Source organism: Haemorhous mexicanus, chromosome 4 (genome assembly GCF_027477595.1).
Source record: "Haemorhous mexicanus isolate bHaeMex1 chromosome 4, bHaeMex1.pri, whole genome shotgun sequence".
In the NCBI taxonomy this organism is placed as follows: domain Eukaryota; kingdom Metazoa; phylum Chordata; class Aves; order Passeriformes; family Fringillidae; genus Haemorhous; species Haemorhous mexicanus.
In genome coordinates this window covers 50,985,548-51,087,576 of record NC_082344.1, presented here as the reverse complement: position 1 = coordinate 51,087,576, position 102,029 = coordinate 50,985,548, and the positions used below count along the sequence as shown (strand labels likewise).

Here is a 102,029-nt window from a genome sequence, read left to right as displayed (position 1 = left end):
GTTTGGAAAGCACATTTGTGATGTTGGGATTTAATACTGTGTGTCTTCCCAGTCATATCTAAGCATACCATAACTGAGAGGAATAGTATATGTTTCAGGAAAGAGGATGGATTTTTTTTTCCTCCCTCTTAATTCTTTACCATATACTTTTAAGAACAGCTTGAGTGCATTCAATTTGATTGTTTCTCTATGTAAGCAAATACAGGATGGGTTTTTACCCAGGGTTTCTTGTTCTATGGAGTCAGGAAATTGCTGCCAGGACCACACTGGTTGCTTTATTCTGATCGCCTATCATTTTGTTCCCTTGTTTTCGGAGCTGTGTTTCTGAGAGTGAAACTGATCACTGGCCTTTATGGACAGAGGATATCTGAAAGGCATTTAAGTCTCAGTGGTTATGTATTCATCATCTCAAATGTAACTGACAATTAACCAGGCATTGTTGAACTAATTTCTCACCTATGGGTGCTTGGTGTGTGTTTACAAGCCCTCTGAACTTGTTCTTTGTGTGACTCCACAGCAAGACAGGATAAATGATATTGTGGAGAGATACAAATTATTTTCTTGCAGTTTTAGCAGTTTTCTTCTGCAAACACCAGTAGCCCTTGTCTCTTCTTTCTCCCAGCTTGCAAAAACAGCTGGCACTGGCACCAGCATTGCACAGTGCTCTGAGTATCCTAATTTATTTTGAGCATGCTCTCATGCTAGCTGTGATGCATGTCCAGCCACAGGTTTGCCTTTTCATAGTCTGTAGAACACTGAACATTATCTTGTCACATTATTTAACATTCTCCACAGGCTGACTCTGCAAATACCTTGTAATGTGAGCTGATTATTAATGTGAAATGCAAGAAATGATACGTGTAAGTACAAAAAGTTTGAAAACTCCTAATTTTTAGACAATTAAAAAATAGGATGAGGATATTTTTCAAGAAGCCAGATAGCATAACATGACTTGCATAACAGAGCAGATTAAAAATCATATCTGTATGTAATCTTCAAAGTGTGTGAGCATCCTTTGATGGATTTTTTTTACAGGATTTAGACATGCTCACCCTATTAGGAAGGTTCATGTTGACAGTGAAAAAATCTTAAATTTGAATATTCTCTTCTTCTAAGTAGCTTGTGTAGTTTAATGTATGTAATTAGTAGCTAATATTTGTTGACATTTGCATTATTTTAGCAAAATGATTAAGAAAAACCATGACCACAAACAGTTTGAATACTTCTTCTACACCTGTGGTTAGAATTGGGAAGCTAAAACTAAACTTTATTTGTCCTTACATCCACACACTGATCTAATCCCTTGATATTTAAGTGGTTTAGGAAAATGTGCATTATATATCTAAGTCACAATCATTGTTTCAAACTATGACAGAAATGTGCTAGAACAGGTCCTGCTGCAGGGGTGTGTGACTAATCTTTTAGTTTTCTAATCATACTCTCTTCATCTCAACTTTCCTAAGAAAGTATGTAATGAAAGAAGAAGTTTGTGCATATCTTTATGCATTCAGAGATGGCATGCAAAGAAAATAATGTATAAAATAAACAGTATTTACTAAAGGTTTGAACTTTTGCTTGTGCTAAAAGGTCTAGATTACATATATCTGACTTCTAAATAGTATGTATTCTGTTGAACTCCAAATCCTATCCTCTGAAATTCTGTGCAGGTCTGTTGAAGTTTGTAGGAATGTACAGGAAGAGACAGCAGTACATCAGGGGCCTATCAGTGTGTATCTTGGAATAAAAAAGAACTCCAGGTAACATATATCAGAGCAACTTCTGAGAGTACTGGATTCTTCAGCAGGGTGGAGACTCCAGTCTCCCCTTACAGATATATTCCTGCCTGGACTCAGGCACAGAGACTCCGGTGTTGCTACAGAGCACTCCAAAACCTGGGAGCTGCAGTGCAAACGTCTTGGGCTTGAAGAAAAACCTGAAACTGTTATCTCCCATTTTCAAAAACAGTATTGCAGCTACAAGCTGAGCAAAAGTTGGACACACCCTTTGGTTTTGAACCAGACTTGATGTTATTGAAACAAGTTGTTGCAGCTTCAGTGTACAGGTAACCAGTTCCCACCTGTCCCACTGGAACAGAACACTGAGAATGTTTATGGTTCTCTGCTGATAGTGAGGGAGCTTTGTGGCCCCAGAGAGGGGTGCTGCCTGTTTTGATGCACCCCCAGGGTTCAGGAAGAAATTCTTAGCTGCTCTCAAGCTTGGCTGCTTAGAGTTGCCTCATGATGAATGAAGAGAATGTAAAATTTAAAACTGAAGCTGAAAAAAACCCCTATAACTGGAATGTAAGAATTTAGGTATCAACAGCCCTGCAACATGATTTTTCTCATGTATGTAAAATGACATTTGTTTGCAGGATGTTACAGAAGGACATTTTGGCCAATGTACTTCTGGAGCAAGTGTTAGAGAACAGACCTTTTCACTTCACCATGGAACACAGTGTGAGTCCATGGGACAGGGAGATTAAAATGAGCTGGACTCTTTTATGAGTAGTGCTTTGAAGCAGTTGATATAACTGCAGCTCTTCTTTCTGCCACTTGAGGTCCTCTTTTGTCCCTAATTGGTACAGTTTGCTGACACCAGGCAGGAATAACTCACAGGTATTAGGTTTTTTTCATTGTAACTCTGAGGGTGGAAAATCTTTTCAGAAGCATTACACAAATATGTGTTGACTTGGGTATCAGGTAACTCTCCACATCTGCAAATGATTTGGAACTGTGATTGCTGGGCTTCTTGTATGCACTTTTTTTATGTTCTTACAATACCCTGCCCTGTGCTTTGTTACTGCTTTATCTGCTTTCTTAATGTTCAGCAATTCTTCTTTGTAGTTCTTTTCTTTTTAATACAATTCTCCTTCCCCTCTGACTTGCAAAACACATCATGCCATGTGATTCTGGTGCCTAAAGCTTGTTTCTAAGCAAATCAAGATGAAATCAAAGTATTCAAGAGGTAAAATGGCTTTAGCAATCTGGAGTCTGATATTCTTAGGATATAGTGTTTCCTTTTGGAAATTCTTTCTCAGACACATCTGCACTGTTTCTGATAGTGAAGAGGATACAACTAAGTAAATGGCTCCTCTTTCTCTTGTTATCCAGTATTTTTCACAGTCTTCAATTAAGTTTTTTTTTTTAATGTGGTTGCCATTTTAGCTGTCAGTTAAAAAAAGCAGTGCAAACATTAAAAAAGCAAACAATGGCAGTCTTTTTCAGGAAAAGAGAAAAGAAGTCTGCAGTTGGTCTATGAGTGTGCAAACTGGCAGATGCATTTACTGCCACTCTTCACTTCCATGGTTTGTTATTCCTCTCCTGTGCATTGATGGGAGCACTTGCACATATGTGCAGTAAGCCAGATCTGGATATTCAGCTGGCTGGGAAAACAAACAAATAAAGAAAACTTAAAGAAGTTTGTTTTGTTTTGGGATGTTTTGCTTTTTGGGAGCATTGAGGACAGTCTTGCTCTTTGACCTACCTTGCTATTTAGCTGTCCAAGTGATTGCACTGGCACAAAGTAAAGGATGCCAGGAGGGCTAGTATTAAGACACTAATGCTGGAACTACTTAAGCTGTCTCAGTCCATGTAGTGGTTCCACCCTGGCTAGATGCCAGATGCCCACTAAAGCCCTCCATCAGTCCCCTGTGCAACTGGAGAGGGGAGAGAAAATATAATGAAAGACTTGTAGGTTTTGATAAGAACAGAGAGAGATCACTCACCAGTTAGTGTCATGGGCAAAACAGACTTGACTCAGGGAAATTAACTGAATTTATTGCCAATCAAAATCAGAGCAGGACAACGAGAAGTAAAACAAATCTCAGGAGCACCTTTCACCTTTCACCTCTCCCTTCTTTCTGGCCTTAACTTTATTCCCAGTTTTCTACTCCTCCCACACAATGGCTCAGGGAAATGGGGGCTATGGTCAGTTCATCATGTGTTGTTTCTGCTGCTGCTTCCCCCTCAGGGAGAGGAGTCCTTCAGCTGCTCCAGTGTGGGGTCTCTCCCACGGGAGACAGTCCTACACAAACCACTCCAAGCTGATTCTTCCCATGAGTTCCAGTTCCTCATGAACTGCTCCAACATGGGCCACTCTCCCACAGAGTGCAGTCCTTCAGGAACAGGCTGCTCCAGCATGGATTTCCCACAGGGTCACAAGTCCTGTCAGGACCCTGCTCCAGTGTGGGCTTCCCACACCTTTCTTTCGGGCATCTGCCTGCTGCAGTGCGGGGCCCTCCACGGGCTGTGTAGGTGGATCGCTGCAGCCCTGTGGAGCTCCATGGGCTCCACCACAGCCTGCAGGGAATATCAGTTCTGCACCTGGAGCATCTCCTCCCGCTCCCTTACTGAGCCTGCTGGCTGCAGAGCTGTTTCTCTCACATGCTCTCACTCCCCACGTCTCTGGACACGATTACATCTGTGCATTAACTTTTTTTCCCCTTCTTAAATATGTTACCACACAGGCATTACCCCATCACTGATGTGTCTGTCTTGGAGCTGTTTGGCCTTGGCTCTGTAAGACATTGGGGAAGTTTCTAGCAGCTTCTCACAGAAGCCACTCCTGTAATCCTTCTGCTATCAGAACCTTGGCAAGCCACCCAATACAACGATTGATAAGCAATGACCTGTTTATCTGCTCTATGTCAAGTGAAGCATTTCTGCATTTTATAAACTCAGGCTTTAGAAAGGAAATACAGGTCTGATTTTGTACATCTGTTGGCTTGGAGACCTCCATAGTGGTTTACAGCTAGTGGTAACAAAGGGAATTATTTATAACTTCTTGAGGCTGGAATGAAGGTGCATGTTTTAATGGGCCTTGTTCTCATGGGGCAGGCTTCTTCTGGCTATGCATGAATCCACTGTTTAGCAGGCAGAAGCTAAGGAAACAGTTTCTTTTATGTTTCCCTATGGATTTCTTTGCAGATCTCGTTTTTAAAGGTCAGGGATTATACTTGTGCATTCAGAAATATATGAAAGTTTTGCTTGTCAAACCTATTTGCTTTACAATTTAGAGTGAAAGTTACAGAAGCTGTAGTCTAAGGAAATACTTTGAAGGCCAAGTAATATCTTTCATTTTAGACTAATATAAATGGGGGGAAAGTACAAACCTTTCTGTCTTCAGATACAACCAAAAGGTTTTTCTGTGCCACCTTTCTTTACATCTGTATCAATTTACAGCTTTTTAAGGGATGGAAGAAGTTTTCTTTTTGAATATGTTTTTAGTCTGAACTAGCAGCCTGCATGCTTTTTATGGTCAAGTGAACAAACAGATACCCCTAAAGGAATTGTTCCTCTTAAACCAGAATTAGATCAGATGAACTGCTACTCAATGGTGCCCCTATTGGGTATAAGAACTTGGGATGACACATACTAATGTGAATGTCTGGCATGTGGGATGTTATAGAACTACCAAAGATGTGAAACCTAGCTTGCACTGCTTTATAATTATATATATTTTTGCAGAGGTTTCACAGAATCACAGAATATTCTGAATTGGGATCACAAGGATCACAGAGTCTAGGTCTCAAGTAAATGGTTCATATGGGGATTGAACTCCAACCTTAGTGTTATTAACACCAGGCAACCGAGCTCAAGGAAAGATGGTGAAAATAGGAAAATATCCTGAGACACAGGCAGGAAGCTCTACAGAAATCATTTCAACGAGTTAGTGAGTCAGTAAGAATTTCAAATAATGTGAACTTTCATTGCTCTGACACGGGTTTTAGTACATGTCTTTTGAAAAGTGGATTCATTTTCTTGTGGACTCCACCCTCTTCTCTGTAAAACAGGCAGTGGAAAACAAGCAAAATAAATCATCTGCACTTGCACATTCTGACTCATGAGTAAGGCAAAGCTTACAAAAAACCCCAAAGAAACACAAACAGGCCTGTGATCAGTTAATTCAGGACTGTATGTTAGTGCATTACTCCAGAGGGACAATTACCTTAAATCTGGCACTACTTCAGTTTCATAGTCCTTGACTTGATTTTAACTTAACCTTTAAGCGGGAGGGTTTTTTCATTACTCAGTTCCTTCTAATCCTGCACTGTACACAGCCGCCGCTCTAGCAGTCTCTCGCATCAGTGATTGAGCGGCGGGAGGCGCCAGGGCCGGCACTTACCCCTGGAACGCCCCGGGATGCTGCGCTCGCATGCTAAGCAGCAACGACCGGCAGGGTGCCTTCCTCCCCGGCTCAGGGACAGCGACCTCTGCGCGCAAGGGCAGGGAAAAGAGGGTGGCTCCGCGCCCTGCATTTCTAGGAGGGGGAACAATACCCACGGCATGAGCCGCTGCCATCGTCCCGCAAGGAGCACTCTTGGCGGCCCCAGGTTTCCCCACCGCCCATCCTGCCGCTGCCGTAACATTGACCTGACACTTGTATGCGTTCGGCTGGCTTTGGCACCTTGCCATTTTTCTCCTTTGGAAGAGGGAGATGGAAAAAATAAGGAAATCGTTCCAGGCTAGCCGGTGATTTGGCCGCATGGCGCGGCGACCACGGAGCGACGGGAGAGTGCCGCAGCCCGGCCCCCCCGGCCCCGGCCCTCCCCGCCGGCGGCCCCTGGAGGGCGGGCCAGCCCCACTGGCCACGCCCTCTTCCCCAGCTCAGCCAATCGCATCAGTGCATAGGCGCGGCCCTTGGTCTCCATAGCCAATCAGCGCCGCGGGTGACACAAAGTGGTGCTCTTTGCACGCGCTTTAAAGGCCGGGAAAAACTGGCAGCGCCAGAGCCCAGTCAGAGCGGGGAGGGGCGTGGCCGGCTCGGCCTTCTGCCCAATGGGAGGCCGGGGCGGTGGTGCGGGGCAGGCGGGGGGAGAGTGGCAGCAGCCTCATCCAGTAAGAGGGCTAGACTCGCCGCGTCCCCCGGCAGCCCGGACCAATGGGCGCGGGAGGTGGGCGGGGCGGGCTGTCCGTGCCCAGGCTCTGGATTGGGAGCAGGGCAGGAGCCGGGCCGGGCCGGCAGCGTGTGCAGCGCTGCACGAAAATGCACTCGGATGCCGCCGCTGTCAGTGAGTAGCGCCGGGGCCGGGCCCGGGCCCGCCGCTCGCCCCGCTGCCCGACCGAAAGAACCGCCAGTCTGGGGGTGGCTTCTCTTGCCTCTGACCCGTGAGGCTTGGCCGAGCGCGCCACCGCGACTCCCGATGCCGGGGAAGGGTTCAGGCCCGCGGGTGCGGGACCACCGCGGAGCGGGGCGGTGTGTGCGTGCCTGGCGGTGGGGCTCTCGCGGGTCAGCGGGAGCCCCGCGATTCTCGGCGCGTTTCCCCGGGGGGCGGGGGCGGAGCGGGCGGGGGCAGCAGCACCAGGAGGGCCGGGGGCGCTCGGAGGGTGTGACGCAGTTTGCCCATCCCAGCTGGTGAGCGGGTGAGGCTGCGGCCGGCCCTCGTGGCCGGCTGTGAGAGAGCCAGCATTGCCGAGGGGAGCGCGGGCCGCGGAGCTGCGTGTGTAAGGGAAGACGGGCGGGGGTGAATTCAGCGGGTTCCGCCGGGCCGGTGCGGGAGAACCGGGTTGCTTGTGCGGGGGACTGGAGCCGCGGCGCATGGTGGGAAGTGGAGTCCCTGCGGCGGCGGCCCCACGCAATGGGGCGGCGGGAGGTGGCCTGGCGGACTACGACTCCCAGCGGGCCTTGCGGCGGCGCGGCGCGCTGCCCCCGCCCCGCGGACCCCGGCCGTCCCCGCCCGCCCCCCCCAAGGGAGCACGGGGGCTTCGCGCCGCCTGTTTTGGAGGAGCGTAGCGAGGGCTTTGTCTCTGCAATAGAGTTTCAGGCTGTGCGTTCCGAGCAGCAGGGACCGCCTGCTGTAGACGGGTTGCATGGTGCAGGGGCTCACGCATCTGCGTGGCCGTGGGGTGGCCGGGGTTCAGGGATAGGCGCCGTCCGCTGGAGAGACCTGGCTGTCGTCCCGAGCACAAAGCTGTCCTTCTCAACGACGTCCCTGTGAAAGCTCCCAGGAACGTGTTCTCACTGCGAAAGGATTTGCAGCTCCGAGATGCTTTATTAGTGTAGAACTTTCTTGTGGGAAAGATAATGAAAATTTAAGCTTTGATCATGCGTTAATGAATGATGGTCCGACTTTTGGACAAAGTCCTGAAAGCAGTGGTGGAAAGAAATGCTGCATAATGCCTGGATTTTCTTGAATCCTCCTGTGTCTCTCAGAATGAGATCTCGTACAGGGGCAGCCTGGTAAAGGCTCTAACTCATAAGATTATATCATTTTTTAGTGGTTCTGGTTTATTTTACCTTTATATTTAGGGGTCATTATGTGTTGGTGGTGAAGGCTGCCATTAAAGCAGGAATGATTGCCTCATCTTAGGAATAGAAGGATAATTATTCTAGAAAATGCCTTCTGTTCAGTGTCTTTTGTAATGTGCCCTGTCAAAAAAAAAAAATGCAGGTTCTCATTATATACACGTGTGAGTTACAGTTACAAATATTCCAGGGCTCCCTCATGTAGGATGATTAGGCGACATAGTAATTTTAAAATTTTTTAAATTTCAATTTTACTTCAGAAAACAGTAAGAGTCGTCTTCCTCAGCCTTCAGCTGTTACTGGCTTTTCATTAAAAATGTGTGTGGAGTGATCAGATCTTACATCTCCAATTTTTTTTTTTTTTTTAGCTTATATATGTGTTATTTTAAATAGATATTTTTTCCTAAATTAACTAATTTCATTATCTGTAGCTTCATAGTTGTTGAGTTTGTTTCATTGATGTAAATGCTTGAAGTAAGAAGTGTTCGTAGCATAGTTTTGCACATACAGAAGCTGGCTTATGGTAGTCTCTTGACTGAAGGTTTATTTTGAGCCACCTTTATGATCTTTCTTAGATCCTTATCTGGTTTTATGATATAAACTCCATTAATATGTTTTTGCTCAATCTCAGTTTTACTTTCTGAATACACACCTTTATATGAGGAAATCAACTTTCCTTTTTTCTATTGAAGATGTTGGCCTAAAAGTTTCTTGTAGCTCCTGTAGCTATAATTGGAAAAGCCTTCTCTGTGTAAGACCATGTAATAGGTTGAAATAGGCAGGTAAAGTTTTTTTTTTTTACTGCTTCTCTTCATTCTGTTGTATCAGGGTGAGCTCTTATTTGTGTAATTGCAGCACTTAATTTAAACTTATTTTTGTCTGAGTACTTTTTGTGCTCTTAGTGAATTATTAATCCTGTGTTTTCTTTAATTCCCCTCCTCCCACACTTGCTTTGCAGGTATTGAAAGCAAAGACTTTGGGCTTTTTCAAAGCATTAGTTCCTAGTTTTGTTTGTGTCTTCAAGCAGAAGAAGATAACTCACTTAATTTGTCTGTCTTGTGCTTGCCAAAAAGCCTAGCATTAGGGAGTACTGTACATCCTGTGAAAGTGTTCATCTCTTGTATCCAGTTTAAATATTAGAACATTTAATAGTGTGGTTATTTCTTCTACAGGAACTAAGACTACTTAACAAGGGCTTGAAGCAGAACCCTTAATTTATATGTGCCAGCATTTTTGTTGTACTGTCCAATTAAATTGCTTCATTTAGAATCATGGTCTGATGTTAAACAGAATTTTTACTTTTGGCTCATGAAGAGAGGGAAACAACTACCGGTTCATTCAGTGGGGTGTATGTGTATATACATATAAAATTGTGTGTATATAGATGGTTATATATATTTATATAGAGTTAGAGCTGCAAGGCTTTAACTTGTCCTGGCTGGTGTGGCACACTTGATGCAGATGTGTCTCTGCATAGGCTGTGGGACTGGGTCTGCTGCTCATTACTGTTCATTAGCTGTAGATTACTGCTTCCCTTGCTCTGTTGGTAAAGTGGTTTGTAGGAGCACTCTCTAATCCACTCAGTCAAATGGACCTGGGTTAGCTCTTGCCACTTTATTAAGTTGTCTTAAACTGACAGGTTGATTTCTTGCCTGAAGTGGGCTAGGGAATGTGACCATGGCCTGTGCTGCTGATAGAGATGTGGGGTCAGCAGATTTTGGCAGGGAGGAAGAAGCAAGCAGCTGGGACAGTAATGCTTTTGACTGGCATAGCTGTTCCTAGGCTGTTGCAGCTCCATCGTGAGCCACATACCAGATGTGCACGGTGCTGGATACCCTCGTAGCGGGTGCTTGACAGGGTTGCATTTCTGCTGAATTAGCTAGAGCTCAAGATACAAAGTTTGTATTAGCTATAGCCCTTTGTAGGATGCCAGATGACACCTGGCATGAAGTTAAGAGTAATGCTTGCAACAGCTCTCAGGTCATGGCAGCCAGTGATGCAAAACTAGCTCGCTGACACTTGTTTGAATTAATCTGAGTAAGTGTTAGACTGGATGAGTACTTTCTGTCAATGGAAGCAGATGCTTTGCACCAGAAGCCCACTTAGTGTTAGGTCTTTGCTATATAGCACAAAACACCCAACCAAAATCACCCCCTTCCAGGCAAACCCAAATCCTGCCATAAGCCAGTTGTGCAGAGTATTTTATCTTGTATGTTAGTATAAGGGAATTAGCCTAGCTCTTATTTGTTAAATTTAAGGTCAGTGAAAATGTATTCAAACTAAAGTAGCAGTTACACTTTAAATTTTGCACTGCTTAAATTGCTCTAAAATTCTCAATTAACTTTAAACTGCTGTAGATCTTTTTTGTAAACAAGCCTTCAGATTAGGATACTCCAAAAACACCTAGGTAGAATAAATATTTGTGCCTATGGGGGCAAAAAAGAATTATGCTTTTTCCTATCTATGTAGCATGCAATGATCTTAGAATATTTTGTTGCTGTAGTCATTCTGAGTGGTAATACCAAATGTTGAGTTGAATGTGAATGTTTACCTTTAGAGTACATGTGGTAACTCCTACCATATTTTGTTGCTTGGGTTTGGGTTTTCTGTGGGGTTTTTTATTTACTAGCTTAAGTCAGTCTGTGTTTTGCTTCAGAATGTTTTAGGCTGTTGTGTTTGCAAAATTTACACAAATTTGCAACTGTGGGTTTTGGATTCTGCTGGTGTCAGCAGTAGCTCTGAGCTTGGTGCGGTTCTGGGTGCAGGTGGGCAGGAGATGCATTCTGCAGTATCATGTCTTTAGTTTTAATGGATAGGTCCTGATGCTCCTCCAGATAGGTTGGATCATCCCATCTAATTGCCTGTCCTTACTTTCCAAGCTGGAATTCATTTTTGTTTTCCTTACTTTCTGAATCATACCCTTTATTTGACCATACCAAATCAAGGGAGACCCTGCTTTTCCAGCCTGTTCTCTGCCTCCCAAGGTTTGTTGTCCCATGATGGACTGGGAGAAAGGATTCTTCTGCAGGTTGGCCCTGGTATAGGGTGTCACTGCCTGCAGGGATACAGCTGCAGACACACTGGAAATAGATTTTTAATCCTATCTTTGACAGGAATGCAGAGGCAGCTCCTGTCTGCTGTGTACTGCAGTTTGGGATTCTCAGTCTTCAGGTGTGTTGTTAAGTTTTTGTGTAAGTAAGACTGATGGACATTTTTCTTTTGCCTTCTGTATTTAGTAATGAATACAGAAATTTTGCTTCCTGAGCATGAGTGTTGAGGGCTTTCACAAAATGTAGGTTTCAGATCTGAACTTCTAAGTTCATTGATCAATTCATCATTCATCGATATAAATTGTGTTGCTGTTAGGATAATTCTGTAAGTAGACTACAGACTATAAAATGGTATATTTTGTAGATGATTAAATGATTATTTTTTGAGTAAGTAAAGTTTATTTAAAGCTAAGTAAGACAACGGAACTTTGAACTAGTACTACTACAAGGTTTTTTTCTATCTTTGTTACTTGAAAGCAAGGAAAACAATTGAATGAAAGCCTAAGCATACTATTTTAATTTTTATGAATTTGCCTGATGTGTGGTTTCTGTTAATTTTTTTTTTCTGAGAAGTTTACAGCTGTATCTTAGCAGTAATAAGAATTACTACTATGTTATTACTGCTGGTATTCCTATATTTAAATTTTAATATTGTATATATGGCATATCTATTAGGGATAACTATTTTAGACCTACTGTTAAAGTGAGATTTTTTATCGGTTTTCTATTTGCTTGAAAAAATTAGCAGCTTTTAAAGGAAACTTGGAGTCAGCTGATCTCATTTACTACTACTGTTAATTTCTTGCTAGGTTTTTAATAGATTTTACTGAACCTTGTAGCTGTGTTTTGTCCAAGCTTTAAATTTCCACAGCAGGAACTAAGCTAAAGGTTTTGTTTAGGCAGGTACTTTCTTTGTGGGCTTTTCTTTTTTTCTTTTTTTTTTTTTGGTTGTTTGGTTTTGGTTTTTTGTGGGGGGAGGGGTTTGGGTATTCAGATGGTCATTCAAATAGTTTGGCAACACATTGCTCCTTCTGATAAAAAAATTAAAAATTGGGATTTGACCTTTAAAGTTTTTTCATTTCAGATAGGAAAGTAGGGTATTTGAGTCCAGTTTACCTGTATACTTTACTTATATTTAAGATACATGGTTTTCTGTATTGTACTTCATATGTGCATTCATGAGAGGGTGTAGAATGTTTTTTCTCTAGTTTGTTATGGAAGCAAGCCCAGCTAGCTCTTGTTTCTTTTACCTCTCTGTAACTCTCAGGTCTATAGTTTAAACCTTAACCTATAATATTCTAAAAAGTATTTTTAAACAGTTTTCTTTTTAATTTTCAGTTGTATATGATTGTGACTAATTGACTAACCCAGCCTTTAACCCTTAACATTGTGTTAATCACACACTGCAGACAACATTTAAATTCCATGAAACTAGGTTGTCTCTGTCATTTCTTTCCTTTCTGGGTTCTGGATTTGCAATTATTTTTACTCAGAATTTTTTTTTTTTTTTAGCCATTACATTCTGAATTACTGCAAAGTATTTAATAAGATTTGGAATTTTTGTTGCTTCAGACCTCACTGAAGATCAGATACCTTTTGCATGAAAAATAATTTAATCAACAAAATACGTATGCTTGTTTGACATACACCCCTTAAAGTCATAGCAAACTTTCCATATATCATCTTTCACTATTTACAAAGCAAGCAGATTTCCTTCTTCTGATTCGAGGTCAGTGAACTGTGTGGTATGTCAGAATCTTAGAATGGCTTGAATTGGAAGGGATCTGAAAGATAATCTAGTTCCAATCCCCCTGCCATGGGCACCAGTACCTTCTACCAAGACCAGGTTGCTCAGAGCTCCATCCAGCCTCACGCTTCAGGGTTGGGGCATCCACAGCTTCTTTGGACAGCCTGTGCTAAGGTCTCACCACCCTCACAGTAAAGAATTTCTTACTAATATCTGATCTAAACCTACTCTCAGTTTGAAGCCATTCTTCCTTGTTCTGTCACTACGTGCTCTTCTGGAAAGTCCCTCTCCAGCTTTCTTGAAAGTCTCCTTAAAGTACTGTAAGTGCACTTAAAGTGCTATGAGATCTCCCTGGAGTCTTCTGTTCTCCACACTGAACAAGCCTAGCTCTCAGCCTTTCTTCATGGGAGAGATGTTCCTCCAGTTGTCCTTTCTGACCTTACTCCAACAGGTCCATGTCTTTCCTGTTCTAAGGGCCCCAGAGCTGGATGCAGTTTCTGTAGGAAAAAAAAGTTCAGACCAATTCACGTGCTTTGAAACTCTCATCTTCAGGTGAAAAATAGCTTCACACATGGTGGCATTATTTGTGTCAAGCTCATACAACCAGCTCTTCGTGTGATGTGTCGCTACTCTCGTGGTGGCCCTGGGAGGGACAGGTGGATTAATGGAATACATTGCTGCTGCCACAAGAGACTGTCGTGCTCCCACTTGGGAAGACCTTTCCTGTTTCTAACTCAGCTGGTGTTGCAGCTCCTTGGTGATCTGATTCAGAGCACTGGGATGGCAGCGTTTATTTTTTCTGTGGATAAGATTCCAAGTGTAGTGGGCTGACCAAGGGGATCAGCAGGCACAACTTTGGAGGCTACAGAAGCATGTGTGGAAAGTTCAGGAAGTGGAGGGGAAAGAGTGTGTTCCTAAAGAATACAGTTCCAACCAGCTTGCCGTCTTGACTACTGTTGATCAGTGCTATTTTTGCTAATTTCCCAGATAATGTTATTTGAGCATGGGAGGTGTTAGTTTTTGGATTTTGTTTCTTAAGAAAACCATTTTTTTTCAAAATAGTCTTTTTCACAGTGACATAGGATACTTTGCATATCATTCTTGAAATATAGATAAAGCAAACACTGACTCACTGGCCAATTCAGAGAATAACCTGAACTGTAATTTAATTTCCCTAATTTAATGGGTGCTCCTTGCATTTGATTTTATAACTGTAAAAGAAACCTGTTTTCAGTTTTAGGTAATATCTCTACACTGTGCAAGCTTCTCCTTTGAAAGCAAGAAAACTTTGGACTCTGGTCCTCCATATTCAAATGGTGGATGGTGTGATATCTCTTGTATTAGAACTGGAAAATATATTTGTATAACCTTGCTAAATCCATCATAATTATGGATCCTATTTCTGAAGCAGCAGCTTAAAATTGTACTGATATTTCCAGTGGAGGTGTGAAACATACTGGCATGAACTATGTGTTTTAAAGTGACTAGGAATGTTTTGTTTCAAAGGTGATACCTATATATATAATCCTAATGTTAGAGCATTTTTTCAATGATTTTAAGAGTGCTATCTAAAGTTTAATATTAGATTAGAATAAATAAATATTTGCTTAGTGTTCTCAGCTTCTTACCTCCAGATATAACAGGTTTCTCTAACCACTTATGTTCTTTGTGGATTTTAGGCTAAGCAGCAAGGGAAACTGTAAAATTCGTATTCCAGAAAGCTTAATCTGATCTGCCAGTTAAGAAATCAAATCTTATCTTTTAATCTTGCCCTCCTCAGAATGGCTTTTATGTTCCCTGTTGTCCTCATCCCTGTTTGCCCCCCTCTCCTTTTGTTTTTTCTCATTGCTTTGTATTGAATTGAGGATTGACTAAGAAACTCAGGATTATTTTTTTCTTGCAGAATGGTTCTGCTTAGTATTGTTTGACTAGCAAAAATGGAACTTTATTGAGCTCTTAATGCAGGAAAAACTCTAGCACCCTGTTCAAGGTTCCAGAGCTTCCTATTGTATCTTGGTAAAAAGATCTGGATTGTCTTTGACTTTGTATATATAAGGTTAACTAAAGCTGGAAATTCCATCTCTGGTGCTTCTGAGTTAGAGCAGTTGTATTGCTGTGGTGGACCGGGGACAGCACCTTAAGAAATAGGTTGCAGTTAATTAAATTATACTCTGGCTAACATAATGAATAAAATGTATCATTCCTAAAAGTAAATTTAGATTTTTTTTTTTTATTCACTGTGACAAGAGAATTCCACAGTGATGTGTGTAACAAGTTCACTTTGAGCAGGCAGTTTATTCAGTTCCACTTGTTAACTTCATAGCAGTGTGCTTCACTGACTTGGCAGTCGGATGTTTAATGATGACTCTTGTTTATCTGGGTCATCTTAAGTGTATCTTGAGAGCATTCCTTTGAAATGCTCTGGATGGAAATAAGGGAATTATTTTTTTTACCTTACTTGTATCTTGCATCAGCTGCTGGGCAAAGCCAAATTAAATGTCTCATATTAGAAATGCTTTAGTGCATTAGCTGGGTAGTGACGCAAGGCACATACAGAAGCTTTTCACATGTAGGAGAAGTTTGCTTGGAATACTTTTCTTATCATACAGTACATTTCTCTAGAGTGTTTTGGCACATGAGTTCTAGTGGGGTAGCTAATTTATTTTTAGTTTAAATGGAGGTACTCTGTAGTAATTGGCTGTCTTTAAGCCCTCTCGGCTGGTTTGTGTTCCGTTGCTGAGATTCTTTTTGGTTTGCCTGCTGTCTAGCTGGATCTCAGCTGTTCTTTTGTAAATTACTGACTTTCCAGTTTTGTTCTTGCCACATTCCTAGCAAAAATAGGGAATTCAAAAGAATAGAGAAAAATTAGTTTCTTGCTCTTTAGCAACTGAAGCAAACTCAAGTGTTTTATATTTGGAGCGTGGAAGCAAAATTCACATCTATGCTATGGTTTCTTCCAAGAAGTGTCAGAATATTTCATTATCAGTTTTTTTGGCTCTTGTCTTAACAGCTGCTGTATTGTAACGTTTGGTTTCTTATTAAAAAGCCATGTTTCAACTGAGCAAGTGTATTCTAGTGACTTATTTTTGCAAGGAAATTAGTATAAAGGCAAGTACATGTCTATTAATAAAATGAGATTTTTTTAAGAACTAGGATTATTATTAATGATTTTAGAATGTTACATGGTACTTAACTTGGTTTTGGAATAGATGAAACAGAAGGACTGGGTAACATGGAAGTTACAATGATTCCCAATATCAGGGAGAAAAGAAGTTGTAATTTTTCTTTTTTTATTCAGCTATAGTTAGCTATACTTCTGTTCTGCTGAGGGTCATCCATGCCTTAAGAAAAATGCATATGTAGGATATCTTTTTGCAAATTTCAGTTGTTCTACTCAAGTGTTGAAAATGTCAGTGCTGAAAAAGTTGAGATTACTTTTAGTTTATAGTTCTGTGATGATTTTATTAAATAGCCAGTATGCAGGAAGATCATAACTGCTGCATTTGGAAATCAGAAATTTAAAACCTTTTTTTTTTCCCCTCCCTTCTAGATTTTCAACTGAATTCTCATCTATCAACGCTGGCAAATATTCACAAGATTTACCACACCCTCAATAGGCTGGTAATGACTTGCCATTTTCTCTTAGCAGAATAGCTAGGGCTTTGTTCCAGAATATTTCATGACTGAAATCATTAAGTGATTACACTTCTAAAAATTATAACTGCCTTGTTGTATGAAAGGCTGTTGGGTTTCAATTGGTGAAGAGATAAGCAGTATTAGTAAAAGGTGAAAGATTATACCCCAGAGGTCAGAGTGGAGTTTGAACTTTGTTTGAACATTGGATTTGGATATTGCCTCATACAAGAAGCTTTCTTGGATACCTTAAGTGATGACAATCATCATAGTTACCCAGTTTCTTGCAGTTCTTCTGGAAAACATATTGAATGAGCAAGCTGTCCTTTTACACCCATGCAAAAAGTGAAATAAGGTTTTTGTGAAGACTCTTCCTGCTTATGTGCTGTGTATTTACATTTGTTTTATTGCAACCATAGCTGGAAATGGTGACATGGCTTCTGTGTGTGCACTGCAAATTCAGTAGAAAAGACCCTGCCTGAAGAAGGGGATAAACTTGTTTCCAAGGTTTCAGTTGGTTTTTAATCAGTTTCCTTTAGAACACATATTTATCCTTAAGCAAAGCCATTTCTGTGCTAAGTGGTAAATTCAGTCTTTCTAATGCCGCATTTATTGGTGGAATTATTCAGTAAAATAATGCCAATTCCCCACCTGCCGGGGTCTCTCTTTCTAGCCGGTCAGAGTGACCCCGAGAAAAGTTTGAAAGTTTCTTTTCCCAGCCCGGTGCTTGAAGAAGAAGTCAGGGCTCTTCATTTTTTCGGTCTCAAGATTGTTTATTGCATCTTATCTATAAGGTTCTTTCTCCCTGTCCAGCCGAGATCCGTTTGGCAGGACAGCCAGAGGCACTCCGCCCACCGCTAGGGCGGTGTTATCTTTATATACTACAAACTACGTGTACAATATTTACAGTTATTTTCCAATACCTATCATCTATATTAGACAGTGAGTTTCTACTTTAGACCAATCTAAAAGTGCTGACATCACCAGACAAGATGGAGGTAGAGAAGAAGAAGAAAGGCTAGACACGCCCAAATCCTTCCATCTTGTCACCAGAAACCCCTATACCAAAAATCCTAAAACCTACATTTAGACTCTGTAATTATTTTATTCTTACACTATTTACACCATTGTGGCTTTTATCTCTTTCTATATAGGTGACAAGTTGTTCCGTGGTTCGTAATCGAACACGCTGGTGTTCTGGGCTGTGTGCCAGGGTCTCCGAGCCCCCTGGCAAGGGTCCCAGGAAACTCCGGACTCCCAAAGGAATGTCCTGAGTTCCGACACCCACCTGATGGGTAGTTATTTCCACACTTGAAATAACTTGATATGTTTTTGATTGAAAAAACCTCAAAAATATTTATCAAATTCTAATTTCTTGAACTTTTTAGATAAATTTCCAAGTGTAACTTTTTGAGGCAAATATGAGCTGAAAACACAAAGTCTACAATCTTAGGTAGATGATCCTTAAGTAATTAGGATGAATATTAATATCAAGTAAAAGTTAAAAATAGTACAGAAGAATGAAGATCACTGTCTTGTTTAACTGTGTCATTCCTGTTTCTTGCAGAATCTGACAGAGGACGTTGGTCAAGACGATCACCAGACAGGTATTAATAGGGATGGAATAAAAATAGATTGAAACAGTTTAAACACACTTTATTAAACAAGTCTCTAACATAACTGAAAATGATGTTTTAGAAGGCTAAAGGAGTTTTAGGAAACAAGTGCTTGGGTTTCTTACTTTTTTTCAAAATAGGTGTTTGTGCTTTTAATTTATCGAATTATGAAGGACTTGAACAGGTATCAGCAGTATCTGTAATTTTACTGTCTCTTAGTTTAGAAAACTTAATGAAAAATTTCTCTCACTCCTGGAACTCAGCCTGATGGGCCACAGAATATCCATATTCTTACAGTGATTTAAGTCTTGAAAGAGATTTAGTGAGAACAGAGCAGAAGCAAGACCTCTTCTGGCTGTTGTGATGCCTGCCACCGAGTTTAAATGCTGTACTCCAAACAACCAGCTTTTTTCCTGACTGGTTCTGATGCAGGTTATTTCTGTTTCATGTGCAGATTTTTTAGTCAGTGTCTGAGTACTATGTATTTTTGAGTTCATATCTGTCTTTCTGTTCATATCTGGCCTTCTTCTCAGGTGCCTAGTCCCAGCTTCCTGTCATTCTTGATTTGTCAGCATTTGAGCTTTGTGACTTGATGTTTTCCAAGAGTTCTTATCTCCTTTTGCACTGCCTTCAAGCCCTGATCACTCACTCAGCAGTACTATTCTTTAAAATTGACCATGTCTATCCTACCATCTGACTCAAAGCTTTTTCACTGTCCTAAGGTGGTGGCTGTATTTGCTGATGTTACCTTGAGCATTTAGGAAAGCGGAGAGAGCTGTCAGCTCCTCCTGGGGATTTCTGGCACACACTTGAAATTCTAGCACTCTCTTAGCCTAGAGCAATGAGAAGAGATGCTTAGGACTGCACTGCTTGGGATTGGACAGAGCTCACTTAGGGATTATACACTCTCCTGTGTACAGCAGCAGGTCACTTTGTTTCAAGCTTGAACTCTTCCTCTAGCCACAAAAGTCTTCTCTGAAATACTTTCCTTCAGTGTAGTTAGTGATTTGATACTTGAAATTAGCTCATTATATAAATGAAAAGCCTCTGAAAAAGAGGCTGTGACTGATAGTTGAAGACAGTTAGAGATTTTAATGCCTGTATTTCAGAATTGATGTCCTCTCCCATCTTGTGATGGAGACTTGGAATTTTCTCTTACGTGTCCCGGGTGCTCTAAACTGAACAGCTACATACTGATTTCCTGTATGAAAATGTGTTCTGTAATCTTTGTTTACTCTTGATCACCAAGACCTGTTGTGAAGCTTTGAGGTAGTCCCCTTCTGTCACTAATCTGTATGTGTTGATGTACTTGAGGTATTTGGAATTTGTCTTACCTCTTGCCTAGCACTTATGTCATAAAGTATAAGAAATTAGCCTTGGTGCTCTCATTACCTCTATTGGAAGGTACTTGAGCATGTTACCATTAGTGTCAGTACAAAACTGTCCATCAAAGCCAGTATCCTATTGCCTGCACACTGTTGTTTGAATTAAGCTGTTTCAAAAGTGTAAATGTGCCTGTTGAATGAGTTGGGGCACAAAATCCCAGTCAAGAATGCAATTTTTTTGCAATAGTTGTAAAATAGTTGTAAAGCCTTTGAAACCAGAAACAAATATGAAATGGGAACCAAAAGTAAAAGTTGATAATGCCACGTTGCCTCCACATCTTCAGATATTGTTTCCACTATTTCTTATGCTTCTGCCTTGTTTTATGTCTCCCTGCAGGAGGAGATGAAGCCCAAATGTTTGCATAAGTTCCAGGCGTGTTCAGTTGAAATGTGTGTTTGATTTGACTCAAATGAGGATAAATACACATGCAAGGAGCTATTTTGGCCATCATGAATGTAGTACAGTGAGGTCTTCTGTTTCTGTTTTGTACGGAACTACACACTTCTGAAACATCTTTCTTGGAGAGGCTCACATAAATCTATAGAGTTGCTTCTGAAAATTGTTTGATTTCAATGTGTCTAAACTTGTGGAACTTCTGTTTTCCAGTAAGAAATTGTCAAGACCTATTAATTTTGTTGCACAATTTATAGAACTGTATAGGTGCTGTGAATTTGAGATTCTGTGTCTAGAACTCATTTGAAAGTCAGATTAAGAACTGTTGCAAAAGGTTTGAGTGTTGCCAAACCCATGTCAAGGTTTTTTATAGTTGTGAGATTATTTTAACCCTAAATCTTTTGGCCCAGGGCTTATTCTTAAAGATTGCTGTTCATTTTCTGACATAATTATCTGGGTTATTGTCATTAGCTTAGGATGACTTAATGCATGCATATCTAAATTGGATTGGGATTTCTAAAAGCTATTTTAAAAAATCTTAGTTTTAGGTTAATATTTATTAATAATAGTGTTAACTTTTAAATGCATATCACATTTACTTCAAAGCAGTTGTTTGTAAGCTAACAAAAAAAATGTCTTGGACATCTAAATTACTTAGAAGCAAATTGTATCTTTTCTAAGTGTTAGCCAGATTTCCTTTTGAAACCAGGCCTTAAAACAGCAATGAGCTACAGGGAAGTGGCAGTTTCAAAATTCCTTCAGTGATTTGAGAGCTAAGATGAATCTTCTTTCAAAATTCTAGTCCCCTACAATGATTGCAGTCTCATGTTCTATAATTCATTATGCATATCTGTCTGAAAAATAAGATAGACTTCAAATGTGTCATGGTCTTTGCCTTTTCACCTATTTGTAGGTGTAAGAACAGCAGGCTTTCAGATCCTGTAAACAATTTCCTTTTCTTTTAGTATGTATATGCATTAACTTGGAAAACTCTCATTTGAAATAATAGTTGTTTTTCTGTTATAACTACAAATTTAGCAGCTTGTGCATGATTTGGTCATTAAATTGTGATTTACTTATCCAGCCAAAAAAGTCTTTAAAAGTATGCTTCTTGTTGTCACCTGGCTTGTTTAAAACAGTGAAGTAACCTCTTCAACAAAAAGAAGGCTTCAGTGCAGTTCCTGAATCTTTGGAGGGGGAGAAATTGCTTTTGCCTCTGCTGGTTTTTTCTTTTGTTAGATTAGAGAAGAAGCCCCTCTTGAGTCCAGAGCAATTCTGTAGTGTGGAATTCAAGACAGAAATGAGTTTTCCTTTTGCAACAGGATTGCAAGTTGTTTATTGTTTTGATGAGTATCTTCTCTTTCTCATCTTGTGTCTGAAAACTGATGATTGTTAACTGTGCTTTTGGTCATCTTGTTGCATTATTAAATGAGCAGCTATATCCTCCCAATTGCTTCAGCATTCACAGTTTCTCATTATTTTTCCTTTGAAGCATTCTTCTACTGAAGCATCAGAAGAGCAGGATTCCTCAGAGGCTTTAGCTAGAGAAGGTGAAAGTGCCATGCCTGTAAATAATTTCCATAGGGACACAGCTTGTAGAGTTCTTCTTTATTGACTTGTTTTTTCTTTTGTTTATTCTGGTTTTGTTGCTATTCTAAAACTGTTCCTCCCTCATGGGTTTTATTTTATATGTTATTTTAAATTTCTTAGGGTGAATTTTAGCTCTTGAATTGATACTTCCCTTTGGAAGCTTTGTCTCCTGCAAATTTGGAAGTATTCAATAGGATGTTTGGCAAACAGCATTTAAACTTGACAGGCTTTTGGCTGGTGGTGGTCTGTTCAGCAGCCATTTGGAGGCTCTACCTTGCAAATGCTACCTTCAAGTGTCAAAAAACCAGTGAGAATTAGGAGGGTTATGCCAATCTTTAGTTGAGGCCTAGGAGTGAGAAACTTTGAAGATAATCGCATCAGCAAAGCTGCACTTGGTAAGTAAAATTCTGTCAAATTTGCTTGTAGTCAGAGGTAGCTGCACGTTTGTTTGCAGATGGTCAGACCTTTGGGAAGAGAAATTAGTTGTGCACTGCTAGACCTAAAATTACATTTTGAATTGGAAAGCTCTGTGTAGGAAAGGTTAATACTGCTATTTAGTGAGCTGTATTGTAAATTAAGAAATTGAAGGAGTTAAAATTTGAAAAACCCAAATTACTAATTTTTAGCTTTATATGAAAATAAAAGAAATATTCTGCTGCTGTTGCAGAGAAATTATAACGGCCCTTCAAATTTAATTCACCAATTTTAATAACAAAAGAAATGCTTTGAAAGTAAAATCCTTACACTGTGTTTTTTAGTAGTTTAGAGATTAGTCAACAGCTAGTCTAGTGAAAACTTGCTCCAAACATCAGTTATTAGGGTGTCAAGTCTTGGAAAGCATTTACAATATGTTTGTCCACCTGGTGTCTGTGTGCTGTCAGTGTGTGAGGGCAGTGTATGTGTGCATTTAAACCTACCAATTTCTGAGCTGTCTTTTTTCTTCCCTTTTCTGTGCCTTTGAGAGCTGCAACTAGATACATTCAAACCAAAAAGGATACAAGTTTTTATAGGAGTCATTGGAGAAATTGGGTTGTAGTGAATTGTGATCAGCTTAAGCCTTTAAAACAAGTTCACCAATCATCTTAAAAACATCCTATCATTGAAGGAGGCAAAGAGTCCAAGCAGGAATTCTTGAGTTCAATTCTTTGGTTTGTATGGGGTTGCAGGTCTGACAAAATGATTTCTCTGTTCTATAACTGCTTTATTTTACTTTTATTTATTTATTTTTATCTTTTGCTCTGCTTCTTTTGTCATGGAGGCCTTGCGTATTTCTTTTCGCAATCAACTGACCAGTAAACTGCACAGATTTGTGGGGGGTGAGGGGGATGTATATTTTTTTTTCTTGCATTTTACCAGCATTCTGCTTGTGTCCATCATAAATGGATTTTTTCTTTTTTAAAATAAAGGCACTTGAAAGCAATCTATTTGCTCTAAAAGGAATGAGATAGCTACAGGTTATACTTAAGCCAATGCATATTTACCAAAAAGAGGTGTTCACTTTCACATTTTCATTTATTAAGTTCAGTGTGTGTCTTAAGTTTGTTGGCTCTTTCTAGCCATCTGTCTAGTTCTGCTGTCATCTTAGGTGTTTTTAGTCTGTGTAGGCTTTCAAAAAATACTTAGTGGCCAAGTCTTTACAAATTTGATCTGAAAGATAAAGTATCACAGGTTCAATAACTTATGAGAGTAGAGTTTTTCAGTATCATTAATGTGCAGGCATAATCAGATGGCACAAGTAACATTCAGCAGGTCAGGTTTCTTAGTTTGTTTAATTTGTGAAATGCCTTGGGTGTACTCCGAGTTTTTTATGGTCTCCGGCTTACCTGTTTCAAATATGTCTGATACTGTTGAGGAGAAAAGAAATACTACTGTCACTAATTTCCTTTTGTAATGTGTTCTGGACAGTGCTTCTAGAAGTATGTTCTTCTGACACAGCCATTACGATTTTTTTTTTTTGTGGTAATAGTTTATGGAGCATAATACGTGCAAGTTTTTTGATTATTAGTTAAATTGTAATTTAAATTTACAATGCTGTTAATTCTCTTTCAAAAAGACAGTGTATGGCCATACTCTCCTGGGACAATAATGGGGGGGGGGAATTTTAGGATTTAAAAAAAATATATATAGGAAGAATTTTTTGAATTGGAGAGTATTTCTTGAAGTAGAGAGATTAATTTTCTTCGTAATAGATAGAAATTAATATAAAGATAAGACCAAAGAAGGCATACTTAGTGCAAAAGCTTTATTAGTTGAAACCAGATTAGTTCATCTTGGTGTAAAAATTGGGTTGAACATCTTACATAATATTAGAGAAATATGAACATAATACTAGAGAAATATGTACTTTCTTATGGGTTAGAGTTTCCATGCATGTTTGAAATAATGTACATGTAGCAAAGCCTGTGAGGCTCTAAGGTTCCTTACATGTGTTTCTCCTATAACAGGAGAGAGCCTTTCAAAGATTCGAAGAATAGGTAAGCAAAAGATTGCTGTCAGTATTTGTTGGGAATTGGGCCTCTGATTTCAGTCTGTTCCCTTGTGTCAAAAAGCAGTCAAAGTTTTATTGCTTGCTTCTGTGCTGTGATGCAAGATAAAAGATTTTGTGGGCATCTTAACTGAGCATAGCTAAACTTGGATGCTGTTGTAGCAAAGAGGAGATTGCTTAGGAATGCTGGAGTTCTTAATGTTTTCTTGCAAATTTTTTTGGCATTGCTTTATGTCTGGATTTTTATACCTCACTTCTCTCTTCCTTTTCTTTTCAAATTCTCTGTGTAACACTTAGAGCAGTGATAGCTCTTGTAGCTGCTTTTACACCTTTCTCAGGTGTCACTGTGGTCTTCAGCACATGAAAGTAGGAGAAAATTATGCCCAAAGTGTTAGCCTACTGTTTTCATGAGGCAGCAAAAGCAATTTAATGACTTGCTGTGGTCAAAAGGGTTGGTCCTGGCCTCTTTCTTGTGCTAATGTACAGAAAGTTGTTATTCTTTTTTCCTTTGGTTAATTTTCTACAGGTTTGGTGAGCTGGATTGGCACGCAGAAGAGTTACCAGAGACATAGGAATATGTAGCTGAGAGAAGGGGATGGAAAGACTGCCACCTGATTGGCATCAGAGTCTTGAATTGGCTATTTCCTGTTTGGGGACCTTCATTATTTGAGAACTGTTCAGTCTGAATAATACAGCCAGCCACTTATTTTTTTCCCTGGTGGTTGCTGACTGTCTCTTCCTGTCCCTGCAAAACAAACAAAAAACCTCCCAAAAAACCTGAGAAAACCCTCTTAACCAAAGAACAAACAAAACCTTTCCTACCTCTTGCTCTCTGTATCACAAAAAACTTGGGGCTTGAAAATAGAGGGTTCTGTTTTCTAGAGGTAGGTGTTCACTCACATCTGTATTTCAAAAAGCAATGATCAACTCTTGGAACTCGTGATTTGAATAAAAGACTAAAAATAAGGATAACTTTCTGAGGACATAAATACTTGTTCAGGATAGTGTCAGTTCTTGACTGCTGTTAGACTGAGGTAATGCCAGTGCTACTGTGCATTGTGGTATAGTACTTTTGACCTTAATGGAAATCTGGTCGTAGGAAACCATGTAAAACTGAGATGGATTTTGCTATTGAAAGGAGACCGTTTCTTTTTTAATTTTTAAATCCCCTAACTTCCTTCCCTTTCCTTTGTCATATGCCTATTAGTGGACACAGTTTAACTGGTCTGCAACAGTTTCATTTCTTTGTGCTGGTGTTTTTAATTCCCTCTGTAGGAAGTCTTCGGTCTTGCAGTTCATCAGACTGCTTTAGTAAAGTGATGCCTCCAAGGAAAAAGAGGAGACCTGCAGCAGGAGATGATTTATCTGCTAAGAAAAGTAGACATGATGGGTATGTCATCTTACCATGAGCTAAGACTGATGGAATATCTAAAGTTGAATAGCTGATATATCATGTGTTTAAGTACTAATGGAAATAATATTGAAATTTACTTGGTTTCTCAATGTGGAACCATAGCTGGTGATTGAACTGTGGGATATTGATAAATATATGTAGGTTCAGTTTGCATCTCACCTTTCTCTAGACGTACAAGAAGCATGTAGGGAACTTCTCCTTGCTCTAGTTGCCAGCTGTGAAAATATGTACTTGTTTGTTCAAAAACAACCTCTAAGAGATACAGTACAATTTTCTCATATACATGCATAAGGTCTGGATTGGCTGTTATCAGTCTCTAGCCTGTCAAAAAAGTGAATGTAGTTATAGTCCACTCTTAAAATCCTGCTAGTCTCTCCCTGTTATGTTGTGATTTGATACTGAACATAGAAGGGGAAATTGTCCAGGTAAGATGATAGCCAGTGCTTCAGCAGTTATTCAGGGGCTTCTCAGAAGCCAAATAGGTTAAAGAGAGTGCATGAACAATGTATTCTTTTGGCATGAGGTATTGGATAGCTGAGACCTCTGCAAGTGCTGGATTTCCAGTATGTGTAGTGTGTTGAGTCATTCAGAAAGCATTGAATGTGCTCGGGATGTGCAAAAATCACTATTTATGTGGACAAAATTCAGGACTTGAGGCTGTATAGAACTGCACACTCCTGCATGATAGATGCAGGACTGCTCTGATGTTGGAAAGTTGCTTATACAACTAGAAAGTTTGCTTGGCACTGCATCAGTCAGTAGAATTTGAGATCTATTATACTCATGTGTTACTGATGTCTCAGAAACACATGCTTCCTTAGCAAGTACCTTCAGGGAGGTTAAAAGAGGCATTTTTCTCCAAACTGTCAGCCTGAAATCAGTCTGGGTTCTCTCCTTTTTATACTCTAGCATGAGTAAGAAAAATACTGGTAGCCAAATTAAGCCTCTGGTCATGCCCCTATAACTCCATTGTGTTTAATAGGGTTGCACAACTGTAACTGCACTGGAATTTATTAAATGATCTGTTGATGCAGAAGAAAGAGATTTCAACTCTCTCTTTCATTGCTTTGTAACACTAACTAGAACAAAAAAGCCATTCATGTTCTTAATATTTTTTGTTGCTTTTCAGAAATAATAAAATATAAAAGCTAAATAGTTGATAGAGGGCATTACAGCTTATTCACAGATAGGCATACAGTGTGGAAGCAATACAAGGACAGACCCTTTCTAAAATATAGAGAGATTCATAAAACTGAACTCTACCTACCCTAGCCAAGACACTGATGATAGAAAAAAGCAATCCCTAAAAAGTAAGCTTGCCTGTAAGAAATACTGATTTGTGTAATTACATAAGAAAATTGTAAAACCTGATTTTTTCTCTCTGAATATTAGATATTTCATAGTTTTTAAGAGCTTGTTGCAAATATAATTTGAAGGATTTTTTTTTTATATCTGCCTCTCAGTTTATAACTAATGGATCTAGTCTTCATTTTACTGCCATGTAAGTCTTTATTAAAAGGAAGATCTCAGCCTGCTTTTAGGATTGGAGGGGAAACCAGATCTGCTAGTCATGAGCCATGGGGTAATATCCTCTGATGTGGTTCAAGTTTTTATCTGACTTCCTGTAAAGGTTTTTGAGCTTTCTCTGCTTCCCACAGTGTTTCTTTTGGTTTGGTCTCCAAGAAAACAGTTTTTTATTTCAGCATGACTGGCAGTATGAAATTATTTGCTGGACATTTGTCCTGGTCTTGAAGCTGTATTTTCTTTCAAGGAAGGATTTTTACCCCTGTAATCTTCTGTGAACAGGTTAGTCAAAAAGCAGTCTCCTACTTCCATGCTTGTTTTGTCAGGTGGAATTCATACCTGTCAAGTTTAGTTTTTGGATCAGACATCTCAGTTAGCTGAGCAGAAATCAGTCTGAAATCAGGAAACTCTACAGCAGTGTGCTGTAGCATACCTAGTTTGCAAAGCCAGTTCTGCTTACATTGTGTGCAGAGAATGCTATATACAGTAAAAGCAGTATAGTGGAATACCAGTTTATAGAATAAGGGGCTCCTAGGCCCAGGGCTCAGTTTCTGTTTTAGAGACAGACTTCCTAGAAGCTGCATTCTAGTAACTCAGGATAAGCCTTCCTGGGACATTAGTCTGTGTGAATTCTGTGTTAAGTGAAGAAAGACAGTCGGTGTCTGAAGAGCTACCCAGTCCTCTCCAGAGAGCCTCTATTTCCTAACAGAAGTGATTTGTCACTTCAAATACTTGATGGAATGACATACATTTTTGTGTGTTTCTCAGCTACAGTGGCATACTTATAGGGTCAACATTAACAAATTCAGTAATTGAATGTCTCCTCTTCATTCCCAGTGTGAAAATATTGGGTAGTAGTCCAAAGATTTTCAAGGGATATCATCATTAATGGTGTTACTGCAGCTGAGACTGAAAGTTGATGATTTTTTCTGGTTTGTCCATTAGAAAAATGTGGGTTTTTTAATCTGTCATGGATTGTTTTGTTGGGTGATATTTTCAGTCTTCACTATTTTTATTCATTCCTATAATCTCTTCAAATCTGATAGGAATATTTTTAGATATGCCTTCTCCCATAAAGTTTTTTTCAGCAGCTATGAAAGAATGTCTCTATGCTGAAAGAGGAAATAGTTTCTTAAGATTCTAAAAGTCATAAACTTAAACATGTCTTACACCCTTAATTTCAAGCTGGTAAGAATACAGCCTCATCTCAGAAGTGCTAGTGGAACGCACAGGCAATTGAGGAAGAACATTTATAGGAACAAATCTAGTTGTGAAATTATTTGGAAATGCTGATCTAGTGCATAAACTGATTATAGAAGACTCCAAGCATGTTCATTAGTATTGCACCCTTACATAATAAGAGCTTGAATTCTCTTAATTAGTGTTCATAGCATCACCATGAACTATGCATGAATGCAGTGGGAGGGAATTTTTATACCAGATGATGTATAATAAAAAGAACTCAGTGCTTTATAGCTAACAGCAAGAGTTATCTTGCCTTAAATAATAGCTGTTGGAAGTAAGCAGTTGAGCATGTGCTAACTTGAACATAATCACTCGAAGACTTAGTTTGTATTTTCATCTCAGTATCACAGTCTTGACTTTATTGTACTTAAAGCTGTCACAGTATAGAGTATTCTCAAATTGGAGTTAAAATTACATTTTCTGTACAATGTTCTTCCATTACTGTGTTAAACATCTTCAGAAAGGTAAAGCAAGATTCATGTGAAGATACTTGCTAGGTAAAATGATAGTCCTCACTGGGTAATTGTTTTATGCTGCTTATCTGTTACACAATATCTAGCCAAATAGGGAAAAATGAGCTGTTTATTATAATGTCTTATGTTTTGACAGTCTCATTTAAAAAGTAATTCTACTCCTTATTCTGGAATCACACTGAGGGCCTTGCAGTAATGGGTATTGTCACTTTAGGAGGATGAAAACTAGAAATATTTACCTACTTCTCTGAAATTTATGTTTTCAAACAATTAGATAAATGTTTTCAATGAATTTACCCTTATGTGTGTAGGAACCACAAAAGGGCCTACTAACATGAAAAATGGGTTTTCTGTATTGAATAGTGAACTCCATACTCTGCAGTGGAAAAATGCAAGTTTTGAAAAGACAGCGTCATTAACATAAGATGTACTAACTTCCAAAGTTTTTGAAACTGTGTTCAGAGTTGGTTTGGTTTTTGTTCTGCTGTTGTTTACTAACTGGTTGGGTCCTGCCCCATGCAGACCACCTGTGTTCCTAGCTGTCATAGATGTGTAGATCTTTTTCCTTGAAGTAGGGGTTTTCAGATACACACAAGCATAATTTCTTCCATTTTCTATAGCTTTTCAGCACACTTCACTTAAACTGGACATGTGACTATCAGCATATGTGTTGTTACACATACTGCTCATTAAGTAAACCTGATAAAGTTCCAAACATTTAACATTTAAGTCATTAAACAAGGAGGCATAAGGTATATTCATTCATAAAACTTAACAGTCAAGTTAGTCCTGAGGGTTGCTTTAAACAGTTTTTGTCATGTCTTGTAAATTGCAAAACATCTTTTCTCCCACCTTTCTGTTTCTGCTGCAGATTTTATGAAACTATTGCTAGAATCATAATTTTGAGTGAATAGATTAGGCTTTATTAAAATACTTTCATTGTGCTGCATTGATGAAAATTCTCAGCCAAAATTTTAAATTAATTAGTATTAATGGAAGTAGTGTGGGGCATCTTCTTCAATCAAAAATTGGCATGTTTTGAAAAAAAAAAAAAATCTGGAAGCAATAAGTTACTTAGTTCAAAACTCAAACAAAATTCAGTAAAGATTTAAGTTCTGGTTGCTTAGAAACAAAGCTTCTGTTGGTGAATTTCTTGATGTCTTCATTCAGTAAACATTGACCATCTGAAATAACCAGGCTGTAGATCTTCATGAAAGGCTTTTGACTTACCATAATAAAGCATAGCTTTTTTCCCTTTCCCTTTTGATTTTCTTTTTCCTCCTCAATGGATTTTTACCAGCTTCCACCATGAAGAGAATGTTTTGTGTGACCTAAGCTCCATGTTTTCACTGTCTTGGTTGGAGTATTCTGGAGCTACACAGCCCAGAGTTGGTGCACTGGGAGGGGCTGTGGCTGGAGCTTTAACCAACTCCAATACAGGTGAAACATGTTCAGAGCAGCAGATAATCCAGCTTTGAAGAGTGCAGTGGGTTGAAGAGAATTGCCCTTACCTTGTTCATTTTGTTGGCAGCAACCATCAACTTTTACAGTCACTTGCCTAGTCACCCCATTATAGTTGGATGGAATTTTCATGCTTATGTTTTCCCACCAAATCAGTTGGAAAGGAAAGAAAATAATCTGGAAAAGATGTGGACCATGTATTTAAAGTTCCCACAAAGTGTGAAATGCCTAGACACTCAGTTTTAATTTTTTTTGGTGGTTGTTGATGTTTGCCTATAGCACTTCCAGTTGTAAACTACATTGTTGTACCTTTTTTGCTGGTATGTTACAGTTCCCTAGCTCACATGAATATTTCATATATATGTTTGAACATGGATGTTATGAGTCAGCTATTAGGTCATGATGGAGGTGCAAGCATCTCTGAGAAAATTATTACATTTTGATGTGGTTAAGTAACTGAAATCACTTTTACAAAATTTAGACACGTTATCTCATGTTGCTTTTGCCCTGCCCTGTCCCACATTCTTTCCTCTCTCTAGCTGATGAAATGGCTGTTAGAAAGAGATAATAAAAAAGAAAAACCTAAATGGTCCCTACAGGGATATTTATTACAAATAACTTGTATATTGCTGTCACTGTCCTAACAGTGTCATGCTAAACTAAAAAAAAAAAATGCTATTTTTCAAGTGAAGATTTTTCTGAGTTATTGTACCTACATGTGTGTTTCATCTGAGAGGTAAATACATACTTAGCCTGTAGGTAATATTTTTTTTTCTTGCTATTCCTGATGGATATTGTGTCATGATTCAGAAATGGAAGGGTAATTCTAAAAGCAAAAGTTCTGAGTTTGTTATTGTGTGGTGGTGATGGGTATAGCAGACACTCTGGGATAAAACTGTACATGCACCTTTCTAACTGATGATGGAAAAAATGCCTTTAGCAATCCTGTTTTGGTGCCAGCATTCTTTGACGGTGTGCAGATTCTAGTACCAAAAGTGCCAGGTATATTCATTTGCTCTTCCTTTATGGAAGGCATCTTTTTGAGTTTTTTACTTTACCCCTGTGCCTTGCCTGCTCTCACCCTCAACCCCCCCACCCCCCCTTTTTCTTTTTCTTTTTTTTTTTTTTTGTGAGCAGTGTGTTGTTTCACATCTGATATGTGACTGACCCTTTCCTGGCACTTTCCAGTGACTGGCAGTTTCCTTTTACAGACCATGAATATAGAAGCAAATTACTAAGCAGAACTTGGTTGGCATAATGGTTGTGCATCTGTTTGAAAGTACTGGTGCTGGTCATCTTGATGAAGCTGTGAGCCATTGAGGACTTGCTGTTTGTGAGATCTGTTCATTAGATGTTTGGCGCTCCCAGAGTATTCAGATAGCTACCCTGTGTGCTCTGGCAGTGTATTTTTTTGCATAGCAAGAGATACTGTCATAAGAATAAAGACAAGGCACATCATCTTGCAGTATATACTGAGAAATTCCACAGGGATGAGGAATACTGCAAGATATAAAATGGATGCCAGATGTGTCTGGAAGTTTGTGTTTTTCTCCTCTGTAAATACAGTTCTTGAGGTAATCAAATCCATATTAATCATAATTCAGTGGATGGAGTCCTTAAAAACACCTTTACTCTGTGCCACTAGATTGAACCAAGTTGTCCTACGCTGAGCAATCTCAGGTACTTGTCTAGTTACTTGTTTGTATCTCCCCACTCATCTTGCTTCACTTGGCACTTCAGAGATTAGGAGTCTCTTGCTAGTAGAAATAGCTGGCTTGGCTAGGCTGGGGTGAGACACTCATTTAGTGTTTGGAGTAAGCAGGGAAAGAAAAAAGTTTGTCTTTATACATGAGATCACTAATTCTGGCCATGCATAGTCTGTTTTCATTATAAACTTGATACAGTGTCATCTGCACTGTTAATGCATGTCTGACCAACTAGCTTATAGCAGAATGTGGGATAATATTTCCAGATTATATCCCTTTTGACTTTATTTTCTGAACTTGTGAACTGGCACAAGCTGGAATATCTGTAATCAGTTCTGCTTTCTCAAAAATCATACTCCAGTGGTCACATATTGAGCTTTTTGAACAATCATAAATTTGAGGCAAGAGCATTTTCATTGGAGTTACTTGGCCGTATGTTGGGCACATGGACTTAATTTACTATTATTGCTATTTCCTGCAGTTCCTGAACTGTGACCATAGCCCTTAACACAAGTGGCTTTCAATCTCATATCAGTTATCTGAAATTCTGCTGCTATATGCAGATGCAGAGAATGTTTATAAAAGGCTATTTTTTTCTGTTCTTGCTCACCATTGCTGTTATACATACTGCTGGCACTGATGTCTTGTTTTAGGCTGCAGTATTTAGCGCTACCATTTGTAGATGCAGGATACCTTTTTTTCTAAAATACCTGAATGACTTACAGCTCTGTCAATAAGTCTGTTTCCTGAGAGTTCCTTCTTAAATGCAGTTGGCATACTGACAGCTTAGTGTGTTGATGATTTACATGAACAAACAGGGCAAGACAATTAGTTATCATCCCTTTGTAAGAAAAAGCATTGAGTCTTGTGATCAATACCTTTCTTTTATGAACCTTGTTAGCTTTGCCGTGTCCTCAATCCCAGCAGTACTCTTACAGACTTCTTGAATAAAGAGAATAGAATAAAGATGTTGACTAGCTCCTGCTACAGTTTCCAACTTGGTATTCTACTTGGTGTTTGTCACGTTTGTTTGTGACAAAAAAGGGGATACTGAACAATTAAGACTTTTGCCAAAGTGGCAGAATGCCTCCTTTCTTTGTCTTTATTGCTCTGAATTCAGAGTAGCCTAAAAATTATTGGATAGGTCTTTCATAATCACAGTTCATTTTGCAAGTATGAAAATGTTTATCAGACCTATTAAAAAAAAAATTATTCCAACTCAGACTTATACCTTCTGGATTAGCGCTTACTGAGTGATGCTGTCAGCCTTTTCCTTTGCAGCTTCAGTGAAGCTTATGCAAAATAGATAATTCAAATAGGAAAAGAGTGTTTTCAAAATTAAAAAACCTCAATTCTAAAATTGTGAGTATATGGATATGTGTTTGGAGCACATATGGCTGACATTTCTATGCAGTGTTCCAGTTTGTTGTAGATCAGTGTGTTTCAGTACAGTGTCAGTTTTTCATAAGAAATTTCTTAAGAGCCTCATTTGTATTTGTCTTCCAATTAGCAATTTATCATTTTGTTCTGCCTAGTATTACTTTTCTAAAGGTTAGCTGCTTTAAAGGAGCTATGACAGTAAACATGAAATATTTCTTTGAATCCCTGTCAGAATGATCTGTGTGCCGTTAACTTCTAGCTATACTTCCTCACAGCTGATAGCTGAGCTAGGTCGAGGATCAGTGGGATCAGTGTCTTCTAAGCTCATAAATCTAGGTGCCTTTTACATGTCTTTCTAGAAGGACAAAACAGTGAAGTCAGCTCCAAATTAATTTCATTATTCAAATGGTTTCAAAATTTTCCTTGAACCAGTTAGTCGCTTCATTGTCTTCCCCCATCAGGATTTGACATTGTGAGAGGAAACTCTGCATGCTTGGAACACTTACAGAGCTGTTCTTGGCTACCTCCTCTAGACTAAACAATTTATTTGTTGCTCTTTTCAGCCTTTATGAGCCCAAGCTCTGAAGAGTGGTGGAAATGGATCAGAAAATGCATATGCAGCAGTGGATAACTGCTGAGTCTCTTTCCTCTAGCAGGCACAAATGACATTGTGCCTGTTTCAGAAGGTCTAACCAGGGGAGTGACCTTTCACATTCTGTCATGTTTTCTGTGCTTTAGGTGTTTCAGATACTAAATTTGTTTCCTTAGTGTAGTTAAAATTCCTTACACTTCTTGTTGAAGGAGATGAGCATTACCTTGCTGGTAGTCTCTGGGGGAAGGGGCCATCTTTTCAGATGGTTCTGTATTCCGTGATGAATGACGTCCCTTGAGGTATTGCCCATGAAGATTTTCAATCTTTTTTTCCTGTGGTTCTTTGGTGTAACCAGCTTAGTGGCTTTGGAATAATAGAAGTGTAGGTCTTGTCTCTTTTGGCCTTTATGCCTTTTGTAGAATCTTTTTGAGACAGCAAAAAGAGTGTTTGCAGTTTTGTTTAGTTAATAATTCAAAGTGCATCTGGAGGTAGGACCTGTGTTGACTGTGACATGGAATTACTCTGGCCATAGACCCACAGCTGGATTGCAGCCCATCAGATGACTGTGGTAACTGGTGGTGGAAGGCAAGGCCTTACTGTGAACTTTTACAGAACAGTTTAGGGTTGAATTTGAACTAACCTATATTCATTTTAGGGGGAGGTCATTTACATGGGTAATGATTATGAATCAGTGGAAGTATTTAGTGTCATTGATTCTTAAGCAGTGTTCCAAATGACTGGATATGAGGACAGAATGTTAAGTAAACTGAAAGGAATAATGTTTCTGCTAAGACTGGCTAAAAGATTGCTTTTACAAAATGTTGATAAATTAATTACTTGTTTCTCTTTCTTTTTTCTAAGTATGTATAGAAAATACGATTCAACTAGAATAAAAGCAGAGGAAGAAGAGGTCTTTTCAAGTAAGCGATGCTTAGAATGGTTCTATGAATATGCAGGTAAGTGTGAAATGCAAATTTCCTACCAATAGCAGTTAAATTGATATTGGAATATGAAAATTGCATTAATTGAGCTTTCAAAAGATGGAATATAAAAGATTTTATGTAAAAGTCTTAGAGAAACTTCCTTTATCCTGTGTGATGTGAGGTTGAAGAGTTCAAGGTTCAGTTTTGTCTTTGTCTATATCCTATAAAAAGAATACAGAAGGTGTGTAGTTTGAAATGTTTTGGAACATGTATACTTTACTATTCAAATCTACAGTTAAAGCTGTACTTCTGTTGAAAATGTTGTTACTTCTCTGTCATCTGGCATGTTAGTGCTGTATAGTACAGAATTAGCCTCAGAAGTGCTGTGTCTTTAATTTAAAAAAACCCAAAGTGTGAGGAAGGTAGTAATGCTAGTTTGTTCCTGCTGAATCTGGTGCTTAGGGTTTCAAGCAAAGAAGTAAAAGAATTCAAATATCCTGTACTAGTTTTATCAGATAGTTTTCCATCACAAGGTATAGGGAAGGTAGCCTGTATAATTTATTCTTGCCCTTGTATATGAGAACTTTCTTCAGGCATTATTTCTAGGAATGTTAATTATGGTCTATGGTCACAGAAGACGATCCTTTATTAGTGAAGTTAGTTGTTGTATTTGTTTTCTTGCAAATGTTTTCTGAAGGGAAGAATTTGACATATGAGGGAAAATGATCTCATGACTGTAAAGACTAAAAAGAAATGAAATAGATATTTTGTGTCATCTTGCAGTTTTCTGGTGATGTCTTGAATAACATGTCTAACTTTGTTCTGTTTTGTCTACGTTTTAAACATAATGAAGAGTGTCTTAATTTGATGTAATAAACTATTTTTTCTCCTAATAAAATTATATAAATGAAATTAAATACTTTGAGATCTCACTTGTCTGTGGCAGTCTATGAGAGAAGATTCAGACAAATTCAAGCCAAATCTAACCTGTTAGATTGTCTGCCTTTCTGACCAGCTTGATTTATTTCTTTACTCTAGCAACAGGCATGACTCATTTTTGTCAAGACTTTCATGGAAAGAAAGGATGAAAGGAAGGCTGTTTGTGAAAACTTTGGGGGTTTCCACTGGATGCACACACCAAGATAAAACACAGAAAAGTGGAGAGTACGATTCTGTTTACAGTATTGAGTAACATTCTAAAAATTGAATTTTCAAGGAATAATCTCTTGTGTTCTTGCTTCATAAGTCTTCTTTATGTATGCAGACAGTTGACACTGCATTTGGGCTTTTTTCCCTCCCTTGGTGTGTTTTTGCATTACAGAATGAGTCTTTCTAGAGGCTGTTGTGTACATTCTGAGAACTGAGGGGCTGTTATGAGAAGATGGGAAAAGACATAATTAAACCTTGTTATTTCTAGAATAGATAACCTAATAATAAAATACAGATTGATCTTCCCTTTATAAATCCTGTTTTTCTTGCACATGTGATCTTTATATTGGAGGAAAGTAGGCATTTGAGCATGTATTTTTTTCAAATAAGCCCTTTTAAACGAGTCAAATAATTCTAACAAAATAGTTCAAATACTTGAAGTGTAGAATTGCACAGTAAAATTCTTAATGTCTGTATAATTTTTTCAGGAGTATTATAGAAGTTACAAATATCTTGATTTAAGACCATGTTTTATTAGTGGTGCATTTTAATAGCATTTGTATTTTGAATCTTTTTTTTTCTTTTTAAGTAGGCAAAGAAATAACTGTAATTCATTATTTCCTTCCTGTTGCCTTTACTGTTAGATGATGTGTGACCATGGTGTAGCAACATGAATAAGAAGGATAACATTATGTAAAGATAATACATGAGACAATGAGGAATGAGATTCTGGGAATGATAATGCCTTGTATCCTGTATAGCTGTACATCATGTTTTTATGTGATTTGATCTTGTGATAAAGTAGAGATTCCAGCCAGGGAATGAGTTTCACTAGCCATCGTCCACTCATTTAATTTGGAAATATTATGTGGGTGTTCTGTTAGTCTTAAGTGCATGATGAAAAAATCTTACTTATTTACACTTCCAAGAGTATCTCAGTAAACGAGTAGAAAGATTGGCAGGGATGAGAAGTTGTTTTAGAGTTTCTCTGTTTTCAAAGGTGAGATAAAGATTTAAGTATATCCAAGTCTGATAATAAGTGTGAAAATATTTATTTCATGCCAAAACAAACAAACTCTATGAAAGTTAGGTTGCACTATGTGATTGCACTTCTCTTGTGCTGTAAAGGACAGGCTATTTTAATTTTTAGAGATAAGTAAAATACATTTTGTTTTCAGGCACGGATGACATTGTAGGACCAGAAGGTATGGAGAAATTTTGTGAAGACATTGGAGTTGAACCAGAAAATGTAAGTTCGGAATCCATTTTAAAAATGCCTCATCTGCTGTGGTGTGCATGAGCTAGTCTTACAGTTCTCGCTTTTCCACCAAGAATTAAAATATTCTTGAGAGTTTAAATTCAATATAAACCAGGGAGGTTTTGAAACACATTTGGGAACAACTTGCCATTATGTTAAACCCCAGACTGTCAACCTCTAAAACTCCAATTTGTCTTCACTGCCACCCCTTCTTTCACTTTAAGACCACCAACCTTCAGTCTCTCCTTCTGCTGTGGATTAATGTTAGTTCATCTAGATTTACATATCTGCTTGAATTGTGGGATCATTATTAGCTTTCAGATAGTTGATTTTGTGGATTGCAGGTGATGTTCATTGAGATGAAGGTTTAAAAAATGTCAGGTATAGCTTGTCAAACTATACCAAACTACTGAAATGTTGTAGTTACTTTGGGAAACCTTTTCTGCAGCTTTAACACCGACTCATCTTCTCCCCATTGTATTGCTCATAAGATGACTGGTAACTCGGGTAGATGTTCACTCTCTATATTTGTACTGTTACCTTCTCTTCATTTGGATTGTGTACAGGTTTGTCACAGGGTTTTTTAAACTTCTAAAAGAGTGTAGCAAAGTTCTGAAGTTTCCACTTATACAAGTAAAAGCAATTGTATCCTACTAAACAGTGGTTATTTATAAAACACATGAATCTTTTTGTTAAATTCTCAGTCTCTATTTTTTTCTCTTTAAAACAGGTAGTTATGCTTGTGCTAGCATGGAAGTTGGATGCACAAAACATGGGCTACTTTACATTACAAGAATGGTTAAAAGGAATGACATCACTACAGTAAGTGCCTTGAAAATTCTCATATGTTTGTTATAGTAAACACAGCTTTTCAGAAAAACCACACTTTAGTGTTTTGACTCATAACACCTAAAGCAAAGAACTCTGCCATGGAGTAGAAGTCACAAATTTTTGGCCTGATTTATGATAATATGGTCACTTAAAGACAACTTGAAACCTGATGTTGCACGTTTAAAAACAGTTGGATTAAAAGATCTGCAGTCTCAATAAAAGAGAAATGCCATGAGGTTTGATGCTGTTTCTGTCCCCAAGGACACCAGCCATCTTTGTTGCTGGATTGCATGTATCTTTTAGATATTGGTATGTTGTTAGAGTGATTTAAAACACTAAATAATAACAAACCCTTTCTGTAACTCTGCATTGTTCTTTCTAAGAGTTGCTTTCTCCAGTTAAGAGCTTAATTTTATGGCAAAATTAACATAAATAAAGTTGAATAATCATGTTTCATAGAGATTTGGAGAAGGAATGAACTGTTTTGACTTGCCTTCCTGAAGAGAAGTGTAAGAAGTTCTATAGTTCCAGCAAGACTTTAGAAGTATTTTTCACTGCTTTGATTTGATGTTTGTTTGCCATGCATGGACAAGCTCTTAGTTTTATTTGTTGGAGAGTACATTTTTTACAAAGCCAGTCAGTCCCAGTGTAAGACTTAGCTATTTCATCTGAATTTGTTTTACACTATGGGTTTAATAAGGCATTTTATGCAGACATGCTCAAAAACATGTCTGTACAGAATGATGTGTTTTGAACAGGTTAATGGGGATATATGAGATTCTTATAGATTGTTTCCTAGAAGAATCTTTAGAGATTCTTTCCTTGAACATCAGACTCTATAAGAATGCAGACTCTAAACTCACTTGGTGCTTGTTTTGTAGGTGTGATACTACAGAAAAATTGAGAAATTCTCTGGATTACTTGAGATCTTTATTAAATGAGCCTGCCAATTTTAAACTTATTTATAGATATGCCTTTGACTTTGCACGGGTAAGTACTGTGCATTTGAAATTACAAACTTTAATGTCATAAATAATAATCAAATGACCGTGTGCTTCTAGGTTTGTTTCCTTGAAGGTACCACTCAAGATGGCTTAGAACAAATGGAACAATTTGTGTTCTGAAACAGTATATGCAAGATGTCAAAACTGGAAAAGAAAAGTATATAGAATGTGTAAGGCTTAGTGGTTTAGTGATGTGTATTGTTACATCTCTGCTCAAGCTATTTTATAACTTCAGGGAAATGATTTAGGCCCCATTCTGTTGTATATTGGAGCTTTATCACTGAGTTCCTCTGACTTTATCATTTACTGTGGTTTTCCTTATTCTGAATTTTGTGAGCATAAGCATATTTAAAACAGGAAGACACTTCACACATTTCAATAGCTGGTAAAAATGGGTAACACGATAAAAGCTGGATATGATAAAAATACTGATTCAGAAGATTGTTGGAATGGCTTTAATAATGGCTTTTCAGTATTCATTAAAGAATACCCTGATATTAGTCTTCCTGCTATAAAACATACTTTGATGAAATTTTACCTGTAGTGGAACCGATATGCATTAGACTCTTCATACTTGGAAGGAGTAATAAGAGAACTTTATTTTCTGACATAACGTTTTCCAGTAGAATCTGGATGTCATTTTGCAAATGTGATAGAGTGTACAGAAGATTTAACATAAAAACGTAAAACTGAACCTGAGATTTCAATGCAAGAAAACTAAAAATACTAAGAAAACTTGCACCAAAAAAAAGTAGCATGAGATAATCAGAAAAACAAGAAGAAGTTGAACTGATAGCAGTTCTGATAGTCTCCCATTAGCAATTCAGATTTTTGGTACCTCAGTGCTTTCTGCATCTCAGCATTCAGATTTATGGTAGTTCACTTTTAAACAAAGAAACTTGCAGTCAAATAGAAAAACATGCATGGCATTCGTTAGTATGGGAGGAAAAGAAAAGCTGTATCAACCTCTTAATTCCTCCTTTGCTGTATGAAGCTTTATTCTGCTAGTTTTGCTGAATGTAAAATGCTAAGGCATTGCCTAAGAAGTTCAAGATACTGATGAAATATTTGGGATAGAGGGCAAACCTGTGCCAGCTGATGGCCTGTCAAAAGTAAGTGCAGATACTTAAAAGGTGGATAGTGTGTGTGTTCTTTTCAAGGGTTACCAAACTGGTGTGACAAACAGTGGTCTTTAAACATTGAGACCCAGGTGCTGTGACTTCATTTGTGACAAAAAGCCCCTGCAGATTATAGAATTTGAAGTCAACAACATATATAAACTGGGGAATATTTGGCTAATATGATTATTGAACTTTCCATACTACTAGACTTGGGGAAAGTCTATAGGAGAATGGCATCCAGTAAGAATAGAAAAGAACAAAGGCAGGTATGTTTATAGATGTCAGATTAAATTGGGCATAACTTTTTTCAGGATCACTGAAGTGATTGATAGAAAAAAAGCTCATGGTTTCACATTCAGATTGTATACTTTCTGTCCTAAGGATAATTCTTTCAGAGAAGTGCTCTATGACAAAAAGCCACTTGTCTAAACTTCTGAAGTTTTAAGAGAAAATGTTTTTAAAGAGTCTGTTGATTTGGCACTTGAAGTTAGTTTGTGAATAAAAATGTGTCATCAAGGTTTCCTGTGGCATGCATGATTTAAGTCAGCATAAATTTGAGGAAATAATTTATAACACCATATGTTGATATTAAGCACAAACATTCCTTAATCCATGTTTGCCCTTGTTATTGCCAAGTTTTAGAACATACAGATGCATCTATTGCATGGCTTAAATAGATCTTTAATGTGAAATATTAGGGGAAGAAAATCTCAGGAAGACTCTCTATCATTAGTGTAAAACAAATACTGAGATAAAATAAAATTTGTTAATAAATTCCTTCAGCTGTATCCAAGGAATGTGTCTAGAATGTATGCTAAGAATGCAATTGCATCATCTGTCATGGCAGATGTGCCATTAGGCAGTTGGAGGTGGGTAGAAAGGGCTTATCTGAACAATTTGTTCTGATCAGTAGTCTGAGAGAGAGAATGTAGAAATGTAACAATATAAGGCATGAAAAACCAGTGTGGCCAAAGTAAAGGCAACAGAGCCTGATTTCATTAATACTTGAGTTTGTGGGAAGAATTCAGAGTATGAACAGTAGGTAAAATAAAATGTATTCTGACAGCAGCATTATTTCTGTTTTAAAGGTATTTGTGACAGAAGTGTAGATGGGCTTTGGAAGGAGAATTAGTTTTTAGAACTTTTTGAGGTTGGAAATAAGTGAAGGATTTATATGGGTACTAGTACAAAAACACCTTTGCAGGTTTCTTTTTCATCTTTATTACTAATTGAAAAGCTTTGTTAATCATAGAATTTACTTTTTTTTTTCTCTGAATTCCTCTTGAATTTAGTGCCCAGATTGCAAAACAGTTTCTCATGTTTTCAGAATTGCTGATCTCCTCACTTTACTTTCAAAACAAATCTGCATTAAATTCTGTCCATACAATTTTAGAACTGAGGAGTGTTTAGTATGAAATGAAAGTAACCTTGTGACTAGGGCATTCACTTGATGACTGAGAACTGGGATCTTGCTTTGTCAATTCCTTCCTACGTGATAGAAAACAATTCAGTTATGATTTGAGCTTTTTTTTTTTTTTTAAATAAAGATGCATGTTCTGTAATACATACAAGTGCATTTTTGCAGGTGAAATGTAGGACACAATTCCCTTTGTCATGGGCAGCTAGCTGTCTTGCAGTGATCTGTTAAACAGTCCCTGCATCCAGAATATCCCTGTGTGGGATATGTCCTGGTGGACAGCACGCTGTCCATGAGTCAGCAGTGTGCTCATGTGGCCAGGAAAGCCAGTGGTTTTCTGGGGTGCATTAGGAAGGACAGTGCCAGGAGGCTGAGGAGGTGATCCTGCCCCTCTACTCAGCCCTGGTGAGGCCACATCAGGAGTGCTGTGCCCAGCCCTGTGCTCCTCAGGGCAGGAGAGACGTGGAGCTCCTGGAGGAGGTCCTGTGGAGGGCAGTGAGGTTGGTTAAAGGATAGGAGCTTACCAGTGTGTATCAGTATCTGAGGGAGGGTGTCAGAGAATGGATCCAGGCTTTTCTCAGTGGTGCCAAGCAGTAGGACAAGAGGCTGTGAGCAGAAAATGATGCACAGCAAGTTCTGCCTGAATATGGGGGAGAACTTCTTTGCTGTGCAGGTGACCACACACTGGAACAGACTGCCCAGAGAGGTTGTGGAGTCTCCCTCTCAGATAGTCAAGAACCACTTGGGTGCAATCCTGTGCCATGTGCTCTAGAGCAACCCTGCTTGAGCAGTTGAGCTGGACCTGATGACCCACTGTGGTCCCTTACCCGTTCCATGATTCTGTGGTACCTCTTAATTTAGGCTTTGCAGTCTGTTGTCATGAATACATACACAGAACAAGGTCTACATTAGCTAATATGGAAATTTATTTCTTGTGATTTCATTAACTTGTGAATTTGTAGCTCAGTGTTAAAACCAAGGCATAAAAGTGTGGGGTTTTACCTCTCATCTCTCAGCAAAATTGGTTTTATTTTGTGATAACAAATGTAGGTGAATAAACTACTTGACAAAATGGAATCATACGCATACATGTTACTTAGAGATGTGCAGAAGTTATGTTACTAAATATTTGCCACTGATTAACAAACCTGCTGGGTACAGATGCTGCTGCTCTTACTTAACAGAAACAAAAAAAATCAGCCCTTAAGCTTAAATATGCTGTTGTTACATTGAACTAAAACTGGACAGTCCAGAGGGGAGTCTCAGTGTGCTAGTGTACTATGTTCTGTCTGCTCATTTGATAATTTAATCTGAATTTCATGTAGTCAATTAGAATAACAGAGCAAAGATCCTCCCTTGGCTCACTCTCGGGTAGGGAAGGAGGTGTCAGTTAGCCCTGAGTGTCTGTTGACAGCCCACGTAGTTGTAATGGTAGGGTGGGAAGTGGGGACAGCCCTGCTATTCTGAGAGCTGAGCTGTGCAGAGGGTAAGTGCCAGCGTGGCTGGGGATGTGGTGACCATTGCTTGCTAGGGAGGTCTGAAGTCAGAAATGACCTTATGCCTCATCTGCCATAACGGTGATGTTTTTATTGGGAACATCTATAAAAAGGAACCTCTCCATATAACAAGCCATTACCTATAAGGAAGGAAATTTTACTGGCAAGTTGTGTGTTATTAAAAAACACTGTTAAATACTGCTGTATATTATTTATTTGGTAATTTATTTTGTCCATGGATGAGCTGTGAGGGAAGTGAAAAATCTGGAATTCATGTTTTGTTTTCCTTTTTGACCTTTTCATGCAGGAAAAGGACCAGCGCAGCCTAGATATCAATACTGCCAAGTGTATGTTGGGCCTTCTTTTAGGAAAAGCATGGTCCCTTTTTCCAGTGTTCCATCAGTTTCTAGAGGTATGGAATCGGAAACAGAATTATGGGGGTTTTTAATCTGTCTTCTTTGATACTTCTAACTCGAGGTAGAATGAACAGCTTAGAATGCTGCGTTTTGATGTAGGAAATTGTAACCACCAAAGCAGCTCATACAGCTGGTTATCTTTCCTTTCTTCCTTTTTCCCAAAATTCTATGCTGTTAAGATTTGTGTAATGCAGAACAAACTATAGAATGTTATTTATTTGCTTTTGGACTTTATTTTGTTGCAGTATGTTTGCCCTCTAAAAGATGTCTTAATCAGAAGCATGATTCAACACTAGTTTCAGTACTTTCTGGTTTAATCCTTTTTAGTTTTAGATGGCATATAGATTTAAATAATAAGGCACCAAAAAGTTGAAATTTTCTGTAAGAAAATCTGAGTTTGAGACAGTTGAAAATACATTTCAGTAATTTCTGTTTCTTACCTCAAGCAGCAATCAAAATACAAAGTTATCAATAAGGACCAATGGTGTAACGTTCTTGAATTCAGCAGAACAATTAACCTTGACCTCAGTAACTATGATGAAGATGGAGCCTGTAAGTACTACCATGTGTTGATGTTGTAAAATAATTTATTTCTCTGAGCTTAATCAATCAGTATTCTTTTACAAAATTTTGTAAAATACAGTTATTTGATCTCTCCACAGGGCCAGTGTTGTTGGATGAGTTTGTGGAATGGTATAAAGGAAAACAGATGACATAGGAGTTTAACTATGCACAGCCACTCAAGAGTCACTGTTACCACAGTTATGTCAACCATTAGCCATAAACTGCTATTTGTATCAAAGTGCATGCTGCTTTTCTTGCACTGCATCCCTTTGGCAAGGAACTTTTGATGTTTGCTATTTAACAAGCTAGCTATGCTTGCTGTTTAGCATTGTTCTCTTTGAAGGCTGCTTTGCATTTTGTATTTACACTACAAATTGGTGAACTTGCCAGAGTCTTCACTGTGATTATGTGTATATTGCTGTCTAAATTTTGTATATGTGTATAAAAAAAGGCTTCACCTAGGAATTATTTCTGCAGAAATGTATTGTAAAAATAATTTTGTGGCATATTTCTAATCAGCACTTAAATGTCTGTTGAAACTTTAGTTATTTTGTTTTTCTTTTGGTCTCAAATGTAGCATTTCAGTCTCTCTGGACATAGTTATGTGAAGAACTCTTTACGGTTTCAATGTTACTATTTGAGATGCCAATTTCTCAGAAGACATGCTGTGATTTCCTTCACCAGAATTTGCCAAACCTGACCTAATGCTTTATAGGAATGAAATATTGGTGTCTTAAAAAATATATATACATATAAATATTTAAACACTGTAATAGTTGTACATGCCACAGATTATTTCCATTTGAAGAAAAAAGTACTGACTTTTTAATGTTGAAACTGCAGTAGTCATTACAGGTACAAAAGAGCAAATTAAAGTACCTTTTAAAAATGGGTTTTAGACTTTTGTAAATTGCCTTTGGCATGCTCCTTTTAATTTTTGGTGTACCAAGAGCGTTTGGTCTATGTTGTGATCTAGCGACCCAATGACATTGAAAGTACTAGCTGAAATAAGTGGTTTGGGGCATGAAGTATGCTCACCCCTAGCACAGACATAATAAAAGTTTTGGGGATTATTTTGTTTGTAACACTAGTCTTTCCAAGGGCCTCCAGCTTCGTGTTTCTAAGTACTTAAAAATATGATATTGGAAAAAATACGATGTTGAATAGTCTAAGTATTACTTTTTCTTTCCTGTTGGGGATTAAAGTTTCCTGGCAGAATGTCCATTGCAGGCAATGGGCATGCAAGACACCAGCATTAAGTGACAGTACTTTTTAGTAGGGACCACTGCCTGTTTCACTCATCTCTGTCTGTATGGGATGGTTCCTCTGATTATTTTGGGAAAAAATGAGTGAATGGAATAATGCTTAAGTTCTGTAATTTTGTCATGTTGCCTTTGCCTTACCCTTCTTTATTAATGTTAGTGTTGGTATTTCTAAATAGGTCCTTAAAGTATCGGGTGCTATTAAACTTTTATCCCTAAGGATTTATTAAAATGTTATTGATTCATGGAGCATTTAACAACAAAGGGCCAGTGGGTGTTTTGGAACAACAAAATAACGTTACTTTTCTGTAGAAATATTTTACAAGTATTGGCAGTGCTGTTATTTTCCTAGAATGCCATCCAGGGGAACAGGAGGAAAGCACTTTAGGTTGAAAGTGAAATTCTCTTCTGTGTTGAAGGTTCTATCCTTGCCATCAAGTGAGGAACAACTGCCATTGACTTGACTCCTTTCAGGATTAAGTCTAGTTTAGCAAAAGCACATTAGCTTGCTGCCCTGGGCCAGGAGCTTGTAATTGTCATGGTACAGGTGGTCATTTGTGTTCAGATCTGTTTGTTGTTCTTCTTGGTTTTTGTTTTTCAAGCTCTGCTGCCAAAGACAAAAACTGTGTGTCTGTTTGTGTATATTTGTATATACGTAAATATACAATATACATGCATATACAAAACCTAGAATTTCATGATCCTAAGAAGAAAATACTACCTTTCCTGTGAAATAGCTACATTTGGATTTCCACAATACTAAACAATGCTTTTTAAAATTAGTAGTGGTAAAACATACACAGTCAGTGCTTTCTCATGTACTAATGCACATAACCTTAATTCCATGTTTGATGCCAGTTTGCACAAGAAATTGAGTGGAGTGTGGTATTTAATGTTTACAATAAGCCTCTTAAGAAAACACACCTTTTATTAAGACTTCTGATGTAAATGTGTAGATTACAATAGTATTACTGTAATGAAATACCAGTGGAGCTGCTGGTTTAGTTCTTCAAAGAATGAACTTAAGAAGCAATATAACTTTTAACATTAGGCCAAGTTGTGATTGCCAAGATTTTAAGTGAAATAGGTGTAATTGTTCTTAAAACGTTAAACTAGTTGTTGACTCTAGGAAACTATTCAGCACGAATTGGTGTGAATCCTGTAACAAATACAAGTTTGTATAAAAGGTTTTGTATGTCACAAATAACTGAGCTTCCAATAATGGAAGCAAGAGCCAAAGACACTTTTAATCTATTACTGTTACAGGTATAGCTTTCATATAACAAGATTGACAGAAATCGCTTCAGCCAGGTGTTGGCAGTTTTGCAAATGTTTATCAGAATAAAAAATTTACTTAAAAGCAAAGAAATGGGGAAAGAAACCTCAGAAAGTACTTGAGTTGTGTAAGCAAGCAAACTTTGTTTTTTTAATTTGGATAAAAGTAATTGGGAGTGATGGAAAGGAAGAATGTGTTTGGAAATTAATCAGAGGCTGCAAATTTTTTCTTCCATTTGAAACAGTATGAATCTGTAGCCATCAGCAGGGTTATAAACATGCATCTTCATAAAATAAACCACAGATTCAATTAAAGCTCATAGAGACAGCTTTACTGACATTTATAGTGAACAAATGGACTAAAATGGACCTGTGTGGTTTGATGAGCTTCCCTCTGCTATCCATCCTGTTGGTTTTGCTAAATATACTGATAAACAAAAGATCCTAACATTGCCTACTCCTGTCTATTGGAGAAACTTTTAATAGTTGTGGAAACTTAACTAACACACTCAGTTAATCTTGTATTTAATACAAGTGTGGCATTTGCTTTTTTAGTTTATTATGCCATCAAATAGCTGATGTAGATTTTTTTTTTGATTGTGGTCTCCCATCCCAACCCTTATGAAAAGTAATGTACAAAACATGCTGTTTTCTGGGACAAGACACTGAGAGGTCATTCCTGAAAAAGTGTTATGGGTCTTGTGCTAATGCTGCTGGTGTACTGTTATTGAACTTTTAGCAGAAACTTGATGATCAAGCTACAGTTCATTTTTGGTTTTGGGAGATGTAAATTGGAAAGACAGTTAGTGAAAGGCAAACAGTGTCCAGAAACTATAGCAATTGATCTTCTTTGATAGATGACAAACATTTGGAGCTCTTTGCACTCAGTACTCTTAAGAATCTTTTCAACCTAAATGATTCTATTAATATCAGTAATCAAAACAGTCCATGAATTAAATTTCCTTCTAAAGGAAAGTAATACTAAGTATTTAAAGTATTAATATAATTCTCTATTACTGTTATTTCTTCACTTTTTATCTTTTCCAAGGAAAGCAAGCTGAAGAACGTAGAAATTACTGGAAATATTTATGTACTTCAGTTTTCAGTTAAAACCTCTTTAAGATTGTCTTTATGCTACGATAACTAGATAACTACTTGGGTTATCTTTCTGCAGCTATTTCTAATTCTGTAGAGGCTTCTCCCGTTTTACCACAAACGTGTGTTTTATCTCATCAGAAATATTCTCACACAATCAAAATTAGTCATAGCTTATTGCTACTTCATTAATGTTCCCAAGTTACTATTTTGAAGGACAAGAAATGGACTTCAGTTGTGTTAAGGTTTTCCTAGATTTCTGTTGACCCTTAGTCACAAGTCTCAGAAATAGTTTGATACTCTTGGAATTTATATAGGCAGCTTTAAAGGTTAGCTTGTGCCCTGGTTTTATTTATAGCTGCTAACATACCTCTTTCTAGGCCTTATATGTTGTCTTTTCATATTGTTGTAAAAGTATGTAGAAGCCAACCACAAACAGAGTGGTTTGTTTTCTGTAATTGAGACCAAAATCCAGCTTAATTTTTTTTTTTTGTTTGCTTTTATTTTTTAAATCCTCACCCACTCCCCCACTGTGTGTGTGTGTGCATGTGTACGTGTGTCCAAATAGCACCTACTGACCCTGCTGTGGCAGGAACAGCAGTTAACCTGTAACTGTGAATGCTTTACGTCTTAGTTACTTGCATATTATGTAAATAAGGTGTGCTAAACTCCTGTGACTCACAATAAGATGAAAATACTATTATGCCACCTAACATGAGTTAATCCAGTTGATTTTTTTAGGTCTTTTCTTGGTGTTGTTGTAAAATGGCATCCCATGAATAAACAGTGTTTGTGTTGGTTTCAGAAACTGACTTCAGATTTTTCTGTGATTCATACTTCAGAAATTCTCATATCTGAACATACATCAGCAGACAGCCTTTATCATGTATTAGCAGGGAATTTGTCTGTAGGATCTTGTCCCCCAGGTTTCTAATAGTGGAGCAAATCAGTATTTAAAACTGTTGGGAACAGGTACATGTATCAAAAAGGTTATGGTTCAAATGGAGTGTGTTGGTGTAAAACAGTACTGTAATACAAAAGTTTTCAACAATAAGTGAATTTGAGCAGAAATGTCCCAACAAAATTTTACAGAAGCATAATTGTTACCCACTGATCTTGGTCCAGCCTTTTGACCCACAAGGTCCTCATAGAAAAGCTGTTGATGTATGGAATGGATGATCAGATGGGTGAAAACTGAAAATTTTATGGCCCAGAGAGTGGTGGTCTGGAGAGCAAAGTCTAATTGGAGACCAGTAACTAATGCTGTACCCCCAAGGGTCAGAGCTGGGTCCAGTCTTCTTCAACAGCTTCATTATTGACCTGGGTGATGGGGCACAGGGTCTCCTCAGCAAGTTTGCTGATATGGCAGAGCTGGAAGTAAAGGATGAATAGCCAGAGGATTTTACTGCCTTCCAGAGGGATCTCAGCATGCTTGAGAAAAGGCCTGACAAGAACTACATGAGTTCCATCCAGGAGAGGTGCAAAGTCCTGCATCTGGGGAGGAGCAGCCCCCTGCACCAGTATCTGCTGAGGGCCACCCAGCTGGAAAGCAGCTTGGCAGAAAAGGGACTGGGGGTCCTCGTGGACACCGAGTCAGAGATGAGCCACCACCAAGTCCTTGCTGTGAAGAAGGTGAGTGGTTCCTGCCTGATTCTGACAAAGTATTGCCAGCAGGTTGAGGGATGACTGTTGCCTCCTACACAGCCCTGATGAGGCCACACCTGAGTGCTGTGTCCAGTTCAGGGTTCCCAGTACCAGAGACACTGTGACGTTCTGGAGAGGGTCCAGTAAAGGGCCATGAAGATAATGAAGAAGGAAATGAAGGGATGGGGAACTTCTCTCCTATGAGGAAAGGCTGACAGCTGTTTGGCCTAGAGAAGAGAAGGTGCTGTGGGAAGTCTTACTAAAGTATTTCAATATCTGAAGGGAGGGTGTAAAGAAGACAAAGACTCTTCAGCCAGTGCCCAGTGACAGGACCAGAGGCAATGGGCATTAACTGAAACCTCGGAGGCTCCATCTGAACATCAGGAACTGCTCTGTTTTGCTGTGGGTTGCCATGCACTGTTACTGAGTCTATCCTCAGAGATACTCAAAAGCCATCTGAACATGGTCCTGAGCAACTGGCTCTAAGTGGCCTTGCTTGATGAAGATCATTGGACTAGGTGACCTCCAGATATTGCTTCCAACCTTGACTTAAAATATTACTTGAAGTGGATGTATTTGCATTGTTATCAGAATATTGTAATGCAGAACCCATCCTGAAGAAGTTTTCTATTGTGTTTATGTTTCTGATAGGCTGGGATTGGCTTTGCCAATTCTCAGAAGGTAGGCTGTTGCTTACCTGTATTTATCAGAGAGGGTGAGTCACAGTCTTCTCTACCATGAAGAATTTACTATCCAAAAAAGTTTCTCTTGTTGATTCTGTGTAGGTTAGATGTGTATGTCTTTTCCTTATATTTAAGGATTATTTTCCAGCCCAATTTTCAGCATATTTGGGAAAGATTGAAATGCTTTGTATCCACAGCAAATAACTTGACAATTTTCAAACTTATGTGTCTGAAAATGGGAGTTTTGTTTCATCCTGATTACTGTATTTGAAGTTCTTGATCTGTTTTTAAAACTCCTGCGTTTTGTGCTGTCTTGATTCACTGTGTGAGGGATTCTGTGTCCTGTCAGTTGTGGAGCTCAGCAGGCCATTGCCTTGTGAGAAGCCTCCAGACTATTGCCAGCATCCTCTTGGCTGATTGCTTAGGCTTCATTTACAAATTCCTACAGCCTACACTCAGGCACCTTTTTTATCCAGCTTATTCTGTGACTTAGTGTGATTACCCACAGTCAACTGGGATAGTAACAGCAGTGGGCATCCTACTAGCATAGGTGTCCTAGAAAATTCTCAGTGGCCAAAGAACCTAAATCAATTTTCAGTGTGAACAAGATAGAATGGATGAAAGGTAAGGAAATGTGAGGGTACAGAATTGGGGTCAGTGTGTGTGGGACTATACACTGACCCCAATATATATGTATAGAGAAGGGCATGCTAACATGGGATGAGTGTAGGGAGGAGCAGAGTGTGATGAGTACTGTGTGGAAGTCACAGAAAATACAAATGTTTTATATTAAAGAGCAATTGCTCATGAACGAATATGAAGGAGAAGCAGCTGAGTTTGAATTTGAGTGAAGATGTGATAGAATGGAGAGGTGGGTAGCAAAGGACAGTGGCAAGATTAGGCAGCCATACGAAGATAAGTTTGAGATGAAGCATAATATTTTGGCAGTAGAATGAATACTTTGCCACATGTTAAAATCCCACTAAAAAGGAGAAAATTTACTATGTTTGACAAGAACAGAAACTTTTCCACAACTTTATGGCATAAAGGGAATCTTAGAAACCCTGCAGCTTCTCACAAGTACTGTCTGCCTCACCACTGCAGCGTTCTCATGGTCAGAAAAAAAGATGAGAAAATAATTTTCCAATATATATTTTGAAATGCCATTGGACTGTTGCACAAGCAAAGGGCAAAACATTTCATTGTATGAGATACCAATAGAGCACTCGAGTGTGTTTTTCCCCATGATTCACAAAATTGCCTTGCTTGTATAGTTAGATTTCTTAGTATGTTAGTAGCTGCAGCAACCAAAAGGTGACCATCCTTGGAGAGGTGTTAAATCATGTTTGAAGACCCACAGATACCAAAAAAAGTGAGTCAGTGCTTTTTTCAGGCTTTGCATTTTTAAAGTTGTTTTGGCCACAAAGAACTTGTGTGGATAATGAGCTTTACTGAAACTGGAAGTGGTGCTTTGTTCTTAGTTTTTTCTTTAAAGGTAGTTTCAGTGATGTAGTCTGCCATTGGACTTGCTCCTCTTGTGATGGAATTGAAATGTGTTCCTTCTGTTTGGAGTTTTTAGGAGTTAATTGTGTCTTTGTGAAAGAGTTTTCCCAGAGTTGTAGCTAAGGTCCTGCATTTTCCCAGAACTGGGTCTGCTCCCTTTCATGATGACATTTCCCTTCAAGGACTGCAGCAGTGGTACTGAGTCTGTTGAAGGGGCCTTGGGCTATATTCAGAGGTAATTTTACCTTACAGTTGCTATCTTTTGGCTACTGATGTTCTAAAATAGCAGTTTTGAACTGCTTTTGATTTTCGCCTCTTAAATAAAATTCTCAAGTGGATATAAGATCCTTTGTCTCTTTTAAAATTACCCTGCCTGTGTCACCACATCTGCAAACTTCGGGTGATGTCCCATTTTAGCTACATTTCTATAACTGATGTTTCTGCAGAATTGAATTCTATTCTGTGTCTTTGAGAAAGGTGGTTTTCTCTCTTTTGCCAAGTTAAAAAGTAATTTTTGAAATGTAATTGAATACTGCTTGGACTTTACTTATCTTTGCTGCACAGGGAATTCAGGCTGAAAAAGCAGAAGACAGTAGTATGTACTCTTTCACTGTATAGGTTGAGTCCCATAAGAAAACACAGTAATAGTAATAATGTAAATTTCCATATTGCATTTATTTTAGACAAAAAGACAAAACTGAGTAGCTGAAGCAAATTCCAAGGGAAATTATATATTAGTATCAACTACCAATAATGAGAAAGTAAAGATAATTCAGCAAAAGCTTTATTAATATTCTTGACTAACTTTTTATCAAGTCTGTTATTGGGTTTTTTGCGAGTACCCTTCTAAACAAAAGTAATTTCACTTTAAAACAAAATAATGTTTGCACCTGTTGTAATGACATAAACACTGTGGGAGCGTAGTATTACCATTTTGTGTTTCAGCTATTGAAGTTTGTTCTCCTGCTTTGCAAAATATTAGCAAATCCATCAAATGCTCTTTTCTTCTTAACAAAAAACTGGTCCTGTCCCGAATTTGTCTGACTTTTTTGGCTGAGATTTTCACTGAAATTTTGGAGGTGTTCTCCAGTTGTTGCAGAATGGTTCTCCAGTTCTGTCAAAGCAGTGTGATCCTTTGTCTTGCTGGAGTCAGTGCTTTCAGAGACTGTATTTCCTGTAGGCTTTTGTGGGAAGGAACATGAACTGTATGGTGTGCTTTCATTGAAGAAACCTTGTGGGATTGAGAAGGAATATTCATCCTCATCACTCTGATCCAGTTGGAAGGGATCATCTGTTGTGAATTCTGACTGTGTTTTCCCAGAACTATGAAGATGCACCAGAACTGCTGTAGGACTACAAGACTGCATTTCTTCAGGCAGACTGTGATTCCTGGTATCCTGCAATTCTGTGAATCCATCAGAATTTTTCTCATCAGAACCTCTTTGCATTTTATCTGCACAAGCCTGCTTCTCCTGTGGTAGCAAGTCATCTTGCTGTGGAACAAACATGAAATGTTTCTCGGCTGTGTGTTCAGGCAGCAATTGAAGAGATGATTCTTGGCTGAAATGCAGCAGTGATGGTTTTTTTACAACTTCATTCAAACCAGTATCAGTGGAAGCAAAAATAAAGCCATTTTCCTCAGATGTACTCGTGTTTCTTTGGAATGTAACGGCTGCTTCACCGTGATTCTTTTCAGGGGAGTTCCTGGCTATATTCTCACCTGTACTTTCTGCTGGTGCATTTCCTTTTTGTTCTGTGTGACGGAAGCTGAGGAAGTGCTGTGGTTCTCTGGGAAACAGAGAAAGCTGCAGTTCATCCTCTTCAGAAGTTTTCTCTGTGTCATTTGTGGGAAAAGGTTTTAACTTAAGTACCATGTTACCAAGACCTGTACTTTGACTGTGGAGACAATCAGAAATAGAATTTTCTTCTGTGGACTCTGCATTAATAGCTGCTTCACCATGATTCTTTTCAGGGGAGTTCCTGGCTATATTCTCATCTGTACTTTCTGCTGGTGCATTTCCTTTTTGTTTTGTGTAACTGAAGCTAAGGAAGTGCTGTGGTTCTCTGGGAAGAAAAAGCTGCAGTTCATCCTCTTCAGAAGTTTTCTCTGTGTCATTTGTGGGAAAAGGTTTTAACTTAAGTACCATGTTACCAAAATCTGTACTTTGACTGTGGAGAAAATTAGAAAGAGAGTTTTCTACTGTGGACTCTGCATTAATGGCTGCTTCACCATGATTCTTTTCAGGGGAGTTCCTGGCTATATTCTCATCTGTACTTTCTGCTGGTGCATTTCCTTTTTGCTCTGTGTGACTGAAGCTGAGGAAGTGCTGTGGTTCTCTGGGAAACAGAGAAAGCTGCAGTTCATCCTCTTCAGAAGTTTTCTCTGTGTCATTTGTGGGAAAAGGTTTTAACTTAAGTAGCATGTTACCAAAATCTGTACTTTGACTATGGAGAGAATCAGAAATAGAGTTTTCTACTGTTGACCTTGCATTAGTGAAATAATCAAATGTAACTGGAATTTCTTGACTTGAAGAACTAACTGTATCTGGATCTGACATGCTTACATGGCCACTGCTTTTATCAGTGTAAGGGGATGATGTTTCCTGCATGGTGGTATCTGATCCATAATTAATAGTGGTTTCAAAATAGGCACTGTTCTCATCTTCATTTTTCCCAGTCTGCTGAAGTTCAGCAGTAATGTTTGGAGACTCTGGTGGTGTTACGAACTTCTCAGTTCCACTGTCTGTGTTGGCTTCATCGAGCAGTGACTGATACACTGGCAGGTTGTCACTAACACCAGGATATTCCACTTCAAAGTCTGCTAAAGAGCTACAGTCACTCATTGTGAATGGAGTCCCTTCAGCTGAAGAACTGTCACCAAATATATCAGCTGCAGCATCTTTTTCATCTGAATGTATCCTTTTACAGTCATGCTCTGTCGTGGGAAAGTTGTCTATTGTTTCACGGAGGCCTAAATTCTCAATATCTGCATCTCTTCTGAAGCTCCTGGGTGAAATAAAATCTCCAGCATCACTAGGTATATTTTTGTTGCCATTTAGACAAAGTTGTTCTTCACAGCTTTGCCTTCCCTGCATAAATTTTCTAGTGCGCCTGGGTTTATGATGTGAAAGAACACCTTTTCTTTCTGGAGAATCTGGTGTAACTTTTGTGACCTCAGACTGCAGCAGACCGGAGTTGTTTCTTACTTTGCTGTTTGGTGTTATTTCGTTGCTGTTCTGGTAATCCATCCTTACAAAAAATAGTCCAGTATCATAAACATTCATGCTTTCATTATTGTCAGTACTAGTTTGGACTTCTGAAAATGCTGGTGTTTTCTTCATGTTGGTCTCCGTATTGCTTTGTTTCTGGTACTCTGCTTTGGGATTTGGTGAATGTACACCACTGCCAGTGACATTTTCATACACAGTAGAAGCTTCTGTAGGAAAGATCAGAGTGTTTCTTAAAGAATTCTTATCACAAATGAATGTATTACGCTGCATATTTGTTGGCTTGCTTGCAGAAGACTCTCTGCTCAAGGTTTCATCTGAAAAAGCTTGGTTAGAATACGTGTGTTCTGAACCTGAATTTTTGTTCCTGCGCATGCGTCTCCACAGCCTCTCCAGGTAGGGTCTAGCAAAAGCACCCAGACAAAAAGCACAAACAAATGTAATGAGCACAGAGAGGGAGACAGCCAGTGCAAAGTTTGGCTGAGTTTCTTTCTCTCTAAAAGGAATGTCCCTGGCTTTTCTAACCAAAAATGCTGAGACTCCTTCTTTCACCTCTATATTGTAAATCAGATATTTCTCTTTTGTTGAATTAAAAAGACACAAATATAATCCTTCAGCAGTTTTCTCAGCCTTGTATATCACTAAATTCATTTTATCCAGTGTCATCTGAGGAAGACTGTGATTTTTTGAAATTCTGCCCTTAGGCGTCCACCAAGAGACTCCTTTGCCTGAAATGAAAGAAAATACAAACTCAGTCTTTGTTAAAAGCATAGTATACTTGGTTTACAGGGTCCAGTGATATTTTTAAGAATATACTCTGGACGATCTCTCATAATTTTAACAGTTTATTATAAACCTCATTTTCCTTTTATCCATCCTAAATGATTTTACATGGTACAAAGTCTGTTAAACCATATTACAGGTCTGTCCTAACTGCCTCCCATCTGAAAACACAGTACATGTGGGGTCTTAATTGTAGACTTTACAAGAAAAATGGTAACATGAGGAAGGAGGTCACTGAAATCATCTAAGCAAGTTCAGGGTTATACTAGAAACACCTGCAGATCTTCCTTGTGGAAGAGACATCTACAGCCAGCTGCTCTGCAGCCTGGCCATGGTCACTGTGCGCAGCTGTGGGATAAAACATCACCTCTTCACTGTCAGTGTTTCAACCACTGTGATTTTCCTCTAGTTCCTGATCTGACTGCAGCAAAAATGTCTGTAAATCAAGGGTGTTTATACAGACTGAGCAATTCTTCCAAACTTGAGCTAGTGTGGGCCATGGCTGGTTGTTGGCTTTTAGCAATTTGTTTCAAGGTTGCATTCTTGGCTTTGTCTTTGGATCAGCTTTTGTTCCCAGCTGAGTTTTGCTGCAATCCAGTGTGTTGATTTTAATCCAGGTTTCTGCGACTTTTCTTGTAAACAGACAAAGCAGGTGGCATTTCTGATAGGTCCTGCACATTTTCGTTTGGGGATGAAGTATTCCCAGGGGAAAGCCTTGCCACCTCCAAGTGCTATTAGTCCATTAGAGTTGAACCATTTTGCCTTATGGCACATGACAAATACACCTTCTGCTCTGAGTTTGGTCTTAGTTTTCCATCTGCATAGTCAGCCTTGGCTCTCTAGGTTTTGTTGCTTATACCCTCAATGTTCTCTATTAATTTTAAATGTAAGTGAAGTGTGTGCTACAGTGGCTGTACTTTTTTAGAAGAACTAGAAATCTTTTTTCCTGCAAATAAACCTTCAATTCCTTTTGCTGTAACTCAATACTGAAAACTATTGCATCCTTCTTGGTTTTCTACATGCCTCAGAAGTGCCACCCTGCTATTTGCTTCTTTGTTTCAGTCCAAAATAAACCAATACTTTTGCAATGTATTACTTACTGAAACTTATTTGTATGGAATTTAGCATCACTTCCTCCTTTAATGTAAGGAAGGAGATGAAGACTCAGGAAACCTAACTTTCAAATATTCTAAGCAGTATGCTACTTTCTAATGAAATATTTTTGCATGTTAAATTATTATTCAGATATTTTTAAACAGTGTCTTTAGAAAGACATTTTAAAAACCAGATTTATTTGATCATTCTGCATTCATTTGGATTTTAGTAGCATTTGAATGGAGTGCCTGATTTACATACCCCTTATGTTGTCCAAGTTACAGGTCAGCACTGATGTGTTCCCTGTTGGGAGTGTGGCCTTTTTGAGCACAACATTGTCCCTGCAGTTTAAATGGAAACTTGAAAGATACAGCAGAGGTTTCTGGGAGTTGTTGGCAGACTTATTGTATGAAAGGCTCCATTTCTGCCTTGTGGAGTCAAAGACAAAATGAAAGAAATGTCTAAAAGCATTTAGCCTGCAGTTAAATATCCAGGCATTCTTTGACAAATACACTTCAAGTTGAAAAAAATTCAAACTGACTAGTAGCTGTGGTAGAGGGATTGTCAGAGCATTTTCACGGAGATCCACGACCTATGTGGAAACAGCACAGAATTAATTTGATAAGGCTTACAGTGGAATTCTTATTGCAACATCTTCCAACAGTGTTTCAGTGTACAAGCAATTCTGTAGTTCTGTGAATCTGCTTAGGATTTCAATAATGTTCTAAGCTTTTTAATGTAGATGAAAAATTGAAATGGTGGTGTTTGGGTTTCTCCCATTGTAGACTTACCTCTGTGTGAATAGGGAGCTGCAGAGCTCTTGCCATGGAAGGGATGGGGGTGGAAAGAGACATGTGTTGTTATGGATTGGTTTATGGCATAGAGAAATCGTGAATTTATGGTTATATCTGTAAATTTCAGCGTGTGTGTTTTCCTACATGTAAAAAGTAAATATATGAAATATTATTTTTCACCATTTTCTCTAGTTTTTAAATTCTACACTAGTATAATAATCAGAACCATATAATCATGCTGAATAGTTGGTAAATAATATCTTTAATGATTACCATAAAATATTGAAACAGCTGTATTGCTTTAAAACCTGTAATTTGTTGAGATCTCTGAAGGCATCTGGATGAATTTTAGTTATCTTGTTTTTTCGCAGGTCAATGTCCTTCAGCTGTGAACAGTTTTGAAAATCCTTTGGGTCAATCTGTTGTATGGCATTGGATGACATATGGACAGTTTGTAAAGACTGCAGGAGACCTAGCCCTAGGAAGAAAAAAACCCTATTTTACATTTCATATTCTTGTTTTCTCAGTTGTATCAAGTGTCTTTATAAAATTCTTTGCAACAAAATTCCTTCCATTCCTCACTATTGCAATGAGTGGCTGCAGCCTTTGTGTTATGCCTTTTCTAGTCAGGGGTTGTCCCATTCTAAAAGCTGCATAGCATCAACAGCTGGCACATTAAAACATTCACAGTCAATGAATGTCTTAAAAATTGACACTTTCATAAAGGCCACTAGCATTTCTTTCTGTTATCAAAATTATTCTGACTTTGATTTCTGTACTTTGAGCAAGCTTCTCTGGAGAACTGGAGGTAGGAAAGGAGTGTGAAAAGGCTAAAATATATTGAGTTGACAAGGTCCAAATATGCTTATTGCAAGTAAAAGATAGAGATGCAGAAGGTGAGACAGTATCTCCTATCCATTTGCATGTGCAATTTTATGGGAGTTTCTCATATGTGGAAGTACTTGAACTGTATTCCTAGGATGTAAAACCAAATGAAAACAAAGCCATGTTGTTGCTTATGCCTATCTGCCTGTGAATTATGAAGCAAGACAGTATATTCTTCAGTGTATCCTAGTTACAATAACATACACCTTGCATGAGGAACACTTTTGTTTGCTGGAGACACCTTATTGTTTTGAGGTGCTGTGAAGGCAGCCCCTGAAGCTCCAGCCTGCTAGGTCCAGTGGAAAGGCAGGCACCTGAACACTCAGCATGCCCACCAATGCTCAGTGTTCAGCACAGCAGTACCACTCTAAAGTGATTTTTGATCACACAGCATTGTTCAGAAGCTACTGGTTCTTAACAATTTTGCCCTCGGTGCTACCTTGTTTATCAGAAACCTCTTTTCTCAGACAGGAGTTCTGTTTGCTGAGTAATTGATCTTTGGGTTTATTGTGAAAAGTGGAGGATATGATTCATTCCTGGTATAAAACTACAGGTAGGTGATAGGAAAGGCATGCAGAAGTTCTGGCACTTCATAAATTCATCAGTGTACCTACATGAGGAATTGTACTGTGGCTACGTCCCTGAATTTAAGTTTGTGCCAAAAATATACACTGGTATGGCACCAGTGGGCAGCAGCCTTACTCCTGGGGTGGGTGGGGGAAGGTAGGGGAAGGGTTTTTCTGTGGGAAACCTCTGGTATAGAACTGCATATTGTGTTTTCTTTCCAGAGCTTAAACTTTAGAATTTCAGTGAAGTGTTTTGGACAAGAATAAGGTTCTGAACATGTATTTAAATGAATATAGGATTTAAGTATAACTTGAAATACGGTGGTACCATGCACAGCAATTTGAACTTAAAAAACTGAGAGTCTCTTATAGAAGAGGATTGATCTGTCTGACCTTCTGAGGCATCCTATAATAGGCAGTCAAATTTATATAAATCAAATGAAATCATATTTATCTATATCAAAACAAATCAAATCTTAATAGATATATTTTAAAATGTAAGCTTTTCTATACTGCCTATTCAGATACCTTTTCTATACAGATACTACAAAATCATTAAATGAAATGGGTTTCCTGTGTGCCAGAGAATTATTTAATACCATAAAAGGAGAAAAATGGAACTTTCATGATCCTGTGTAGGGGCAAATATATTATCTTTGTGTGACTTCAGGGGATAAGTGGCATTTTTGTTTGTCACCACTTGTCCTCCTGTCCTCTCATGAATCTGATGGTGCTATTAGACATCAATAAATTCAACATATTGTATAGGACAGGGTTGCTCATCTGGTAGCTTCTGCTTCATTTAAACTGTTTGGTCACTGTGACTCATCCCTGGATAAAGGCTAAGCTGCCCAGCATGGTTCAGTGACCAGCAAAGCCCTTCTCAAAGTCTCTGGAAGCCTTACAGCCATCTCCTGTTCTACCAAGGTGTCGCTGTGATCGAGTATTAAACGGCACTGAGCAAAATTGTTAGCAATGAACAAAATATATTTTCCTGTCTCCGAAATACCGAAACTATAGCAAGTTTTATTTAAGAGTGTTGATTTCCTTCTGAAGGGTAGTATGAAATTAATGATCTGTAATTGTTTTGGCGTTAAAGTCCATGACTGCGATGTGGAGGCTGGTAGTTTTCCAAAGATCCATACTCCCCCTTTCTGTACAAGTAAGAATACTGCTTGGGCTCTTAAAGGATAAAACTGGTTATATTTGACTGCTATTAATGCAGTACAGTTGCCAACACTCTATTAAAAAACCTAACAAAGTAAACAACCGATTTACTTCCGCCTCTGTATTTGCCAGTGAAACTTTCCCTCACCTTAAGTATAAGAAAATGAGAAAGTCACATTCTGGATTCAGTAAGATGTATGAATTATATCCAAAGCCAACCTACCCCTTGGGAATCAAGTCCTTAAAGATTTTTGAAATGCTTACCTCTTGGAACTGTATTAAGATTATTTCTTTCAACTGACAATACTTTCAAAGCAGGCAGGAGACGATCAACAATGTTGTACTTTTTAGACCCATGTGCAGGTGTAGGCATTTCCAGTGTGAGGGTGTGGATGACATTACCACTGAGATTTAGAGTTTCTAAATTGGGTAAATTTGTACAGGTAGTTAAGGTGAGTTCAGAAATCAGGTTGTTACTGAGGTTCAGGTGTTTTAGCATCCAGTCTTCATTTCTTCCATCAGAGCACACAAAAGTCTTAATATTATTGTAACTCAAATCAGCTGTTATTGCTATTTGTGATGTATCTTCTGGAATAGTAGATATTCTGGTAAAAGAGCAATTCAGTAAGGACTGCCCATCCCACTGGCACTCTGAACGGCGATGTGTAGCAGGAAGGATCCGCTGGGACTTGGCTCCCACTGATCCAGGAAGATTAAAGTAAAGGACCACAGCTATGACATGCAAGTGATAGTTATCCATAGTATCTATATGTAAAATGTAGAATTATGGTTAAATTCAGCACAAGGATAGAAAGCATAAAGAGTCTGACATTAAAACACCAAATAACCACAGCATTACCAACATTCTGCCTTGAACATTCAATTTTGGAGTCTCATTTTCAAAAAGAGCATTCATAAACTGGTAACCTCCCTCCTCCCCCAGCTATCCCAAAAAACAATTAGAACCTTTTTTTCCTTTTCCAGCCTTTTGGTCGAGAAACACAACTTCTTGGGAGCTTGAGATCTAACAACAGTGGAGACTTTTGAACTCTGCTTCAGGTATTGCACACAATTACACTGAGCAAAGTCCACCACATACAATCTATGACAAACAGGTGTGGAACAATTTTTATAGTTCCAGCTGTCATATCAATAGCACAACAATGTATTTTTAATGAAAAACTATATTCTTACAAATAACACTTCCGGACTGCAGCTGCATCTTAGAATTTATTGTTTTATTTCAAAACAAGCAATTGAAATTCTACTGCCTTTCACCCACTGGAACAACCACCACACTTAAAGATGATGAGAGCTCTTCACATACAAGTTGTTTCAGTATACCCAGTATGGCATTTTACAGAGGCATGTAGAATATACTTTATACATGCAGAATCTTAGGTGCATCTGTGAGCTGAAATAAACAGTGTTCCACTCAATGTTTTAAATACATATAAAAAATTGTACCTTAGGCAGTTAGAAGATAAACAAGTAAATGCTCAGCAGAGGCATGTGTGGTGCCAACATTTCTCAAAATGTGTAATATAAATATAATACATATTAACAATACATAGTGGCTAGCAAATATGATAATTTATTTTATTTGGTATTTTTATGATTGGTTTTGCTACATTTTGACAAAAAAAAATCCACACTTCAAAAACAATTCTGCAGATCATGATTTAAGAGTACCTTTGTGACAAATCTTTTAGCTGTACATTGCACACAGTATTTTAAAAAGAACTCTTGATACTTACAAGAATCCAATACTAGCATATAGGCATTTCAGTATTAATCAGAGAAGAGCTTTAATACGTGTTTAACCTACTTGACCAAGGTAGTATCTGTCACTTTCAAGATGTACTTCAGCTTTGAGGATACTGCTCTTCATATTTTTTAATATGTGTTTGCATTTGTATACATAAAGTGACAAATTTCCATTAGCATGAGAGTGAAAATTCTAAAAATGTTAGTTCATTTCCTCCTCTTAACTCTAACAGATACTGAGTCACTGCTTAGCAGCAAAGGTGGGTGTAAAGCAGCAAAATGTGTGTTAAAGTGTTTAGTAACTACTAACTCTGATAAAACTATGAGGTCCATGAAGGAAGTATGCAAAATGTTAGTACTTCCCCACAATCTTTAATGTGAGAACTCAGTGTTTTTAGCTACAATATGTTCTGCTTATTCTGATTTTGTCAGAACAGCTAAACTGCTGTCCAGCCCAAAAAATGCAACAACTACTGAGCATCAAAATCTGGCTTTGCCTTTAAGCAGTGAGGGAAATGTGACTCCTCTGACCTCCCCCATGTGCTGTAATGCCTGACTGATGGAATACCCCTCCAAAAATCACTTCCACCCACACACATACTGTATGAGTGCTTACTGCCTGCCAGTAAATTCAGAAACTGGGACTTTAGATATGAATTTCTTGTTACAGCAGGAGCTGATTTGTATTTTATGGAATCCTATGTACTTTGAGTGCTGTAAAACAAGGGTAGATAGTTTATCTTCCTGTAACAAATAATCAATTCTGAAGTTAATGTGTAAAACTTACATAATTTTTAGGTAAAGAAGTGTGTGCTTATCAAAAAACTTTTCAAAAAGCTGTTACAAAGTCACTTTGAGACCTCCAATATTAAGGTTACTTGATGCTACTGCAAAAGAAAGCGGTTTTAAACTGAAGAAATACATGGGGTGAGGAAAGAGGGAATTTTATAAATAGCTGGTCTATTTTTAGCACAAAACACCTCACTGCTGCAAAAGCAGTTGGAAGGCTCTAATAGGCCCCAGTTCACCACAGTTTCACTGCTGACAAATTCTAATACACATGTGTTTACTTTGCTGTCCTACCACCACATTTATTATTACAGACCTGCAGTTTAACTTGAGAATTTAATGTTTTGATGTTCTCAGTAATGCATCAGTACTGACATTTATGAGGAAGGAGAGATCTGATCTCAGACACTGCTGCAACAGTTATGCTCAGATTATTACCCATTGATTAATGGACTCAGACACTGTTCACATTAGAACACCCAGGAAAACACTATTTTTGGGTAGTAAGCAAGTTGTAAGTACATTTTAAAAAATGTACTTTTACTATAAGCACATTTTATAAGTACTTCACATAAATTAAGCAACTGCAGAATGCATTAACTGCACAGATAGAATGGAAGTTCAAGCAACACTTCAATAACCACAAGACTACTTCAAAATTCAAGTTAAATTTCCATACTCAGTATTACTTTGCAAATATTATTTTATGATAGCCTAATTTTTTAACAATGTGAGAATGAATACATGGCAGAAACAATACGATATTTTAAAGTGAATCTGCCACTACCCCTCTTAGTACACATCTGGTATGACACCTAAGTTTGGGGTAAATCAATATATCAAAAAGAAAGAAGAGAAAAGTCTGCCACTTCAGCCATCCTAGGAAAATCTATTTCCAACAAAAAGCTGACATTCCTGTTGAAGTACTTGAGACTGCAGTTGTATTCTCAGCAGTCTGCAAGGTCTTGGGACGTAGGACAAAAACCTCCTCTAGAGACAACTGTAGGCAGTAGAGCTGCTGCCAAGATCATGTTCTTTACATATATTCTACTGATCCCAATTCAAGAAGGTACTTCAGTATGCATGTACACTGAAACCTTACAGATTCAGTGCCACTATTGCAGCTAACAGGATGATAACCTAATGTTGCTGACCGTAACAGCCTTTCCTTAAAAATACTATGTAAGAAACGTTAGTATAAACTGCTGTAAAAAAAGAAACCCTGGAAGGCATGCAATTACTTCATACAAATCTATGTAAACACCAAGGAGGCCTGTCCCAGCAGCAGCTGTTTCAGTGCGTGGCTCCACACGGGTTGACAGAGGTCTGGCAGCCCATGTTGTGCCCGGTGACCTGGACCTTGAAGAGCGTCCCGTCGGCGCACATGCACAGCTTGAAGCGCAGCCAGTTGCCGTTATTGAACTGCTCCCCGTATGAAGAGCTTGGCAGCCGTGACGGGCTGACCATCACAGTTCCGTTCAGGATGATGCTGTTTTCCTATTAAGGAGAGTAAAAAAAAAAAAAAAAAATTGTAGAATTACAACTTCTAATGTAAATAAGGCAGATTGTTTTTGAGAAGGACAAACTGGTTAAATGGATAAATAACAGCTCTAGGATGGCTGTAAAATCAACAATAATAAAAAAGGTATGTATACAAATGTTTAAGTTTTAATGAAAATTAGAGTGATGCCTATGGATTTCTAGTCAGCAATGTACTTTGCTATTCCAGTGGTGGATTGATATGGAGAAAAGTCACCCTACTGCTGTCTTTCATGTTACATTCTTATTAGCAATTGCTGTAAATATAAAATATGGACATGAAACAGGCAACTGAATTCATACATGAAATTCATTCACACTTGTAAGTGCATATACTCTATTTTTACCCTTTTTTTCCATCACTCCGTATATACTGCCACCTTAATCTCCAAAAATCTTAAAGGAATGCTAGTGAGTCTTACAGCAGCAGCACAGAAGGTAATCAACCCTGGTTAAGCTTCCAGAGGAGATGAACTCCCTTTGGTATTCATGTCAGTACAGAGGCCAATAGCTTAGCTTTAACAGCATAGTAGGTTTTTGGTGTCTTAACAGTAGTAAATCAATGTTACCTGAAGCTACTAATCCACTACTTAACAGCAAAGTAATAAATCATCTATTTAAATCCTACTAAATATACTGACTTTTATGTATGAGTAATTTATATAAAAAGTTTGAAGCCATATAAAGCTGCATCAGTTTACTATCAGCCTAAATTTGAAACTAAGCTGTTAAAAAAAATTGCTTTGATTTGAAATACTTACTGCTTTAAGTTCCATGTTTCCACCCATTCGAAACTCAATTGTCTTGCCTGTGATGAAAACACCTTCATTTCCTCGGACAATGGCACGACCATCAACCTTTATGTTTAGATCACTGGTTGCATTGCTGGTAATCTAAGAACACAACCAAGAAAACTGTATTATGGATTAGTGAAAATGTGCCACTTGTGTTTGTCTGAGTACCTTTAATTACCTTAAAAGTAGTGCTGTGCAATTTAATAAAAAACTTGAATTTCCCTTCTGCCACTAGCTTCTGCATATTTGTTATTTTCCATGTTCAGTTTCAAAACAGGATTACTGAATTTTGGAAGATATGTAAAATTAATTTTTTGTATAAAGATAACAATTCATATGACAATTTTATGGGATAAAACACTTGTACCAAATACAGGCTTCCTGTTAAGACAGATTATGTAAATTTACCCCTCTGTTTTCACTGAATCTGTTCCTCCTATGTATTTATAGTTGTGGGTGTTTTTTCTGCAACAGGATTGCTCAGTGCTTCCAAAGGCACACTGAACCCCCTATAAAACCACTAACCCTACTCTAAACAATGGGCTGTAGTCTCATTACTTACAAAAAATAAGACACATACCCTCTCTGTAGAGGCCTTTTGTACATTCAAGATTTTAACTCCATTTGGCAGATGAAACTCATGAGTTTCATAGTCAGTGCTGAACAAAGTATTTTGTGTTCGTGGGTCAACAAATTCCATGCCAATATCGCTGGTGATAGAAGTTTTGTCTTTTTCCACGCTAAGCTTGGTTGTTCCTTGCTGAAATACAATCTTCAGAAATAAAGGCATGAACTTAATGATGTTTCAAATGTAACATTTATTAGCAATGTGAGTGTAATTTTCTAGTGTGGCTCACACACTTTCAATTCATGGTAAAACTTACAGGCTGATTATTCCCAGTGATCACCAAGTCTTCGTTCCGTCTCCCCCCCACAGTGCTTTTATATAGGGGATGTATAACACCCATGTCAGACACCTGCTTAAACCGCAGCAAGCCACTCTCATGGAATTCCATACTGTCACAACCATTGGGACCAATTCTTATCACTGCCCAGATAACCAGGGTAATCTGAAAGAGAAACACATGTTCAAGGATTATGTTGATTGTTCACATCTTCCTACCACATTTATTGTATTAATCAGATGTTTTATTTCAACAATTATTAATGCCAGTGTTTAAGTGAGCTTTTTAAGTGTGAGTTGACTTTAGTTTGTTCCAACTGAAAACATCATAGCACATTTAATTATGAAAAGCATTTTAAATTATTTTTAGATTTACCTGAAACAGTAACTGAAATGATTTATATATATATGAAATATTAAATCAAATCCATAGTTATATCTTTTTTCTGTTCAGGGGTAATAATTAATTAAACAAATTTCCTGAACAGTTCAGCTTGGTATATAGTATGTTGAAAGGCAAGAATGCATCCTCCCAGATGGATGTGCAATCATGAAAAATAATTTATTACTTCTCATCAACCAAGCAATAAAAATGTGATTATTAGAACAATGAATCTTTAAATTGTAGTGGCTTATTAATTCTGAATGTTCACAGCTCTGTAACATAAAATATAACCATGTTTTATATGCCATATATCATGAATGCATTTGTACTAACAACACTTCTCATGAGATGACCATTATTACCAAAATACTCATGCCTGAACTTACACCATTCTTTCATCTAACCTTGCTCAGACTACAAAATAACTAAAAAGAAAGAAGAAAAATGCGAATCTCCTTCAATACATTTTAAGTCCTCAGCTGTACTGGAAACATTTTTTTTTTTAACTGGACTGTCAAGATGAAATACGACCTAATGTTGCTTACACTATAGCTATTATACTCACAATCAGATTGATGACGGCCAAAATAAAAAGAACAACAATCACACATATGGCCAAGTTGCCTTTCCTGCCACGTAACCCTGTCTTATGGAGACGGTCTTCATCAATTGGAATGTATCCTGCTTTGAAGTTACTGTTGTGCTCCTTATTAACATTCCTGCGTTCCACAGCCTTCTCTCGCATAGACTTCTTCACCGGGCCGTTAGAGCTTTGCTGTAACACAAGGCATGGGTCAGCTTTAAAAGGCATGCAAATTAGCTACAATGGCACACACATATGTATGCAAAAAATGTAAATTGACTAGTGGGATATATTGGATATTATGTTCAGTATTAGTTTAAAGTCTGGCACCTGGCTGTCAGAATATACACTTAGAACCACAGCAACCTCTGCTAGCACAATGACTAAATTTAAAATCCAGATACTTTCAGACAATATATGGCTTTATATCTCATTTTTATCATGGCAGATAGGAATTCTTAATGTTACAGTTAAAAAAATAAAACCAGCTACCAAGAAATTAATTAAGTTTTTACCTCTCAGGGATGATACAGGACATAACTGGCAAGTCATCTGCCAATACACAGGATTTTAGTTCTCTCCATGCTCATATGTGATAGATTCCCAGTAACTATTCAAAAAGAGTGTGGTGGATACAGTTTTTGAATTAGTTTGACAGCACAGGGTTTGCATTCAACTCCTGTTGCTCGCGTGAAGCACTGAGAAAGATACTGTGAGGCTTCAAACTTGGCATGGGGAACTTGGACAGAGTAGCTTTCATGTAATAATCTGAAGTTATGAGATTGTAAGGGATAGCCTGTCAATGTAACGAAGTAATAGAGGAAACTCTTGCACATATTCATAGTAAAAATAAACCTATAATGTATTTTCATAGCTGACCAAAATTTTGTTCCACTTCCCTTGAATGGAACGGTTTGTTATTTAGGGATTCACATCTTCAAAGAAGGAGTTTGATCTTTTGGATGGAATTAAGTTTCTTCACCTGAAATGAACCCTAAAGCTACACCTTAAGTAACTGCACTTGCACATATCTACACTGATGTAACGAGTAACAACACCGTGTTTTCTTCTGCTGTTGAAGAACTATTAAGAGAAGGTGTTGAGAAAAGTGCTTGACCTGGACGAGTTGTGGAGGCTTCCCTGCCACGGAGATGTTCTGGACGCCCTGTGACCCTGCAGACCCCACACGTGCTGCGGAGCCCCGCAGGCACCCACGGCTGCCTCCCGCCCCCTCGGCAGCGCCAAGCGCCTCGACAGGCGCGGCGGCGGCGTCCCCGCACCGCTCAAATGCCAGGCGCCTCACGCCTAGGGCACTAAGTATTTCTGTCACACACCCACGCCTGCGGGCAGGACGGCGCCGCTCCGGGCCGCCCCGCCCGGACAGCAGGCTCGGGCCATCTCTCCCCGGCACGGCCGAGCCTCCCGTCCGAACAGTACTGGGCACAAGGCGGGAAGGGCCGCCCGAACGCCCTTTCTCCCCTCCCCAGCCACACCGCTCCGGCGCCACACCAACCTCGCCCACCGCGGCGAAAATGGCGCCCCCGCCCACGCACCCCCCTCCGCGAACAGCACCCCCGGCCGTACCGCCGGGTCCCCGCGGCCCCGCTCCCCCCTGGCCCCGGCGGGGACGGCGCCGCCGCCTCGCCGTGCCCGTGTCCCGCTGCGGACGGACCTGCTCGGGGGCGGCCGCCGCCATCTTTCCCCGCCGCCGCCGCCGCCGCCGCCGCCGCCGCCGCCGCCGCCGCTGCGCGGGGGCCGCGGGCGCCCCCTGGTGCCGCTCCGCGCGCCGGGTCCCTGCGCCTCGCGCCCACCGGCCTTACCCGGCAGCGTCACCTGGCGGCCGCGAACCGTCCGCGCGCCCCGCGAGGCGCCTCGCAGCCCCCCCAGCCCCCTTCCCCCCGCACCACCCCCCACCCCCCCCCCCCAGTACCGTGGCACCGCCATCGCCGCGCCAGCCGTTGAGACACCACCGCGGCTGTGGAAGCCCTCGGACGCGGCCAAGCCCAGGGAAGGGCGCCGGGCTGGCATTACCATCTCCATTACACCCGCGCCGCCCGAAGAATACTCCCGAAGGGACAGCAGAGCGAGCTGACATCTAGCCATGGCCAAAGACTTAAAGAGCCTGGTGGGCGCGGGAAGCGCCCGGGAGCTGCAGGAGAAGCTGGAGAGCTGGGAGCAGAACTACGAGGTGAGTCCTGCCACTCCTCGGGGTCAGAGGCAGCGGCCCTCGCTCGGCGTTCCACGGGCCGGTCTGGGACGCTGCCCTGCACGCGCGTCCAGTTAGCGCAGTTTTAACACCTGTTAAGCTCCCACAGCTTCGGTTATTTGGCTTTTTGTCCCTGACAAGGTTCCCTGAAAGGAAGGGTTGGAGGTTAAAAGTGAGATTTGGTCGGTACCGGTTATGCTTAGGAGAGAGGAGAGCGTTGAAAAACGGCAGGTGAAAGGACCACGGCTGGGTTCGTGCTCAGAAGGAATCGGTTGGGGCCCAGGAACGGTCAGGAAAGCGTGGGGGGAAAGGCTGCTGAAAGCGAGTAGGGGTTATCCAGCATCTCAGCTGTTTCGGGTAGGGAAACCCGTTAGGGTGCAAGGCTGCCGCGAGGCAGCGCGCGGCGCGGCCGCCAAACGGTTGCAGAAACGGCGGACGTTGAGGGAGGAGCGAGCGTCCGTTAGAGGAGACGGCTGCCGGCAAGTGAAGCAACAGGAGGCAAGGTGAGGAGCTGAAACAGGGGAAGCCGTAGAGAAGGTGTAAAATTAGGGAAAGATGAGACTTCACAGCTGTGACTTTGCTCAATGGAAAAAAAAAAAATCTTGATAGAATTTTCCGTCCTGCATCCCCAGGTTTCTGTACCTTCAGGACGCAGATAGTTGGTCACGAGTTTGTAACTACCTACTGTGTGTGCTGTGGTTGGTGAGAAAAGAAATGCAGTGTTTTCAGGAGAAGTCAGTTTTTTCCTTTTACTTCATGGTTGAATAGGAGTTACAGTTACGTAGCCAGTGTAACTCTCTGTAAGATTATTGGCAAAGGACAGTTTTAAGGAGTTTGGGAGTAGCTGTTAAAGCTACCACAGAGGAGGCCAGAGGAGGAACAGTGTCATGTATTTCAAAATCTTGCAAATGGTTGTTGGAGGTAGGCCTTAGGAGGGCTGAGCAGCAGTGGGAGCTGACCTCTCCGTCAAAAGTTGGTTAGGAATAGTCTTAACAGTCTTGGGAAATGAGGATGAACAGTTTCAGGCAGCTGTTGCAGAAAAAGAGGAGCTGCCAAATAGAAACAGCATGTTATATTGCTGTAATGAGCTGGAAAAATGCACTTTGCAGCCGTGTTCTTTTGGAGGTGAGCAGGTTTACTGCGCTCCCCAAGGCCGGAGGAAAGCATGTTGCAGCAATCAAAACACAAGTTGATGGGTGCATGGGTGGGAATTTCAGCTGTTTTGGAAGCTTGTAAAAACCAAATGGAGTCCTTAAAACCTGAAGAACTAGAGGGTGATCTATGTGGAAGGTGATACACAAGTTACAGGTAAAGATAAGGAAAGTAGGTACAAAGTGTGTATTCTTCTGGCAGGTGCAGTAGTACCCTGAAGAGGTTAACCCCATCAACTCCTTTTGAAAATTGCATTTAATGACAAGTGATGTGGTTTTGCTGTTTCCTAGGCATAATGCTGGGTTTTGCTCCTTCAGTAGTATATGTTTCAGTTTGTAACTCTTAAAAATCAGGTGAAATTGCATGGAGGCTTCATGTGACTGCTGACAAAGCAAGATAAGAGCCTTATATGTATTATTTCAGCTAATATGGAAAACCAGATTTTGGGCTATTTTTTAAAATCCAACAGTCTGCTAGATTATTATTTTAATAACTCTTGAAAGATTTTAGCTCCAACTTGTGGTTGCATCCTCTTTATGATGGGAAAGGAGTATGCTTTCTCAAGTAGTGAATGAACTGGGTCATAGAAGTCCTGATGTTTTGCTCGTATTAAAAATGAGTATTCAAATGGGTCCAGTAAGAAAAAGCTGGGAAGATGTAATTATGGGGGGTACCTGCCATGATTGTAACAGGAGTAACTTTAAGTAAGAAAGCTGACACAGATGTAATAACGAACATTAATTTATAGGGGAATTCTGCCGGTGAAAATCTAAGCCAAGGCTGCGAAATATTAGAACTGAACAACGCAATTCAAAAGCAGCTCTTCTCAATTCTCAACGAAACATCTCAAGGAGGTAAATTGATGCCTTGTCTAATTACTAACACTTTTCACGTGTGCCATTTTTTCCAACTCTGGCTTTTTCTGTAAATATTCTCACAATTTCTTACTGTATGTGTTTTCTTAGATGAAAGTGCAGCAAAAATAAAAAGCTGTCTCCTGCCAAGTATATGCTGTGCTGCTTCAGGAAGTGACAACCTTACTCAGGTGTGTAAGAAACTTATTTTAAGGGAATAGAACTATGTGAATTTATACCTGCAGAAGCGCTTTAATGACTTTCTGGTAATATTAGCCTCCTTCAGATTTTACTTAATGAAATATGTCCTTAGTTCTTGTGGAGACACCTATGGAGACATCTATGCTATTATGCAGGAATTTGCTTTGTATAAGAAGTCTGTGTTATTATACTGCTTTCCTTTTCTAGGTACAGATTTGCCATTTACATTTATATTTGCAGAGACATAATAGTATTTATGCCGTATCTCTTAGAAAAAATAGCACTGTGAAAATACATGTGTAAACTGAAGGTGTGCATAAACTCCATGCATTAATTTGTGAGCTCCTTTTACTTTTTTTTTTTTAGGAAAAAACTCTAAGGATATCTTAACATTATATTATTTCCTAGAGTGTTAAAAATAAAAAAGAAGTGTTCATGTGTGTCATGATACCACCATGCTCCTGCCATGATATTTGGAATTCATATGTATTTGGTATTTACTGGAGTGGTTGTAATACTAACAGTTTGATACTACCAGAAAAGACAGATCTGTTGTGGCTTTCTGATTTGAAAGAAAATAGGAGACTTGGCTAATTCAGGCTAGGGGAAGATCTTCAAGATCCTGAGATTTGACAGTGATGTTTCCATGTTCTTTGGTTTCTCATTTTTACACCTGCTCTGTCAAAATATTTTACAATTAAAATAGGACAAATAAAAAGTGATATCCCTTAAGAGTCAGTCTAGTATAAAGCAGGAGCGGTGGTGTGCCAAACCCCCCCCCCCCAGAATATAAAACAACAAAGTTATTAAATGACAGTACACCAGGAATGCCAGTTACAGGTTTGTAATTGCATGTGACATTTTAAATTTAAAGAAAAGCCTGTTGCACACTTACTAATTTAATTCCAGTACTAGCTGGCCATTCTGTGGGTTGTTAAAGGCAGCTGCATGTATAGTAGTATGCTTTCTGGAATGATACTTGCCTTCTGTGTTCTAATAACTTTTTCTGTTGTTTTGTATACATGAATTCCCAAAAAGTTTACTTGAGGTGGTGATTTAGTCAATCAGAATTTGACTAACTGAAAAAAACCAACTATGCACCACATCTGCAAAATGCTTTGTTCTGATGATTCGGGCAGTAAATCTGCAAATGCTGACCTTCCATAATTTCCACCAGGAGGTATAAAATAAGTGAATATTTTACTTTCTATAACTGAGTCTTTCTTTGGTGTGCCTGAAAGGTATTGCTTATGTCTCAGAGAGAATGCAATAGCTTTTGATCTCAGTTTCTTTAGGAATGGTCGTTGCTGAAATATTTAGAAATACATCTGCCCATTATGCTCTAGTACTTTACTGAGGGAATTTATAAGGTAGAATTTATAAGGTAGATTCAAGCAGTGTGACTTCATTTCCTGGTAGGATTCAGCTGAAGGAGAACTACAGCTGAGAGATTTGTCCTGCAAACCGAGATGCGAACTGCGAGACCTGGAAGACAAACTAAGTGAAACTCGTGTGCAAATCAACCAAATGGAGCGAGAGTAGGGAGATTAACTGCAGTTCTTTCTGTTTGCCTTTTGGTTTTTTCCCTTGATGTCTAAATATTGATGGAGATTTGTAAATTTTTTGTTTCCCGCCTAAAACTAGAGTTTCAAAATGCATCTGAGCTCTGTATTGTGTGTATATATCCAAAGTGGTGTACAAATGATACAGTCATACCCACATTCATAAATTGACTTGGTAGGTTTTGCTTTTGACAGAGGTGTTGAAAAACATGCCTGTATTCTATATAAAAAGGTTTTATATAGTCCATGACAATCCCTTGTGGAGTTAAAATCTGTGAAATGCTGCATGCTGAGCAAACCCTAAATAAAAAAAAAAATCAATTGAGTAGCTACAGTGTAACATTTATTGAAGGACCTACAACATGTCACAATTAATTATACAATATAATTGATACGTAAATATCCGAGAAGATAAAAGCCACTGCCTTCAGATGGAGGGAGTTGGATTTCCAGATGAGCGACTAGGCCTGAAGAGTTTTTTCCTAATTGCATAAAACATATATTATGGAGCATTATAATATAAAAATTACTAAATTGCTTCAGATACAAATTTGTGCAGTTATTACCAGTTCCACGGCCATATAAGAGGTAGCTCGAAGTGGCAGACACACTCTCATGCATCCTATTACCATGAAAATAATGAACGTTCTGCAAGTCTTGGGTCAGTACATTAAGTGATATAATTCATGCCCTTACTAAGTGATTCCAAGAATATCAGTTTGGATTTCCCCATGCCTATTTCTAGAGCTCATCTTCCCAAATCTGCTTTTCTTTCTCCGTTGTCCTTTGTAGTAGAATTCTTTAGCCCTCTTTTACTACTGTTCTGCTAGAAGTCCTTCCTGAAGGAGCTGACTTAGGATGGAGCTGGGCAGTGTTTCCTCTTAGCAGATGTTCCTGGCCTTACTACCTGTGGTCATCTCAGTCAGCTTGTTCCTTAAAAAGGTGGAACAAGAATCCTATCAATTGATAAGTGTTAGAGCTTTTGTTGATTCATATCCTCAAAAAAATCTCGCCAGGGTCCTCCAGTAAAGAAAAGGAAGGACAGAATGAATACCTTCAAAATAAATAGAATACATATTTTCTTTTTTCCTTCCACTTTTTGTAAGAGAAAAGCAACAGTAATACTGGTGCTTGGAGGGAAAGCAGAGTTGTTGGGATAGTTTTTAATATTAAGAGTAAAGAACAGAAGATAAAAACTTGCTTCAGTGGTTGTCTGCCAGTCTTTAAGAATCACTCCTTCTTTTGGGGACAGCAGGAGAGGAATTCTTAGCTTTTGGTATTACTTGAATATAACATCTGTGATATCTTTTGACTGACTAATATATTTATTTAAAGAAAAAGAGCCCAAGAACCTGATAGAAGACAATACATAGGTTCCTAATCTGTAGGAAAGAAAACTGAGATGGTTTAGTTAGCATCTTACATGTGAGAAAAAAATTAGTTTCTTTTTGACCTGATCATCTGAGCTAGCATAAGGATGCCAAATGTTAACCAGTGATTTTTCCTATAGCACACAGTGCTATATCCACTTTCCTGCCACAATACACTTATACAATTTAAAGTAAGATCAAGGGTCTGCTTTGTTTCATTTGTTTTTAAACTCTGCATTTTTCCTGTATTTCAGCATAAGGAAAGCATGCTGAAATTATTCAGCAAGCATAAGGAGCTTGGTCAATAATTTTCCTATTTTTCCTGCTCCTTTTGTTTGATGATGAAGACTAATTGATAGATAGTTTACATTGATAGAAGGACATCTTGTGACTGATTGTTCTGTGTGATTAAGTCTGAAGGCTTCCCGGTGCAACTTAAAGAGGTTACAGCAACTGGATGAGTACGAGCAGAAGATTGAGAACTTGCGCGATGAAATTGCTATGCTGGATTGCAAAAAGTCTGTTATCCAGAGCAGGTAGAGGTCTTACTCAGAGAAGACACTGAATCATAGAAATCGGTCATGTTAGGTAGCATGAATTTCTTCCTCATTTAAATTGAAATATAAACAAAAGCCAATCTTATTTACTTTGTTATGAAGGAACATAAACTCTTTAGGTTATTTGTTCTAGAGCCCAAATATTTTATTTTAAAGCAATTATGTTAGGTTTCAGACAAAACAGCAAATAATGCACCTTTACAAAATACATGGAGAGCATCTGTATGAAATAGTTCTTTTGTCGTTGAGTCATCTTTTATAGAGTTCTACTCTGTAGTTGTAGTGTTCAATTTTTACTTGTTTGACTTCAGCAGTACTCTTCAGTTCTACTGAAAGAGGAACAAATCTCCAAAATATTACTAGTAAGAAGTGTGTTTCCTAGGAACAAAGGGCTTGGCCTTACACGCTTCACAAGTTACTTTACTTTGACCGTTTATGCTTTAGGCCATAAAGCATATTATGAAAATGCCTTCATAGTAGACTAACCAGCTGCAGCTTCTTTAATTACTTCGGCTCAAAACTCACCTTACCCTTGTAAAAATTAAATTGATGAAGATATCTGCCATAGGGAAAAGCATCTGAGGATGGTAAAGTGACATGAAGCTTCTTTGCACATGTGTTGTAGGCTTTCGCGGACCTGCACTCCTCCACCATGCCGTCTGAGGCCCTGTATCTCTCCTCCACCATGCCCTATGAGGGCTTGCTCTCCTGCACCGTGCCCTATGAGGCCCTGTATTTCTCCTCCACCGTGTCCTATGAGGGCTTGTTCTCCATGCCGTCCGAGGGCTTGTTCTCCATGCCGTCCAAGGGCTTGCTCTCCATGCCTTCCGAGGGCTTGCTCTCCGTGCCCTGTGAGGGCCTGTTCTCCATGCCCTCCGAGGGCCTGTTCTCCATGCCCTCCGAGGGCCTGTTCTCCATGCCTTCCAAGGGCCTGTTCTCCATGCTTTCCGAGGGCCTGCTCTCCATGCATACCATGCCGTCCGAGGGCCTGCTCTCCATGCCTGCCATGCCGTCCGAGGGCCTGCTCTCCATGCCTGCCATGCCGTCCGAGGGCCTGCTCTCCATGCCTACCATGCCGTCCGAGGGCCTGCTCTCCATGCTTTCCATGCCGTCCGAGGGCCTGCTCTCCGTGCCTGCCATGCCGTCCGAGGGCCTGCTCTCCGTGCCTGCCATGCCGTCCGAGGGCCTGCTCTCCATGCCTGCCATGCCGTCCGAGGGCCTGCTCTCCGTGCCTGCCATGCCGTCCGAGGGCCTGCTCTCCGTGCCTGCCATGCCGTCCGAGGGCCTGCTCTCCATGCCTGCCATGCCGTCCGAGGCCCTGTGTCAGGCCCTGTGTCAGGCCCTGTGTCAGGCCCTGTGTCTCTCCTCTGCCATGCCGTTTGAGGCCCTGTGTGAGGCCCTGTGGGCCCTGCGTGCCCTGCGTGCCCTGCGTGAGGCCTTGTGTCCGTCCTCCCAAGTGCCGTGCCCTTTGCGCAAGGCCCTGTTCACCTCCGCGGGTCAGGCGGAGCAGCGCATCATACCGCGCCTGCCTCATAGCTCGCTATAACTTCATTTACGCTAAAGAGCGCTTGGAGGCAGAGTGCATTTTGAAGCGATACGTCTGTAACTTGGAGACGGTGCAGAGGATAATATACATTGCAGTTGTGGTGAGAAAAAAATATTATTTCTTATTTTACAGGCTGGAGGTGTGTTGTAAAATACTATGTCTGCAATGGTTTAAATTGTGGGTAAATTAGCATTTCTGTCAAGTGCAGAGAAGAAAATCTTCCCTTTTTGATTTTGATTTTTCTTTCTTCCCCTCACACTTCTACATTGAACTCCCAGTGTAGTGTCCTACATGACGTGTCCCAAAATTGGAACAGGGTCAACGATTTCTTGTATGGGTACTAAAAGAGTGAAATTTAGTCTGAAATTGGTCAAGTGATTTGGTCTGAAAAGTATATGGTATCTGCAGTGATCAACATTGCCTTAGTTAGAAAAATTCTTTTGGGAATGCTGCATTAAATACTACAACACTACAAAGCTAAAAATCTTTCCATATCATGCTTTCCTTATGCTTGTAGCTATGTGCTTTTTTAGTTTAATTGGGTCCCTTGAAACCATCTAGATACCACACATTTACCATGAACTCAGTTTGAAGAAAGTCTTCATTTTTTCTGTATTGAATCTTCTTTTCTATAAAAATGGTGTAACACATACCTGTATTAGATAGGCACCATCTCTTAATGTGCGTGATCCCAAGCACATTTACTTACTGAAGATTTTTTTCTTTCAACCGTCATTCTCTCCAGTTCAACCTCTTTTTCCCAGCAAATGAGGTGTTCCTGTCTTATATGTTAAGACAGGCTGTGGCACATAAAATGCTGTTACTCATATCTTTGAATGTGATTGCATTGATCCTGGGTATGTGATAGAATCCTGTGCAAATATAGAAGATTAGGTGGGAAGCTTTTCTCTTCTGCAGATAAATTACACTCAATCAGAGAATTCCTTCCTCGTGAGTTAATTTTCTCCTTTACAGCAGTGTATTATATTCCTCCTTGTTTTGATGATAGTGGGTTAGATTCATTTTCTGAGATAACTGATAAAACATTAAACTGGGTCTCCTGTGTTTAACTAGATGTTCTTTACTTTTGCAGGAATCTTTCCGTGCGGCAAAGATGGCCTTCTGGAAGGTCAAAATAAATGTAAAAGACACTATGGGTATATGTTATAGAGGGGGACCTACGTCACTTGAAGTTGCTGTCCTGGATTATATAGCTTGCCACAAGGATCTGTATGACGTTTGTTGCAGTGTCCATGTAAGTCAAGGGCAGTTTTGATCTCTTTCAGGAGGTAGTAAATTCAGAATAAGTAAATTAGAAATGCACTGAAGTAGAAGAAGTAGCCTGAAGGAGAAGAGTTACTGTATGGACTTCGTCTTATAGCAGTTTATTTTCTAGAACAATATTGCTAGGATTAGTATATGTATGACTTGGTAATAGCTTGCTTGGTTTGTTCATAGCAGCACATTCTTTCTGAAGTTGTTGTTTTCTGGAATAGTCCACGGCAACATTACTTTGAGCTTTTTATACTGATTTTTAAATGTAGAAAGCTGAGAGGCATATTTAGGGGGGATTTCTATACTTGTGAAAAAAATTGTTAGTGAGTGCAAATTACTCATGTATGTTTATTTTCAGGAAGTAGTTTGCTCCATGAACAGGAACCCAAAGCTTCCATGTCCAGGAGAACTGGATTTCGTTGTGATCAGCGGTTTGATTCGAGAGTTGTGCTGTTTGGCTTATTCAATGCAGACACTCATTCCTCCTCTTGATATTGTCTATGGTGTGGATGGAGAATGCTTCAACAGGAACATGTAAGAAATCTTTATATTCAGTCAGACTTACCATTAAAGGCTTTGTAGTCTACTTGTTTCCTAATTAATATAGCAGTTCAAGATTGCTAAACAGTAATCTGGGGCAAAACCCCCTGACCTGTAGTGAATTTGGTACGTCTTTAAGGTTTAGGATAGTCTGTAAATACTAGCATGTACATAAACATCAACATTTTTTTTTTTTTGTGAACAGCAGAGCAATTTTCTGGATAAACTTAAGTCTCAAGAGCATATTTAATTTATCATTTAAGAAGAAAATGATCATCAGTTTTCCCTGCTTAGTCTCTATCTGCCTTTTTAAAAATGTTTGCATCTTTGTTCCTCCTTACTGGCCTGTTTTGTAAAAGTCATGTTTACTGAGATCTTGCAGTTGGTGTCATTACCAGGGTCATCAACATGTTTGCTGCAACCTCCAGGCTGTGGCTGCTGTACAACATATGAGTATTAATATGCTCCCATCTCTTCTGGTTTAGAGCTGGGCAAAACCAAAACTGCCTCTTAAAAATGGGAATTTTGTTAATAATTTTTCTTTTTTCTATAGGGCCAAGCTGTTTTTTTAGCAGACAGAGAGCTCTAGGGTGCTTCCATGTTGTCTAGAAAATAATTGGACTTGATAGGTTATAAAAATTGCTCTAAAAAGCAAAACATCTTACATCACTAAGGAGGTTTCTAGTAATAATTTAGAATAGAATGGAGCCCAAGTCGTGAGGAGCTTGAGAAGTCAAGGAGAGAAATAGAGAAGATGAAAGTAGACTCTCGACAGGAGAGTGCAAAATCATACAGGGCTACTCAATGATCCTATCCAAACACAGGACAGTTAGCTTTTGACACTCAAAGCTATTGGCTTAATTAGGAAGCACCAACACTATGATACAGTCTTGTGATGCTTTCTCCACCTACTTGGTGTGTATGGCCTTAAGAAACCACATGTAATATGTTCTTGTGTACTGCTGTGGGAGACACGTACGTCTGTCTATCTAGCTTTATAAATGTGGTATATGTATATGTTTACATGTATAGCATTTGTATGTGGTACACAGAGATGGAGCAAATTAAAGCTGTAGAAATTAAAATATATCTGTTTATTACATGTGATAGCATTCTACAAAGAGCAGTCAAACATTGTTGTACCCTACGCCTTGCTTTGTGCCTCTGGTTAGGACATTGTTTTATATAACTTACTATTGTACTGGATTACTAAAATATAGATGTGTTGCTTTTAATACAATTTCTGTTATTTGGTATTTGTTGCAAGTTTGAATCCATAAAGCCAGATGTGTTATTTTTCCTTATAGGGGGCTTGTTCTAGCAGGATATTCCAGGAGGAGGGGATGACTGTGTTTGCCAAATTGCTGCTCAGAAGGTTTAATCTGTCAGTGGACACAGGGGCCCTGGCTTGTGTCAGGCTTATGCAAAAATTAAGGTCTAGTGGCCTTCTGAAGTGTGAGATGGCTTTATTAGAATGTCTGTCAGGATAAGTAAACAGTATGTTCTGCTAAGTCTGTCTTCCAAGTCCATTTATTTTACAGGATCACATAAAGAATACATATTTTTGTGATGTGGAAAGATACTAGAGCTGTAGCTACTTTTTATCAACATTGATGATTTGGAACATATTTATCTTTTGGCACTTATATGCAGACATTTCTTGTACTGTTTGTTTCAACAGGTACTTTCGTAGCTTTGACTCAGATTTCGCAGCTCCCTTTGTGGCCTATCACGTCTGGCCTCCTCTGATAGAAGATGGTACTGTAATTGTGAAGGGAGAAGTAGTCACTAAAAAAATGGTTATGGTACGTATTTTGTTAAAGAAATATGTTAAGGGAAGTCAGTGGATTTCAACACTGTTTTTAAAATTTAAAAAGATAAGTTTTTAACTGTCCCCTATATGGATGGAGTAGTATATCAAATATCAATTAGGTTTTAGTGCCTCATCCTGTGTATAGATTGAACAGTTCCATTTTCCTTCATGGATTAATTATGCAGATGTATGGTTGTTGTCAGAACCTGTTCTAAAGAGAAAGCTTACGGTGTTTCCTTCCTCTCTGTCCTCAAACCTTGTCTCCGGCATGGCAAGTCTGTCGTGGCTTGCAAAGTGTGTCTTTGTTAAACCTTTTCTCTCAGAAGAGGTTTACTTACAAGAGACTATTCTCGTGTAGTGTCCTCGCAGATGCAGAATTAGAAGCAGAAGCTGCAGCTGTGGCCGTCCTCTGCTGTGTGGTCAAGTAAGCCTCAGCTAAATGTTTGTAGTGTTAACAGCGTCAAGTATTTTAACTAGGAATGTAGGCAACCTGTTAATAATGCTGATGTGCCACATACACATTTTAACACTGGGAATAAGTGCCTTTGCTTGATGGTCTCGAAAGAGGTGAAGCTGAACTGACAGATAGTTATTGTCTGGTATAATGATCAGTAGAGATTCTGTATGAGAAGTAGATCATAGTTAAATTCTCAGAAGTATCAACTGTGTATCTTGGAATGCCCTACTACCGTTGCTTTAGTGCCCTTCCAGATGAATTGCATCATCTGGAAGTGTTTCAGTCATTTTGGAGTGCATATACAACACATAGTTCCCGTGTCCTGGACTTAGTGACATAAATTTACTCCTAATTTATGAAATACATCAAAGGGGCCAAAAATAAATGTAGATTGAGCAGGAAGGGAAGGTGGTACAAATAAAATATGTAAAACTTTAGCAGAGTTCTGCGTATTGTGTGGTTACAAAAAGTTTTTAATTATTTCTGTTAAAAATGTGTCTATTTTTCTAGTTGTTAGCCCATCTTATTAAATGGACATAGGTGCCCTCAACTTAAAATGTGAATATTGAAAATGTGAGGGGCTTTGGGTAGGGCTCCCTTTTTTGTGTGTGTGAAGGCTGTGAAAAAAAACTAGAAAATTTTTGAACTTGACTTAGTAACAGTAGAGCTGCACTGATAGATGTGCAGATTTTCTGAATGTTGGTGGGTCCCCAGGTGGCTTTTTTGGTTACAGTTCTTTAGCACACCTGATTTTCCTTTTCTATTTGTCTTTCAGGTGCCTCGAAGCCGCAGTCTTTCAACAGTGAGGGTCAGAAGTAAGTGGGCATATTAGTTCCTAGTGACTCATGGTTTTCACATTAAGCCCTTGAACAACTGAACAAAAGAACAAAATTACATGTTGAACGTCTCTGATTCTAAAATACTTGACAAAGTCTTAAATTAGATTTTTTTTTTAATGTTTGGAAAAAGCCTGAGATTTTTTACTTGGAGGAAAGCTTGTTTTTTCACTCTATTTGGACCATTGTCATGGTTTCTCTCTGCTTGTTGCCTTCACTGTGGCCAGTGCTGTAGTAAGTAAAACTTGTTTCCTTCCTTACACACGAGACAGTTTGCTACTGCACATCTGCTGTCTTCCTGCCTTTCAAATTCCAAAGAGATAGCTAACTTGTGACAGTGAAGTGAGGGATTTTAGACTGTATGAGTGTGTGCCTATCTTGAAGCCAACCCAATTTAGAGATATAGTTGCACTGAAATGTACCTTTTTCTTCCATAGGGCGCTGCTAACTGGACATCTTCCTGCAATGCAACACAACTGGATTCAACAACTTTGCTGGTGCAGTTTCTCTTCGGAAATACCTCAAATCTCTCAATGAATGGTTGTCACTCCAAATGGAGTTTGTGTTCAGTGTGTTTTTTTAGAATTATGGAAGGCTTATTTGTAATTTTAGAAACGAAACTCTTTTGGTTTAAAAAAAAAAAAAAGTGCTTGCAGTACAGGATCATCTGGCAAAATTTGCAAAGCGGTCAGGAACCCATGATGTAATCTTGCAAGTGGAGATAGAATTATTGCATCTAGAATGTTTGCTTCCCCCAGATTCCAAATGATGCAGTTTATCTTATTAATTAAACATCTTATATTAAACATCTTTGTAGGATGTTTAATAAACATCTTTTTAGGATGTTTAATATAACTTAAATGATGAATGTTGCAGAATATTGAGGTTAGCTGTTACTTGAAAACAATGTAATTAATTGGTTCTTATTTACAATTTTAGAAAATAGCAATAATCATGTGATGTGGCAAATGGATGTGGCAGTCTCACACAGCAGCCTTTTAATATATCTCTGTGATAAACTGGATTTTCTAACTACAATGTAGAAATTGCACAGAGCAGTCATAAACTGCCAATACTCAGCAATCCCCAGGGCTTTATTGACATTGATGGTTGAATGCTCATGTGTCCTTTAGCAAGGCAGTAATAGCCTTTGTTTAAATACATTCTAACTTAGAAATTATTATAATAAAAATTTGTAGTTTGATACTAGAAGTATTTTGAAAGTGTGCCACTGAGTATTTGTAGGCTTGAAATATTTGAGGCCTCATCAGTGTCACACTTAATGGGCTTTCATACTGTATTGATAGGTCAGTAATTGTTGTGAATCCAGTGAAAAAATCCTGTCCAGTTATCTCTTACTATAGGCATTTATTGCACTTTAAATGTAAAAATTGGAGAGATCCGAAGAGATTTAACAGGGATAAGATGTGGGATGACGTGCCATCCCACTCATACCAGTTGGCTCTCTGAGCCAGAAAGAGATGACCAGAGCTTGGAGAGGATGTGCATGTCAGTGGAGAACACCTGAAGGAATAGCACCAAGGAATTCCAGCCACTGCAGGCAGAGATCTTCACCAGGGGCCCAGCTTAAGTCCTCTATTCTAAAAAAAGCGGGTTGGATGGGAGGTAAACAGGAGAAACTAGAGACGTGTGCAAGCCTGCAGGGCTATAGACCATATTGTCATCCTGGGAAGTGGTGGGATGGTTCCCATGTCTGGAGGGCTGGAATGGAAGGGCAGAGGCATTTTATGAAGGAAAGACATGGGAGATGAATGGTATTGCCCTCTCTGTCGACCAGCTGGAGTGCATGGAGCTTGGCCTGGGCATGGATGAGGAGCTGACTGGGTAAGGATTAAAGGGAGGGCAGGAATAGGTGTCATTATTAGTGGGGAACTGCTACAGGCCACCTGGCCAGAAAGACTGAGTCAATGAGGCCCGCTACAGACAGGAGTAGCCTCATGTTTGCAAGTCCTGGTCCTCATGAGGGACTTCAACCACCCTTATACTTATTGAAGGGGCAACACAGCAGGGCTCAGGCAGTTCAGGAGATTTCAGAAGTGCACTGATGGTAACTTCCTTCTCTAAGTGATGGAAGAACCAATGGGGGGAGGTGTATGCTGGACCTCATTCTTACCAACAAGGAGCAGCTGGCGGGGAATGTGAAGCTCAAGGGCAGCCTGAGGTGCAGTGACCACGAAGTGGTGTAGTTTGAGATCCTTGAGTCAATGAGGAGTGAGAAGCAAGCTTCAGGAAAGCAGACTTCGGTCTCTTCAAGGATCTCCTTGATAGAGTGCTGTGGGATAGAGCCCTGGAGGGTAGAGGAGCCCAAGAGAGCTACATGATATTCAAGGATTGTCTCTCCAGGGTGAAAAGCAATGTCCTTCTACAAAGATGAAATCAGGGAAGAACACCAGGGTACCTGCATGGATGAACAAGGAGCTCCTGGTCAAACTTAAAAAGGTAGCTTACAGAGGGTGGAAACAGGGAAAGGTAGCCTGGGATAAACCAAGAAATTGTCCCAAAAGCCAAGGATCTGTTTAGGAAAGCAAAAGCACCAGCAAAAGTAAATTTGCCAAGGGCATCATAGCTAAAAAAAAGTGCCTTCAGGTGTATCAGCAATAAAAGAAAGACTAGGGAAAAATGTGGATCCTCTCAGGAAGAATACAGGAGACCTAGTTACCCAGGTCATGGAGAAGACTGAGGTATTCAATGACTTTTTTGCCTCAATCTCCACCAGCAAGTGCTCCAGCCACATTGCCAAAGTTGTAGAAGGTGAAATCAAGGATTTGGAGAATGCGGATCTATGGGCTTAGAAGCCCACTGTGATCCCCCTACTTGGCTTAGCTGGGAGGAGCTGGCTAATAAAGAGGAATGGGAATGATGGAATAGCCCAGAAAACAAAACCTTTAATAACGAAAATAATGGTGGCAAGGGTACAGAGGTTAGATTCCAAAGCCCCCTTAAGTGGGACAAATGCAGCCAGGTATAGGGGCACAGGTTCAATCAGGAAGGTGAACTCCGAACATGACCTTAAAAGAAAAAAGTCCTGAACCAACAGAGAAGGAAAACTGGAGGCTTGATAAAATATAGGAAGGTTCTATTACATGCTACTCACAAGAACCCATGGTTCCCACTGGGACCTGACCAGGTGTTCCCCCTCAGTATACTGTTTGCCATGGTCTGAAGTCAAAATCCTCTGTAAAAGCATCTGAGCTAACGATCTTAGCAGGATGAGATTCCACAAAGAACTGTCTGCTGTAGGAGGAGAAGGAGTTTGAGAACATCTCAGGAACCTGAAGATGCTCAAGTCCCTGACATCTGCTGAGTAACATCCACAGGAACTAGCCAAGTAAGTGACTCAGCCACCATCCATTGTGTTTGAGAAGTCATGGCAGTCCCATGAAGTTCACATAGACTGGAAAAGGGCAAGCATAACCCCCATTATTAAAAAGGAAATAAAGAAGACCCACTGCTTGTGGAAAAAACAGATGCATCCTCATTGTTTACACTCTGCATTTTAAATGTAAAAAGGTGACTGGTGCTCTCTGGCTTGTGAGATGTTTTTGTTTGACTGTGCAGAAACTGAGGGAAAAAGCCATTAAAAGGAGAGGAGGCACAAAATCAGATAGAAGAGTCCAAAAATGTTGCCAGAAGAAGCAGGCTTAAGATGTGACTGGCTAGTGTGTGTGTGTGTGTGTGTGTAAGTGTAAGTGTGTGTGTAAGTGTAACACGTGCAGCAGAACCAAGGACTCACAGCATGAACTTGGTCAGTGAGGCTGTTCTTGCTGGACAATGCAGAGTAGCACTTCTTGCAGTTGGGGTGGGTGCTCTCCCTCCTGCCCATGGGACCCTCCTGGCAGGATGCAGGACTTGTGCTCCCTAGGCACATACCCAGACTGGGGCTGTGGATAGTAGAACACCTTGGAGCAGAGCAAAAACCTTATGAAACCTTACCAGAGTGACTAGGAAGGGCTAGTGGGCATTTTAGATGAAAGTTTATGTATTAACCTGAGGGAAGCAACTTAGGGAAAAAAACAAATTGCATCTCTTTTTCTTGAGGAATTGTTTGTCCAAGGCTCTGGGCTCCTTTGCCCAGCATAAGACACAAAGCTGAATATTTCCCACTAGATGGCACTACTGCCTTAAGAACAGAGAAACCAGGTTTTAATTTCAACTGCAGTTTTAAAAGCTATTGCCGTAATGAGGTTTGCCAGAAAATGCAGAATAGCCACAGATTGAAGCAGTATCAACAGATGTCAAATGGAGAATTATGTCAAATTAGCTTGCTGATTGAACTATTGAAGTTTGCTGCCTGATAAGAATATGAAAATCCTGACGTATGTGTTATAAGATAAACATCACTATCAATACATTGTTGGAGAAACTGTTTGAGTTTAGGTTTTTCCTGTTGAGGGGTCAATTTTTCAAAATTATATTAATGAGTCTTTTCAAAGTGAATGGTATTTATCTGGTTGTACTCTGACCAATCTTCTCAAAGAACATATATAAAAACAAATCCCAAACTGAAATTCAGATTGAAAATTAACTTCTCTTAACATCTGTTCTTTTAAAATTACTTCTAGTTCAAGAAAATTACTCTAGTTCTTTTAAAATTTCTATCTAGTTCAAGATAATGGCAGTTTGCAAAATTGTTATCTTGTGTGTGATTTTTCTGTTGCGATGGCTGACTGGCAAGTTGCTTCAGTATTCCCTTTGTCTATGACTGAAATAGATGTTTTTGAACATCTTTGCAGACTTTTTAATGAAGTCTGCAAAGTCTTTAAATCAGGAAGGTACTCCCTGCTTTTAGCTGCACCTCTGTTCGTTTTCTAATCAAAGACAGAGTCAATTGCACCTGCTGAACCCTCAGGATGCAGCTGGAGGGAACACTGCTGTCACAGCAAATGGTTTGGGTAATTATGTTCTTCAACTTTTTAATTACTTTTTAAAAGAAAGTTTGTTTAGCACCATGGTCTATCTTTAATTGCAATGTTGGTCCAGAATGTCATTTCTCTAATGCTTGGAAGTTTTCTTCTGTATCCAGCCCAAATGTATTCATTTCCTATAGCCAAAGAGGCTATACCACTTTGTTCTTCTGCCAGTGTGATTATCTTCAGAAGTCCTCATTCCCTGCCTTTGGTATTTGTCCTACTGTTGAGAGCAATCATCTTTTCTCTGAACTAAAACCACCAAATCTTTCCATCTCCTCTGAAGAGAGGTTTTTCATTGCCTTGATTATCCTTTTTGTGTGGCTCTGGGTTTTTTCTGTTTCAGTTTATCTTTCTTGAGTACAGATGACTAGAAAGTGTGCCCAGTATTCAGGATAAGGCCTGAAAACAGCTTTGTATCATACACTTATCATTTTCATTTTACCATTGTAGTGTATCTGTGGGAAGTGGCTCATTATCTGTGATCACTTAACAAGTTTTATTATCCTCAGTTGTTTCAAATTGATGAGTCTTTTTCCCCCTAAAACTTAATTCATCCACACATTTTTTTGTGGACTCTTGATGTCTAAATGCTTTTCATATGAATGGCACGGTTGTTTTAGAAATGCTGAGCTTTGGGCATCCATTTGCACACGTGCCATGACAATGTGAATGCCATAGTGCATCATGGTGTGTTCCTCTATTGCTAAAACTTACTGCAAGGTGATTCTATGCATTAAGCAGCCTGAACAGATTTTAGTAACCAGCCTTACAAAGTTTCAAAGTAGCCACCTGGAGCTTGATGATGCAAAGGAAAATATCTTACTTATCTCTATTTATGTCCATTTTGCCAAGAGAAGAAATAAATGTGAAGAGTATCACTATAAACTTGTTGAAATATTGGAGACCATTCAATGGACAGGTCTCTGTCAATATTAACAGAATGAAATACTAGAAATTCCTTATGAAAAGAATAGAAGTTATATACCTGATGGTTTGCAGCAAGAGCTTTAAATAACATTGAAATATTTTATAAGTCATCTAAACTTGCCTTTTGATTTATTGATGACAAGGCTCTCATTTCTTGAGACATGATTTTTTTCTTAGTTGTGTTTGCCCACCCCTTAGTTTTGATGAAGGCCTTCATAGGCATCTCCAAAATATATGTATAACACTTTTCAGAGAAAAAAATGACCCTTCTAAAAATATTTTCTGCCATAATTCTGGATTTGTGCTGTTTATCTGTGAGTCCTGGGTCATCCAGAGCTTTGAAGTATGTTCCCTTGGTTGAATGGCACTTTCCCTAGGCTATTTTGTGCCATCGCTTCTTGTCTGAATCATGCAACCAGTAATAGGCAAGCAGTCAACATGTACAGGATTGCTTCTGTCACTGAAATACCCTGTACATGTATCTAAATCTCTGTGCACCCACAGGATGTGGTTATTGTTCCCATGGTTCTTCCTTCACAGTTCATCTACTGTGCAGCTTTCAGACTAAAATCTTTGGGTCAGGAACAGTTTCTTACCTTTTGTGCAGCAGGTCTGGATTTCACAGGTGATGTGTCTGCAAAGCAGATGCAGCCTTACCATATCACTGCTAGGTGCAACGTGCTCCCCCTAGTCCCATGAGTCAGCTGTGGACCCATCCACACTCCTGTTGCACAGCATGAATCACTCTCTGTGCCCAAGTACTGTGCAGTTAGAACAGCTCCATCGTCTCATATAAATAAAAACAACCCAAGCATCTGGATGACTGTTTACCTGCACAAATTTCTATGTGTAATAAAGACAGGGAGGAAGGATTAGAGGGAATATGATCAAAAAGGCTCTTACATTAAGAGCCTTCCGAAGTCACCCCTAAAATATGTGGGCCTTTAAATGTTCTTGAAGGCAATTGAACAGTTTTCCCTTATTTTTGAATAGGCTTAAAAGTAGCTTTCTACTTATCTCCCTAAAGCATGGAGTGCACACAGGGAGCAAAGCTGCTTGGGGGATTTGGCTGGGCCAAGGACAGGAGATTTTTTGTATGGTCACCTATTCCTCCTTAGCTGTTGTCTAGGAGACTTCTCAGAATTTGAATAGATGGGCTGTTCTTGTAGGGTGGTTTTTGTTGCTGTTGTTGTTTGAGTTTGGCTTTTTTTTTTTTTTTTTTTTTTTAACCCGGCCTTGGAATAATATCAGATAAATGAATACTTCAACAAATGGTGAAAGTTGCCTCAGAGAAATTGCTTTTGGCAACTGTTCCTCCTAATTAAAATGAAAGTCTGAGAAGCCTCAGTCTTTGGGAACAATTAATCAAATGTTGACCCTAGATAAGGTACAGATAATGCTTTGTTGCTTTCTACAATTAGCATGTGTGTGTTCAGCCAAATGCAGCCTGACCCTGATGTGGTGGGAAGGAGAGGTTTGGGGTGAATGGAGGGCAGCACCTCTCACTTGCCCTACTGAGCCAACCAGCCTTCTCACCTTCCTGCTAACAACAATAAGAACAATTACTAGAAAATTTCAGTACTGAGAGACTCCCAAACTGTCCCCAGGACCCTGCAGTGGGCAGCAAGTGACCTTGTTCTGGTAGCTTAGATGCAGCAGCTACAACACCTCTGTAAGCATTTGAGTGGATGGCCAGACAGAAAAAAACAAAGGAAAGAGGAATTCTCTCCTGCTGGGGTCCAACATACTAATTTCCCTGCTGGGGACTTCAGTGCTGATGTAGAGTGGTCAAAGACAGGTGTGCAGGATCTCCAAGTTCTGTTTAGATTTGCTTGTTTCTCAAACTGTTACATAATTAGCAGTCATCAAAATCCTGAGGAAATCTGTGCTCTCTGCCCCCCAGAGTGGCAGCCTCAAGTCCAGGACACTTGTACAGGGACAGGGCTCATTTAACCCCTGAAGAGGTCAGAACTAGCAGCTGGTGGAGGCCCTGGGGGAGGCTCTGCACCCTCAGAGACCTCAGAGGTTGTTCCTGTCCTCTGTCCCAGCTTGGGAGGTCAAAAACACGTTGGGAAAGTGCCAAACAGGATCTGTAGACAAAACCAGTGTGTGCACGTGCATGCAGTGGTCAGGTAAATCCCCCAGAAAAAAAAACATGCAACCAGGGGCTTTGGGAGGCAATGCTGGATTTATGGCAGCCCAGCAGTAGGAGATGTGACCCCAAAACCTGAGGGATGGTGCTGGGCGGGAAAATGCGCAGGCAGGCGCCTGGAGGAAGGCTCTGGAGGACAGCCATGGATCTGCACATGGGGAAGGGACGTGCCGGAGGCTGTGGGACCCAGATGAGACAGAGCAAAGAAATGAAGTTTTGAGCCTATTATCTTCATATGGAAAATGTATGAGTCAGGGGTGTGGGAGAGCTGAGGATCCACATGTGCATGCATGAAAGGGAGAAGGGCAGGGAGCAGCCATCCTGCTTGGCTCAGAAGCAGCAGAGACAGGCTCTCAAGTGATGCCTCCAAAGTAATCCCAACTGTAAGGAGAGTTTCAGACAGCACAGAATGAGAGTTGAAGATGACAGAGCAATGTCATCATCTTAGCTGGCGCTGCAGCCCTCACCCCTGGCAGCTAAAGCATGGAAATAGAAACCAGTGAGCACTTAAGAAAATAAAAGTACACTACAAGGTAAAGGGGCTGGTTGACCTATCCATTCTAAGCAATGTTACTGTGCGTAGGGGCATTTAAGTGTAGGACAGGCACCACATTCTGGGAGCAGCAGTCCCATGGCAGCCTGAGCTAGGTGTGGAGGGAAATCTTGCCTTGCCATCTGGGTTGTGGTCCAGGCAGATTTGCTTAACTAAGGCTCAGAGATGTGTAGAAAAATTGTGATTAAGCAAGCCATGTACAGGAAAGTATTCTCAGAACTTGCTTTAACCACTGCCAGAACCTAGTGGTTTCAGAAATGTCTGCAAAGTGGTCGTGCTGGTCCTCCACTGCTGGGCTTAAATTCATGGGAGGGATTTATGCTACAGCTCGGGGTGCCTGCATAAGCCTGATTTTCCTTTGCTTTGTGTGCAGGAATGAGGGTCTGGGCCCATGGCTGCTCTCTGACTAGGCTTATTCCCACAATAACTCCTCTCCCAACCTCCTCTGCCCCACAAGAAAAAAAAAATCTTAAACAAATGTATAAACACTGGCAGCCTTCAGGTTTGTGTTTCTTTCTGAGCCTAATTTAAATGAACAGCAGACATTTTATGGGCTTTTCCAAGAGAACCTACAGGGGCTTATTTGCTCGAGTCTGACTTTCTGACAGCTCTCTACAAGCCTAATCAAAACCAGACTTAGTCTCTTGTGAAGCAAAATAATATATATTATGCAGCTACAAAGAACCAGGCTAAATGTAGTAAGTCATAAACCACTGCTATGGCAGCAAGCCTTCAATCATGTGCATGTACCACACTTGGATTTCGGAACAAGGGGTGTATTTGTTTTGTTCCCATTGTACAGAAAGTTGAAGCGGTGAGGAGCCAAGAAAACATGCCTTGCATCTAGAAAATGCCCCACTTGTGTAACTTGGAGTTTGTAGCTCCAACTCAAAGGGTGTTTCTTGACTTTTGTCCCCACAGTGGGGAATGCTGAGTTGAAGTCTCATGGTGGGGTGCGCCCAGTTCACTTAGGGAAGCGGTGGGTGTGGAAGGCCCTCCCTTGGAGCTGGATAGGACAAATCCTAGGACCAAGCTGGATTTAAGGGAGCTTTGTCTTTATCATCTTTTTAGGTTTTTTTCTTCAATACATAGACCATATTTCTGAAATGTTCCCAAGTCTTTGTTTGGATGAATTCTGGACAGCATAGTTAGAGTGGGGAATTCTGCGGAGACATTAAATACTTAAAATGTTTTGACAGACAGCTCACCACTGACCTCTAAAAGAAGACTTTTTTCTATTTCTAATCATCCCACAGTGTTCTCATCACATAATATCACTTCTCTCTGTATAAGTTCATGTTCAGTTCCTGACATCTGGAAGAAATTTCTCCTTATCTGGCATGTGTATTTTCAAATGAAATTGTGAAAAGAGGTGCTGAACTGATAAAGCAGGGATGTACCTTTCGGCTAGACCAGATGGTGAGGTGCTGCAAGCAGAAGGCATTCTGCCCAAAACAAGGAAGAAGGGGAAGGAAATCTCTAGGACTGGGCCAAGATGGAGGAATGGTAAAATCCTCATTCAGGAGGTGTCAGTCTGTTTAACCTTCCCCTTCTAATAGACACCTTAAGTTTGTCTGAAGCTGGAGAGACATCAGGCAGCTTTAGATTGCAAGCTTTCCTGTCTAATTTAGATTTCAGTGTTTCCAGTTTCTCTGAACTATTGCGTGACTGAAAATCTTATCTGGTAGCAGACAGCCTGCACTGGCCACAGTGTGTGTAGTATGGTCCACCTGGTTTCCTTAAACCTTTCGCTTTTCAAGATAGATCAACTATTCTATGCTGAAGCCACAGTTTAGCTCTTGCTGTATTGCCTTAGTGATCTTAGGGTGATGACAATTGCTTTTGCCTAAAAGTCCCAAATTACCTTTTGCAATATGCCTAGAGGAGAGATTCCAGCCCATGGGCTGAGATTCCTTCAAGCACAGTTCCTGTCCAAAGGGACTATTGACATGGGGTTTTTGACATCCTCTCTTTGTTGTCACCCAGTGATTTGGAAGGAAATGATTCTTTCAAAACAAGCCTGAGCTCCAGCAGACTAATAGATTTTTATTTCTAGTCACATAAACATAATTGTGTTCTTTACCATTGTGCAGAGCACATCAAGTTGAGCTGTTGGGATTTAGTGTTATTTGAGGTCCATCTGCCACACGATGTAGGAAAGCATCTCCCACAGAAAGTTGTAACAAGACCAAGACATAGAGTTACACCAAATCCTACATGGTCATGTTTGATTCCCATAGAGCGATTTGGGTGGATGTAAAACTGATACAAAATTCATTTTAGTTTGTTGTTTCTTCTAGTGACTTTCACTAAATAAACAGTGAAATTTTACTTCATCTGCATTGATTAGACTGTTTGGATTTTTCATGAACACTCAGTGTGTTCAGATCTGCAATTTTGATTCAGGGTCTGTTTAACTGAGATTTTTTGGTGGGTTTTGTTTTTGTTGTTTGCTTTATTCTTTTTGTTCTCTTCTCTTTACTTTCAACAAAGCCAGCACACAGACAAATGTATTAACTGCATGGGCCATGTATTTTGTTTGGTGTAATTGTTTTTCACTGCTCTCTGCAGAGACTATCGCTGATTATTTTTTTAAAATATGTTGTAGCCATTTGATAGGTTTTCCAAGTTTAATGTCTCTCAGTATAACTCTCTCAAGTTATACTGCAATGCATTGCAGTATAACTTGCTTTTGGAAGGGTGGATGACTATAGACAAAACATTATCTTGCTTTAAAATTATGTAGGATTTTTTTTTTTTTTTGTGAGTGCTATCCAGTTTTGGCATGATAACAGCCATGCAGTCAGTATAAATCAAATTCGTTTAGATACTTACCTTTTCATTTTCTAAAAATATGGATACGTTGACATTTTATAAAACCACCTTTAAAGTATTTTTGTATCAGAATTTGGTAGAGTATTTTCAACCTCTTTATGTAGAAGGTGAAACCATTAGAAACCTCTGGATGGCTTTTTAGCAAGACTGCTTTTCACTCTGGACAAAAAAGATGACTCAGACAGAAGCAATAATGTTACTCTATTAATACAAAGGCTTTTAAAGGGTTTAATAATGCCTGTTGCACTAGATTGGAATAAAATGTGGACAGTTTTCTAGGAAATTATTATTAAAACTGTAATCTTGGATTATGCATAAATTTGGTCAACATTTGAAGGGTGTCACCAGGGACTGATTTGCAGCCTGATTTATGGTGTCTTCTTGTTGCTCTAGGGGCCAGGGCAGTTCAGACAGCAGAAGATAATTTTACATCTGAACACCAAATTTTGTATCGTGCAGACTCATGTAGTGGAAAAAGCCTGTAGATGAAAAGCCTATATGAAGAGAAAAGCCATTCTCCAGGGATGCTGAAAAAGTGACACTTGGTAGGGTATCCATAAAAATGGGTGCAGAGGAGAATGTTTCACTTGTGAATGCACCTGGCATCGGAGAGGACCTCACTGACTTGTGCCCTTTCTTTCTGTAAAGGGGAAACAAAAAGGTATCTGCATTCCAGGTACTTTCATACAGAAAATAATTGAGTCAATCTTTAGATTGCCTTTCAATGATAAATAAATTTTGCTTGTGCACTTGTATTAATGGTGAGTATTCAAGTTCTGTGTACAGTTGAGGAAGTGGCTTTTTTTTCTAAAATTGAATTCCTTGTCTTGTGGCAACATAGTGGAAACCAGAATAATAATATTAAATCAGGTTACATTGAAAAAAGCAGACCTATGTCATTTTGTGAAGGTCAGAGGCATAGTAATTCACAAGATGAAGTTTGTTGGGTTTTGGTTTTTTTTTCTGTTAAGGTTAGGATTAAAAGCACTAGGGATGGTGTTTCGTGTTCAGACTCAGGTGTTTATTTTTTCTTATCTATATCACAGTCTTACAAGTCATGAGTTCACAGTATTCTACTAATAAATTACAAAATGGCTATTTTTCTCTACATGGTCTTTTAAGGCTCAACTATCTAATTAAGAAATGACACCTAAATTGTTTTCACTTTTAACTCAATAACTAAGCTCTTGTATCTTGCAGTGTGGACTTTTCTGTTTAATTACAAAACACCACTTAAACTCATGAAGAAGGTGAAAAAGAAGGACTGGCTGCTGCCTTAAAACTTCTGTCTTGTTTCACATATAATATTATGTTCTAAAACTTTAAACTCCAGGTTTTCCACTATGTGATATTACACACTTCTAATCAAACCACACGCTCATAATCCTTGTTGTATCATTCAATTTTAGAAGCCTTCTCTACAGCCTTAGGTCAAATACAGTATTCTCTTGTGGGTCTGTGCCTTTCAGAACAGAAAGTTTAAAATTCTCAGCATCCAGTGTTCCAACACAAACTGGTAAAACCAGAACCTCCTGAGTTGCATTTAGCTGTTCCCTTACTCAGTTATTTCTCATGGGAAACCCAGATCCTGCAGAAGAGAGTGCAGCCACATGAATGAAGTGTGAGTCAGTTTGCCCCTTGCCAGCAACAGCAATCATTTCTTTGTCTCATTTGTAGGTGATTTTGAGATCCTGTCAGGGTAGTTTTTTCCCTGCTTGTGTAAGTAGTCTTCTACATTCCCGTTGTACCAAATCTGAGTCACAATATCAAACTCCAAACCCAGTTTTCTTGCACGTGGCCCCTGATTACTTGTGGTGATGTAAATACCACTGGGGTGCTAGATGTCATCCACAAATCACAGCCTGGTGAGGACCTCATGTGTGAACCCTCTGAGGACTGTGCCCTTCATAAAAGGTTGGGTAATGAGCAGTTACAGAGAAGGTTTTCTTCTGAACACAGAGCATCAAGACATGTGGTTTTTGGACCCTTTGTGTAGACATACTCCAGATGTGTTCCTTACTGCTTGGTAATCACTGCATTCCCCAGATAACTCTGTGATAATGATAGTATTAGCAAAATTCTAGTAATAGATGTGCACTGGGGCTTTCAAGTATATAAGAATTTCCTGCTTGCAAAGAAGGAGGTTCAGGTGTATTTTTTCTTCATTATCTTGCTAGGAGGATTGTCTTACATGTCTTTAAAAGGAAGAAAACACTGATACATACACAGACTGTGTTTTTGCTGCCTCTCTGATTGCCAGCAGATAACAGCAAAATTATTTCACTACTGCTATGCCATTATTTTTACACCTGGATATTATACCAAAAGTTTCCTTTTCCGTCTTTTTTTTTTTTTTTTTAATTTTTTTTAAAGGTAGGGGAAAATTGAAGTTTACTGCTGAGTTATTTCTTGCCAAGCTTTTTCAGCTGCAGGATATAATGGAAGCCAAATTTTTTGGAACTTATTAAAGCTGTCAGTATAATCAAGGGGAATTGCATGGTGATAAAATTACAGATCTGTGCCACAGTACTCATGTGTAATGGATGGCTGTAGACATATATGTGCTCATTATGCCAGGGCGCTGTGGTGTAGCTCCATATTTTTCTTCAAGTGCAATTTCTCTGGATTGTTGTATATGGGTGTACATACATATACACAGGAGAGAGAAAAAAGAAATATCTCCTCCCCTTGTGTTGTCTGAATCTTTGAAGACAGCATCTGCTCATTATGATACAGTCATTGACAAGCAGATGTTCCAAAGCTGAGTTTAAGAGTTGCATAAATCGAGATTTCAACAATCCCTTTAAATTTTGATATGTTGCTTTCAAAACATTATGTATGTATTTTGAATTTATGAAAGACAGAAGTGTAAACGCTTTCATTTTGTCTCATACCTAAGCCCTAGAGGTGTTTTGGGTTGTTTTTCAAATGGTGAATTTCTTAGTCAGGAGCCATGTTTTACGGCACACCCACAGTTCCTTGTGGAAAATTTGAAAGAACTCATTTGTTCAGAGCTGGGCTTGTTTTGTTGAGGCTCTCTCTGCCTTGGCTGGTATGTACAATGCACCAGCTTCCTTAGAGTAGTTCCCATTAGGATATTTAAGGGGGTTTTTGTTTACTAAAGGAAGACATGGCTTTTATTCAAATATAACATATAAGGACTCTCACAGCCAGGTCAGCTTTTATGAAAATAAACGCCCTTCTTACAACAAAACATGGCAAGAAATGCGTGTTTGAGTCAACCTATGTTCTTATGCCTGTTGGTGCAGGAGAGGAAAGAGAGGACCAAGGCAAAATGTAAAGGGGTTGCAGGAGGATATTACCTGTGTTATGCCATCTTCCCTTTCCCAGTGGGAATCTTCCTCCGAGGATGGTACAAGCAGTAGGTTTGAGGCTGTGAAAAGTGAGAGATCCCCGACCATTGCTCTTTTGCCACTGAGCCCTGCCCTGCATCAGCCAGCTGAGTCCTGGCTCCCTGTCTTCTTTGGCTTGCCTGTTGGGTGCTTTGAGGGGAAGCTCCTGTCCACAGCTCACCTGGGGCTGGGGTCACAGGTGGGATGGACACACAGACAGACAGAAAACATCTAAGGGACAAATAATGTCCAACACTCCCAGAAGCCTGTGCTTTAGCCCAGGAGCTCTCTGGAAAGCTCCACAAAGCTGAGTTAACTCAGCTCATTACGCTGATGTTTGGGACACTTCTGGGTTTTGACATCTGACTCAGAAAGTAACCTCTAACAAGGCAGGAAGTTTAATTGTAAGGCTGCAGGAGTTTTCCAGAGTTCCAAAGATAAATAGGACACTGTGATTCTGTACTCTATAGCTACACAGAACACATGGCAGAATTCATCTGAGCTCCATTGAGCTCCAAAGCAATGGTCTGTCTCTTATTGATAAGTATTTGTCATAGACAGATGAAGGAAGCCCTCAACAAATCTTGGTTAGCTTTTCAAGCTGGGAGTTCATTTGTCCATAGTTAAACAGAAGATATTTATAGAGGCATTAGCTGGTTGAACAAAACACTTCAGAAGTTTGTTTAGAAGTGATTGAAATCAGCTGTTGCTGATTTGAGACACCAGCCACACAAGCTAAGTCTACAGCCCTTTGTCTGTTGTCTGTTAGTGTAGCATTTTCTTCTTCCAGCAACATCACTGACTCAGAGAAATAACATCAACCTCCTGCCTTTCATTGGTGGGTATTAATAATTCAAGGATTAAAAAAGTAATTGAAGAGGGCAATTTAAGTGGCTTTTAATGAGAAACTGCTCCAGTTCTTATATTAAAGTATATTTTAAATATTTCGTGTTTGAGAAGTCAAGCACTTTGAGAACCAGCAGGAAAACCAGTGCAGCCCCCAGCCAAAGCCCCCTTGGCCAGCAGTTGTAAACCTAGTCAAAAGTGAGTGATGTGGAAGATAACAGAGGGCACTTCCCTTTCAGAGTCCTGCAGGTCAAAATCCACCACTACAGTAAGCTACAATTAAGAAAATGCTGATGTCAGTGTGAACCAGTCTGCTCTGTCCTCATCCAGCCCTTCTTCTATCCCCCAGCAAGTTCTGGATCCAGCTACAGTGGTGTATTTTGTACAAGCTGAGTAGAACAAAAAATGTCATTAGGGTAATGAACTGAACCTGTCTCACGTGAAAAGGAGCTTTCCAGATGATGCACTTCTCATGGCATCTCTGCTCCACTGGTGCCCTTCCTCTAGGCCATTTCTGCAGTATTCCACTAAATATGAACATTGCTTTGGTTCCTATAGGATTCTCAAACAGATCACTGATTCCAGAGTATTAATTACTCTGTTAATAAGCAGCAAGTTTCTGATATTTTTTTTCTATTTGTTTTTCTTCCTATATGTAAGTAAGTATACTAGTACAATTAGTTAAATAGCATGCTTAACTTGATTCTATTTAAATACCCTAGGACAACCCCTCTTATAACATCCTCATTTATGTGACAGCAGTGACACCTCCACAGCTCAACCAAAACTTGGCATTCCTGTCTAACACCTGCACTGCTCTTCCTTTGCATGCTCCCTGGTGGGAACATCACAGCCTTGACACTATGACTGGTTGTCCCTATGACTTTATGTCTCCCAGTTGTGGATGGTTTTCAGCAGACATACTTCCTTGATTAATAGCATGAAAAATGCTTTCATAACAAAAAATGCCAGAGATGCCTTTAAAATATTTCAATGCAAGGGGCCTGAATGTGAGGTAAAAGAAAAACTCTCCATATTTAATCTCTAAATTAGAAGTTTATTGCTGATGTTTACACAGATGCCATAGAGCTGGAGCCACTGCACATCTGGGGAGTAGTTGGCTAAATCTCCCTTTCAGTTTTTTTACTGAAAACACAGTCAGAGGAGGCTGGCTGACAGCATGAATAAATCAACATGCTGTCCACAGGAAATAAGGAGATAGCTGGAATGAGGCATAAATAATGTAATACTAACATGGAGAGATTATTTAATACATCTTTTTCAGAGGACTATAGTGGATGGGTTGCTGGAAAATTTCTGAGTGCTGCTCTAAGTGCACAGTTATGAATGATCTCTTCACCTCCATGCAAAAGGCTGGATTAGCAGGATACCACCAGGCCACAGACACAGAGGCAGGGAAGGAGGTGGGAGACAGAATCTTTTGATATATTCTATCCTATCTTTGATGGGGAATAAAAGAACAAAGACCTTTTGGTTTTAACAACATGAAAAAAGTGATTTTGCCTTTTCCATAAAATTATTCAGATTAAATGAATGAAGAGGCATGCAGTTTTTAATCGTCTGCTTTTCCCCATAAAAAAGTTCCCATGTCTTATTTTGAGAAGAATAGAGTTGCTTGCTTAGTCAGAAAATGTAATCACCTATTCCTTCCCAGTATTATCCTTCTCTGAGCAAAAGTTCTGTTCCCTCTCTACCTGCTTGTACTTGGCATGAAAGGAGGGTACCAGCCCAAGGGCAGTGTTTGAAAGAAATCTGGGTTGACACTGAAAAACTTGGCTAATGTCAGCAGAACATGTGGTCTGGTGTAGCTAGAAGTGCTACTCAGGGGGTGTCTCAGCAATCCTGCCAGTCATGGCTGGGTGCAGTTCTGCCTTGTGGTACCCACTCCATGCTGGGGTTATGCTGCCTTGAAGTCTGCAGAACATCTGGAAGCACTCACTTATCAGGTACTTCAGGAAGACTCATAGAAGCCCAGGAAGATGGTGACTGGAGAGCATGAGCTCCTACAAAGACTGTTATTTCCTATCATACTCTATCAGGTTCCAGGAAATAAAATCATTTGGGTGATCAGATCTTGGTCCTTGCTGAGCCAGAAGAGGTCCTGGTGTTACCACTTTCCAAATCCATTGCAAGCCAGCTGTACAGGGATGCTGGCTGGAGCTAAATCCCTGAGAAACACTATTACAGGAAGTTAAAACTCCGATTTGAATTCCAGTGACTTCCCATTGGATTATGGGCACATTAGTCGGCTTCTGAGGCAAAATTATTAGAGGAAAAATAAAAAGTGAGATTTTCTAAATCACTATGGTCGTATCTAATGCAAAGCATATGCACAGTCCAAGGGAGAATGCATGGAAGACCCTGGGATAGGCACAGCATCTCTTAATGAGAATTTTGGCTGCTGACAGGGTCTCAATTTCCCAATTTGTGTGTTTGAAGCTTTGTTTCTGAAGTAGCTGTGATTGCTAGAAAACACCAGAGCTGTGCAAAGGATAATTTATATTATTGGATGAAGTAATTGTTTATCTATGAGGTCCTAAGTCAAAATGTACCAGACCAGCATTATTTCATGGGATATTTTTGTCTGCTTGTGTCATAATGCTACCCCCAAATCACGTGCAGTAGCATCTCTGTCCAGCATTAGGAATTTTGAGATACAAGAAAACCAAGAAAAAAGGGGTCAGGAGGGATTCTTAAAATCCCAGAAAATTTTCATTGCATTCAGGTGATCAGAGAAATATTCTCCTGTTTCCGCTAGGTATGAGGAGTTTTTCCAGGGTCCTGTAGAAGCTCCAAATGTACTTTCTGTCATGGCAGAGTCCTACAGAACTCTGCACATCTGTAAAGCTGGAAATTTGGCTGTTTTTTCATCTCTTACTTTGCTTTTGTTGATGGAAATTCCATCCTTGCTGATTTTGCTTCTCTGTTGGTTTGGGGTTTTTTTTAGCATGCAACATGTTGGAATTTAGATTTAGCCAAGATGGTTAGAGAGGTCTGCCAGCTATTCCAGGATCATCTGTGTTCTACAAGCTGTTGCAACCACAGTCTTTTCTGTTGACTCAGGCTCTGTGCTGTAGACTTCCCCCCCCTCTTCTGAGTCCATTTGTCATTGCTTGCTTAAAATCCAGCACAGAAAAATAATTGGGACCACTCTTGCGTACAAGGGTAACATCAGTGTGTGTGTGTGTGTGTGGAATATGACATTCCTTCACGGTGACTTTGGTAACTCCTCTGTGGCCAGATCTAGATGGTCTCTGATGCCTCTTTCTTTTGCTAAATGATGGCCAAAGTCTCTGAACAATTTTTAATGGCTTGTAAGATGACTTTATACTTTGCAATTACCAAATGATGAGGTGGTTGTTTCTAGAGCCTCTTCCCTGTGCATCAGTCTTTTTTGGGCTGATGCTCTATCATTGATAATTTCTGAGATAAGGACAGTTGCAAAACAAAAGGTATCTTCAAGCTGTGTTGAAGCCATTAATTTAAGATCCACCCCATGCTATACTGAAGCACACTGAATCCAAATAAATGCAGGGAGCTTCTAGCCTAGAATATTCTTCATTGTTTTAATGTCTTTCAGAATTGGCATCTTCAAGATAGAGACGCCTTTTTGTTCATCTTCCCAATGATCCATGTGGCTGGATAACTGAGAGAAATAGGCTTCTTACCAAATGGTCTTCCTTGAGAGCAGTTGTTTTCCTTATTTGAACTGAAGCAATCTGAACTGCACTTCCTGAACCTTTATAGGCCACAAAAAGGTTGTGAAATTCCTGTTGTATCAAAGTTGTCTGGGGGGCCAATTCACTACCCAGGTGGTGAATTTTGACTGAAGTCTTAACATTAGGGTTTTTTGTGGATCTAACCCATCTTACATCCATCATTTTATTGGCAGGTCTTTGCTGGCATATGTGACATTCACATTTCCTGGAAAAATCCCTTCGCCCAGGATTTTTCTCCTGGGTATCTGAGAAGCCTCAGAGAAAAAAAACCCCAATAATTATCTGATTTGCTTCTCCTGTGTTTGTTCCTTCGGAATGCGTTTGGAGATTGTTTACCAACCTGTGGTTGTTTCATTGGTTTCTGCTGTGAGTTGTTTTGACTCAATGGCCAACTGGGGCCAAGGTGTGTTGAGACTCTGGAAAGAGTCACGAGTTTTCATTATTATCTTTTTAGCCTTCTGTAAGTATCCTTTCTGTATTCTTTAGTATAGTTTAGTATTCTTTAATATAATATAGTATCATAAAATAATGAATTAACCTTCTGAGGACATGGAGTCAGATTCGTCATTCCTTCCTGCCACGAGGGACCCTGCAAGTACAATAGGCATATAGGCAGAGAAGCCCAGCAGACTGGCAATCTGAGGTGAAATTTGTAGTGAAGAGAGAAGCAGGGAGATCAGCAGAGATTCAGGGGCAGTGCAGTTGCTTCAGCTCAATGTTGCCCAGTGAGCCTGAAGGGTCTTAGACCTTGCAGTAAAGGCTAAACAAAGCCTCAGTCAGTGGAGCCGGGGAACTCTGATGCACAAAGGCATTTGGGCTGAAGCAAAAAGATGGAAGATTGGAGGGAAGACAATTTCTGGGTGGACACAGAGATTATTATAAGAAGATTCATTTGGCCGATGCTGGATGTGGGCTATTATTTTGTGGAAGACTTCTCCTTGTGTTGACAGTAGAGAAGTGGCTGCCTATCAGTCCCTCCAGCAAGACTCATCTTAGCAACTTCCAGATCAGTTTAAAAGCTCCTGGCCCCTTTTGTTTCTTAAAAAGTCTGTTCCTCAAAGGTAGGTCATTCCAGTGGTTTGAATTTCTCCTCAAATCTGAGAGAAATGCCTACTTGCCTTACTGCTTTCTCTAGTGAAATCCCCTTATTTTTAAAGGGCCAAAGAGGCTTATTTTAACATGAAAGTAGTCAAAAAACAGATGACTGTTTCTTTTCATACAGTCACAAGGCAGATTATCTAATACCTATGCCAGAAAACACTCTGGTGGCTTTCTCCCAGTGTCACTCTGTGACTCTGGCTGAGTTATCTTGGACAGGCTCATGAAGTGGGTGTGTAGAAATCTCATGAGATTTAGGAAGCCCAAGGGCGAGGTGCTGCACCTGGGTTCAGGATGTGAGCCTCCTCAGCTGCCTGCCTGGGGAAGAGTGGAAGACTGCAATGGCTTGATGAAACCAAGACCTGTC

General features: G+C 39.5%; 4 protein-coding genes across 7 annotated transcripts; 2 read left to right on the top strand and 2 right to left on the bottom strand.

Annotated features, from left to right (window-relative positions):
* The first annotated feature begins 6,869 nt into the window (after window positions 1-6,869).
* On the top strand, window positions 6,870-48,562 carry DCUN1D4 (defective in cullin neddylation 1 domain containing 4). 4 transcript variants are annotated; one of them, XM_059844847.1, is made up of 12 exons: window positions 6,870-7,009; window positions 16,592-16,662; window positions 18,242-18,281; window positions 24,104-24,133; window positions 25,420-25,534; window positions 34,801-34,895; window positions 37,190-37,260; window positions 38,000-38,091; window positions 38,982-39,090; window positions 43,446-43,550; window positions 44,004-44,106; window positions 44,217-48,562. In XM_059844847.1, the coding sequence occupies exons 1-12, from the start codon at window positions 6,880-6,882 to the stop codon at window positions 44,270-44,272; spliced, it is 1,017 nt and encodes a 338-aa protein (XP_059700830.1). In that variant the 5' UTR covers window positions 6,870-6,879; the 3' UTR covers window positions 44,273-48,562. The 4 variants fall into 4 exon arrangements, with proteins under 4 accessions (XP_059700830.1, XP_059700829.1, XP_059700831.1 ...); XM_059844846.1 differs by having other exon boundaries at window positions 44,001-44,106; XM_059844848.1 differs by lacking the exon at window positions 24,104-24,133 and having other exon boundaries at window positions 44,001-44,106.
* A 3,959-nt stretch (window positions 48,563-52,521) lies between these two features.
* LRRC66 (leucine rich repeat containing 66) lies at window positions 52,522-61,181 on the bottom strand. The gene is made up of 5 exons (XM_059844851.1): window positions 60,362-61,181; window positions 57,788-57,957; window positions 56,947-57,277; window positions 53,803-55,535; window positions 52,522-53,268 (listed from the first exon to the last, which is right to left on the bottom strand). The coding sequence occupies exons 1-5, from the start codon at window positions 60,855-60,857 to the stop codon at window positions 52,522-52,524; spliced, it is 3,477 nt and encodes a 1,158-aa protein (XP_059700834.1). The 5' UTR covers window positions 60,858-61,181.
* Window positions 61,182-61,314: 133 nt separating this feature from the next.
* On the bottom strand, window positions 61,315-68,597 carry SGCB (sarcoglycan beta). The gene is made up of 6 exons (XM_059844850.1): window positions 68,531-68,597; window positions 66,841-67,050; window positions 65,871-66,056; window positions 65,567-65,758; window positions 64,954-65,085; window positions 61,315-64,150 (listed from the first exon to the last, which is right to left on the bottom strand). Exons 1-6 carry the CDS (start codon window positions 68,552-68,554, stop codon window positions 63,947-63,949), a joined length of 948 nt encoding a protein of 315 aa, XP_059700833.1. The 5' UTR covers window positions 68,555-68,597; the 3' UTR covers window positions 61,315-63,946.
* A 204-nt stretch (window positions 68,598-68,801) lies between these two features.
* On the top strand, window positions 68,802-81,785 carry SPATA18 (spermatogenesis associated 18). The gene is made up of 12 exons (XM_059844845.1): window positions 68,802-69,046; window positions 70,965-71,070; window positions 71,182-71,261; window positions 72,691-72,809; window positions 74,617-74,739; window positions 75,386-76,406; window positions 77,400-77,561; window positions 77,940-78,115; window positions 79,803-79,926; window positions 80,293-80,358; window positions 81,167-81,206; window positions 81,665-81,785. Exons 1-12 carry the CDS (start codon window positions 68,960-68,962, stop codon window positions 81,673-81,675), a joined length of 2,115 nt encoding a protein of 704 aa, XP_059700828.1. The 5' UTR covers window positions 68,802-68,959; the 3' UTR covers window positions 81,676-81,785.
* Window positions 81,786-102,029: the final 20,244 nt, after the last annotated feature.

Coding starts and splice junctions, on each gene's coding strand:
- DCUN1D4 (XM_059844846.1), top strand. CDS start 6,880: ATGGGCGCGGGAGGTGGGCGGGGCGGGCTGTCCGTGCCCAGGCTCTGG. Junction 37,261..37,999: donor TTGGAGTTGAACCAGAAAAT/GTAAGTTCGGAA, acceptor TCTTTAAAACAG/GTAGTTATGCTTGTGCTAGC. Junction 44,107..44,216: donor CTATGATGAAGATGGAGCCT/GTAAGTACTACC, acceptor ATCTCTCCACAG/GGCCAGTGTTGTTGGATGAG.
- LRRC66 (XM_059844851.1), bottom strand. CDS start 60,857: ATGGATAACTATCACTTGCATGTCATAGCTGTGGTCCTTTACTTTAAT. Junction 57,278..57,787: donor GAGATCTCAACAAATTACAG/GTTTTAAAGCAA, acceptor GTTTCCACATAG/GTCGTGGATCTCCGTGAAAA. Junction 53,269..53,802: donor AAAAGAATCATGGTGAAGCA/GCCATTAATGCA, acceptor TCCCCTGAAAAG/AATCACGGTGAAGCAGCCGT.
- SGCB (XM_059844850.1), bottom strand. CDS start 68,554: ATGGCGGCGGCCGCCCCCGAGCAG. Junction 67,051..68,530: donor CGGCGGCCGCCCCCGAGCAG/GTCCGTCCGCAG, acceptor CTTGTGTTACAG/CAAAGCTCTAACGGCCCGGT. Junction 65,759..65,870: donor TCACTGGGAATAATCAGCCT/GTAAGTTTTACC, acceptor TTATTTCTGAAG/ATTGTATTTCAGCAAGGAAC.
- SPATA18 (XM_059844845.1), top strand. CDS start 68,960: ATGGCCAAAGACTTAAAGAGCCTGGTGGGCGCGGGAAGCGCCCGGGAG. Junction 77,562..77,939: donor ACGTTTGTTGCAGTGTCCAT/GTAAGTCAAGGG, acceptor GTTTATTTTCAG/GAAGTAGTTTGCTCCATGAA. Junction 80,359..81,166: donor GTCCTCTGCTGTGTGGTCAA/GTAAGCCTCAGC, acceptor TTTGTCTTTCAG/GTGCCTCGAAGCCGCAGTCT.